The following is a 144179-nucleotide window of genomic DNA, read 5'->3' as shown; positions in this document are numbered from 1 at the left end:
TCTATTGAAGCTTTTCTTGTTGCCCTTAATGTCCTTGGCCAGACTGAGTTCTGTCAGGGCGTTAGCTTTGCTAACCTCGTCTTGGCTGCTCAAACAATTTCTCATTGCTACCCATCCTTGCTTCCACCATCTACAGGTCTCCTTTTTATGATGGAATTTGTCCAGGAGCTTCTTGTTCATCCATGCAGGCCTCCTGACATTCTTACCTGGCTTCCTCTCTGTCGGGATGCATGGCTTCTGAGCATGGAGGAGGTGATCCTGGAATATTAAGCAGCTTTCTTTGGTGCCTCTTCTTCCAGGGCTTTACCCCTTAGTAATGCAGAAGTTTTGGACTCAGGAGTCTTCACTTGTGCTTCTGCCTTCATTTGGTGTGAATGTATGTTGAAGAGAAAAAACTGGGATCTTCCTCTGGAGGTGAAACATAATCTGGCCTGTTGTGCTGTTCCAGACAAAACACAACCTGCTATGGATACTGAAGTTTAATTGCCACTCACTTGACTGTTGGCCAAAGTATCATCATGAATCTTTGCTTTATATTTTGTCAGAAAAAAAGTGTTTAGCTGGAGACATGTTGCCTATCTTTGCCTTTCCTTAGTGTCTGAGACAGAAGAGATCATAATTTTAAGAAAAAGAAAGAAACTATCTTTGCTTTCATTATCTCAAACTATCTTCCACCCTAAGGCAACAAGGGCCCCCATATGGTGACCTGATCAGACTCACAGGGAAGTCTGCTGCCTCCCTGGGGCAGGGGAAGTGAGCACTGGTGAGCCTGGACCTGGAATCCTATGTTCAGTGCTGGGCCCCTCACTACAAGGAGACATTGAGGTAGTGGGGTCGGTCCAGAGAAGGGCAGCAAAGCTGGTGAAGGATCTGGAGCACAAGTGTGATGAGGAACGGCTAAGGGACCTGGGGGTGTTTAGTCTGGAGAGGAGAAGGCTCAGGGGGGACCTTATTGCTCTCTACAACTACCTGAAAGGAGGTTGTAGTGAGGTGGGGGTTGGTCTCTTCTCCCAAGTAACAAGCAACAGGACAAGAGGAAATGGCCTTGAGCTGCGCCAGAGGAGGTTTAGTCTGGAAAAACTTCACAGAGAGGGTGCTCAGGCATTGCAACAGGCTGCCCAGGGCAGTGGTGGGATCACCATGCCTGGAAGTGTTCAAAAACCGTGTAGATGAGGCTCCTAGTGACATGGTTTAGTGGTGGTCTTAGCAGTCCTGGGGTAATGGTTGGATCCAATGATCTTAAAGGTCTTTTCCAACCTAGTTGATTCTGTGATTCTAAGATCTGAGAAAAGCTTGAAAATTTTCTACAAGCTCTTTTCTAGGATCAAAGGGCAAGGATTAAGGGCAAAGAAGGGAGAACTGATTTAAATGTCCTACTTGTGGTTTGGGTAACCCTTGCAGTAAATTTTCTTCACTAGCAACGTCTGCCATTGTTGAGCTTCATATATATAACTTAATGTACTGGTTTCAAGACATTAATCAAAATTCATTATTAGGATCAATCAGATTAATTATTTTTTGCATGTATTGCCTTGAAATTTATAACATAGTGTAAATGGCATTTTTAACTCCAAATTTAATTTTAACTCACTTCCTCACTATTCATGTGCTTGACACTCTTTTAGGATGTAAGCAGCTCCTGAGAATAATTTTAACAAATGAAGCTGTCCTTTTTATTTAAAAGGTCTATATGCAGGTTCCCCTCTCCCTTCAGCCTTTTTTTGGGCTTATGCACCTCTGAGACATGGGGTTTATCTCAGCCTAAGGAAAAAATGTTTTTCTTTAAGTGTTTCCTGAAAATTTTGACAGCAAATCACTGACACTCCTAGAGAAGAAGGAGCACCTGAAGGGTAAGAATTCTCAGAATTCCATAGGAAAACTTCTCCCTCCATCCACCACAACACTTGCAGGGTTCCCAAGGTCTGCAGGGATTAAACAGCCAGAAGTTATACAGTATCTCTTCCAGCGGCATGAAGCCACTGGACAAGCTCCATCCTGTTCTAAGCGTAAAGGGAGTGATAATCACCAAAGTCAGTCACCGCTTTAAGAGTATCTTTAGAGATTCACAGCTGTAGCATTTCTTATGAAAACCCTGGAATGCAGATGTAATAGCTAGTGGATTAGTGAACTGCTGAGCATCTGATAATCTAATGCTGGGGTTAGGCCTTTTGGATCTCTGGGAGCACAACTGTGCAGTAAGAGATAGCTCTGAATTTCCTCCCTCTAAAAATATGATGTATCAAAAACCTGTTGAAGATAAGAAGAGATGTTCAGAAAACGATGTTTTGGGTGGGTGCCAGTGCCACACCACGGTCTTTTCTGACACGAGACCTTTCCCTTTTCAGGTTATTTAACACAAGTTCTTTCTGTTGTGATTTTCTTTTATGGTCCATCCCTGTGGCAACTGATTTTTTTGACCTTTGTTTTGGCTACTTGTGTCATTAAGTTCTGAAAGTAGGAATATTTTAATAAATTACTATCTTTGTCCAGGTGGTGTTTACAGCACTATGTGTTGGGATCTCTACTTTTCTGTACTTGTCTTTATCACATGCTCTTCTCTACAGTGAGGGCTCTTGCATGATCTCACTGTAGGAGATCACAAACCCATAGATTACCTGAACCTCACAGAATAATGCCAATCTTTCATTTTACTGGGAGGCTAAGATTAGAAATGATTGCAAAACCCTGAAGAACATGAAAAGAAGACCACAAAGCAGCCTCAAGGCTTTAAAGACATACTTCTGCAGTTTTCTTAATGTCTTCTTTAATACATGGATTACCCCCTTGTGAAGAACAGGCATACTAATATTTTCTAAGCTCCATGTAGGTGTATATCCCAAGACATGAAGACACTAGTAATTCTCGTGGGTGGAACAATGGGAAAAGAAACTTGGGTGAAGCCCTGGCTGCTTTACACTAGACACAGAATAAATCATTCATATATTTCAAAACTGTTCATTTTCTTCCGTTCTCAATCCAGTGTGGCCTACTGTAAGAAACCCACTTTGTACTACAGCCAAAGTACAATGAAAGAACATAACTTAGGCATAATATGAATAACTGAAAGGTAAATATGGATATTCATGTGATTTTAGATACATATGAATATGTAAATGTAAATTCATACCCCATATAAGTAGGTTTGTAATTCACGGAAGCCTTACATTTTGAGAATTTTGGGGATTTACAAATTATTATTACAATAATTCACAGTGAGTGATTTCTCAATCAGAAGTGTTTTGGACCTGCTCTAAGGGAAGACCCAACTTCCCAGTTTCAAATTAAATTAGATATACTAATGTAGAACTCCATACAGTCACTTGTATAATACAGGCTTTCCATCAGTTCTATTATGATGTGTTACATATTTTTGTACTGTGATGAATGTGAGGTTGATATAATGAAAGGAGATAGCTAAACATCTGTTACACTTTTGCATTTCAGGTGTAAGAATGAAAATTCAGCTTAATTTTTCATATTTCACCCTGTGTACTGGGCAAGCTATTCTCGTTATATTATAGTCTTCTGTATCTTAAAACTGTAACTCCACTGTTTCTTCACATTCAAGGCCTGATTCTTATCTCATGCTGCTCTAAATTAGGCGTTACCCCACTAAAATGGAGGATCTCGATTCTAAGGTCATTGCGTGTAATCTGAAGGAAGTCTTTGCAGTTCAACAGAGGTACTTTAAATTTTCATAAGGTAACTGTAACCAGACCCAGATCCAACTGCGTGTGTATGTAAAAAGCTGATATAAATGAGATCAGAATCAAGTCTATGCTATTTGTTCTATGCTTTCTCTGGAAATATCTGATAAATTTGTGTTTGCTTCTAAATATGATCAGTAATATTCTAATCACGGTCAGTTATCTTGAGCAAATAGCTGAATGCTGAAAGAATAATCATTGAAGCACTTCCCAGCTGAATCCTACATTTAATTCCTTCTTCTTATTATTTCAGATTTCTCATACTTCCTGTTTCCATGGAGAAATTCCAGTGTGTGCTAGAGAAGGCATCAATAACAATATGTACAGAGGCCCCAAGGACAATCCTTCCATGTTGAGAATGGTAAGTTAGAACTCATGTGGCTATTATAAATTGAAAAATAAATGAGTAAAATCATAGAATCATAGCACAGCCCAGATGTAAGAGACCTTGAGAGATCATCTGGTCCATATTTTCCTGGGAAAGGGAGCCTAGGTGAGATTATCTAGCATTCTCTCCAATCACATCTTGAAACTTCCAGTGATGAGGACTCCATTGGTCCCTGGTGAGGTTGTTTCAGTGAATGATTGTTCTCACTGTAAAAAATTTCTTTCTTATGTCAAGGTAAAACCTCTCCTGGGCTAACTTTTACCCTTTGCCCCTTGTATTCACCATGTGACTCCTTGTGCAGAAAGAGACTTTGTATTCTTTGTAGCCACCTTTTAAGTGTTGGAATACTGTGATGAGGTCCCTGCTGAGCCTTTTCTTCTCCAGGAAGAAGAGATCTAGCTCCTTCACAGGGCAGGTTCTCCAGCCCTTTTTTCGTTTTCGTGGCCCTCTTTTGGACCCTCTACTGTTTGTTTGTTCCTTTTTTGAACTGTGGGGACCAGAAGAGGACACAGTACTCCAGATGCAGACTGAAGAGCACTGAACAGAGTGCGGTGATCATGTCTCTATCTCTGCTGGTAATGCCCGTGTGGATGCAGCCAAGGTTCCGATTTGCCTTTGTTTCTGCAGCGGTGCTCTGCAGACTCATGTTCAGCTTGTTGTCCACCAGGAACCCTGGGTCCCTTTCATCAAGGTGGCTCCTCAGACACACGGGTTCTAGCCTGTGCTGGGCTCTTTGGTTGTGTTATCCCAGGTGCAGGACTTTGCACGTGTCTTTGTTGAACTTCACACCATTCTTGCTAGCCCGATCTTCCAGCCTGTCCAGGTCTCTCTGTAAGATGCTGTCCCTTCTGACACGTTCACCTCACCACCCAGTCTGGTGTCATCAGCCAGTCTGGAGAGGGTGTTTTCAGCCCTGTCGTCCAGGACGTTTGTGAAGATGCTGAAGAGCATGGGTCCCAGCATCGATCCTTGGGGTGCTTGTGACAGCCTGAGTGTAAAACACTGATCACTGCCCTCTGAGCACAGCCTGTGTGTGAGGTTCTCACACATCTCACAGACCATCCATCCCATCTGTATGTCTCCAGTTTGTCCAGAAGAAGGATGTGGGAAAAATATCTATTCTTAATTCAGTTTCTATTCCACAAACAGTAAGAACAATGAGTGGCAGGTGGAATTTCTTACTATTGCATGAAATGTATTGACTCCCAATTGCCATGTCCAGTTCATCATCCTCATACTTGCATAATCATATTTCACTCTGCATGAGAAAGTACTTCTCTGCACTTGCAAGCCAGTATTTTTACCTTGATGTTTTGAGAATTATGCAAGATCAAAGGCAGCTTTATCGGAGAGACGTGTTTGCTATAAAGATCTTGACTGTAGCTGTTTTGATATGGCCTCTCTGAGAAGGATCTCTGGTTTTTCTGTGTGTGACTGCACCCATTCTGTCTGCGGTTGAGCTTGGCTGGCTGGAGATGGGGGCTGCTAGCAGGCAGCAGGCAGTGCATGCTGTTTAGCAGCCCTCCTTGGAAAGATTTGTTATTGCCAGAGAGCTCAGTTTCACTGAGAGCCTTGAACTGAACAGAATTCTTCATCCAATTGATAAAATATGTTACCTGCTCTCACCCATCTTGGATTTATGACTTAATTATGGTCATTTAATTAAGATATGCCTGCTCTAACATTGGGCTACAAACATAACTGGGAAACATATGTCAGGGAGAGCCACCTCACTAATCTTCATCCAGTGAAACTCACATACTATTAAAAGCCTCCTTAACTCAGCCTAGGTCCATACATACTCAAGGTTACACACATATGCTTTAGTGGTACATTTCATTGGTAATCTTAAGTACAATGACTTAAAGCCATATTTTCCATTTATTTTTGTTTTATCAAAATCTTTCAATAGAAATTTCCAGTTTTCCTGTCTCCATCATTTTTCAACAGGCAGTGGTACATTGATCACTGCTATTAGGTAGGAGTATGTTTCCTAAATTGTGATTTGTTTGTGCTCATTTGTATTTTCAGTTACTCAAAGGAACTACAAATGTTAAATTTTTCTGGTTATGGTAACTGCATAGTGAATTATAGGTGACTGTTCACTGGGCAGTGTAATATAAAGGATCCCATCAGTGTGTGAAGCAGGGGTAGTGACAGTCGGAATACCACAGTTTCCATAGATTCTATATGTGATCTGCTCTCCAAATCAGAACAGGTTGTTGAATTAAAACATTTCAATATAGAAAAAAAGCAAACACTACATCAAGTTATTAATTGCTAATATGTATTTAAAAGCTGTTTGAAAAGTCTGCAGTAGCGTTGCTAATTGTAGGGAAAGAAAACGCAACAGTCACAAGGTTACTAAAAAGCTTTTATTTCTAAGATGGATATCTCCATTGAAAACAACAAACCAAACCACCCAATCAACAAAATAAACCCTAAATGAATTTATGCAAATATGTATTTTTTGTTAATGACTATGTAGCATTTCTTAACTCAAATATATCTAGGTAAAAAGTGACTAGTTTCTTTATCCATTCATTACTAAAATAAACTGGAACTATTTTCAACTTTCACTGGGGAAATATCCCAGATAATTACAACAAATGCATTTCATTATCTTATCACTTTGCCACTGCTGATGGTCTTCAGGAAATGTTTCAAGCTGATGAATGGATAACATCTTCCTTGAATGGATAAGGCAATGTTATTCAATTCTCAGCCATCTTCCTGTCAAGTGCTGGAGTGCTATTTTTGTCTTCTAAACTTAACTATGTAAACCAACGTATATGACTTGCCTGAAAAATTTTCTTTTTCTTTTTTTTTTTTCCCCCTGAATCTCCAGCATAGGTATTTAAAATACATGCAGTTATGCCAAGTAATTGCAAGCTATGTGAAATAACTCCTGTGAAGGAGAATGGATTTTGTAAAAACCAAGTAGGCGGCAGGAACAAAATCTATGTTTATGCAATTTTACAGTTTACTAAATCTCTTGATTTTTTGCAAATGATTGACTATCTGTGTCATGACTAATGGGAATGACATTGGATAATGTGCTTTTACTGAGACATGTTCTCATACAGATACTGAAAGATTTCAAAGACAACAGAGAAGCAAAGCTAGCAGCATAAAATAACAGCTGTTGTCTGACGGAAACTATTTGTATTTCTTCAGGTTATAGGAACCTCTAAATGTTGACTACAGCAACAGCTGATAAGAAGGCAGAAACTGTATTTCAATCTGATTAACCTGTGCTAATAAATATTATTGTTCCGAAGCACAGAGCTGACTTGGAATATTGTATTACTTGGGATCAACCCCCAAAATATTACTTTAAAACTTTTTCTCAGATGTGTATTCGTAGTTTAAAAAGAAATGGTCATGACTTACTTTTCTGTCAGTAGAAGGATATATGCTTTTCAGGTGACAAAAATGCTTTTTCAGGTGACAGAAAAGAAATGAAAAAAATTAGTCTTTAAAAGATATTCAGACTAATTTACAAAGTCAACACTAAAGAAGCATAAGGCTTGTATACTAAATGTAAATAACCTATCTAACATGAAAATCTGTTTTTATAAGGCAAACGTGTACGGCAAACCTAAAAAATCTATGTCACAATGAAAATGGCATGCGTTTGAATTTTGTGGTTTTACAGTGTGTAGAATATCTTTCCTTCATTGAGATTTGCTGGGCTGCAATTCATGAAATTGACCAGCGAAATAAGCAAAGGACTTGATAGTATGAAGAGCTCGCTTTCAAAATGCAATACTTTGCTCAAATGCCAATGAGATTGATTGGCTAATAGCAGTGTAGTAAAGCAGACATAACAATTGCAAGAGTGCTATCGGGTCACATTTTCATTTTACGAGATGGTGAAGCATGTATATTTAGGGTCTAAAGTCCAAACGAACCCACAACCTCCTCTAGTAATGTCAGAAGTATTTTCAGTACCTGCTAATCAGTTCACTATTAAACAATGCAGTATATTTTTATTGTCTAAATGCTGGCTTTACTCTTTTTTTACTTTTGCCATCACTTATTTGCTGGATTTAAAACTGTGTAAAAGTGTATTTTTTTCATAAGCAAAAAATGTTTTTAATGCACAAAGGATTGACAGTCACAGAGAAGCTGTCTGATGCTCGAGGCAGTGGCAGAACAAGAACTTTCACACTTTATCTTCCTTGTGTTCCCAGCTAGGAAAGCTTTTTAAAAGATAAAATAAAAAATTAAAGATATATCCTAATACATAGAATCTATTTTTCTTTTCTCTAGCTTTCTTTGTATTCCAAAGCAGTTGAAATTTTTATCCAAACTTCATCTACAGAAAAAAAAAAAAAAAAAAATCCTGGAAAATTTCAGCCAGAAAACTGTATGCATGAGCAACAGAAAACATCCTGTATGTCTGGATTCCTGTGGGTTTGTGTCTTATGTCTGATAGACTTTTCTTAACTAGGAAGAGGCAGGCCATGACTGCTGTTTTTCTGAAGGTATAGAATGTGTAATGTGGCTTCTTACGTGTCTAGTAACATTTGAATTTATGTTAATCTCTTTTCCTCATTTAAGATGATAGTCACAAATTCTGCAAACTGAGTTAAAAAATCACTGAGTCTAACTACAGAGTCACTTTTTCTTCCTGGAACTTAAAAGCGCAGTGATCCCTCCATCAGTTTGGCTGAAACTACCTATTAGGTTCAAATGTGATGATTTATGGAAACGAGCTCAACAGACTGCTGACCACATTGATAGTCAGATCAGCAGGACATGGCTGTATAACCCTTGTCTTCACAGGAAACTAGGAAAAACAAGAAGGAAAACCAACATGCAGTGTAAAAAGTGGTGGGTGGTATTCCCTCTATAGTGACTAGATTCTTATGAACTTTTTTGTGCGGGGTCTAAGAGGAGCAGGTCCTTTAACTTTGACATTACCTAATGCTACAGTAAGTGAGAGCAATGTCTAGACCTTAAGGTCACAGTGCTTATTCTGTACTAGGAAAAGGACATAGTGAGTGTAAATGTGGAAAGGAATCCCTTTGGGCATTTTTATTAATTCTGTGTCAATTCAAAGTTAGCTAATTCAGCAAAGTTGCTCATGATGACTTTTTGAAAATACAGCATGAGCATATTGACTGAGTTTCAGTCATATAACAACAGAAAAAGATGCAATCTTTTAAACATCTCTGAAGTGCTGTGAAACACCAGAATGCAAAAATAGCCAAAATGTTTTAATCATTCCTTAGGGAAAAAAACCAACCTTATAATATTGGGACTTTCTGTGGAATATTACCAGTGAAAGTGATAAACCAAATTCTGCTCTCAGTTTTAGCCCTACAGCACAATTGGCTTACAGCTATTGTGAAAGTAATATTTTGCAGTTATAACTTCACAAGAAAGTTCTAGCAGAACCATTTACCAAGGAATCTGATGATCTGTAAAAATGATATTTTTTGCTGCTTTTGCTGACATTCCAGGTAGGATCTTCTGGAGGAACAGTGCAAACAACTTTGACATTTGTGGAGAAAAATGTTTGGGGTTTGGGGTTTTTATTTGTTTGGGTTAGGGTTTTTCTTTGCCTTTTCATGTAAGCAATGTGCACTTAAAGAGTTTCCCTGGCTGCTCAGTTGTGAGGTTGTTGGTTCCAGGTCTCACTGTGCTGGGTATTCTTTCTTAAACTTGCCTTTGATTGGGTACCTGTTTGAAATTTTGTCGTGGATTTTCCAGCGCACTAGCTGGATGATTTAGTCTACTTGTTTTGAATCCCAAAGGCAGAGGCTTCAACTCAGATTACTCAGATAGATCACTCAGATAACCCAGTGACAGAAACAGAGCAGATGACATCTGACCCATCCTCACCCTGGACATGTCTTTCCTGTACCTCCCATGTTGGGACTGTTCTTGATTAACAGTTCAGGTCTTCAGGGAAATACAAGGGCAAAGGCAAACAAATATGTAGGTTTACTCATTTTACAGTAGCTCACAAAATAGTAAGATTTAGAAAAGTGTAATGTAAAGTCTGTCATTATTGCTACTGTCTCCTTAACACCTGTGTAAAAGCCAGACTCTCCTCTCTTGAACATGATTTTTACTGAAAATCATAAAGTCTTTCTTTGTGTAGTTACTTTCCTTCTACCTTTTCCTATGAAAAGTGTGTTTCCTCCTCTTTTGCCCTGGCCTACATTGTGTTCTTTTAATTTCTTAAAACAGTGTGAGCCCTTGTGTATTTCAAAAAAAGCATGTGGCATCTTAGTTGTCATATTTCTGCCCCAATCTGTATACTCGTACTACTTTTGAGAAGTTGGAAAGATCTCATTTCATCTAAGAGATGCCTCAGTACTTCAGTAGAAACCACAGCAGCCTCTCTTCTTCCTGGGAGATATACAGCACAGCCTCAATCCTCATACCCTGATTAGTGGTGGAATTGATTTTAACTTTGCTCAGAATTCATGTGTTATATATAAATTAGCATTCTAAATCATCATTTTTCTAAACAGAGGTAAGTAGAGTGGTTTTGGGTTTTTTTGAAGTACAGTTTGTCAGTCCTGACATGGCATCAAAAGTGGAAAGGTGAGGCATGAGTTAGTCATTGTAAGCTCTATGTATAGAAGCTAGTTACAAAAAAATCATCATCTTCAGAATGTCATTAATCCAGTCCCTCAGCTGGCTTTTGAGATGGATTATATGAGTTTCCCCCAGGAGTACCTGTCTTCTGTTGTTGACTGTTAAGGGAGCCTGTTTGGTTACACTGCATTTGATGCCAAATGTAGATGCCTAAATTTAAGTCAAATGAACCCTACCTAGTGTGTTGAGACTTCAACAGAGTGAAATTATTCAAGATCTGCAATGCTTTATTTTACAAATACATTCCTTAATGTGGAGAATTTTTATGTTTCTTTCCTAGTTGAAGGGTCTGTGAAATCCCTCAGATCTTTATGAAGTAGAGTTGTCATGCTCTGCCTATCCTTTTTTCTTGTACATGGTAGGTTTCATGTGGATTGAGATATTACTGACAATCACAATCACTGTTTAACTTCTTCAGCTGCACAAAGATAAAATCAGAACGTCACCCACATTATTAGGATTACACATGGATTGCCACCTACAATCAGCAGTTCACATCCTGATGGGACTGAAATATATCTTGCATTGGCTGAAGTGCACTCAACTGAGACCATCTATTGAATACAAGTGAGTACTTTGCAAAAGAGGAAAATACCACTAGCTGCATTTGTAGATGGGAAAGGCAAGGTAAAAATAAATAGCCTTTTCAGGTTTCTTTTTAGGCTTCCTCTCTCTCTCATCTGTCTGTCCTTTAGAGCGGCTACCCTCCTTTTCAGCTGTCTCTTCACTATTGCTTTCAAGTGGATAATTCAACCTGCTTAGAAATGAAAAAGTACGTATGGTGAGGGAAGTTTTCAGGGAGAGAGGACTTGTTTTGGATAAAAAGTAAGCTCCTTTAATATCATAGAAACAGGAGGGCATAGGACATCACTGCTTCGAGCAGTCAATAGATGCTGTTAATTTTGGGGTTTTGCATGTAACAGCACATAGATGATTAAGTTTTCTGTTCTTTCAGAGCAATTTTAATTTTTCCAGACTGCTTTCCACCTTTTCAGATGATAAACTTCTTTAACCTTATTCAGTCCCTTGGTTTTGTGCTTATTGATGGTATGTCAAGATACCTCCGCTTTCTAGGTACCCCAGCTGTACTTCCAAAAGTCTAGCTGCCCTTTTCAAGGTCATTTCTGATTCAGAGGCCTAGTTCCCAGGCTCACAGATCCCAAGCTGGCAGGCATTTTCTGTCAGTATTTTTCAGCAGACATTTTCTTCTGTTCAGTAGTTCTAGCTGCCAGACTGATAACAGACTTTTAACTTTTTTCTCACAGTTCTAGTCATTTTGTCAGATGTTTCTTAGGTATCCTGTTCATCCAACTCGATGTAATCTTAAATTGATATTTTAATTTGGTCTGTATTCTGTGTCATGTGTGTTGTTTCAGCACTGTAACATTTCCAGAGAAAGAAAAAAAATTACAGCATTGCAGAAGTGTAAAGTGGGATTTACTTTAATTAAAAGTAAATCTTATTCAGAACCGTCTTTGGAAATAGTTGAAATAATTTGGAAGATTGTAACAAATTGTCTATTGTCTGTCATACATAATGCAAATTGCACAGTCTATGTGTGTCAAAGGCTTGAGATTTTCAAGATTCAGGGTAGTATATCTCTCTATTCTTATGTAAAGTCCAGTAGTATCCAAATAAAGGAGGCAGGAGATAACACTGTGAGAGGATAAGAACTGATCAGTCTCCAGAACTTGTCTCTGGGTTTCTTCTAGTCTGAGCATTTTGCTCAAAACAGGGTCAGCAAAAGCAGGGAGGTCAGGGCCATGTCTAGTCTTGTGTTGAATACCTTTAAAGACAGAGACCACAATCTTCATGGGAAATATGTTTCAGTGTTAGAGCACCTTCGCAGAAAAGAAGGTGGTTTTTTGTGCTTAAATAGAATTTCCTCTACTTCAGTTCCTCTTGTGCTATCACTATCACTGAGAAGAATCTGGCCCCATCTTTTTTGCTCACATCTATGAGGTATTTACACACATTGATAAGATTCCCCCAAGACATATCTTTACACTAAAGAGTCCCCACTCTCTCAGCCTCTCCTCTTGTGAAACATGCTGCAGCCTCTTACTCATCTTCATGGCTTTTTGGAAGACTTGCTCCAATACATTTATCTCCTGTAGGGAGCCCAGAACTGGACGCATTACTCCAAAGTTTCTTGCCAGTGATGAGTAGAGCGAAAGGATCACTTCCCTTGACCTGCTGGTAATGATTCTCCTAAAGCAGGAGGCTGTTTGTTTTCTCTTCACAAAGGCATATTGCTGCCTTATGTTCACCTTGTGGACCCTAAGGTCCTTCCTGAAAAGCCATTGCCCAAGCAGTCAGTCTTCAGTGTATGGTACATAGGGTAATATAGTTCCTCCATAACACATGGGGGTATGCTCTGTCCCATTATCCAGACCATTAATGAACATGTTAAACAGTATTAGCACCAGTACTGACTGCTGAGGTACATCACTAGGGACTGGCCACTGTCCACTTATCTAGCCTGTAAACCTGCGGCTGTTTGAGCAGAATCTAAGAATTAAAAACACCAATCAGCTTTTATTTTTCAAAAAAAAAAAAAAGCTTCATTTGGCAACCACATTTTAATGTTTTTCTAAGTTAAAAGACAAGCAGTGTGTTTTTCTTATGAAGTCGGATTTTGATAATACTTAACAAACAGATTGGTTACCGAGCAGAATATCCAGAAGTTGCCCTAATTTTAATACTTGGCATGCAAATTAGTTCTGTGATACATGAACAAGTATTTATATTAATACTTGTAAAGAGAATTAGGATACATTAGCATAACCACTATTATGTTTGGCCCATATGTTGCAGAAGCATGGTAAATTGGCAGCAGTACCAAGCAACAAGGAAGATGAAGAACAAGTTTTGAATTAACTTCTTTGTTTGTTTGCTTCATTTTTTCTTTTGCCTAATGACCTCTGTGATTTATGGAGTTGCAAAGCACTCTTTGTGACAGAAAATTCATGTCCAAGCTGGGAGATTATTTTCATCTGAAGTTTAAAGAAATGTCATTTATCAGCCCAGAACTACTTGCAGAGCTACATGTGTAACTCGTTACCTGTGTTGTCATGTCCAACTCAAGGCTGATTTTTAGTTCACTATTTCTCTATTGCGTAAATCATTTTATGACTTCTTTAGTATAGGTCTAAAGCACATTATGATGTTTGCGATGGACTTAAGAAAATTTCATGCATGTATCAAGCTTGAAAACTAAAACGCAAACGAATGGGTAACTAGGGGATTTATACCAAGCTACGGGACCTGTCTTGATTTTAATCTAGCCAGGTTGCTAGACAAAATATTTGTTATAAAATAGGACTCATGGAAAGACATGATCATCTTGGCTGGTTTCTCTGTGCCTCTAAAACAATCAAACTAGCACAGCTGCTGGCAGATTTAGCAGATTTAGTATGAAGAATTGTGTAGGCATTCGTTTATCTACTCTGTTCAATCACTTTAATCTAACAGTGGGGGCATTATTTGAAAGTTGTCATCTGGCCTTTTCAAATAGAGCACATAGGGATGTTTAATCCTTCTCTCTTTTAATTCCAAATGAAAAACACCAGCAGTATTTCAAAGAAAAACCTCTCTCAAATCTTGCAAGATCAAGTTCACCAAGGGCAATAAAGAAGTAAAATAGAAGTTAATGGAAGTTAAACTGTGCTTGTAGGAAGAGGAAAGAGACTAGAAGAACTCTCAAAATCTACTGTTAATTTATATGGCCATCAGACTGGCTGGCCTAGTAATTTGTGAGCTCTTCGCCTCACTGAATTCATGGCAAAACTCCTGTTCACATTGAAGAAATCTGGATTTAGCCCTGACAGACTAATCAATAGAACCTGTTTGTTTGTTCCCTTTTATATTCTTTAGTAGTTTAAAAAGAGATTCTTTGCACTTGTGTGAGTACCTCCAAATTGTCTAAGCTTGCATAGACAAGGGAAAAAAAAGCATATTTCTAGCATGATCTGATCTTTGTTGTGGTAGCAAAGGGCCCAGTCTAAATCAGGACCCAACTTTGCTGAGTTGTGGAGGCACAGCAATAAAATTGTCCCACCTCTGAAGAGCTATAACCCAAAGGAACTGAGGAAGATGTAACTTCCTCAGAAGAAGGATGGAGGATGAGATGGGGAATGGAGAGGGAAGGAGGGGCGAGGTCAATCTATTAGACAGGCAAAATTCTGCATTAGTTTAGACATTGGAAATGTCATTGACTTCCAGAAAAGATTTGTGCAAGTGAAGCTGGCTTCCAGGAGTGTCTTGCATGTCTTCAGGCTTCTGTCACTGATTCAATCACAGAATTTCTGGTTGCTTTTTCACTACAACAGATGTAGTTGTTCAGCCTGGAGAAGAGAAGGCTCCAGGGAGACCTTATTGCAGCCTTTCAGTACTTAAAAGGGGCAAAATCAAGAATACAGCAAATGAGAAGAAAATAGTTCTGCAAGGTACTTATGCATACATAAAATACCTATTAATTAATTTCCTATCAAAATAATTTTTGAATGTTTTATATTTAGTAATAATTAATAAAGGAATACTGAGTGAAGACCTCACTAACTTTTTTTTAGATTACTCTAAATGAAAGCTGTTATCTAGAAACTTCAAAGGCTGTCTTTTTCATTGAGTTAATGCTTTATAAAGCTTGTGTATAAGTGTGCTTTGCACTTAGAAAGACAGCTTTGGTCACAGTCATCTATTTACTCTGCTGAAGGAAACATGAACCTTTCTTGAGCTGTCATGCTTCTTATATAACTGTAATTGCATTGCTACCACATGCTTACAAACATTTTCCCCCTGCCATTTTCAGTATTTTATGCACAAACCCAAAAGCTGTTCTCTCCTTCAATTTTAGCAGTTAGGTTTAAGTATAGCTTTTTCAATTTTAAACTTTTTTAATTTTTTTTTTTTTTTGCAATCGCATTCTTGTGTTCTAAAAACTCTCCTGGAAATTCTTACAGATGTAAGCTGCAGATAAAGTCTCCAATCCTTATATAAATAGCAGCACGGAATGCAGTCCAGGAAAAAATCAGCCTCTTTTTTTTTGCATTTTACTAGAATAGATTTCTGTGTGAATGCCTCATTTCTCTCTTTTCCCTCCATAAATGTAGAATCTGACCCCTGAAAGGTGACTTACGTCTTCACTATATCTTGAAATTCTAACATTTAAATGGCAGCAGTGCTGGGATAATACCCAAGAGACAGTGACTTCCTCTCTTTAAGCCTAACAAACTCCACCTCAGCTATGAAAGGCTCTTGACGTAAGGTGTCTCAGTGTCTCATCAATGGGATGAAAGAAGTAGCGTGCAGGAGACCAGGAGTAAGGGGAGCGTATTTGTTTAGATAAGCCATTTGTTTAGAGGTCTGTGCCTATCCCATCACAACCCACAAGCACATCCGAGTGGGAGTAAAAGATGACCCAGAGAATGAGGGTCATTCAACACCACCTTATATTTTTCAGATTTCCTTGGCTATCAGGAACAGCAAAAACATGGATTTAAAAATACAAACATCAACTGTGCTTAACCCTATCTGAGTCAAAAAATTCTATTTCCATGATGTGGTACTTGTGTATTATACCATATGTCTGTTTTATTAAAAAGGCGAAAAATGGAACCTCTCATTTTTTCCAAAGTGTGATTGCATAATTATCTGAATCCCCAAATATTTCTGTGTCTCTGAACAGAAATTCTGTCTGTCCTCAGATCCAGAGATGATGTGAGTTCTTCTGTCTGACCCATTAAAGTGCCTGGGACTGACTCCCATGGCTGACACTGCCTATTGTCATCAATCTGTAAATCAAGCTGGGCTAAAACATACCCTGGAGGGATGGTGCATTGACAAGATCCCACTGTTCCCTTCCAAGGGAGGGAAAGCAAGGGATCTGAGAACACATGGAGTCTGAAGAAAGCCAAATGATCCCCAAGGAGACAAACTCTGCATTTGAAACCAATAGAAAGTTGAGGTTCCCTCTCCAGGAAGTTCACCGTACATTTCTGTAACCCCTTCATTGTTTCAAACTCCATTTCAGGGCTTTTGTCTCTGTCTTAGTTTCTAATTAAAATCCTGTAACTCGAGGATTGCAGGCCACAGCCTAAGCTAAGATAGTTTACGCAATTAGAATAGTAAGATGTGGTGTACATCTAAGCATTTAGCAATTCCTGAGATAGCAGGTACTTGGCAAAGTATCTGTCACTTTATCCATCAAAACTTGCTTGCAGGTCCTTGCCACCAACCATAGCTGGTGGTGAAATTAACAGCATTCAGTGGGGAATGGAGAAAGAGCTCACCCCAGATTACTGTATATGGTCTGATCTGCAACCATTTGCAAACTCCACATATAGATGTTCAGCATTTTATTCTTATGAACTGGATTTGCTAGGGCCCTGCTTCTGTTTTTTAACTTGTTACTCACTGATCTGAAGATCCTGGGATCACTTTCACTGTTGTTCTCTGAAAATATGCAAATGTGAAACAAGGTATAAATAATAGTCCTATTATTAAGTGTGGATAAGGTAGACACTGGAGTCCTTGTGACACTAACACAGTTGCTTAGCATCCAGACTTCCAAAGCTCCTGTATTTCAGATAACATGGCCCAGAGGCTCGCTCCAAGGTTTATGCATCGTTCTTTGTAGACAGCATCAAGAAGTGAAAGTCTCCAAATAGGCAGCTGGGGCTGTCTCTGAGAACCAAAGTCGCAGAACTTTATTCTGTCTTTAACCACATGGCTGGATCCTGGAGCTTGTCCTTCCTTCCAGCTCTGTGTTTTCAAGTGACTGTGTCCTGACCCGATACTGAAGTGAGGCCCACGCTGCAGCAGACACCAGAGCAGCGAGGGCTGGCTGTGCCGCACAATGAGGTGAGCCAGCAGTGGGGCATGACAGCACAGCTGGCAGAGGTGGCCACTCAGGCCCAGTCTTATGACTTATGCCTGCTTAACCCCAGGGCCAGTGCAAGGGGTTGTGACTATAAAATGAAGGGGAAGTTTTTTTAGAACAATCTCTGCTTCCCCGGCTCTGTATAGTGTTTAGCCTGTGCAAATTAGACAGGTTGTGCCGGAGCAGAAGATAAGGCTGCTATGGAAAGTACACTGGAGATAAAGAGCCTTTCTCTGATCTAGGAAAGGTGAAGAGGTCCTAAACATACTCGGGGCAGAAGAGGTTTCTTTCTGTATTTCAAGGAGGGTACTTGGCTCATGCCCGAGCTTTGTATCTTTCTTCAGTTCATGCTTCTGCCATCAACATGACATACAATGTGAGAGAAAAGGAGTAACCAATTTACGACTGGCTTCTAGTCTGAGTATTTTTACTGTAAAACATGATTTGCCCTGGGTCAGCTGGAGACTGTCCAATAGTTTTAGGACTATGTCCTTAGCTCCTATTGCTCTTTAAAGCTACTACAAGGGAGGCAGGATATAAATCTATGTTTATTAAGGCAGTATCTCTGTGTGTTACACTTCTATAGGCCTGAGGCAGTGTGTTACTACAAACATGATAAGTAATTTCACTGAAGTCCTGAAAAAAAATCTTGGTTGTAAGAATTATCTGAAGACCTGAAGAGCATTCAACCGAAGGCTCATTTAATGTATACTTGCACCTGTGACTTGAGAAGTAGGAATCTCTGTAACTTAAGAAGTAACTTAGATCTCTGTGACTGAGACAGATTCAGTCTCTTTTAGAAAGGGAAGTATTGATATTTTGTCTGTATTTCCTCTAATCGCCAAGGATAATTTTTATCTTCAGTGTGCCTAATAAGCTTTATAGGCATTTGAGTACAAATGTCCTGTGCTTATGCTTGATAAGCCTATATTACTGGCAACACCAGACAGAGCAAATAGGTCTGTAAAAATCCGAACAAAGCAGAGACATCTGTAGATGTAACGATAGCTATCATGAACTTACATGTATGCTAAATTAATAGCTTTTAAAATCTAGGTGTCAGTTTCAGCTATACAAAAAGAAGTGCTATCAATAATGCCAGATATTTTTTAGAGTGGGCATGCAGTTGCTAATGGTGCATCCGTATATGTGTTCCTGAAGTAACGTGAATGTGTGCTATTGGCAAGGCTGGGTGTCGCAAGATGGGTAGTACAGGAACTGGAAATATGGAAATAGCCACTGTCTTCTGTTCAAATCTGGTGTAGGATTTTCATGAAGTTTTAATGTCTTAGAGCACCTTTGCTATACATAAGTAAGCTGGTAAGAAAAGGCATACAGTAAGTGTTCCTAAGTATTACTATTGGGTCTAAAGCTGTCTTTAAAAAATTTTACTTATATCCTGACTCTGGAGTGCAGAGTTCTGTGGCTATGTTGAAGATGGGCTGCACCAAGATGGCCCCTGCATGTTGGTATTCAGATCTGGGACTAGGTGGGGTCAAGCCTCACTTCCAGAAACATTCTTACTGCTAAAACTATCAGGATTAACAGTCACATCTTCTCTTTCCTCTGCCACAACTCTGATTGATAGCAAAAACACTCTGCCCAGCTTAGATGCTATTGTTTGATTCTTCATGAATGGCTATTTCTGACTTGTGTCTCAATGTTCCTTAGAAGTAAATTATGACCCCAATAACCGATTTCAGGAGTTAAGTCAAAGACCAAAGGAACATCTGCTTCTAAAGATACTCAAGCCTTATTTTTCAGGGAAAAGTTAGAATCTTTCACCCAAAGCTCCACTCTTCAGTTTGACTGGAGAGCACAAATTCTCAGCCAGGTCTGCTATATGGAAAGCAAAGTAGACTGAGGTTGCCTTGATACTAAGCTTTCTTTAAAGCATCTAGTTTATTATTAATATACTTCTAATACCATTTCTCCGCTTGTTTTTCAGAATGACTAAAACATAAGTTAATGCTGAGACATTAAAAGCTTGCCTTTAAAATTTTCAACAAGAAAAAAATGTACAGAGAGCACGGACTTTGCTGAATTGTCTGGATCTGATGTGAAAACAGGCTAATACCATTTCACACTTTGGTACAAATATTTTATTGGAAGTCACAGATGCTTCTGATGTGTACTTCTGTGACTGCAGTTCCCTAAGCACTCTACCAGCTAAGTGACCTTTTAGAGGCTTCCAAAAAACTAAGACCAACTTTTCACCTAGGCAAAAGATATTGGGAAAATGAAAGGTGGAAATTAATTAATTTAAATTGTAGTTAATCCCCCCCCCCCCCAAAAAACCCAAAAAAACCCAAACAGACAACCCAAACCCACCAACCAACTAATCAAACAATCTTAACAAAAAAACCCCCCAAAAAAATCACAAACCCCACAACAAACTGGTGAAGGGAAATGGAAGCAGAAGACAGAAAAACAAAGTTGTCTCCACAGCTTGAAACACTGTTTTTCTTCCCTTGTGTCTTGCAGAAAGCTGTAATGAACCAGTGGACTAAAAACTGCCAAGAAATTCTGGTTGAATTATTAGTAGTTTGATATCTCTGTGCATTTTTGACAACTCATCACCTGGCTGTGACTTAAACGTAGGAATGGAAAGCAGGTTACCTGGTAGTGTGAGTTTGACTTTCAGCTCATCAGAAAATCTGCTCCTCTGTTTAAAGCATAACTGGTTATTTATTTTTTACTTTTTTTTCTTGTTTCAACTTTAGTTGTTAAATCCTACAAGCGCAAGGAATTTAGCGTGAGGAACAGTAACTTTGCCTCTCAAGTCAACCACAGAGTCAAAGCCTGCTTTGAAAATGTAAATCTTGTAAAACATCGTACATGCCAGGTATACACTGCAGTTTATGAAACTTTTCTTTTGCTGATTTTCTGTCAAGTAAGTAGTAATGATTTTATATAATTTTCTGGGTGTTTTTAACAAAATGCTGCAAAAACCCCTTCTCTTTTCCCTTTTTGAGCAACTGTAGAACTCTAGAGCTTTAAGAATATGAGATCATGTTGGTAATTTCTAATCGTGCCTTCCTTCCTTTCTGGATCATTCTTCTCATCCTGAACTGGTTCACACAACTACAGGAGCTATAGGGGACCTCAGAAAATACAGAGAGGTCTAACATCACAGGCTGGAAGGACTGCACTGCCTCTTAAGATTTGAAGGAAAATGTTCTCTGTCACTCCAGATCTCATAGCTGAATCTGGAGGATCACAGCTGCCCAGTTTTGGGACCTTCTGGGATGAGCCATGCCTCATGTTTCCTTGCAGACACCAGAACCACAAGGAAGAGGAGGACATGGCTGGCATTTTCCAGTGTCTGGAGTGCGCATGTCAGCAGAAGAGCTGGGAAGTGTGTCTCCAGCTCCTGACCAAGGGATGGCTTGGGGGTCTAGTATTCCCCTAAAGGGATGCACCAGAGGGCATGCGTGACTCCTAGATGTTCCTAATTAGCCAATATGTAATGCAGAAGTATTAGTTATCCTTTACTACCTCACTGAAGAAAAGCTACAAATTTATCCGTGACTTGCTCCTATGCACATATGACCTACTCTTATGATCACACATACAAGGCTGCACTATATCTTACATGTTAACAAAATTATTAACTAGGGAAAGATGGCGAGCAAAACCTAAATATTCTGTGCTTTGGCAATCAAACGTTTCTCCGCATGTTAGGTAGAACACAAGGTAAATCCAAGGAAATTAAACCACTCATTTAATGAGCTGCTTTAGTAAGTTTATCCCCTAACAACTAATAAAATAGGTTTATTCCCTTCAGAAATTAGAATTTCTATCCAGCTCAGAACATAGGATGATTTTTTGGGGGGGAAAAAAACCCCAAATCAACCAACAACAAACAAACAAAAAACAAAGTATGGCAGAGAAATAATACTCCTGACTGTTGCAGTGAAAGCACACTTATTAACAGAAGTGAGCTTGCTTTTCTCTTCTTTCCTCTTTCCAGTCTGGCTGTTAGATGCAGTATTCAGAGATCATGGATTGTTTTACACTGCTGATGAATCAAGCCAAAAGAGGAGAGCTTCTGAGCTGGGACCTGCACCAGCTTCCAAGTGTGAGTCACAGTCACTGGGGTGTTCATTCTCTGCATCTTCTGGGAATCAGAGAGCCAAGAAGGCTTGTCACAGACAACAGCCCTAACAGGAAGCCCTGATCTAAACCAAGAAATGACAGAGATCAGGGGATGATCAAGCGACAGGAGTGCAGACAGCTGCAAAAGTAACTGAGCTTGAGCTGTGAATACTGAGCTGAGAAGAGATAGCAAGTATTGTTCACCCATTTGCTATCACTGTTGAACAAAATGCCTAGAAATGCAGAATAAAGGAATCAATAGGAATATGTCAGCTGTGCTCAGCCTCATCCTGGGAAATAAAGGAATGAATGTATCATGTTACAGAAGACTGGAGATATGAGAGGAATGAGAATACTTTAGGGGACACACAGAAAGCCTTCCTATTTCTGGTGAAGCATTAGTGGCAGCTACTACCTCTTATCTTAGTCTGGTGCAATCTAATGCAGTTTACACCTTGACACCAAGTACCCACTAACATAGCCTCTTTGCTTTTCATCCTTGAAGACTGAATAACTGTGGGCTTTTTGTTTGTTTGTTTTTTTATACTACACCAGGAATCCCAATAGCATTCTTGCACTTTCCCTTAATGATGCGAGCTTGTGTCTGTGCCAAGCAATTTGTGATACCACCGTAGGAGTGGATGCTATCCAGAATGTGCCATGCTAATGCCTCATCTCAAGTATTACAGTGACTTTCTTTCAATTAATTATGATGTCAGCTTTGTGCAGGAGGCCAGCTCACAGCCTGTGAGCCAAACCTCTGGGTTTCTGATCCAATAAAGAGAATCACACCATGCACAGGCAAGCAGTATTTGATATAGTTGTACACATTTCCATGAGTTTGCTCTCTCAAGATAGAAACCTGATCAACGCTTATGGGAACTTTTATTTCTTACTGTTACAAGGAATGGTCTGCATAGGAAAATAGGAATGCCGTGCACACAAAGCACAGGAATGTGTCATTAGAAAACCCCTTCTGGTGAATGACATGAAATTGTCCCAATTTATGCCTAAGTATTGAAGGTGAACGGGGTACAGGGTTCAACAAAAAATTTAACAAAGTGTTTGGAGATAGTGCTCACTTCTCATAGTTTAGGTGCATCCTGTAAAAAAGAGCCCAAGACCCCACCTGAAATTTGCAGGAGACTCTCACTGCCTTCATGCTGGTCCTATGTGACTGAAGTTCAATTCTGACCCTGCAAAAGTTGGAGAAAACTTCCTCATTGGTTTCAAAATAGTCAGAATTTCTTCAAGCATAATTAGGGATATCGATTCTGTGGCTTCGTATGCTGAAAACCACACCTCTCTTTAGTGTGCTGGGAGGACTTGAATAAATGTTTTTATTTGGATATAGAGGTTTCATTCATGGGACAAAATGATGCTTTAAAAAAATACATTTATTTGCAAAAAGGAGTAAAAATTAATCAAACAATCAAACAAGTGACCAACAAACAAGCTCACACATCTGCGTACAGCGACCCAGCTGGGTCTGTGTTTGTTACCTGGCCCTGAACTCAGCTATTCTTTATTGCTAAGTTACTTTGGATGTCTTGATAACTACTTTGAATTTGGGAACTAAGTCCTCTGTGCCTCTGGGTTCAGCTAGGGAATGCTTATTCTGGCAATTCTTTCTGGCAGGATCCATCCCATAGGCCCCACTGGTTTTGCTCTGGACATCCACCATTCAGCATCACAGCTAAAGGTTATACAGGTGAATCCTCCAGACAGCCTGGAACGCAGTGCCTTAAGTAATTGCCTTTAATTACAGGGGATGATAATCTCCACAGTATTTCTTCAACCTTACAGAAAATATAATTAAATGGTTAATACTTTTGCTTATTTTTTCCAGTATCTGTGTCTGATTGTCATCTCAGAACTCCCCTCTGGTATAGTACATACCCAGGGTCTTTCAGATAAAAGAATGAATGATTCACAAAGTCTAGGATTGTTTGAAGGCATGTATTTTGTATTCACATTCATCCTTGCCTACAGGTCTTCAAATGACATTTAGACAAGCTCTTCTTTTGGCAATCCAGCAACAATACTTGTTGCTATTTTCAGGTACAACTTTTCTTCAGAAATTACCTCCATTTTATGACAGAAGTAAAAACTCTTCTGCCAACACGACTTGCTTTCATACAGAATCTCCCTCAAATTACACCCTATCTTCTTTTGCTTGTATGCTAAGGAAAATATTTTGAAGACTGTGTGTACTGGTGGTCCCTGATGACAACTGCCATTAAAGCATCATTAATATGGTCAGATATCATTCTGGTAGTTTGCTATAATGTTCATAATATAATGTAGTTTAGAAAATACATTCTATGGAATATTGGGTGGTGTTCTATTTCAGCAAAGTAAGATGTTTTTACTAAACAAAACTGGAGAACAGAAACCTTTGCCTTGAGCTGAGGTAGATTAGCACCTCTTCTTCCCCAGCTACATCTTATTGCCTCTGCTTGTTTTTAGAGGAGATACCACGACACAAAAGTAGGGTAATTCATTGTTGAGTCAGGCCCTTTGTCTTACTGTATCTATTGTGACAGCACAGTTTTTAGCACCATTATTGCCAGACCAAGAGATACTGACACTGTCGATAAAGATAGCTTTGCATGCTCAGCACAGACTGATTTTGGTGCCCCAGGCTTCTATTACAAACACTCTAGTGTTACTCTTCTGTTTACAGCTGGCATACTACTCTCATAATTTGCTTTGTTTCCTTTAAGCACTGGCCAAAACGCTGCTGTATTTCCTTGTTACTTTGCATTTCTCAGTGTTGCCACACTCTGCAGTCAAAAAGCACGCAAAACCTCAAGAGAATCCACCTCCTTCCAAAAACTTCTCATTTAGCGAAAGGGCAAGCAATCCTGGAACCAACTCTATATTTATGTAAACATGGAAATGTCTTGAAAAAGAAGTGTTAGGTCACAGGTTTGAAAGTTAGGACTTCAGATATTATGATTTTGGGCACCAGTAGGGTAGTAGATTAGAATATTAGCATGTCAGTGAAAGTCTGCTCCTTATAGAAGAGTTTCTAGTGCTTTATTTAATGTGATTTTAAATGTGCCAAGTATTGTGCTTCCAGCAATTTTCCCTTGGGAGACCATCCTACGGCCTAATAATTATCACTCTGAGGCAAATGACCTCTTTGCTCTTCCCTGCTCTTGTGAACTGAATGCTATCTAGTAATGCTCTTCAGCCAGCCCTGTGTTCTGTGTCCAGGTCTCTTTGTAAGTCCTCAAAGATGCTCTTGATTTTTTTGTAGTCCCCTTGTGTTTAGGCTCAAGTAGGAGGCATTTCCAATATTTTTTCTTTCCCCAGCATATGCTTTGCTCAACATTTTCCAAGTCTTCCCGAGTCGCAATTGTACAGCCTGCTCACTTTAACTGAGTTACCAGCATAGATAATGCTCAGAATGTGTAGATGATTGTCTTAATGCACATGGTGACGCTACAAAAGCATTGTACCTTAGGAAGAAGAAAAAATCCTACCCATTTTAATAAGAGACAGCCTGCTTTTTTCACTTTTGTACATGTTTTTAATCAAGACATTGGTCTTCATACTCCTCTGTGAAGTCTCAGGAATCATCCTGGATATTCAAGAACAGGAACTTAATTCAAAAGCAAGAACAGTCAAAACACATTTTCATGGATGCTGCTTTGCTTGCAGAAGTGTGTGATTTCTGTTTTGTCAGCTGTAAAGTGTTTCCATTCTTGTGCTTATGGTCTGCATTTCTAGGTCGACAGAAATAACACAGTTTGTGAGTTGATCTTAGATAATTTTTACAAAATACTAGCAGGACCAGTGTCTTCTGGGATAGCGCTGCCACACTAATTCTCTCTGTCATAAATCTATTACATAGGCTTCTTTTAGACTATAAAGGTTTATATGCTTGGGAAGAATAATCTAATGGTGTATCTCATTGTAAACAAATTTTTTTTATATCTTTATCATAACAATAATCTATCAATAATTGAATCACAAACTCATTTTGTTATACCATCATTTATATATCATCTGTGCTACCACTGTTTACATTTATTTCTTACATTTCTTGCCTTTAAAAATTAAATACAATTTTTATACAACTGAGGAAGCAAGGCAAACAACATCAGGTCAAAAAGAGAACAGCAAACATCAGCCAATCCTACAAGATTTTAAACCTGCATGTGATATGCATATCATCTTCATGTTGTTGTAAGCGTTGCCTATCATTTTACTGATTATACTCTTAGTATTTCCTTTCTTGCTTTTCAGAATGGTGACATATTTTTGCACAAGTGGCTAAGTTATGTGGGCCTGCAAAGTCAAATGAGCTCCTGAAGTAAAACCTGAAGATCAGAGTTTTAATGACAAGGACCTGAAAAGATTTTTTGGCATTCAGCTATACCATACATCTTGTGCAAACTCAATACCAGATTTTTGTTAGTTCTCTCACCAGACTGAAGGTTACACTGAAGCTGCAATTAACTTTCATGTGCCCTGATTTATCAAACCACAATTGTTACCACCCATGTACTTCAGTCCTTTGACCTGCACTCTGTGGTCAATTAATAAATTGACAATCTGTTAGGCTGTTTCACACCGGGATTGAGTAAGGATGACAAGGAGAGGGCCTTACATCAGTGGTTTCCTTGCGACGTACACTTTAATACCATCAAATCCACAATCAATGGCAATGCACACACATGTTTAACAAAGCTTTTAACCTTTTAACCATCAGGCCATCTGTGTTTCAAGAAATATTGCTCTTGGTTCCAACAGCAAAGCAAGGCATTCTGTATGTCCTACAGACTCTTATGACTGGAATATGTGTGTGAGTGAAGTCCTGGGAATCTCTTCAACTACCTATTCTCTCTCAGGTAAAAAACCCCACAACTGTATGTATTACTCTGCAGAAGCCATTCCATGAAACAAATCCAGTCAAGACACAATAAATAGTAATGGGAAGGAAGACCAAACTGAATCTCAGTGGCTCCTCCTGAGCCTCCCCAGAAGAGCTAATGTGGGTATATGCAACAGAAAATAGGACATGAGACCCTTTTCCTTAAAGATACAATGGAAAAAATTCACTGCTGATTATGTGTTGAACATAAACACATTAGCCTCCAAACCTTGTTACATGAGCAGCAGTGGCAAATCCAGAGATCTCTATCCTGGGCTTGGTGGAAGCTCTGTAGCTGCAGCAGGATCTAGACTGGCTCAGCAACTGGGGATGCCAAAAGTGAAAGACAGAGTACATCCAGCTGTGAGTAACCTGTATCTGCATTAAAGAGCAAAACCAGGACATCAACTGGTTTTGGCCATATGCGAACCATGACTATAGAAAGCTATTCTTAGCTTCAAAACAGTTGGGGAATCCCTGGCTGACGTGACTGCACAAAACTCTAATGAGCCACAGTCCTAGGGAGAATGGTGCACAGGAGGTGTCTCATCCTGACTACAGGTGCAATAAGAAAATGCTGTACCACAAGAATTCTGGGATTTTGAACACTGGTCAGGATTGTGCATGAGAAGAAAGGATTACTACAGTAGGTAAATTAATTAAACAGGAGTGGGCTAGCTTTACGGCTAGATGCTGGACATGGATTTCAGAACTGGCTTTGCTTCTTGAGGGTATACAATGTCGTCAGCCATTGATTAGGAGAGGGTGAAGGATTTGAGTAACTGAGATTCAGCAGGAAAAATCCAATCAATTACTCCAAAATCATCAGAGCCCCCAGGGGCAGACACCAACGGCAAAAACTGGTCTGAATTAGGGGTGTGTGTATGTGCCTTATGAAACAGACACTTACTATTGTTGAACAGCTATGCAGGGGGCAAAATAGTTTCACTACATGTAGACATTCTGAAGAAACAATCATCTGCTTGAATCAAAATGAAAACTAAGTATTACGGTCATTAGTCAACGAAATTAACCATGTAGATGTAGAAGCTGTATTGGAATATGATACTTTTGAAACTGAGGGGGATTTTGTTCACTGTTTTTGTGGAGAATGCTATTCCAAGCCTTTTATACTTCACTGACAGAAACAAAAGATGGTCAAGGCTTGTAATCAAGAAATATCTTTATGCAGGACAGTATGACCGAGTCAAGGTAATTTTGTCTGTAGTACTTGTACTCTTCAAATATGTACAGGAGCATCAGCAAACTTCCTCAATGGATCTTTCAAAGGCACAAATCCCTCCAGGCTCAGTATCCACTTAAATATACATATCTGGAATAAAAACTTCTACATCACCCTGAAGCCAGCAGAGAAACAGGCACTTTCAGAACACGATCCAGCTGAACTATTCTGATATTACTGCAGGATAATATACATCAGGCATTGCCCATTTCTCCCTGTTAAATGCAAAAAGAATATAAGAGTTATACTGCGAATGTCTGTATGTAATCAGATTAATCCTGCCACTAAATCCTTCCTCTGTTGCTAAGGCAAACGTATCTCCTTCAGAAGATGATCCTTCTTCAAGAGAGGTCTTCAAAACCAGACTAAAAGAAGCACAGTCTGTGATTGATATCAACAGGTTTATAACTTCTGTTTTGGCTATCTTTTGTCTTCTTTTCTAAGTGCAGGACCAAATTTCTAACAAAATCAGAGAATTCTTGCTGCATAGGCAAAGCAACAGGAGTACCCAGTGACACTTGTGGGTAATAAGTCAAACCTGTGTAATTCAGACTTAATCTCTTATGTGTGGGGAGCATGCATGCACAGTAGGTGTTCCCCTTTGCCTATCACAGGGTGAGTTCATCTCCTGTTATTTCATCCGATTGTTTCTTCAGCAGGGATAGAATGAAACCCCTGAAATAGCTGGACAGATAAAATACTTGGCAAACACCTGAGCGATGCTGATGATGTGCCACTGGTGTTGGCATTTACCTAACAAGTTTAGGAGAAGTACCATGAGGTGTGTGAGGTATGGTATCTGACAACAGAGGCCCAGGAAGAAAGAGGTTTCCTTCAGAGGTTTTTCTGACAGGAACAGATCCCAAAAAGCATTGCCTATGTAAATGACAAGCAAAAAGCACCAGAGTTAGAAAAGTTAGTCTTCAGGTAGCATGAGTGATGAAACTGCAAATGATGGAGCAAAATCAAATTTAAATGCTTTGTATTGGCACCCTCAATAGAAGGTCCTGAATTTCCTCCACAACTGGCCACCTGTAGAAAGATTACTAAAATCTGCCAACTCCATTTGGAATGAGTGAAACATCCTAAGATGCAGGGATCCAGTCAAAGATCTGGAGCAGCTGAGTCACTAAGTGGAAAGCGGTGCTTGGAAGGGCGATTGGGGCTGGCTCATGGCAGGGTCTCAGAAATCTGCTGAGTTAAATCTGCTAGTGAGCAGAGAAAGACAGCTATTACTTTTGGCTTCTGTGAAATTACAGTCTAAGCCAAAGACCAATGGACTCCAGGATGCATTGATGACGTACAGATGGACATCATGCCCTCAGAAAAAAATAATGCATTTAACTGGAATGCAGATTTTGGTTTTAGGTTTTGAAAGTGTTAGCAAAAATTACAGCAAAAACCACCAAATCTTAATCTTTGATTTGCATTGACAGAGGTGAGTAAGGAAGAACCATTCCTGTCCTTCCCTCTCTCCTTTTTTGTGCTGTAATTCTTGGAAGAAATGTTCAAGTGAAAAATATATTTAGTGAAAGCTCAGGCATCAATATGCAATGTGAAAAAAAAAAAAGCAACATGGGAAGAGAACATAATGAAGTATTTTGGGCATGAATAGAGTACATTAATGAGAATTTTCATACATCTAAAAAAGATAATCCCTACAAAAACCTCAAGGAAATTCCACTGAAAGTAGGTATAACCTTTTGCTGCACTATCAGTTCAGGCTAACAGATGGAACATAAGGTCAAGGCAAAGAAGTACAACTCAAAGAGCATTTAACTGCTGAGGACTATGCTGTGCAGGACAGATATGCCTCAGCAGGACAGATATGCCTCAGTTAAGGCTATAGGAATCTTTCTTTCACTGGCTTTAGCTTCAGAACCTAAGCTGTAAGGTGAATTCAACTTAAATGAATGTAAATACTGTTAACAGTCAACAGACACTGCTTCCTGTGCTGAATTGCACGTAATGTGCTTCACATAATAAACCCGTCCACATGGGTGAGGCAGCTGGACACTGCCTTACAGATTTGGAGAAGGTACCAAAAATACTGAGATTAGTTTATACTAACAGGTTCCAAACCCAAGTGGTTCTCAGACTGTGAACTTCTATGACATTCTTAGATCTAGATGTTGTCAAGCCACAAAGCAAAGTTGCTTGTTTGAACTTCAGAAAACTGACACCAAATGACACCTCTGTCTTGGCTGGACAGGACAACACGAAGAACCAATGTTACCTGAATCTTGTGACAGGAATTAATAACTGATGATGATGGTAGGGCTTAAAATGTCTCCTGTTCCATGTGGTTGCTGTGGGAAACTGAGTGGAAGTACCATAGAAACCTACAGAATATTATATAAGAGAATCCCTCATGCCCTGTGACCAAATCTGGGTGTTGTCAGGAGGAAAAAGCTCCAGAGGATACCAGAAAAAGATCACAGCATCTTGGTGGCCAGCGAAGGCTGTGGGAGTCACAGAAAATAACCATCAAGGGAGTGGTTTTATCCATAGTTGGACTGTGCGTGGTGTGTGTGTGTGAGGGAGAGAGAGAGCAGGGTGGAAAAAGCATTAATCAAAGGGATCTGCATAGCTTCCACACGAGACTAAATCCCAAAATTAAACTTGAACAGGAAAGCCTCTGGATGACAGCAGAGTGGCTTAGCAGCAAACTTGTCAATATGTTTTCTCAAGTTAGGCCAGAGGGTGGCAAGGAATTTTGTCAGCATCAAGAGATGATGCATAAACAGGGGACAAGACAGACATTTTCTGAGACTGTTTTGTAAAGAAGTTAGCAGGTCTTTTGTAACAATTCTCCTGTTTTCCTCTTGCTCAGTATAAAAAATAGTATCATGTAATGTCATCTGTTGTATAGCTGTCCAAGTGCCTGTAGATTATCAGTAGACACAGGCAGACAAAAAGGAAATAGAAATTGCTAACAAGTACGACATTTACATAGTACCATCTCTAGGAAAAGAATTTAAAAAAAAAAAGCTTCTATATACATGACTTTCAAATAGCAGAAGATTAGACTTACCAATTACACTTATTCACTGTATATAATCCATAAGTGGAAGAATTGCCTCCACTTACAGCCACAGCGCTGACCACCAGGATCTCTGTCATAAATCAATCAGTCAGAAACAATTGAGTTATGACTTTCTAGGTCTCTACCAGTTTGAGTGCTTATCTCTGCTCATGGCTGTTATGGTGGTAAATGGTAGTTGCAGAATCAACAAGCTGCCCTGTTTGGGTGACTTCAGGGAGACTTAGAAGAGCTGTAGGCAAAATAGACTGAAGTAGGGGTAGGAGGTTGCAGTGACACAGAGAGAAGGTGGAGGAAGTCATCCTCTTCAAGTCTTTGTTCTAGTTTTACTACCTTCAGGATGATGTTTCTCTCATAGCATTACCAGAAAGCTACTTACAGAGCCCTGACAGCTGGAAAAAAAAAAGAGTGCTGCCTTGGATATCAGCAGAAAAGGGAGATCTGTGCTCCTTACAATTATTACTTGTACCACCCCCTAAAAAAATGCTACCTCTTTTTATAAATGAGAAGCATCCTTCCTTCCACACTATGATGTGATTGCTTATTGATGAAAAGAAGTAGCACTGCTCTTCGCAGCAAACAAATGTGACCACGGGCTAACAGGAGCTTTGTGATCAATATCTCCAGCCATGAGACGGACACAGGCTATGGGACCTAGGCTGGGTGGGTGTGTTGCCATCATTGGGTCATGGGGGAGGCCACAGTTTTGAAACCCTGTGGGGATATAAAAAGTGGCACTTTGTGGTGTGAACAGTGCACCTAGAAAAGAGATTGACCTGAAAGCGTCCCAGGTAGACATCTCAGGCAATATCGAATGGGACCCAACCATTAGACCCTCTGGCCCCCATTTAATTCCTTGTTTATTAGAAACACGGTAGTTACAGTTAACTTTTCCTTCCCTTTTCCTTCTCCTTCCCTCCTTCCCAAAATAAAGAGGTGTGCTAATTTTCTTGAGCACAAGGTGGCAGGATTCAACTTCATTTTAAAGGCAGTAAACGCCGAACAGTCCTTGAAAAAGGTAGGCAAAAATGCTCCTATTATTCAAGCAGTGCAAACCCGTCCTATGATCAAGTAGCGAGATAAATCTGCAAATAGGTGGAACACTGGAAATAACAAAACCCAGGCTAGGACATTCGGAGAGTGCTTCGTGTTCAGAGGAAGCTAGGACGTTCGGAGAGTGCTTTGTGTCTAGAGGAGGCTAGGACATTTGGAGAGTGCCTCGTGTTCAGAGGAAGCTAGGACATTAGGAGAGAGCATCATGTTTGGAGGAAGCTAGGACATTCAGAGAAGGGCCTCGTGTTTGGAGGAAGTTCAGAAAAGAGCTGTGTGTAAGCTGCTTTTTGTCATTGAGGGAAAAGGTGTGGATGCTCAGTGAAGAGAGGCAAGTACATGTCAGAATAGTTACTAGCCCAGCAGATGCTGGAGATTAGAGTTCATATGCTTGCTCTAGGTCATGGTGCAGCTGTGTGGTCTCTGACCACAGCTCTAGCTTGAATGTCAGAAAATCTTAATGTGGAAAGTTTCATGGCAATAGGGATATTTCTCTGGAAAACAAAATGTTTCTGGTAAAATCGGGAGTTCCCATGAGCTGTCCAAGCTCTCCCTCACGTAACAGCTAAAAATCCCCAAACTGTAAGTAGAATGTAAGCAGTTTATTTCCATGCAGTTTTGGTAAGACTGATTAGTCTGTATGCACTTCTTTGGACAAGGATAACCTAATATACACACAAATCATGTGGCCCTTACCTTTTCCCAGACTCTGCAGTATAATGTCTTCTTCCCCCACCTAAATAACAGTACTCTCACAGGGATTCTTTGAGGCTTCCATCCCTTTTCCAGAAATCCATGTTCACACCTTTTCAGATATTTGCTATAATCTCTATGCTACGATATAAAGATACTTTGTGTGAAGTGTGTGAGTTTAAGTTTCAGCAAGATCAAACTCAATTTCAGGACAGTAATTTCAAGAAAACGCTTCGAGTATTTCAGCATCTTCAGGTTTTTCTTCTAAGATATTCAGATGAATGTGCTTTCACAACTTCATGTCAGTGAAAAAAATGGGCAAATAAATGTGTATTGCAAGAGGACAGAATCCCTGGGAGGTCATTAATTTGTTTCCACCCGCCTAAGGCAAATCTGACTCTACGTCACCTGCTCTGGAGAGGCTCACCTCACCTGCTCTAAGGCGGCTCTATTGCTCAAGATTCCAGTAGTCTCCAAGGTGATACATTTGTCATGCTTAAGTGTCCTCTCTGTACAAAGGTTTTCATGATGTCAAACATGAATCTTCCTTGCTGTAAATCAAGAGCATTACTTACTGTCCTATCCCACAGACAAGGAAAAAAATTATTATCTGTCCCTTTTCATACCCTTTTACATATTTCAGGAGTGTTATTGCACTTCCCTGAAGCCCTTCATGCACTGAAGAAAGACAGGTCTTTCAATCTTAAGAATTCATATTTTCTGGCCCTCTCATCACACTCTATAGCTTAGTCATAGTTTCATCATTGTCCTAGTTCTACCACCTTCAGCATGATGATTGCTCTTACAGCATTATCAGAAAGCTACTTATCTCTAGTGGTTTAGTTGTGGCTCTCTTTTAAGTAATGGTTCACAGGAAGTATTTGAGTATTTGAAGTTGTTTTCTACTTTCGTTAATCTGTGTGAAGAATCATAGAAGAATGGTGTTACCTTTATAAATAAAACTTATCTACGTAGAAATGAAGTCACAACTTACTACAGCAATTCTTTGAACAGCTATCCTTCTGTAAATCTAGAATTAAAACACTCAAAGCATCTAGCTGTGCCTACTGAAAGAGCTGCTGTTTCCCTCAGTAGGTCAGCAATGATATTTCTTGGTAGACCATTCCCTAGCTTTCATTTTGGCAACTTTGGTGGCCTTAGCATACTACACTTCCAGTTTATCAGCCTCCTACATTCTCTACCTAATCCATATTGATAAAATGCTAATTTTATGACATTTAACAGGATTTGGTATTAACAGAATTTGGTATTTCACCAACATGTTTTCACACCTGGTCATTTTTGCACTGTCACAGAAAACCCATGTGAGTAAGCCCCAGCCCTTCTAAGACATGATTACTGTACAACTCAGCAACACTCTTGTGAGAAATATATTTGAGTTGCAGAAAACACAAACAGACTTTTGCCACAACAGGTGATGATACCCCTTTCCGAGTGTGTGCTCTAGCATTATTTAACACTTAACCTGCAGTCCTTACAACTTCAAGGTCATACCTACAGAACTTTACTCTTCTAACACTACTGAAATATCTAATTAACAATGTTGGTCCAAGTGCATGGTTTTGTCTGAAACTTCTTTAACAACTTCTCAGTTACCCAGAATCAGAAAATAGAGACATGAGATGTATCTGCCTATATACGATTAGACATCTGTGAGCTCATTGTCATGAAATCACTGGGAGAATTATGATGAGTATTCGTTGCCTTAGAGAGCTTTGTCTTTGTGTTCATCAGGGGGAGAGAGAGAAAATTCAGCATATTTTTCAAAGTTGTAAGCGGATGTGGCTGGAGGACTGTATTACAGGATTTGCAGCAACTTAACAGGGTTTTGCTCTTCTGTCCTGCATCAAGGACCTTTCTCAAGGTTTTCTGAAAGTGGAATCATATTGCAGTTTATGCTATTAATTTTTCTGTCTTTTTCTCTTAAACGCTTTCCTCTAGAAAGTCATTTCATGAACTTTTTTATCTTGTTATCCTTCCATAAATATTTCTATTTTGAGAAATATTTTATTCTAAAGCCGTTAATGCCCCTTTTTACCAATTTTGTATTACTTGTAGACAAAATGACTTTCACTTGAACAGTATTTTTTATGGTACTTCCATTTTTTTATGCTGCTCTGTTATTTCTTAGGAGTCCCTTAATCTTCCTTGTGTTTTGTTTAGAAAGGACAAAGCACTGAACTTTGTAAAGAGGATATATATTCTGTGTTGAAGAAATGTATCTATGTAACAATTTTACTTACGTTTCCATTAAATTTTGTCTATGTCTGATAGCATGAACAACAATATTTTCAATTATGTCTTTTTATCTAGTCTTCGCCCATTGCCTTATAGTGTTTCAGCTAGGTACAGCTATGAGTTTCTTTTTTAATTCACTGTGTTTTACTCATTTCAAAGTACTCAGTTTGGGTAGTTAGATGAGTAAGGACCATCGCTGTCTTTGGGTATAGTGGTATAGACGCAAGTGAACACCCTGCCAATACAAAGCCAGAACTACCTGCCATTTACCAGGACAGAAGCGGCAAAGGATGAACACTGTCATTAGGTCCAGTTCCCCAGATCAGCTGCTCTTTGCACCTGCGAATATGATACACATCTGTCAGCCACGCTAGCCTCAGCCTCGGTGCACGGAAGTGGTAACTTCTTGCTCCCTCGCCCAGGCTCGTGGCAGCGCACTGGTCCATAGGGTCATAGGGACCGCGGTGCACGGCGGCGGCGGGACGCGCGGTGGCGCCTGCGGAGCGCCCATAGCCCGACTCTGCGGCAGGCTCCGCGCATCGGCATCACTGCGGAAAACCCGCACCCGGGGGGTGGCGGAGGGGAAGACAACACGTCTCCGGCAGCGGAGCCGTGCCGGGAAGGGCAAGGCGTTTCGAGGGGAGCGGTTCAGGGTCCGTCGCCTCTCGGGGCTCTCGCAACAGCCGCGTTTATCCCGCGATGGGGAGGTCTCGCCTTTGCGGGGACGCCCAGCGTCCCTCGGCGAGGTTGCCCGGCGGAGCGCACAGCCCGCATCGGCGGCGGGGCGCGCGCGCGCGCGAGCGTGTGTGTGAGCGCGTCTGAAGGCTCAGGCGCAGAGTGCCTATTGGTATCTGCTCTCCGTCACCCTCCCTTCGCTCCCCCTCCCTCCGCCCTTGTTGCTTTTGTCTTTCTTTTTTTTTTCTCTCCCCCCACCCCCCCCCCCCTTTTTTTTTTTTTCTGATTTCAGGCTCGTTTTGTGGAGTTTCTGCCCCTCTCTGCGTCAGCCCCACGTCACTTTGCCGGCAGCTCCCTGGCTTGGGCTGGAGCAGGAGCCGGGGCTGCTTTATTATCAGCTGGAAGGAGGAGGCGACGGTGCGTAAAGAGGCGAGCACGGCTCTCCGAGCCCCGCCGACGCTGCCGAGGGCTGTGCCTCCCTCTTTCCCTCCTTCCCTACCTCCGGTGGGCAGCGGCCGCCCGAGCCCTCGCAGGTAGCAGCGCAGCCTCCGCCACCTGCCCCCGCCGCTTCGCGGGTTTTGCAGCATCATCGGGAGCCGCCAAGGGGACAAGGCGGTGCCGCTGTCCGCCCGCCCGCGGGGCCGGAGGCAGGTGCCGCGCCGCGCCGGCGGCTCCTTCGCCCCTCTCCGCCCCAGCCCCGCCGCAGCGTCCGGCCCCAGCTCCCGCCGCCTCCCGGAGTCCTCGGGTCGGGCAGCGGCGCGGGGCGGCTGTGGCTGCGGCAGCGGCTGCGGCGCGCCCATGTGAGCCCCAGCCGCGGGGAGCCCGCCCGAGGCGCGGAAGGCTGCGCACCCTCCGGGCGTGCGCCTCGGCAGCGGCGGCGGCAGCGGCGGGAGCAGGAGAAGGCCGTCGGGGCAGCGCTGGAGTGAGCGGGGTCGGCATGGTGTCCTGGCGGCGGAGGCCGGGGCCCGGCCTTGCGCGGCTGTGGGGCTTGTGCTGCCTCGTGCTGGGCTGCTGGCGGGGCGCGCTGGGCTGCCCCGCGTCCTGCCGCTGCAGCTCCTGGCGGATCTGGTGCGCGGAGCCGGCGCCGGGCATCGCCTCCTTCCCCGTGCCGCAGGAGAGCGCCGACGGCGACAATGTCACCGAGATGTGAGTACGGTCTGGCCCGAGAACGGGGGCTGGCGGGACGGGGCGTCCGGGGGACGCTGCGGGAGGGAGCGGCAGGGAACTCAGCCGTGCCGAAAGGCAACTTGCTCCGCGGGCAGATGAGGTGGCAGGGAGCCTGAGAGCCTGGTGTGATTTAATTGGAGCGAGACTTCACAGAGATTCCGCTGCCAGCCCACTGAAGATGATGAATCCTAATTGCCCGCGATGCGGTTCCCGGCGAGCGGGACGGGCGGCGCGGCGGAAGGTCGGCGCGGAGGTCCCGCGGGGCAGCCGGGGAACCGGACGGCTAGCTGGGGTCCGGCACCGGCCGGGGGGTGCGCACCGCCCAGACCTCACTTTGCGGCCGCGGCTGATCTAGAAGGGGGCTTTATTTTATTCATTCTTTTACTTCAGCTCCTTCGGTTTATTCCTGCGAACCGAGAGTTTTGGAGGGTGGCTCCCTCCCGCCGTCCCTCGCGATCTCTCCTGTACGCTTTTTCTGTTAAAAAAATCCCCACAGTCAACCAACCAAAAAGAAAGGAACAGAAAGGAGACGATGCGGCAGATTTTGGTGGAAGGGACAGCAAACTATCTTCCCCACAGGCACGCAAGCCTTCTTTGCCCTTCTCAGTAAGGTGGCTGGAAGGAGAAATACTAAGTCTGCGGAGGAATGAGCATTATGCTGTCTCCAGCAAGTGCGGGAGGATTAGGAAACCCTTACTAATAGTGAAGAAGCTGCAGAAAGTTGTCGTTTGGTTTTTTTTTCTTTCTCCCTTACCCATGTGTTGCTTCCATCCTCATTTGCTTGCAGATGATATTCGGTGAGAGAGTTCTGTAGCTTTGCTTCTGAAATCCTGCATCGTTTCACAGCTCTCTGCTCCGTGGCATCCACAGATGCTGCCAGAGAAAAGCTGCAAAGGCTCTTGATGAGCAAAAAATTTTGGGTACTGGACTTGCATATGATAGATATGGGGAAAAAAACCTTCTCAAGGTGTTACGTCCATCTCTGTATTTTCCAGTCCCTGTTGTTTCTGGGTTGTTTTCCATGACACTTAATGAGTATTCTTATCAGAATACTTCCCCCCAAATCTATACAGATTTACATATACTATTTGCATTCTCCATCCTTCTCCTTTTCAGTTTCCTTTAGAAATAATATACTGTGAAATAATGTGTGATTTTAGATTAAACTGTGGCCTTTGGGCTACCTTTCAGCAGTTTGCTGAAGTCAGTTTGCTGCATTCCCCCATGTGTGTTTGGGGAAAAAGCTGGAGACAGTAATTTCTACTACTTATACATGGCTTACCTTTGATAGACTTTCAGGACCTGTGGTAAAGAAACAGACTTGCTGTTACAGCAGTTACTGTTTCAGATGTGTGTTTAATATTTGGTGTATTGCTGCACTAGGAAAAGAAAAAATTGCTTTGAGCTATGCATCTCTGCTCATCTTCATAGGCTTTGCTGGCGCTATTTTCCTGTATGTTCAATTTGGAGGTAAAAAAGCAATCCCGCTCTAGAATTTAACTCTGTTTAAAAGGCCAGAGGAAGAAACACACATGGAAATATGTATTCCAGCCATGATCAACCTAAAGCGTGTCTAGTCATTTTGCACTGATGCTTTTGGTTTTCATCTTCCTGTGTTTTTTGAGCATCACTGTCTTTACATTTCTTTTCAGTTTTTACTGTATCATTCTGTGACATTGCACGTTGTTGTGTTTGGTGATCTAAAAATAATTTTGAGTCATGGATTTCTCAGGAGATGCTGTTGCACATATTTAGGATGGTCTTTCATGCGTACTTTTAACATAAAACACAGAGGCTCTTTAATTAGTTTATAGGCATAAATTAAAAATTGGACTGCAGTAGCTGTCACATTACTTCATTGTGGGAGCTCAGTAAACATTAAGTATGTAGGGAAGCACTTATAATACGGTAGATACAGATTGTGGAAACATTCTAGCTAAGAAACAAGTTTAAGAGACCAGGGCATTGCATTTTACTTAGCAAGCTTCAGGCCCGATTTTTTGTTATGTGCTTTGTAGATAGAGGAGCACAGTTCCATTGGTCTCCGGTAAAATCACTCTTGGTATAAGTAAGAGAAGAGGAAAAGACACTTAATTTCTAGTAATTTATTCTCATGTATTTCCTGAGTTCTGTTGAAAGCAATCCTTCATTTGTTGCTCACGACCTGCTCCTCATGGGAGTGAATCCCACAGTCCAAGGCAAAACATTGACAGGCACCCAGGGCATGTGGGCTTAGTCCAGATCCTCACTGGGGCCACATGCACTGGAGTGTTAGGATAACTGCATGGTTAGGGAAGGCATGTGAAACCCACGATGGTGCAGAGGCTTGACTCTGGGCCAGGTGGATAGCACCCAGCAGGCGGGATGTAAATGGGCAGTGAGGGTTTCTCCCTTCCTTCGAGAGGTGGGAGAGAAAGCTGGTGTGGTGCTGGTAGGAGTAACGGAGCTGTGGTCCCACACATTGAGTAGCTTCCACCACTTGGCACCCTGGTGCTTCAGCTCTGTTTTGACCTGTAGGTAAATTGCAGCTTAAAGCTGAATAAACACTTGCCTCCCAGTCCAGCTATTTCTTGATTCCTGGATGGATCCTGCACCCAAATCTACCAAGAGCAGTGGAAAGACACTCAGAGCACTTCTGCATCAGCCCTGTGACGGCCAGCTGATGAAACTTGGTGTGGGAGGGCATAAGAGTATTTATGCCTGGTGCTTTTCTTAGTCATCTTCCTTACCTTTTCCTTCACTAGTTGTTCTTGCGTAGTTTTCTATTCAGATGAATAAAAGATAGATTTTGAAAATTCTGTCTTTAACAAGATTTTAGGTTCGTACAATTGGCTTTCCTTATCTGGAAAGCACGTGCCAGTGCTAAAATCGCTTATCATAACAGAGCTTAATGGTAATAATTGTTTGGTAGTTTTGATATTATTAGAGAGAAATTGAACTCCAGAGTGAGATCCTGCATTAAAATTGTGGTATCAGTCATTCAAGCTCACGTTGATCTTGCATTAAGAGCCAAGGACCAAGAGTGGTGAGAGCAAAATGAGTATGTAAGTATCGTTAAATTCATGCCGTGTAGGCACAATAGCAAATAAGTAGTCCTTGGTGAAAAAAATACTAATCGGATAGTAAATGAATAATGTTTAAAGTCATCAGGACTTCTTGTAAAAGGATGATTTAATATTTTCTCATTAAGTAAAATGTATTGTTAGTATATCACAGTGTATATCACTCTTCAAAGACTTTGATTTCAGCGTGTCTTCCTGCAGTGCAAGTATATTCCTGGCCTAGTTTCACAGTTCTGATATCAAGTCATTAATATGTTGACTTAGGATTATTCAGGTGAATGGGATTTGAAATTAATTGGTGTATTTCAGGAAGAACTGATTGCCAACAAAATAGTAGGTGACTTTTAAGCTCTTGCCTATTAAAGGAGAGGTGATTGTGTATTGCGTACATTTCAAAACCACAAAATAAATTTCTATTGCAGCTATATAAAGCACTCTAGAATTGTTAATAAGTAAGACAGGATAAGTAATTTATGGAGTAAATTATTTAACAAGTCATGTGAGCTTGTGCTAAAAAAAAAAAAAGCATGTTTAAATTCATATGGAGCTCAGAGCTGTTGTTATTTTGGGTCTTTTTCATTTTAGATTTCTAGGCTCTTGTAGATTTAATATAATATAAAACTGTCTACAAGGCTCCTCTAGCCCTCAGCCCCTTCTTCCTCAAAACAGCTTTTGGCTGTGCAGGATTGCATGGTTTGGCTGGATTGAAAAGTTATTTCTGGTGATTTAGAATTGTGTAATAAAACACGAGGCATCAGGCTACAAATTATAAAAGGGGTTTTGGACAGTGGTGATATAATAGCTGCTTTTGGGAATTCGTCTTTTTTATCTTCCTTTAAAGATCTGGGTAATTGGTTAAGGTGAGCTGAAAGTATACTTTACAAAAGTCAGTTTTGTAATTTCTAGGGTCTAAAAATACTCCAAATATCACAAAGCATTGGGTTTTGTGTATACTGGCATTATTTTTTCTGGTTTTTTGCTCCCAGAAACCTGTCTTGTTTCAGTCGTTGACCTTCCAGTTGATGAGGACTGATGGGACTCCTTGGGGTCTCCACTGGGACTGACTCCAGCAGGCTGAGGCAAAACAGCTCATGCTGGAGAAGGGCAGCATCCTTCAGGAGGTGCTCATGGCTGGGCTGCCAAAACACTGCCTCTCCCTCTATGCGTTTGGTCACTCAAGAGTTTTGAGAGAGGTTTGGGATTTATATGCTAAAATGAAAACGATTTCTATGAATTAAAGGATTTGGTCTTGAATACGTTGTTTTCAAGAAACTTCCACTTCTTTCCATACTAATGAGAAAACGGAGGGCCCAGCAGGCTAGCCTGAGATATCTTTAGGCTGGCATTTTCCAGATTTCTCAGGTTCTATTTTTTCTTCATTATTTTTATGCTGACAGTGTAAGGGAGAAGTAGCTTAGCAAGATTTTAGATGCCCTGTAACTGTAAAGCAAAAACCTGTACATAACTAAACAAGGCTCTTATTTTGAATTTCATTTTAAAGTAAGAGGGACCTCCCTCACTGGATTGCAGTTCCCTTTCTTTGATGTTTGTCATCTGTCACTGCGTGAATGTCTAACAATATGTTAATGAAGGTGGCCATCCAAATACCCTTGCCCAAGCTTGATGATTGTAGCAGGTAATGAAGAATAATAAAAGCTGAAAAATGGATCAGAGAACTCTAAAACTGTCTCAATGTTTTATTTATGTTAAATGTATATTAAGCTTACATCTGCAAAAACCTCTCTTTGAAAACTGTCCTTTAAAAAATGAAGCACTGGTTGTATAAATCCATTGATTTACATATATTTCAAATGGAGAAATAAATTCATAGAGGTTTGAAAGCCTGCACTGCCTGGAATGGGAATATGCTTTTTTACTGGACACTTTGTGTTTGCCAAGATCTCTTCATCCAGATGTATGTAAGCACATAGCTGCTGTTAAAATCAAATATAAAAGGGGTGCACCTTAACTCCTGTTTGATTGTCACCCTATATTTTCAGAAAATGCAAAAAGCAAACCGAACTACCCCCTGAGTTAAAACATGCATAGGGAGATCCTGCTTTTTACGTAGGTACTATTAACCATAACATTGCACAGTCATAATGGACTTGTGGGAAAGGAGCCATGCCAAGGAAATTCTGTTGTGAATATGCATATTTTTTTTTTTTATTTTCTTGGAAGAAAATTACCTATGGTGAGTTTGATCATCAACAGACATTACAGCTGAAACAAAAATATATTAGTACCAATTCAGCTATTCCTGTTCCTGGCTTGTGTCGTCATTGGTAGGATATACTCTTGAAGATCAGATTTCAGGTCAATATTCTTTGGTTCCTAGACAAGGCCTGAAGAAATGAGATTTTTTTTTTTTTTTTTGCAGAAGTAACAGAAAGTGGAACAAAGCAAGCTAAAGGCTCAGGGCACTTTCAGAAGCACTTAAAGAGATTGTAATCTCTGAATGGTGTGACTTGAACCAGCCTTTTGCTAAAGCAGCTGGTCCTGATCCAACAAGGTACTTAGGTTCCTTTTATTTCAGGGGGAAGCTGAGGCTGAGATTCTGGCCTTGTTAAAGGCAGTGACAAAACTGGCTGGAATTAGCGTTTCAGCAGGGTAGAGTAGTTTAGAGGACGTCTGTGAAGGATGAAAAGAACTTTGATTCAAGCATTGTCTTGTTTTAAATTTGGAAGAGAAGAGGCCTGTTGCTCTGTTATTTGATGTGTTTTTGACTTGCGTCTTGCATTTGCTCTCAAGTGTTTTTCTACTGTGTGAAGACTGAATATGTTGAGGCAAGAGGAAGTTGAGATCAAGTATTTTCGAGGGGTCTTTTACAAGGCTTTAGATAATTCTGTATTGAAATGAACCTACACCTCTGTGTACAAAACAGTAGAAGCTGCAGCCATTACAGAAGTTTGTGCTGGGTCCATAGAGGATATATGTCTCACTGTATATAGTTGTCTGATGTATAAATAAAAGAAGGGCAAAGCTTTAATTAAAGTTAGTCCATTGCTGAAACAGAAAAGCGATGAAACGGCAATGTTTCTGAGGTCCTTATGGAAGAGTCTGACAATGAGCTGTACTTTGAGCTGGGCAAGTCACCTATTTTTCCTCTTGGTTTGACAGTTGGGCCAAAAGACTTCCAGTTTTGGATTTAAATGAAATTATTTTTACCTTTTTTTTTATCCTAACCATATGTGTAAAAATAATTAAGGCTGTATTCAGCAGATATCTTGTGAAGCACGCGTGTCCCACATTGCACAGTCACGTGCAGTATTCCATATGAAGGGTGTATAGGACGTGACTTTTCCCGTTCTTCTGCAACAACTGTCTGATCTTCTGAATGCCAGACAGAACAGCGAGCATATGTGTATAAATCTTGTGCACATACTGGCCATGTCAGGCTTATTGGGCATAGATTGGGGGACTTTTCACAGCATGTGCTGTGGGTGTCATGTGCTGGACTTGCTAATCATGTCTGGGACTGTCCCAGGCCTCAGCATTTAAAATCTGGCAACTCCTCACAAACTGTGCAATGAAGGTGCTTAACTCAGCTGGCTGCTCTCTTGCCAGCAATGGAGAGCTCAGTTCTTCCAGGAAGTGATTCAGGAGGCTAAATTAGGTTCCTACTTCAAATTATCCGATGGAGACATCCCCTTCTCTCTCCACTGAGTGTAAGGAAACCCTGGGGACTTTGTCCACTGGGAGTGGAAAAAGCAAGACCTTCCTTTTAGTGAGCAGGGTCGAACTGTGGAGTAAGATGTTTTTGTGGTCTCAGATGCACAATTTCAGCAGCGCATGTGGTGAGCTGCTCTGCTTCAAGTAGAGCATGGGACTGAACAAAGGTCTTGCATGTCAAATCTCAACTACTGTCCTTTATGGTGTACGTGTGTGGGCTTTGCCTTGATTCTTCCCATCTGAGTCGCCTTACTTGTCATGGAGTATTTAAATGTGCTTTTGGGTCAGAGAGCAGGACAGTCTGTTTAGCTAAGCAACTGTGGCGCTTATTTGTGTAGCACGACAGCTGGTTCCTGCTTCTGCTCCACTGAGTGTTCAATTACAGCAAAAATTAGAACAGCATGAACAGGTAAAATCAAGACTGCCCTCTCTCAGGTTGCTTTATAGTATGGTATCTTCTGAGAGATGAGGTCACATTCCCTTAGGGAGAGGAAGGAATTGAACCTGGTACCCCTGGACGATGCTGGAGCATTTTTTCAGCCTTTTTTTTTTTTTTTTGTAAATCTGTGGTCTTCTACCTCACAGAGACACTTTTTTTTTTTTTTTTTTTTTTTTTTTTTAAGCAAGTGAATCTGTTTGGTGAATATGGGTCAAGTTCAGGAAGGTGAAACTCCCCCCCGCAGTGTGTGAATAGTCTTTTACATATTCATCTCCCACTTACTCCCCCCCTCCAGTCTTGCTTTTTCCTAATATTTAGAAACAGGTTTTGGACACATTATGCATACCATGATCCTTATCTGAGAAACACATACACTGTACTCTTCTGCTGAGGGCAGTTATATTAACTTCATGGTATTAAGCATATGCTGAAGTATTTACAGTTTAGAGTGGTAGCAATAGAAGTATCTTTTGAAGACTGAGTATTGCACACATACATAAAAGCCTAAACTTTTCAGGTTAGATTCAAATAAATTTACAAACATTTTGAATTGGCACAAATCCACATGACATCAAGGTAGCTAAATAGAAAAATACTGATGCTGGATACTCGTTCTGCACTAGACATCGCTGCAGATCCTGGACTATGTTTCTGTGCACCGACTGTGTTGTTGCCTGGAGCCTGTGCCGTCTGGGGTACATAGACCTAAGTGGCACAGCTGCAGAAAGAGATGCCGCTTGTCCTGGAGGGGGATGTGCATGGAGGAAAGACTCTGTCCTCTCTGCCCTGAACATTTCTCCCAGCCCTCCAGTGGCATTTGGGTCTGCATGGAGACAGGGCAGTTTTTCCTCTGTTTGCTTGGTGTGGTTGTATGCACAGTTGTCGTCAGCTGTAGAGCACTTCTGCATATTCTCACGACTTTTAATGGACAGTTTACTTTGAAGCAGTTTTGCTTTTCACAGGGGGTATTTGAAATGTAAGGTTTAGTCCTGACAGTTGGAGGTATCATTGAAATATTTGCTTGATGTTGTGTAATTGCAAGTGAATTCTTCATTCACTGTGCACATCCTGGAGTGGGGGGAATACTGCAAAGGTGTGTAGTTGGAGAAGTGCTGGAAGAAGGTGTGTGCAGTGGTCATGAAAACCACAGGGAGAAACAGGCTGGTGGATGAGAAAAATACTACTCTACTCATAAGCAGTGACAGGAACAATAGCTGTAAAGGTAAACGAAGAACTCTGTGGAAGTAGTGGTGGGTAAGGAGAAGGCAGCTTTGCAGAAATACTGAAAAAGTTTGAAGACTACTGTAGCAAAAGATGTCACCTTGTGAATAGGAACATGCAGGGTGAGAGTTTAGTTTGAAGGGGAAATGGTAGAGAAGATGATCTAAGGCTTGAAATGATGTTAAATTGGAAAACTAATGCGTACAAAAGAGTGTATTTTCCTTAAGTATAATAACAAAGACATCCACAAGTGGGTTTTTAAGTAAAGTTGATCTCACTCTAGAAGAGGCAATACATCTATGTCAGGCAGCAGAACAAACAGCAATAGAGAAACCTGAAAGACAGATACAGAATGCTAGTCTGGTGTGTACCACTGCAAGAGCGAGTTTCCCTAAAATCAAACTGGCTAAGAACAGGAACATGGAAAGTTATGGAAACAGTGGCAGCAATGTGGCAGTCAGCACAAGTATTAGAGATACTCTGGATACTAACAAATGTGCAGGAAGTTTAATAAACACATCATTATGCTAATATATGCAGTGCAAGTGAGAAACTACTTATATTAAGTGAAGAACAGGATTCCTCAAGTGAAGAGAAAGTGCTTTTTTTGGGAATGCTAATAGAAGAAGCTATAAATTCAAAAGATCAGCCAATTAAAATGAGAAATGGACTATATAGGATGGAAAACAGAATGGAAATAAATGTGATAAAAGAAAGTCAAATAGGGAACTATGAGGAGCACATAAACATGAAAGAGTGAAATGCCTTTGAAAGGCTTCAACAAAAAAGCATTTTAGTGCTGTTGAAATGCTCTCTGAAAAATGCATGGGTTAAATATAAACAGTAAGATTGGTCATGACATATAGAAGGTGTCGACCTGTTGTGGGCTTAGAAAATTGAGGTAAATGTCAAGAGTGGCAGTATCATGGAAAGTCAAAAATACAACCCATAACCCTTTTGGAATGCTTCAGTAACAATGCGAAGTTGTATTCATGTATGTCTTCCATTAAAAGCAAGATGCGTCTTGGAGAAGACACAGTGGTCAAGGCTACACGAGATGCTTCACAGGTCTTGGCAAAGAGAATAGGAAATCAATTGTGAACCATGGCAGAAGATGGTGTCATTTGAAGAATGGAAAAACATCTACCAATTGAGTTCTCTGTGTAATAATTGCAGAGAAAAAGGGTAGATATTATGACCATATGGAGACTCTCAAGACTTAAATAAAAACACAAGAAGGAAAATTTTTGCTGGTTTATGGAAAAAGAATTATTCTTTGAGATGTCAGGAGTTAAATTATGCAGATAGTTTAATGCATTGACAGGGTATAGATGGATATTCTTGAATAGATGTCTTCAAGTTTTGCAGTTTCGCTCCGTCATATGGAAGTATTACCTTTTGATCTGTATTTGGCATGGGGCATGCACTGTGTTTGGCATGTACTGCATGCAGTGAACAGGACAGTGGACAGTATAGCAGGTATGGACATACGTCTTGATCCAGTGAGTATCAGAGCAGATTGAACAGAGTATTTGATGTTCCAAGAGCCAGTAATTTTAAACTGAATAAAGCCAGGAATTAATGTCAAGCAGTGGCAAGAATGTATGTCAGGGGAAGGCCAACCTGAGAGAATTTCAGAGGGAATTTCTTACACTGAATCAAAGAATCATGTAATACTGAACATGTCAAAACCTGGAGCTAGGAAAAAGACTTAAAATGTCACAAAGCATACGGATACATGTCTACAAGTGCTCATCTAACTCTGAAGGATGTGTAACTCACTTAAGATATCCCTTCCACACAGTCACTGCCTGAGCATGGGTACCTGTGAAGAAGAGAATTCAAAGATTTTGACATCAACCAAGGTGCTTTAATGTTTTGATTCACTGAGGGACCCAAAAAGATTCACATAAAGGATGGTTAGGAGCAGTCTTACTGATGTTTTGCCATTCTCATTTGCATCAATGCCAACGACAGCTACAGAGGTGGTGGATGCAATTGGTGAAAAAGAGAGTGGTTGTGTTACTGGTCTTTGAAGAATCACCACACTAAGTGGTTCTGTAGGAGAAAGAGATGTCACATATATTGGTTTGTATTTATTAATTCCTTTGAGGTGCTCTTTCTTTCTTACAAGCCAAATAATAGTAAAGAAGATTAGTCTTATCTCTGCTTTCTGTCAAGAACTGATAAAAAGCCACATTCACTGTTCTCCTTTTATGTTATTTTATGCGGTTTTTAGTCTATATATTATGAAAGGACTGTACAGGAGTTTAAGCCTCTTCGTAACAGTCTGCAAGGATGATTTCTTACATAATGAATAAAATGTGTGTTGTAGATAAGTATAAGGTTGGTAATTAAAACTTATCTTTTTGAATAAATAGGTTATTGTCTGGCCAGTTGATACTTCTTTCTGACTATATTCAAGGAGTATCAACATTTCCAAAATACCACTGCTAAGGAAACACTAGACTGTAGCTGTCAGTTGTCCTCTGGAGAAATGTCAAAAATTGATGTCTTGGTGGAATATCAAATGTATGAACTTCATGGAGCTCAAGGGGGAGGACAGGTTTCCAAAAGGAGAAAATACTCAAATAAGCTTTGCATGCATTTTTGAAAAGTAATTCTGAAGGTGGAGCTCATCAAGGGCATGGATCTTAAATCTGGAAAGCTGCATGAAATGTCTTGAGAGTTTGCTTGATTTGGTAGTCTGCTATTTGAAGAGAACAGAGCAAACACCTTGAGGCCAAACCAGAAATGTAAGTAAGCCCAGGGGTGCATTATGTTTTGTTTTCCTTGCCTCTAAATGTAGTAACTGTTTCCTTAAACTCTGCATTGCACACATATTCATTTTTTTTTGCTTTTGCCTTCATGTTTGCATACTGTAAAGAGGGAACTAAGGTTGGCTGGCAAATCGTGGGCTTTCCATTTCCCAGGGAGTTGCAGTCATAAGCAAGAGTGTGGATCTGCTCCTGCAATACCATAACAGGACTGGGATCTCCGCTGAATGCGTGCTTTCTCCTGCTTCAAGCTGGTGGGTTGGCACTAATTGTTCAGGGTGATGGCTTTGGAGAAGCAATTTGCAATGGCAACTTTGTACTACTAATGGGATAATCATAGAATATTGGCACAGAGCAGAATGTCTGAGCCCCACAGTGTCTTGGCAGTTCATTCAGCCACACATCAAGAACAGGGAATTCTAGAAGGTAACTGTGATCTGTGACCTTGACCATGAGATGAGTTCCAGATCGCCCTGAACAGCACATTCGCTGAATGTGCAGTAAAAGATTTGCTCAAAAAATGGGTGTGCCTGTGGCTGTAAAGAAAGATCCCCGAGTTAATTATGTCAGCTGCAGAACTGCTATGCTGCACGTGGAGAGCTACCTCCTGTAGTCTTTTCTGACTCATGCTTAAATACTCTAAATGGGAGGAAAAAAATACCCTGAAGGATGACTTAAGGAGCCTGTGATAGTGGCAATCAGTTTTTCACTCTTTGTGAAATACAGAGTGATTCACGGTTTAAAAAAACAATACCACCACAGCACTTGCTCAGAATTTGTCAGGAGACACCAGACAGCCAAGGAGTCAAGTACCTGTTTGTAAAATTGCTGAATGATAGGTAAGTCCACAGTGGACTAACTCGACACACTGCCTCTTTCCTGAGTTATGACATGCTCTTTCACGAGTAGAAGCTTCGGTTTTTTGAGGTTGGCTGTATGAAATCTGGCACTGATGGTACCAGATGGAGACAGCAAAATAGAACAAAGTAATTTGAGTAAGCAAGCCGTGTATCTGTAGAGAACTTGTCATTTCTAGATGTCTGTATCATGCTCACTGCTTGCTGTTGAGAGTTTCCTTCCTGGGGGGAGCTTGATCTAACGTAGAAAGATTTCTTGATTGACTGGAGCTTATATCATTTGTCCCTACATCTGTCTGAAGCCTGGCATTCCTGATATGCAGCATTGTGTAGCTTTATGCTTCATTTTCAAACTATGTGAGTTCACACCCCTGGAGTTTTATTTTAAATTTAATTTCAGAGAGGCTGCAAGTGAAACTGATTTGAATCTGCCAAGTTTCATCAAGTATTTTGTGAAGCTTACGAATTTTGTATGATTTTGATGCACAACCATAAATCAGCCCAGGTGTGTTGAAAGTGCCCTTAAGTTTTAGCATACTTTTTTGATGAGCTTGGTCTAACATTGGAGTTTGTAAGAAAATACTGTACTAGAGAACTTTTCAGTGTTTAATTGTCAATGTTACCATACAGCTCTCACAGTAGTGTAGACTAGGGACATACGTGACTTGTCATTAAATGGTAATTCATCTACTGACAGTTCAATGTCTGGAGTGTGCTGCCTTTTTCCCCTAAAGATTTAGTGGAAAAATAACTTGGAGTATAATGTTTTCCCAAAGTTCAGAAATGTTTCACCAGGGAATGTTTATTAATTTTAAAAACTTTTTTTCCAGCTATGTGAACCAGAGCTGGACACATAATTGATTTATTTTTTTGGAGTGTTAAGAAAATATGTTTCCCATAAAGGGAGTTTTCTGGCAACAGAAATACTTCTGGAGCTGAATTACAGTGTTATTTGCTTGCATCTATGTTGTTAAGACTAATGTGTGCTAGTTTTCTAGCACATCCCAATAGCTCCAAATGGAGTAGCATACCTTAACATACATTAATTCAGAGGAGATAGGGTAAATCAAATTAGTAAGGAAGACATACTTCTGCTGAGCAGTTTTTTTCAGGTTAAGAAAAAGATTTGAAAGTTAGAATGAAATCCTTGTTGAAGCTACTGAGGCACAAAGTGATCTAAACCTCTTTAAAGAGCAGAACTTGCTTTCTCGTGTTCTTGTGGTTCAGGGGTTGCTTCACTGATGTTATACAGACTATATCTGTAGTCTTTCACATGTGTAATGATCAGGAGTGAAGACCATCCTCTTAAAGTAGAACTTATTTGGAGAAGTTAACTCTTTTACGATAGGATTTTAAAATATCCTTTTGAGAATGTTGCAGAAGTGGTGAAATATAAATATGTGACATTATTCAATAGCTGCTGAAGTGTGCTGAGATGAATGTGTTATAGTAGGTTGCAGTGTGCAGTCAGTAGGTCTGTGATTCTGAATGCCTTTATTAGAATTAATCAGTGGTTTTAAAAGGGGAGATGAAATTAAAGGTCTGAAAACAAATACTGTTTACTGATGACTCATGAAGGAGAGGCAGAATGGTAGTACTGCAGGCAGCTGAGGGCTTGGTTTAGAGGCAGAGGTATTTGTGAGTTGATACGTGTGATCCGACTGGGTACTATCCTGCCAGGTTTTGGTGATGCTGTGCTTTGCTGTAGTGTGCAGTGGGAGTTTCCAAGTTCCTCACGTGACTTCAGCCAGCAGTGAGTCAAGATGTTATTCTTCTGTGCTACAATAAAAATGTTCAGTTAAAGACTAGGGTGGATATTCTTAAGGGCAAGCAGGCAAATTACATTTCTGTGTCGTCCACTGCAAGTCAGAGCTTTTAGAGTATTAATGTTTGATGATAAGTAACATCAAGGTAGAGTAGTTGTGAAGAAGGTAAAAACAGACTTCAGTTATGGAGAAGTTTTATTTCAAACCTCCCTCTAAATTAAACAGAAGAGCAACTTTCCCTTACAGTGTACAGCTACATCATTGTATTCCTTTTTTTCTCACTGCTATGAAATAGCTGCAGAGGCTTAACTTAAAACAGACTTGTTGAGCAAGTGAGGAAGTGTAAGAGGACATGACCTGCTTATGGTAAATTGCATTTGCCTAATCTTTTTTCAGGGATTTCCAACTGCGTGAAATTTGCTTTTCTGTCATGTTCTCTCCTGAGAGTGCTTTTACAAATGCATTGCAGACCAGTTATTGTTTTGAGTTAGTCGCACTTAGCCAGAATTTCTTCTAGGTCTTCACTCTTAGTATGGTTATGGAAAATCGTTGATTTCTTTTGGATCTTTCAGTTAGGAACTGGAGTTATAAATCATTCACCATAAAGAAACTAGTACCAGCTCAAAGTATGCCTCCCCCCCCACCTTTTTTTTAAGGGATACAGTAAGAGAAGGAAAAGGGAAAAAAAAGATTGTAAATTCATGCCTCTTCTTCCCAAATATCATCCTTTTGGTTTGTTCTCTAATGGACCAACACTGATCTTTTTATATAGATGGTGTGCTGATACTCAGCTCTTCTGATGTAAATTATGGTAGCTTCATTGACTTCGGCAGAGCTGAGCTGTTTTACACTGGCTGAGGCTTACCACAGGATGTAATATGCTAATTTATTTCTGTGTAGCACTATAAGTTACATCAAGTTCTGGAGCTTCTCACAGTGGGAGGTTCTAGTTAAATGTTTTTATGATTAAAATTGCAATGTCAGATTTGGATGGGTGATAAGTGTGTTTAAGTGATCGATCTACGTTCCAGCAGTGTTTGTTAGTGAGGTTTTTTGATGGCTTAATCTTCAGCTGGCAAAACCAGCTGAAGTCACTTAGTTTCTTTTATTTTACTCTTTTGAGTCTCTTCTCCCGCTGTTTCTCTGCCCATTTTCTTTAATTCCTGCTCTTCTGTGTTTTCCCTATCTCTGTCTAGTCTTGACAGGATTCTTGTTGGTTGGACACTGGGAGCAGAATAAGGAAGGTATCTTTGATACTCTTGCATAGCTTTATTTTAGCATGATGAGGTCCAAGTGACAGAGAAGGTGATAATTAAATCATGAGTTCTTCATCAGGCCAGGTTCAGAGGAAGTATGATCATTCACTTGCAGGACTCTCAGATGGAAGAATTTATAGTTTTTTATAAACTACTTAATTTCTTTTACTCGGCAAAATATGTAAATTTACCAACCAACAAACAAAAAAACAGATTAATAACCCAAAGAGAGTAAATCAGATTGTCTTAAAAAATCCGAGGAAGGAAACAAAATAAGGAGGACTCTATTATCTTTTAATGGGTACACTGTGTTAATCTTATCCTAAAAAATTCTGCAGAGCAGTAAGTGTCATAATGATCCTGTAGTAATGTGTGTTGTCTAGTGAATGCATTGTCTTTTTACTGCCCTTCTTTTTCCCAAGGGACATTGAATCCATTAGGGGAAACTTTTTGCTTTTCCTGGTACTTGGCAAGAGTGTAGCCCAAGTCAGCTTTGCAGCGTTGGAGGAGAGCCCAACCCAACTTTTGGAATTTTCAAGCTTCTGCTGGGATGTGGGCACACAGTGGGTTTCTCTGACACAGCGGCTGAGATAGATGGGTTGCCTTTGGGAAAGCAATATACCTTCCTTCCAGTTCACCAGAATTCCCTTTAAATAGAAAATAATTCTTAAAATGAAGATAAGTTTTATTATAGCAAAGAAAGACTCCGTCTTTTTAGGAAAAACTGCAGCTTTGGTTAGTCCTGAATGCTCATGAAAATACAGGTCAATCTCTAAGTTTTTCTGGGACTGGGTGGTCTTTTGAAATGCATGGGCTCTTTAGCAAGGTACCTCTTACATCAGGCTTACTTTTCTGCCCATAGTGTCAGTTGAATTGCAGTTTCCACCAATTTCTTCTTCCTAGATTGAATGATTTGCACTGTGAGACTCTTTTTCAGATTGTATATCATCCCATGCATTATCTGTAAAACATTTTAATTTCCAGTCTGTGGGATGTCACTGGTTATTCATAGATCTCACATGATGATATTACAAAGGACCAGCTTGCATGCCCACATCCTTTTGGGGTTCAGGCAGATATTCATGGTACGTGAGTGTATTCAGTGCTTTGGTATACTATCACAGTTTCTCTTCTCTTAATTTCTGCTTGTGCATGTAGCATCATGATATACAGCATCCCTTTTCTCAGTTTTCCTACAGCCACACCTTGTAAATAAATAGAACTGAAGCTGACTTTGTGACAGGGAGTAAATCAGTTTAGCAAGCAATGAAGTTAACAGCATGAGAGAAAATACTAGGGCAGTCTGATCCCCCCTCAGTGTAAGTGAGGGTAACTCCACTGCCGCCATTAAAGTTGGCCTTTTTGCTGTGATGACATCTGTGACGTAGGGAAGTATGTCCTGGAATTTGGTGGCACTGTAATGCAGCTTTATTTACTGTTCCTTCAGGGTGATTTGCTTCCTTGATGAGCAAGGTTTCATTTCCCCTGTGTAAAACTCAACTGTTGCTCCTTCAGCGCTGCCCAGAAAGTGCCATTTAAATGATGAGGACGTTTTTTAGGAGCACTTTCACTCCGAAGGTGCTCTAACTCGATCTTAGTGTTAATTGCAGTAAGTCAGCAATCATTGCTGACTTTCAGACAGCACTGCTTGATCTCTGAACAGTAAAAGCCATGGAAAGATTCACTTTCCTAATTTTTCTGTCTTGTTTGTCAACAGCTTCATCGCAAACCAGCGAAAATTAGAAAGTATCAATGACAATGAAGTTGGATTTTATGTTGGACTTAAAAATCTGTGAGTATATGGGATACATATTTTATAAAGCTGTTTTTCCTTTCTTTCTCTTATAGAAGCATATAGTGACCTCATCAGAGAGTAGGCCTACCTTTTTGTGTTATAGAGGACAGTTGTAGATCTTGCAGTTCAGCCTTGTTGAGATTTGATCCACACTCTTATTTTAACCATTATTATCAGTATGCTTTCCATTACATTTAAAATGAAATACTCATTTCATTTAATACATAACATGCATAACAGTTTTATGTATTTTCACAGGACCGTGGTGGATTCAGGCTTAAGATTTGTGTCCCGTCAGGCATTTGTGAAAAACATCAACCTACAATACATGTAAGTAGGAATAGTGTCTGCCCTCTAAGTCAAAACTGCCCAACTCATGTTAATTTATTTAAATGTTAATTTATTTCTCTCTTTTAGCATTTCCTTCATAAAAAATGTTCGAACAGGGCAGACTTATAACGGTCTTCTGTCATTAATAGGCCCTAAGTAAGAGAGGTGTTGTAAGGAACTGGCAGAACATGGGAAATGTGTGGTAAGGAACTGGCAGATTCTAAGAACATAATGTGGGATGGTAAAAAGACTGTTCAGTTCATTGTCCTGTCTCTAACAATGGACTTTGGCTGCGTATTTCGTTGTAAGTAGTAGCACAGAGGGTGCTTCTCTCAGCTGAGTGAGTTGGTGCTGAGGGTATGCATCACACTGGGTGACATGAGTTGGACTAGGTATACCCTGGCTCAATGGTCTGAATGTGTTTTGGCAGCTACAGTGCAGTAGGTGCGTGCATGGAGCACATCTAATGTAGTTTGATCAGTGTGCATGCCCAGAGACTGTGATGTGACAGTCCTGAACTTAGGTCCTGGGATGATCAGAAAATTCACTTCGGAAGCTCACGCAAGACCTGAACTAGTACACCCAAAGCAGAATATATGAATGAGGTTACTTTCACACCCAAATGCAATGTGTGCTTCATGAACTTCAGGAAGCAGAGCTGGTGCCTGTGCAGCCTTTTGAGTGTGTTACTTTAGGTTTAGCAAAGGCTGAACTGATCAAAGCTCTTTATACGACAACAAAGTTCTTTTATAAAAGTACAGAGAAAAATGATCAGCTAATTGAAAGACTTTGTTTCTTTTTAGAGTAAGTACATGACCCTGGTGGAACAGACATGGAGTAGCTCGCTTTGCTACTTACATGGAAAACTGTCGATCTAGTCCTGCAAAGCATTGAGATCAGTTCCTCATAGGTACCCTCTTTTAGCCAAGTATTCAAGTGTGTGTTTCAGTCCATCCATCTTTGTTAGATATACTTAGCACTTAACCCCTTGCGTTTGTTAAAAGTCCTAATGAGATTGAGAAACATAAGGCCAAGCCTTGGGCTTGTAAGATAAGTTCCTTGTAATAGGGAAGAACTGTTGAAGAGAGCAGAGGGCTGATTGCTTTGCTAATGAAATGGAATCACTTTTCTGCACCTCTATTTTCCAAAGAAGGGCAATAATTCGTGTAAGGAGTAGATGTGAGTGAACATATCTGCCTAAACAGTAATTGCTGTCCTTAATGTGGAACTGTCACTGGAGGAGTGTAAACCACATCTTGTCAGCTTAAGATACTTACATATTACTTTATATAGTCATTAATAAAGTAAATATCTTTTACTGTAATGAGTTGATGATGTAAGGGCAGTATCTTCTAAAGTAAATTTGTGTTTACCTGCGTGACACTTGCTCAGTGAATGATGGTTGTAAAAGATGAAATGCCATAAAGCCAAGTGCATGTGCATTGGCTGTGGAAAATGTGCAATAAGAACCTACTGCCTGAGATGCACATATGCAGAGAAAGATTTAGTGGCTGTGCTGGGACAGAATCTCAGCGTATCATGGCAGAACACAGCAAATTCAGTCTGGGATCAAAAGGAATTTTGTGTTAGATTTTTACATCTTTTCCCCATTACCTTAGCTTCTGGGAAAGCATCTCTTGGAATATGGTATATAGACTAGAACACTGAATCTACACATCTTGAAAGACATTACAGAGAAGAGCAACAGAGCTATAAGGAGTTTGTAAAGCAAATAATTTAAGGAGGCTCAGAGTCTGAATACATTCCGTCCGATAAAGAGAAGACTGAAAAAGAACAAACATCATGTTCTCTTTAAAAGAAGAGTAATTATGATGAGGAGAGCAATCAGTTTTCTCCATGACCATGAGTACAGTGTGAAAAATAGTGAGTTTACTAACTCAAGGTAAATAGGTGTTTGGAAGATGTTCCCAATTGTACAGGGCAAGTAGACTGCAAAAGGTAACTTAGATAATTGTTGGGATCCTCTTGATAGGCTTTTTTTTTGCCTGTTTCCTCAGGGAATGGGTTTTATGCAGTCACAAAGTCTCTCTGTCCCCAGTGGTTGCTTCTAACCAAAACTTAAACAGTTAAGCAGGTTTTCTGAAAACTGATCATTGATCAGAACAGGGAGACTCTATTAGAGATCTGTTCTGGGTTCAGCTACAGCAGTCATTTTTCTCCTTCTTAGTAGCTGATGCAGTGCTGTTTTTGACTTTAGTCTGGGAACAACACTGATAACACCGATGTTTTTAGTTGTTGCTAAGTAATGTTTACTCTGACCAAGGACTTTCTCAGTCTCATGCTCTGCCAGGGAGGAGGGGAAGCCGGGAGGAAGCAGAGACAGGACACCTGACCCAAACTGGCCAAAGGGGTATTCCATACCACAGCGCATCATGCCCAGTATATAAACTGGGGGGAGTTACCTGAAAGGCCCAGATCGCTGCTGAGGTCGGGCTGGGTATCAGTCGACAGATGGTGAGCAAGTGTATCCTCTCCCCTTGTTATTTCCCTTATCATTATTGTTATTGGTGGTAGCAGTAGTGGTTTTGTATTATACCTTAGTTACTGGACTATTCTTATCTCAGCCCGTGGGATTTAAAATCTGGGAGCAGGGGAAGGAAAAAGGAGGGGAGTGAGCGAGCGGCTGCGTGGTTCTCAGTTACCGTCTGGGCTTAAACCACAACAAGGTACCACTTAAGGGAAAAGTATTATTGTGCCTATATGACCTCCTAGGCACTACAGAACCCATGTAAGCAAGATGTCTTTAAAATACTTCAGTCACAGGAAGAGCTTCCGCTGGAGCACAGAGTCAAATGTGGAATACGTATCAATTGGTAAGCAGGCTTTATGAAGTCTGTAGCTCACAAAGCTGCTTGTTAGAAACAAATGAGGCTGACTGACATCTGTTCGGTTGATGTACGTGGAATTCTTACATTATGAAGCAGGAGCTTATCCAGTCTCTTACTGTGTTTTCTCTTATTGGGATTTAGTAATGTTAGCAGGCACAAGATAAGCCCAGATAAGATGGAAAATCTTAAGTGGCACCACCTGCTCTATATGCACATGGCAAAGCAGTAAGTATGGAGGCATTTTTTGCAGAGGCTGATCTATTATTCCTGCAAAAAATGCATTTGTTTGTTTTCTCTGGCAAGTCTTGATGCACACTAAAACGTTTCTGAAAGGTCCAGTGAATCACTGCTTCTTGTCATCAACAATAAAACTCCTGTTGACTGCACTGGGAATGAAGTGTAGCCCCTGTTGTGGTTGGGACAGTGAAAACTATTAAAAGCTGAAATCATTTCACTTTGCCAGGATAACCTCTGAGTACAGGTCTTTGAGAAGTCTTGCATTTTATTCTGAAACAACAGTTTGTTTCTATCCATAAAGAAAAAAACCTCCGGACACTTTTTCTGAAGACTGATGTAACTGTATAAGTTTTAATTTTGATACTATTACAGTTTTCATCTCTGAAAAGTCTTTTGTTGTAGTTAGAGAGCTTTATTATATGAACATAGTGTCTACTTCATGAATCATGTAAGAATTATCAGCTAATAAGGAACTTATTAACACACTTTTCCTTCTGCCCTTACTTTCTTGGCTAAACTTCTGTAGCCCAGATATCTGTCTAGAGATATGTATGATGAGAAAATTTGAGTACTAACATAAACAGCAGGAAAATATATGCTCTAATAAATATTACCTAAGAGTCATTAATAGCCTTGCTCATCTAATTCTGCCATTCTCATTGACCTTAGACTCAAATTAGTCAACAGTTGCATTTAACAAGCTGTTAACCAGTCCTAATTTAGTACTGCTGTAATTTATAAGTTTATCTGCTGCTAACAGTATTTTTAATAGATATGTATAATACATGTGCTCGGCATACTGTCAATACGTTTAAACATAAAAATACTTTTCATAGCAAGTGCATATTTCCAAAAACATTTTAAAATAGCTATTGTTATATGCCAGGCTGTGTATGACTGCATCACTGAATTGTGGATTTGTGAGTGTAGTATATATACATAGCTGTAGGTATTACGATGTGTTTGTATCTCTACACTGTTCAGGTTTAGGTAAGGCAGCAAAATGAAACCACTCGAGACCTTGCTGCAGATTTCCCCTTGCTTGCACACAGGCTTGCTCCAGCCAGCCATAGGCAAAGCAAGCAGTTGCCTGTGGAGGGAGACTGAGCGTAGCGAAACTGGCCCTTCACCTTTTCTTCCCACTTCTCCTTAGATCTGTTTCCTCCCCTTCCTTTTTGTTCCCCCTTGCCAGGAGCACTACAGTCAGTAGAGTTGTGCCTGTCTTGCTAGCTGTGTGAATATTTATGCAGCTTCTCAGACTGCTTTTGCATTCCTCACATTGCCACAGGTTTGCTTTTTAGCTGAATTAAGACTAGCAAGTTAAAAGTGAGCTTGATATTCACATGTAAAATAGGGGCATGCTTTTGACTGAATTTGGGTCCTGTCCTTAGGTGTAGCTTTGAGCTTTGGAGCGAAGCTTTGTACTTCAGACTTTTACACTTTTTAGGAAAAAAAAAAAGGCTTTAGAACCTCGTATGAATCTCAGGGTTCCTTAATATGATCTTTTTATGTATAGTTGAATTGGGAAACTAATTTATATTCTCTCTCAATGGAAGTGGAAGTGTAGTCCTTAACTACTCTGTAGTAAGTCTGGTAGCTTTTTTCACTTAACTTGGATTAAAGAGACTATAGCAGGCATCTCTATAATCAATATAAAGTGCTCAGTTTATGAGAAATATATAGAATCATAGAATCATAGAATGGTTTGGCTTGGAAGGGACCTTAAACATCATCTAGTTCCAACCCCTTGCCATGGGCAGAGAGACCTCCCACTAGATCAGGTTGCTCAAAGCCCTATCCAACCTGGCCTTGAACACTGCCAGGGATGGGGTACCCACAAATTCTATGGGCAATATGTGCCATTGTCTTACTAACATCATAGCAAAGAACTTCTTTGTAACAGCTAATCTAAATCTCCCCTCTTTCAGATTAAAGCCATTCTTCCTGTCCTGTTCCTTCATGCCCTTGTCAAAAGTCCCTCTCCAGATTTCTTTAGGCCCCCTGTAGGTACCAGAAGGCTGCTCTAAGGTCTTCTGTTCTTCGGAGTCTTCTTTTCTCTAAGCTGGACAAACCCAACTCTCTCAGCCTGTCTTCATGAGCCATGTGCTCCAGCCCCCTGATCATCTTCATGGCCCTCCTCTGGACTCACTTGAGCAGGTCCACGTCCCTTGTGTGTTGAGGCCCTCAGAGTTGAATGCAGTACTCCAGGTGTGGCAGCAAGAAGCTGAGATGGGAGCTTGCTGTGCTCTAAGGAAGTCCAGAAAGCTCTAGGAATATAACATTAAATCTACCTTCAAAGTATGGTTTAAGGTGATAAATCTGTAAGAGTGGTCTGAAAAATTTGTATTGAATTACTTGTCAACTTGAAAAAACTTGAATTGCTAAACTACATGGGAGAAAAGGCTACAGTCTTGGAAGCACTAAATGGTTCAACCCATGATCAAGAATATGGGCACAGGAATTTTTAATTACTTTTCTTACTATTCTTACTTCCCTTTCCTGGTGCGTATCAAGCATAACCAGTAAAAATATGAAACGAGAAAGCTATCAAGGTGCTTTTGTTTTTTCAAAACCAGAGTTATTAAAAACAAAATAATAACTCTTTATTCTTTTGATAGTTCTACTTAAATTAGCAGTCCTGGTTTTTTTTTCAGTGGCTTATTTGGAGTCATTGATACCTGTACAAAGTGTTCAGAAAGTAGCATACCTGATAACATTCGGGCAGTAAGTCTGGTTTATGAGTCTAAATAAGTAAACGCTATTCTTCTGTCAAAAGGTTTGCAATAATCCTCCAAAGCAATGACTGTCCTGAGGCTAAATGACGACAAGATACAGCTATGGCAGTGCCTAATTCTCCCAGTCTGTTGTTTGATGGAGGTCATAGCTCTGAAGCAGATAGAGGTGAGATGAATTAGATGACTATGAGTAAGTTGAGCAAGGAAACGTGTAAGAAGCCAGGAGGAAATCTTTAGGAAACATGGGACTTCAGTCCTGCCCATTAAGTAAGTGGGCTGTTATGTCCATGCTAGGTTACTAACAGCAAACCCTCTCCCTCTCCTCTCTGTGTTTCTAAGATAGTCTTGAAAATTTTATTTTCAAGCTGTTATTTTCTTAAAAGAAAAAAGACAGAAATGCTATCACAGAGGATGGCTGAGTCTCTCATGTAAGATGTTTGTGGCCCGTTTTCAGATCTTTATTGTGAAACTTCAGTATTTAGAGGGTGTTGGTGGGAGAGGGTTTCAAATCCCCTTTGATTTGCTTTGGTCTGGAATCAGAGTTTGAGCCGGGCTCTCCCATTAGGGTGCCAGGGATCACACAAAATGAAATGGCTTCACATGGACAGAGAATTCCCTGAGGTACCCATCTTCTGATGGTTAGGGAGTCCTGATATGGAAGAGCAGGGTCCTCTGCTGTGTGGAAACCAGGCATCAAACCTGGTCGTCACATGACCTGGAATGTGTTGCCTCCCACCAGAGCAGTGAGTGGCATGGGCATCTGCGTGCAGGAAAAGCCTGTGGTATTATCTTTCGAGAAAGGTAGGGTTTAGTTGCTATCTGGGTGAGAGAAGCAGTTGTGTGCCTTGTTTGGTAATACCACAGGGACATCTGCATGTGTTGCTTGGCAGTATCAGAACTGGAGGGGTTTTCCTGCATGGCGAGTGAACAGTTGCCGGTGGAGGGATGGGGCTTGGTGTGCTTCACACTACCTTGATACTGGAGACAAAAGCGCAAGTCTATGTGAGGGTTCAACTTCCTTCTCCCAATACATGGCTTATACATACTGGGGAAAAAAATCATAGTGTTAGTTTTTACTGAAATACAGCTTCTGTCCTACATGCATATTGTACTTTAATTTTAATATATCAAATCAGGGTCCGTAAGACATTTCCACCAGCATCTGCTATAGGGCAGTCCAGTTCACCTGACTAATGAAATAGTAGCTCATCTGTTTAGTTCTCACACATTAGGTAGGATTGGTCAATTTATACGCTTCAGACTGTTTTTTGTCAGAAGGAGTCAATGAGGAAATACAGGAAATAAATCTCTTCAAGATTCTGTTCTAAACATTTGTAGAAGATTCAACTTGTAAATTGTCTGAAAATTGTCTTGTACTAAGAGATTAAAGACTGAAAGTTTGAGAAGTAAACACTGTATTCCTTAGTCAGGGAGAAAAAAAGAGTTTTAATCCCTGGTTTTAAATGCAATGCGACTTTAACTATGGAACCCCTATGGCACCTTTATAATACCACATAAAACTTGTGGTATTTTGGCTCATAACAGTGATTCGCACTGTACTGTTGATGGTTATACAGTTTACTGCTCTCACTCTTTAACTGGTGGATTGATAAGACTGTAGAAACCCAGCATTGTTTTGCTTTGGGGTGGAGAAAGAAATTTTGTAAGCCTGGGAGGGGAGGAGTATTTCTGATTCAGATGAACATTTCTTTGCTCTGCATAATGAGAGAGGACCTTTCACTTAATTACCACTGGAAACCGTAAATGCTTTATTGACATAAAAAAGCCCAATGTAGGCATTTTACAGTTTTCCTTTTGATCTTCCATGTGGGTGCATATCGTACATGCAATTTGAAAAGAATAACTAAAAGGCTGTGATATGGATGTGTGCTAGCATGTGAGGAAGGCTTATGTGAGTAGAGAGCTTGATGCAGCATCAAAGAAAGGGATACACCCATTTCACTTATGAATAAATTGAGCATGTAATTAACACCTGGACTTTACAAAATACTTTTGAAACACAATTAAATCTACTGCTTTTCTGCAATGAACAGAAGTGCTGAAAGTGAAAATATTGATCGTTGCTGAGTTTGATTTTGAATGCATTTGACTTTAAACCATAAAACGAGACTGAACACAATTTCTTTACAACTGAAGTAAAAGGAATAAAGGGTTTTTAGAACTGGTTTGAGTCCTTAATTTTTTTACGAAACACAAACTGTATTTTCAGTGTAAGAAGAAGCAATTCTAATTAATGCAATCTTTCTCTTTTACTATAGCAATTTATCCAGAAACAAGCTCTCAAGTTTGTCCAAGAAGTCTTTTCACCATCTGGGTTTGTCTGATCTGTAAGTTGTCACTTCTTAAAATAAAGTTTATTTTTGGCTGGAATGGAAGAACAAGACTTTGAAGTTTGTTCTGTTGAAGGTAGAGGTCCATCAATGATTAGGAATGAAATTCTGATCCAAAGAAAATGTCAATGCTAGACACTTAAATACAGAGAGGTTTTCATTTGACGGCTTCAAGAAGGTCAACTGAATCTTTTAAAACAACACAGAGTTCAAAATAGGTTCTTCTCTTCAGCTTTAAAATGTTTTATTGTGAGATAACTTCACACAAAAATACTGTTTGCATTAAATACTTGAGCTACTGAAAATACAGCCTTCTACAGATCTTCAGATGGAGCCTCTCTATGATATTCTTATATTGGCGCCACAGCTGCTACGCTTATGGTTGGCTGTTGAGTCATTTTCTTATTTTCTCTAATTCTTTGAGTTGCATTGTGCCTTATATAATGATTTGGTAGTGGAAGCTCTGAAAACATGTATTTGTTGATCATGTCAATATTGCATTTTTATCCTCTGTTCCATCAAGCAGATTTCTGTACTGGTATACATTCCAAAATTTTGTTAATCTTGTGCATTGTTTGCTAATATGTGGGACTGCAGAGAGCCTGCAGGAGCTTTGGGAGGGCTAGGGCTGCCAAGGAGTAGGAGATTGCTCTCCTGAAGTTCAGACCAGAGTCAGAAGACTGCCTAAGTGCCAGTCCAAGTTGAGGACTGCAGCACCAGCCTTGCAGTCATCAACTGCTTCTGGTGAACTTCACCATGTGAGAAATGAAATGAGTAAATGCCAGTGCCACAAAAAGAGGTTGTGCCCCTTAGGTGTGTTTTGTTAAGTTGGTATAATCCCTTCCTTTACAGCCCAGGGAACATTGCTCACTGGAATTTTCTTTCATAACTTGGCAGTTGCCAAGCACTCTGACGGAGAGATGAGCTACTTGCAGAGTACTCCCATTGCTATATGGCCTGCATAGGTCTGTTGGTTCTGAAGTCCCCATTTCTTCATATGCCATATCTAGTCCCTGCAGAAAAGCCATTGTTAGTGTGTACATGGCTGTAGCTTCTTTGTTTTATAGTTATTGTGACCTCGAAAAAATAGATAGAGGACTCAGACCAGTGTACAGTACGAAGCTTGGACTTCTTGTGATTTTTCTAAACAATTAGTGGAGAAATAGAGTCACCTTTGCCCATATTCCTGGGTTTCAGAAATATAAGAGTGGGTATGCTTTAGCTTAGGAAGCAGGCAAAAAAAATTACTGCAATTCTGAAGGCATACTCTGCTCCCAGTTTTTGGGGTTTGCTGACAGAAACATGTTTATTCCAAAGCACAAATCAAGCCACCCTTGACTCTCTCCATCTCAGGTGAAAAGCTTCTTTCAGGCTGTGGGTAGACTGAGTGCTTACAAAGATTTGAAGGGGAACAACGTCAATGTTGCTTGTCTTTCTGAAGAAGTTGGTTTGCATCTGGTCAGAAAGAAGTGAAATAGATTTGGGACAGATAGAGAAAATCAAATGCTACAAATATGTGATGGAATTATGGAAATAAAGTTTAATGAGTCAGGGAAATAACAGTTGGAGGCAAAACAACTGGCTGATGTGAATTAGGAGTGAATATATTTGTGTTGTTAATACCAAAGTTAAACCGTAGCCATTCAGTGTCATGGTAGTAGAGGCAGGGTACTAGTTACTGGGAGATACTGAGAGTGAGCCAGACATGGGAAAAATGGATGGTGTGAAGTTAAACTGAGTAGTATTTGAGGTATGGAGGCAATGTATGGCGAGGGACAAGTTGAAAGCGGGAGAGGCTACAAATCTGAGCGAGGGTGTGGTAGGCTTGGGAAAGAGTTGGACTATAGGGGTAGAAGAGCTAAAGTTTAGCAGAGATTGTGATGAAGTGAGATAAACAGGTATGGGGCAAATGAGAGAAAGAAAGTAGGGGGGAAAAGCAGACCTTGAAGGGAGGAAAAACAGTGATAAAATTAGTATCAGTTGAACAATTCTGTTGATAGGTGGCTAATACATAGGTGGAAAATCAGAAAGAGGAGAGAAAGAAGAGTATTGGAAGGGGAATATGGGAAGAGAATCATGTTGTAAATAGCTTCTGAGGAGATTCGTCTAATGACAAACAAGCGTCCTGTTAGCACTTTCATAAATCAAAACGTAAAGGGATGAAAAGTTCAGGATAGTAGGAGCAGTAGTGAAATGGGAGATATTCACCAGGTATTTATTCAGAGCAGCCCTGCAGAGAAGGACTTGGGGATATGTTGGTTGATGAGAAGCTTAACATGAGCTGGCAGTGTGCGCTCGCAGCCCAGAAAGCCAACCGTATCCTGGGCTGCATCAAAAGAAGCGTGACCAGCAGGTCAAAGGAGGTGGTCCTGCCCCTCTGCTCTGCTCTCTGAGACCTCACTTGGAGTACTGTGTACAGTTCTGGTGTCCTCAACATAAAAAGGACATGGAGCTGTTGGAGTGAGTCCAGAGGAGGGCCACGGGGATGATAAGAGGGCTGGAGCACCTCCCGTATGAAGACAGGCTGAGAGAGTTTGGGCTGTTCAGCCTGGAGAAGAGAAGGCTGCGTGGAGACCTCATAGCAGCCTTCCAGCACCTGAAGGGGGTCTATAAGGATGCTGGGGAGGGACTCTTCGTTAGGGACTGTAGTGGTAGGACAAGGGGTAATGGCTTCAAACTTAAATAGGGGAAGTTTAGATTAGATATAAGGAAGAAGTTCTTTACAGTGAGGGTGGTGAGGCACTGGAACAGGTTGCCCAAGGAAGTTGTAAATGCTCCATCCCTGGCAGTGTTCCAGGCCAGGTTGGGCAGAGCCTTGGTTTAGTGCAAGGTGTCCCTGCCATGGCAGGGGAGTTGGAACTAGGTGACCTTAAGGTCCTTTCCAACCCTTACTATTCTATGATTCTATGATTCTATTGTAGAGAAGATGCGACTTCGAAAGGCTGCTTCTTTTCAAACAAACTGTAGCTACAGCTGTAAAATTACAGCAAACAAGATAAAGACATGTTGATGATCTTCAGGTCCTTTCCAACCCTAACCGTTCTATAATTCCATGATTCTATGTAATTTGCTTTTGCTAGGTCACATTCTTTTTTTCACCCAAGTGTGTGGAGGTTCGCCGTGCCTCTATCCAGCCTATGATGTGCCTAACTCCCTTCATGGGTTTAACACAAAACAGAACAGTGGAAAAAGAGGACTGCTCAGCCACTGGTGAAGGGAAATTTGTCTGTAACAGGGAAGTTACATGATGAAGCAGAAGATGAGATGTAAAGCTTGCTGTTTTGAAAATGCATGTTATAGATTTTGGCTCAAGGGATCCTAATGTTCATACGCTGTCTTGCATAAGCAATTCTTGTCCATGCTTGTGGTGGTGTTGAAGTCCAGCAAATGACTTCTGTGAATACAAATTGCTCCTTTAGAGACTTGCAAGAATGATCTCTGCAGCTGTTAATCCTCAAACAGCTGCAGATGGCTTTTGGGGGAACAGGTTACAGCTCTGATAAGCTGAGTTTTTCGTTATTTGCACACTTCATGTCCTCAGGAGACATTTATGAGCATACATTCCGTGAGCAACTTGAGTTTTGTTTCTGTATGTCAAAAATACCTGTGAAATTTTGTTAAGAACAATTGTTCTCCTGTAATGAGATATCATAAACACTAACTTGAAAATGCTTTATTTGATCCCATGAAAAAAATAACACTGGGTCATTTCTTACGTAGTCATTAGGTTGTTTCAGTTCATATTTTACTTGGGTGTTATTGCATTACATTGCTGTGTAGTTTTATTAAATTTAAAACCTAGAATTTGGTACATTTGCTAACCTGTGGTTTCAATTCCATCCAGCATATCATATAGCTAGGTGATACATTTCTGTTCCAGAGACATTTTTTCAGTTACTATTCCTTTATGACATTACCTAAGGTTTTACTGTGAGATCTTCTGGGCTGTTGTAGTGGATGGATTTTGAAGGTTAGGTAAAATCCTTTTTTATGATTAAAGTTTCTTAGAGTTTGCCCATAATCCATGACTGTTTGGATCAGTAAAGAATTTACCACGTCATAGCAGTAAACCATTTCTGGCATGCGCTTTCTCAGGTAGCCGAGCAGAGAGTCAAGTGTAAAGGAGGAATTCTGATCTCTGCTTGACTTTTATGAAATAAAATGAAGCTTGATGGAATGCCCAGTTCTCTATGTGATTCTGATTTATACCAGTGAATTGGAGATGGTCGTCGAGACCCCTGTGTGATCTCTCTGATCTGTGACCGTCTGGATTCTTGGTACAAGAGGAGCTTCATTTCTGCATGGAAACAATTATCGACTTGCAACTTGTGTTGTATTGAGATTACTAAGGTTGCATTGCTTATCCTTGTTAACTGAAGGGTTCAACTTCTGCTTCTACCCAGCTGGGTGCTTGGAGTCTCCCTGTCCCCCATTTTTTTTCTGTGTGCATGACACATTCTGCATTCTAAATAAATTGGTGTTTTTTTGCACTAGGATATTGGTGGACAATCCGTTCAAGTGTTCCTGTGAAATTATGTGGATCAAGAAATTTCAAGAGACCAAGTTTTACACAGAAACTCAGGATTTATACTGCATAGATGACAATAACAAGAGGACATCCTTGATGGATATGAAGATCCCGAACTGCGGTAATACCCTTTTAACATAAATTAAATTAAATCATTAACTGCTAAATTATTGCAAGAGAGAAAAAACAAACATGCATTTTTACAAGATGCATCCTCAGGATAACAACAGCACTGCTAAAGGAAAAGGTTTCAGTGGAGATACTAACCACTCAGTGGTCTTTCATCCCACATGGAATAGTTCTTGGAGCTTCACATAAAACTCTTTTATTTTCTCTTGATCCTTTAGAATGTACCACTATTCAAGTGCAGGAAACCAGAACAATTATAGGTAACACACAATTATATAAAATGCATGTGCCTTTGTTAAACTAAATAGTAGTGCTTGCAAGCTCAATAGACACAAAAATTTACCTCCTTGATTTTTTTTCAGGTATTTATGGTTGATGAAGTGTTTATTTTCCTTCCTAAATACAAACTCTAGATCTAGGACTATAGGAAGAAAATTCAGAAGAACTGCATGCCAATAGAGATAAATCAGCAATAGTTATGTTCTTCCCACAAATAAAACTCTACTGAGTTCATTTCTAAAAGCTATGCAAAAGATAGAATCTTAGGTCTGTAGCATGTTGCAGCATACTGTTTTCTGTTAGGTTATATGGATCTGGAGATAGTGGAAAATTGGTATTACAATAAGGCCATACCCTTACTTATTTTATATACAACTTTGCTGCCTGTGTATGGTCCTGGGACAGCTGGTGAAAAGTTTCACATGCTAGTTGAAGAGATTTCTTCTCTTCTGTGTATGAGGGGCAGAGGGTGGGTGTTTCTGATATGACGTGAGACCTGCTGGAGTCTGGAGTTTCCTTTGCAGAGTGGGGAGCTAGGGTGCCCAGCAGCAGGCAAGAAGGAAAAGAGTAAGGGTAGTCTCATGGAGGGCTTATCTGAATTGGTAAAGCTGTAGTTGAAGGTGAATAGCAGGAGAAACCCCAAAATTATAACCCTTTCTCTTTGCACCTTTGACTATTGAGTGTCCTTTTCTCTGCTGCCTATATAGAGGGTGTGACACCCTCTGATAGCAGCTGTCAGCAAGAAACAGCCATGGAGAGAACCTGCTGCAGACCCAAGGTGTGACGTTTAATGGCAGTAATGCATTTTATGGCCATGTATCATGCTGTTGCTCGTGTCCAGCTTTCTGCTGGTGTGGTGGTATATTCATGACAAAAATGATGCTAGTGTCTGGTGCAGTCAATAAAACCCAAACCTGTCACAGGGGGTCTTGTGACCTGCAGGATCTACCTCAAGTGGGAGATACTGAGCTGAGCTAAATGGAGCCAACTGTCTGCTCCAGCTGGATGGACTAGAAGGTAGATAAGTCTGCTGTGTATAGAAGGATCTCCTGGTGGACTGAGATCAATTAGTGCTAACCAGGAACTCCAACACAGTCTTTTCTAGCATTCTTGGTTGGCACATATAGAAGGCACCAGGTAGCTAGGATTTTCCTTTAAAAACTTTTGATGTTAAATACCCAGAATTAAACCTATGAGACATTACTTCTTTCTCCTGAGTTCTTAACCATCTGCAGTCACAACAGACTTGTTTCTGATCCGATGCGTGTATGTGTACACACGCATGCATCCTGTGGGCATATCTTGAGCTAAAATACTTACTATGGCAAGGAAAGGTTGTTCTTCCAACTAAAGGAGGAAGAGGAGGAGAAAAGATGAGTATATACAACATTCAGATTGGAATTTGCAGTATGTGGAATTTGCATATGGGAAACATGGTGCTAAAGATCTGTGTGGATGTCAGCACATGCCTGCAAATTATTTATGTTAGTTTTCAGGATTTGGGTAGCACTAAACTTTACATGATTGGTGGGTTTTGTTTTGTTTTGTTATGTTTTTTTCTCTTTTTGTGGATCTTTCCCCTTAATTTAACTTTTTCAAAATGAACCAATGTAGCTTTTAATAAAGACAACACAGCTTTTTCCTAGGCACAGAATAGAGAAGCCCAGGTGAAGAGGAATGACCATCTTGGTGAAACATGGGCTGTGTTCTGGAAGGTATCTGAAAGACCCAATGCGTGGTTCTTGCCTTCTGCAGATATTCTTCTGTGTTTAAAAGGACAAGAAAATTAAAAAAAAAAACCCTCACCAATGAAGCTGATTTGTTTCATTTCCAGGTCTGAGAGGCTAATAGGTAGACCTGAAATAAACAAAGAATTCAGCTTTTGAGATACATGAGCTTTTAATGTCAAGAGAAATTCCTGCATGTGCAGGCCTTTGTATTGTGTTAATAAAACATTTTCTAATTTTTTCTGCTAATGAAATGGTTGTATCCCATCTGTCTGGTTTGTTAATTTTTTTTTTCCAATTCAGAAATTAAGCAAACGTGCTCTTTTTTGTGTGCAGGTGTTATTAATTACTTCATAATATCATAGTAAGTGGCCTGTGCAGTATGTGGTAAATGTCTGTCTTGGTAATGGGTAAGACATCTCGCTACTGTATACTGTTAATAAATCTCGTGCTGGGAAGTTGGAAGAGGCTACTGTGGTTTCGTGATCATAAGGCTTTGGTTTGTAGTTAATTGGTGTGAAAATTAGCAAATTCTGTGGTACTTATTGTTTATATGGTGTAAGTGTTCATTAATGTGCTGATTGAAGGCTGGTTGCAATTTAAATGCCATCAACTTTGTGATTTCTTTGCTTGAGGCTTAAAGTCAGGTATGCTCACTATCTGGAAGATCCTTTCCAGCTGCAACACTAAAAATGTTAGTCAATGTCCTGGGTTCAACTATAGCAGTCATTTTTCTCCTTCTTAGTAGCTGGTGCAGTGCTGTGTTTTTTAACTTTCAGCCTGGGAACAATGCTGATAACACCGATGTTTTTAGTTGTTGCTAAGTAATGTTTACTCCAGCCAAGGACTTTCTCAGTCTCATGCTTTGCCAGGGAGGAGGGGAAGCCGGGAGGAAACAGAGACAGGACACCTGACCCAAACTAGCCAAAGGGGTATTCCATACCACAGCGCATCATGCCCAGTATATAAACCGGGGGGAGTTACCCAGAAGGCCCAGATCACTGCTCGGGTCGGGCTGGGTATCGGTTGGCGGGTGGTGAGCAATTGTATCCTCTCCCCTTGTTATTTCTCTAATCATTATTATCATTGGTGGTAGCAGTAGTGGTTTTGTATTATACCTTAGTTGCGGGACTGCTCTTATCTCAACCTGTGGGAGTTACATTCTTTTGATTCTCCTCCCCATCCCTCCAGGAGTGGGGGAAGGAAGAAGGGGGGGAGTGAGCGAGTGGCTGCGTGGTTCCGAGTTACCGGCTGGGCTCAAACCACGACAGTCAATTATTACAGTTTGCAGAATTATTTTTTCAGCTGCATTTGAAATATGTTTATGTGTGATGATAATTGTCAGATTAAGTTTTAAATCCACACTGAATTACTATGTCAAAGGTTTTTAAGTTGCATCTACCACAGTAGTATTAGTACAGCCTTCTGTGTAGAGGAGGAATAGTATTGTTTAGTTTTCAGAGTATTTGCTGATGGTCTGTACAACATGGGCAACATCACCACCTATGTCATCCTTTTGGTTTTTTTTATTTCCACCTGGTAAATATCATTAGACAATCAAGAAAGACAACTAAATAAGAAAACACTTTTTTCTTATTTGTACCTCTGTAAGGTCTGGCAGCAATTGCCACTGGTGTATTAAGTCCTTGGAAGTGGCCATGTCCTGTGCCTGGGGTAGGGTCACTCAAAAGACCATCAGTCTGCAGACCACCTGGAGCTCACTGAACACCAAGGAGGCAGGACCATGTCTTTGGGACTGGTTATTAAGGTGTTGGTTGCTCCCTCTGGTAGCCATTCAGTTTCTCTGTTGCTATTGTTGAACTCACTGGTACCGAAAGACGTCTTTTTTTCTTGTGGTGTTTTTGGGAGAGACTTGGCTTCTACATCTGTCTCTGTAGTCCCTTGTGGATTATTTGTTGCTGTTTGTCTCAGACTGGTGGTAGCATTTTGACTTACCTGGCCAATTTAGTTACTCAGATTGTTTTGTATATTCTGGTGTATAAAAATTTTTTTTATGAGAGTTTTGACACTAATGGACTTTCACTGTTGCTCCAAAGTTGATCTGGCTTTCAGTTTTAGTTACTGTCCCAGCTTTGTATGTTTCTTTATCATACATTGTTTCTGCAGATGTTTTCTTTTTTGTCATTGGTCATGCTAGCGAAAGTCTACTGAACAAAGTGGCAAATTAGTTCCATGTGCTGATTTGTTGTAGATGTAACAAAGATATGTTCAGACTTGCTATTGTTTACATACACAATCAGTCCGCAGAAAGGTTGGCTGGTCTGAGAACTGCGGGGTTTTATGAGTCTATTTTTTGTCTGTCTGTTCTTTTGCACATGAAGTAACCGTGGTGTTGCTCATCTTGCTGCTTCTTGTATATGACTGACAAGATTTTAGAAATCATTGTAATGTAGAATTGCAATCTAAAGAGGCGGTTTGCCCATTTCTTGCTCGTGTTGGGTTGCCATGCATTTTTACAGGCAGTTATTCAGATGGCTACAGATAGACTGGACTGGGCCTGGCTTCATTTCAGCCTCTTTCCAGTGGTAGATTTTTGTCCTAGAGGTAAATAAGTAAGTGGTCAACCAGACTGGAGGCAGGTGGTTATAAATTGTAAGTGGGGAAAAAGGTAAACTGAAGGATCGACACATTTATTTCTTTGAATTTACTGAAAAGATTTCTAGTATTAGCAAGTCAATAAAATAAGCATTAGATCATAGGCAATCACAGTACATTGCAGTCTAAAACCACAAGCAAAGGCATAATCCAGTGGGTGTTGACGTTTTTTTCCATTATCAGCCAGACTTTACAGATAAGACTATCAGAAGGAGAACATTATAGGCAGAATGAAGTGAGTTTAAAAAAAGCCTTAAACATTCTCCATGTTTACCTTTCAGAATATTCATGGACTCTGTAGCTTGTGTTGTTTATTTTGGCTCAAGAACTAGATGTTATGCATGATTTATGGTGGCAAACTGTTCTTATTTTCTCTGTAAGAGTTTTATCTGTGCTCATGGGCTGTATAAAAATTTTTTTTATGAGAGTTTTGACACTAATGGACTTTCACTGTTGCTCCAAAGTTCAGTTAGAATTTTCCAAACTTAATTAAAACAATTTTCATTACTCCAGCTTTTAAGTGAATATAGCCAATAATTTATGGATGTTTGAAAAGGCAACAGGAATCTCATTTTCAAAGACACACGCATAACTCTTTGTGAGCATACACTTTTATCTGTTCATGAAGCAACTAGTAACTTTTATACAGATGTCTAGACATATAATATGTAAATCAGGGATTGTGAATGATGATAGTTGAGTACATGTGATGTACATGAAAAAAGCAGAATTTTGTTTTGTAATTCTGACTCAATTTCACAGAATCATAGAATCCTAGAATAGTTGGGGCTGGAAAGGACCTTAAATCATCTAGTTCCAACCCCCACTGCCATGGGCAGGGACACCTCTCACTAAACCATGTCGCCCAAGGCTCTGTCCAACCTGGCCTGGAACACTGCCAGGGATGGAGCATTTATGACTTCCTTGGGCAACCTGTTCCAGTGCCTCACCACCCTCACTGTAAAGAACTTCTTCCTTATATCCAATCTAAACTTTCCCTGTTTAAGTTTGAAGCCATTACTCCTTTTCCTACCACTACAATCCCTAATGAATTTCTGCTTTAACTGGAACAAAGCAGGTTTATAATACAAAGCAGGTTAGAAATAGAAGTAAGGTACTATCTAAGGGAAAGAAACACATCTTGATCACTCTGGTATCATTCTGAACTCAGTGTTTTGTGCACATTTGCAGAGGTGTTCTCTATGCCTGATTTGATGCAACTGCGTAAGTGTGGAGCTCTGATCTACTGAGGGAGAATGGCTGTTGGACTGTTGGCTGATGGTATTCTTGCTTTGCTTTTGCTAGATGGAGACTAACAACTAGATAGCTGTATTCTGAAGTCTAAAGAAAATATTTTTTTTTGTTTAAAAGTGGAGACATTTCATGAAGACATCCTTTCAGCCATATACTTGGTATACAGTATACTTGATATCAAGAGTGAAACCCACCATTTTACTCATTTATGTAGTTCTCTGAACATCTTCCTGTTTTGGGATCGTATGTTTATCATGTTGCCGTATTTGAGAGGTTGGCATTATTTTCAGTATTTCCTGGACACACATGAAGTTCCCCAGATAAAGATACAGGAATTGCAACTGCATTATGTGCACTTAGTGAATAATAAGCCATTTGTTAGAGGTTTGCATAAGCTAGTTTAGGCCTCATTAACTTACATTACAAAGGCTGTTTAGCTCTTGCTTCATCTGTTAAGCTTTGGCTGCTGTATTCAGCCCAACTGTCCTGAACATATTTAGGTTTTTTTTGAAAGTTGTGGGTGATCTGAAGCTTAAATGCCAATTAAGGACAATTTTTCCAGATGTAAGTTAATTTTCTTAAGCATTCAGGGAATTTGAGAGAAAACATGGCTGGGTACCTTCAGGAGACTGCTAGAAAGGTAAGTGTTGATAAGTTTGATAGCCTCTATAGTCTCAAAATTATTGTAAACTGTTGATACTAATACTGGGAATGAGGTCAATTAAATGATTTAGGTGCTGCAAGATCCTTTCTTTTTCAGCGTCTTCCTACTAGCACCCAGGTCAGGCCTAGGGACCATAAGAGAAATGTGCATGAGCAGAAGTTAAGGAGCTGATGTAAACGTTGGAAATGTAAGCCCTTCCTCTGGCTTGAAATAGCAGCAGCAGCCTTCAAAACTTCTATACAGGCTGACTGTGGAGGATGGCTTGCTGTGCAAGTGAATTTATTCTGGTGCATGGCTGTTGGTGGCATTTGCCTGGCATTCGTGACACATTTGAAGCCCTGGATGGGACAACAGTTCTGCAGAGGTAGCATTTGTTGCTGTAATCATGAAGATGAGTTAGCAAGTATTGTGGTCTTTGCTGCGGCACACACTGGCTTTACTTAAGGAAGTTTGCTTCTAGTGATAATTTCAGCTAAGCAGTGACTGATGGAATGTTTAAAGGCAAAGTAAGGGTGTATTGGCTCTGGGATAGCATAATTTAAAGACTTACCATCTTCCAGTAGAGGCTGTACTCGTTTAATTATTTTCTGTAAAAGTTCCCAACTGAATGTCACAATCAGGTGTGACATGATTGGAGGCAGATTTCTTTTAGTATTTCAGAATATCTGGGTGTCTCAGTGAGCTGCCATACTCCGCCTCCCAAACAAAAGAGATGTTCTTCCACATACTAATGAGTTGGGTGTTTTTTGGGGTTGGGTTTTGGGGTTTTTTTTTGATTGGGGTTTTTTTTTCTTTTTTTTTTTTTGATTTAAAAAAGAGTGGCTACAGGAGGAGATTTTGTCATCTCTCTCTAGTTTCAGGTTCAGTTCAGGAATCTAACCTACAACTTAGAGGTTAATGTCCTCACCACAACCTGTAGAGTGTTTGAGGCTATCCTAGCTTAACCCTGTCAGACTTGTGCAAAATACCATGGTCATTGTGGAAAACACTCATAAAGATTTTCTGTGCCACATGGCAAATGTATCTCTATTAAGTGGTTCTTCAGTGCTCTATTCCGTGACTCTATATTCTCCTAAAGAGTTGAAGAGGTTTTGATCTGGGCGAGTTTCTTTAATTTACAGTAACAGTGGGCAGGGTATGGAAATATGCTGGGGAAAAGGATTATAATCTAAGATTCTTTTTCCTCTTTCCCTCTTACACCATTCAGAATGGTGCCTTTACTCTCATTTTAATCCAGGAGAAAATTCAAGTTCTGTTATGCATGATGCCAAAGTTACAGTAGAGAAATGGAGAACAGTGCCTGGTGAAAAGTTCCAGGCTTCTCTTCCCTGTAGCTGGAAAGGAAAGTGATCTGTGATCTTTGGACTCCAGAAAAATGAAGATAAACATGAAATGATAATTTTTTTAAAATGTCCCTCATTCCTGCTAATTCTGTATTTTATTTGCCAAACTATTTTTTTGTTTGGTGTTTTTTTTGGTTTTTTTTTTTTTTTGGGTGGGGTTTTTTGGGGTTTTTTTTTTTTTTTTATTTTCATTAAATATGATTGTGGTTGTCATCTTATGATAACTATATATTGAGCATGTTGATTCTGTGATTGTCAAACAACAGGAAATAGAAACAGTGATTTCTGTTTCTTAAATTCACGTTTTGCAGGTAAACTTTCGGGATATCCTGTTTATAGTGCTTTAAAGGTGGAGCCAGGCTGATTTTTGGCCCTGTTGTTCTGCAGTCTTTAGTGGAAACATGCCCACTTACCCCATGGCTGAAATCTGGCTCAGAGCTTGTTGGCTGCAGACAGTTGCTAAGTGAAACACAGGAGGGGAATCACATATCCAGCAGCTCCTCCTCCTTTATAGGTAGAATTACTAGAAAGTTTTCTGCTTTGTTTTTTAAACCCAAAAAATCACATAAGAAAAGATCTTCGCAGTTTTTAAACATTCCTGTATTTTCAAACAAGGCAGAATTTTAGTAGAATAATTTAAGAAAGCTCTGTTTTTCTTACATCTTACATTGATACAACCTGTTCGAAGCCAGTAAGACATCTGAAATTTGCAGATCTATGTGCACAGTTCTTAACAAATTGCATTGTCAACCATCCTGTTTTCAGGCTCCAGACAGTACTAGTAGTGGGTGTTACCAAGCTGTACTGTAGTGCTGTAATTAGTTGTATGCTTTCTCCCTAGAGAGAAAAATAAAAACCAAGGGGAACTTAGAACCTTGGAAACCTTATGTGAGGCAAGCAGATTGGATTTGAGCCACTGTATCGTGCTATTACAGGGGTTATTTTATAAATCAGTGGTTCTGGTAATCTGCCTTTACATGTTTTAGTTTGAGAGATGATTGCTGTCTCAGTATTAATTTAATCATTCTGGGTCTGATATATTTATTAAGATCTGATAAAGGATTTCAGGTAAGGATTGAAATGACCTTATTAAAATTCAAATGCAGTTGGTAGTTTCCAGAAAAAAATTGTCAATTTTTTCTTGGTAACTGCTTGTTCTTGTCACAGAACAGGTTGACCTACAAAATTGTGCTAAGCAAAAAAGAGATATCATAGACACACTGAAACCCATTGAGTGACACTGCCTCATGTCTGGACCCCAGAGAGTTTGTTGATAGGCTGATGAAAATCAGGGGCTTAGTGTGCAAAGGATGGCATAAATGAATACAATATTGGATTTATGGTATTCTCTCAGGTGCTCATTTCTTCATCATCTCATTTCTTAGGTATTAGTGACGCTAATTGACCATATTGAGAGAATTTCTTGGTGAAGATTTTTGAGCAGCAGAACAAATCACAGAACTGAAAAGATAAAAGTAGACGCTGAAAAAGTCAATCTGGAAATAATTTTGTAAAAATTTTTGTAACTAACTGTGAAGATGATAGTTGCCAGTGAAACCACATCTTATGTGTAATGCTGGATTTGTTTTTTCTTGCTTAAGATTTCCTTCTTCTGAAAGTTACTGTAGTATATCGGCAGAGTGCTAGCTTGGTGCTGAGAGTTGAGTTACAGACCAGAGAGTTTGTGTTAATACTCACTTTTCCTTTGACATACCTTGACAGTCTGGCCCTGCAAAGGCCACTGTAAGTTTTCTGTAGAAAGCAGTATGTAGCAGCATGAAGATTTTGAAAGACCTCTAGGAATTTAGGCACATTCTTTTTATTAATTTCCGTTGACAGCTGGGTAGCCAAATGCTGTAGTAACCTTCACCCAAAGTGTTTAGTTTTGTGATTGCTGAAGTCCCAGCTGTGCACAGTAAAGATATGAGTCGTTCCCTAGTAATGCTTGACAGTTCCATTGTCTGATGGCCTCGGGCCATTGGTTTGCACTAATGGTGGTCTGTGAAGGTAAATAGCAACCTCCCTCCTTAAAGGAGGGTTTTTTCCTTCTAAAGCATGAGATGGTATTTGGAGACAATCAGCTGACATAAATTAGTTCCTCCTACTTGTCTTTGTTGTGTCCACTTATGCTGGGGCAAGGGAAGTGACTGATTTTTCTAATCCAGAGTTGTCTATTCCTAGGGATAAAATGTTATCAATTTGAATATGAGAACAGATATTCTGCATGAGGTGAAATAACGTAGTTGTTATATACCCATACATAATGAAACAAATGGATTTTAGCATACACTTTCATCTATGAACTGCATAACTCTTTACATTGTAGTTTAAAATTTTTAGTAGCAGGTTGCGTCCTGCCATTTTTGTAGAGATTGAAAAGCTTTGGATAGATTATTGAAAAGAAAGAGGACTTGAGAAAACAAAATAAACTAAAGTAGTCTTCAGATGATCATTCAGAAACTCTCTTTTATCTGTCCTATCTGAACAGGAGAGCACTTAATGAATTTAGATGCACAGATACACTTAAGAACAAGTAGGAGGGAATGGCTCTTGTATATGACCTGGACAGCATGCCTGTGAAGCTTATTGCTGCAGAAGGCTATTAAGGCCAAGAACGTAGCAAATGTAAAAAAGAAATTGGTTAGTAGCAGGGTTATTAGTGATAGCCAGAATTATAATTATTAGTGCTATCAAAGTTTGAAAGAAATACAGTGTTTCAAACTTTGGGTCACAGGGTAATCTCTGTCTGACAGATATCAAGATGAGACTTGTGGAAAGATGATGTCATGTCTACCTTGTATGGGCTTTTTTTGCTACAGTCTAAATTTACGATTCTGGCAATGTAAAAAAGGTATTTGAACCTGTTGTCTGATTGCTTGTATCAATTACTGTATACAAAGCCCTTTAAAATGTACATCTGTAGCAACAGAAGTGATAGTCATCTAAAACACTGTATTTAACCAAATTAAGTCAGGAGTAAATGCAGCATGGCTGATGTCTTTGTAATTGCATAGGTGTCAAAGTGCTACTGACTCGTATAAATGGTCACACTACATGAGCATATATTCTGAGCATACCTGTCTGTTAGGGCACATTGTGTATTTTTAAATACAGTTATTTTTCACTACAGGTTTTGCTGCTTAGTGGCATTGCTTTGCTGGTAAGTCCGGTGTATCACATTTTCTAGTCACAAGCTCTTACACAACTGTCTGCTTTTCCCAAACAGTCTCACTTCTCAATTAGTGTGTATTCTGCTGTGGAGCAGTCTGGGTGCCATTGGAAGTAAAAGCCAAAATAATCTTGCATTTAAAGTCCATTAACTAAAGATATCCAACCAGAAAAAAATAAATCCTAAGGCAGTTCTTGTATGTATTTCGCACTCACCTCTCTTAGGAGTGGGAAAGGGAGTGAAAAAGAACACACAGTAATGTGACCTGTTCTGTTCTGTTCTGTTCTGTTTTGTTCTGTTCTGCTCTTTCTTGCTGCAGTGTTTTCAACTGGGTCTTGCAACTGTTTTTTTAGTGCAACTTCAGTAATCTATAAAATAATAAGCACTATTATTTTATAACCTTCTGGCAGGATAAAAGCATGATGTAGCTGTTTGCCTCAGAGACATAACACCAATATGACATGTGCAGACTTTTGCAAAAAAACCAAAACTAGATCTGGTTCAGAACCAGTACCAGGTTTAATACCAGTTAGTACCAGAGGAATTAAACTTCAGTTGCCTATCTTGTAAATAAACAAGCTGCAGGAAGAAGTTGTCTCAGAACTTAACAGCTATTAATGGAGGGCTCTAAGGGACCAAACTTGTTTTTATTTTTGCTTACGTGAGAGGTTTCACGTGAAACAATGTGTTAGTAGGAACTGTGCACGCTTGCATAGTGGAACACTAATCTGTTGTGTAGACCTTGTCCTAAGTGCTAGGGCCAGGAAGAAGTGGCAAGCTTTAATCTCTTCACACGATCAGGTCTGGCAGGAGTAGTTGGAATGGTTTTCAGAGGTAGTGGAAGTGTAACTTTATAAAGCAAATGATCTTATTACTTCTCTCCTTGTTCCCTAACCAGCATAATTAATATCCAAATGTTCCCTAAGATTAGTTTTATTTCCTGCTCAGCTAGTTGACAGACACTGCTGAGATTTGAATTCACAGCAGGCGAGAGCAGATGGCTACCTTCGCTAACAGATTACTGCATCAAGGCGTACAAACTGTCCAGCTCTGTCTCAATAAACTTCAACATATGATTTATAAAGTGAACATAATAGAAGAAATCCATGATGCCTGTAATGGGAATCATATTACAGCACTACTTAAAGCACTGGGAGAATTGCCTAAGCAGCTATTGTATGCTTGTGCTGATCTTCAAATCTTATTAGTCAAGAAAGCATTGCCTGGAAAATTATTTGTCTTCTTTTCTGTAGTACTTCTTCTCATTTAATTTTTATTGAACTAATTAAACTTAAAGGGAGATTTCCAATACATATAGCTTATGTTGAAGTTCTAGCAGACATACTGTGTTCATACTGGTTGATGGTTGGTTGATTGTATGGCACTTTTTACATAAGCAAAAAAGTCTCTGCTAAACTTCTGTATCTGCAAGTCCATGGTGAAAGCTAAAACCAAAGCAAAACAAAAGAGAACCATTGTTTCAGAAAAAGTCATTGCAAGATCATACATACATATCCTGCACAGCAGATAAGCTTGATTATTTGAGATGATAAATTGCAGGTAAAACTTGCCTGGAACAGTTGAGGAGACATACCTCAAAGAGGAGGCCAAGGCTTTTTACAGAGTGTAGCAGCTCCAAATGATGGCACAATATCTTTTAAAAACGATACAATATTTCTAGCATGTTGCATAATTATTTGCTATGTAAATAAGCGAGGTCCTCTGTGCCCGAAGTCTGTTGATATAGCTGCCATTGTTTTTGAAGAGGGTCAGTCTATAATTCCTTGTGTTTTTGTAAGCATTCAGCATATACTTACTTTTTGGGAAGCTCCCATTGCTTTGACTGCTGAAGAATGAGATACAGAGGGATTTATAGCTCTGTGAGATGGAAGGGGAATCCTGATTTTTGCAGTATCTGGGCTTGTTTCCTGGTGAGTGGTACCATTTCACTCACTGCTTTTCTGCTTTCCTGGGGGCAATAGCGAAGTCTACTGAGGTGCCTTGGGTAGCAGCTCTGTGCAATTCTTCACTTTTTCTTCTGTCCTTTTTTCCCTCTGGTTTGATCTGTTCAGTGCTCTGTGTCCCTCAGTTTGTACATAAGATGTAGGTTTTGCCCTGCTGTCTGTGAGCTGTGTCTGTATGAGAGAGAGAGCTGCAGTCTCCTGTGTGATACTGGGTGCTAATGGGATTTTCCTGTCAGTGTTGTGGAGAACAGTGGGAATACCACAGTGTCAGTTTGTGGAAAATAGAGGTTGCTTTGTAGCTGTTACAAAGCAACAGATTAAATTTCCCATTTTAAAGTGTAACAGAAGGTTCGTTTCTTTTCACTGAAGTTAAAAAATGAAGTTAGGATAACTTATGTTTGCCCACCTGAAACATTTCTGTATATAATTAGCTTTATGTATTTCCAGATGCAGTAATGTTTTCTTAGGAAGTGAAGCGGAGGAGCCACAGAAGAATGTTAGGTACCAGCTGAAAAATTCATATGTTTCCAAAGATGCTGATTGTACTCTCTGACTGAACAGTAACTGACCACAACAAATACGTGGTTTAGCGGTGTTTTTGCTTACATATATATAGCCTGTTTAGAATGGAGTGGTGTCTATTTCTATCAAATACAAATGCATGTGGATTTTTTTTTTTTTGTTGTTGCTGTTTCTACTGTAGACTTGCCCTCAGCAAACCTAAGCAGTTACAACATCACCGTAGTGGAAGGAAGGAGCATCACATTGTACTGTGATACTACTGGCAGGCCACCTCCTAATGTGTCCTGGGTGCTCACTAATCTTGTTTCAAACCATGAGGTAAGTTTCATATTCAAATACATGACAATTCAGAGACAGGGGATACCTGCTGGAGGATGGAATGAAGGTTCATGTCCACCTTTAGTTAACTTTTTAATAAAAAGATGAAATAGAAAATTAATGTTTGGATTACATTTATTTTCCAGTTACTTTCAATCCAGCGTGACTGCCACAGGGCTTGTGGAGAATGGGAGACATTTGCTTCTTGAGACTGTGATTTGCACTTTAGTTTTTGGATGTCCACTTGTAAATGAGAATACTGTAAATTTTGGGGAGTCATGTGAGGAGCTGGGATGCTGAAACACAAAGGCTTTCTTATTATTACTGATACCTGCATGCAGAGAAAGTCTAATCTACCTAATCATGAAAAAAGCCTTGTGTCTCTAATTTTATTACAATTTCATGACAAAAGCTTGCTGTATTGGAATTTGGTTGTAAAAATTTTGTGGCTTAGTTTTCCTTCAACAAACAAAGCAATAACAGGAAGCCTCAGAAATTGAAGTGAAGATTTTACTAAAAAGAATGGATTTTTTTTTTTTAATGAAGCATGAAGATGTTTCCTCAATAAAATCATACAGGCAGGGGAATTTTATTTTCTGAGATCTTTGTATTCTGTGTCCCTACTTTAGATTGTGTGCACAGTGGAGATAGAATGATTGTTTTCTCTGATGGAAGTGTTGATAAGGAGAGGCATACAAGCAAATCTTCAACATGCAGCTGCTGACTTCTTAAATTGCCATTATTTACACAGTGGGCAAGACCCTCGGTTATTTACAATTTTATGTCATTGGCTTTCCTACATTCATGATGGTGCAGACTGCCTAAAGCTTCCTGGTCTGTACAAAATGCGGGATGTGTACTTCCAAAACTGTTCCTGCAGTATGGAAGAGGCAGGATCTCTGGGGTCTCATAGTCTTTGTACTTTCTTCCTTGAGGTCATTGTATCAGGGCTGTATAGAATGTGACTAGCCTGTCTTTCAGCTCTCATAAAGAAAGAGCTCTGCAGAGCTCTAGTTTCATTTTTAAAATTTTCTCTAATTGTAAAACTACCCAAAGGCATCAGTCATCATCAAGAACAAGAAATTAAAACAGTTAAAGGAACCCATGCCAAGTTGTTCTCTTTCTTTTCCTTTCTCCTTTTTTTTTTTTTTTTCCCCTGAGTTATAAGCCAAAACAAATGTGGGATGCTGTTCAGAAAGTGAGATCACCTCAGTTTTTAACCCTTCTATCTGTGAAATGGCATGGTCAGTTTGCTTCAAGATTTCCAGAAATATTTCATCCTGGCATAACTTAATCTTGAGATTTCAGAGGCACTCATAATATAGGCTAGCTAAAGACGTAGCCATGGGACACAGTAGTCTTTTCAGTAGCAGAAGAATGAATGCCTTTTAAACCTCATTAGCCATTCACAACTATCCTTCCCTTTTCTGTGAGTATTGTTTCTGGTTTCATTTCTCTCAATTCCATATCTCAATTTCTGCCTCCCTTTTCTTCACCTCCTATGCTGCTTCTGCCTGTTTTCTGTCTCTTTGCTGTTCTACAAAAGACAATAACAAAAGTTGAAACTAAACTCTAGTCCTGCGAAACTAACTGTATGCTCTCAGTTTCTGTGCTGATGCATAGTCTGGTTGATGTTGGTTAAATTTTTCTTGCTCTAGATTTCAGCTTTGAGCTGCAATTGAGCCCCTCTGCTTTCAGTCCAGTTTTGAGCACGGCTCACCTCTGAGAGTTGTGTTGTGCATAGGGAAATGTGTAATGGGGTGTTTGTTTTCCGCCTACCTCCCCTAGTATCACACTGAAATCAAAGGGAAGTTTAACTTAAGTAGAGTTAAGCTGTTACCTCGAGGTTCGAAATTCTGATCGCACAGCACTGTATGCAGGAGTGTTCCCACTGACTACTGCTGAAACCACTGTGGTTTTACAGATGCAGTCTGCTGTTTGTGTTCTGTGCAGCACTGAAGTGTATGTATACAGTAAGAAAACTGCTCAGAAGTAGTTTTGAAAAAATTATCCTAATTATTATTTATTTTTAATGCATTTTTGTTCTTTCCTATTTAAGAAAATAGTCTTGCATCTTATGAAAAATTGAAGTATAAAATAGCACTTAGTCAGCGTTCATATGAAGGGGCTGATTTAAAAAAAATCAGCTTTGCTATCTTTTTCTATCTTTTTTCTTTTTTTTCATTTTCTTTTTTTTTATTTTTCTTTAGTTCAGCTTTATTCACTGTTGAATAGCTGCATATTCGGTATGGCATTTAAGGCTGTAAATGGGACTGAGCTTTCTAAGACTCATAAGAATCAAGATTTCTAAGAATCATAATTCTTACCATAAGTAGCCTGTGCTTGAAAACATACAACAATACTTGGGCAGTAGCTTAGGTAGTGGAAGGTATGTAATTTATCATGGAAGGTTTCATAAGAAGAAGAAGCTTTCAAGAGAAATTTGGCTAAAGAAGGGAGAGAAGACACCTTGTTGTCAAGGTACAATAGAGGTCAGAAGACAGCAGTGGAAGAGACGTCAAGCATTAAAGGAAAGAGAATAAAGGTAAAGCAAGGATTGAACACAATGTAGGAGGGGAAAAAAATTCAAGGCAGAGCAGATAGACCACAGAAGTCAGTCATGAAGTGGAAAAGAGGGATAAGCAAGGGTATGGGTAGAGAAAAAAATACTTGTGCAGAGTCAGAGAAGTATTAAGAAGGGCAGAAACTGAAAGTGACAGGACAAAAAAATGGTTAAGTGCAGAGTTTGTAGCAGGACTTCTGGATCTTTGAGTCCACTGCCAATGATGGTTGCTTTTGGTTCTGTAGGTGTTTTGTGTTTGGATAAGACACTGAAGTAAGCCTTTGATTAACTGTGGACTGACACAGCTAAAAGGAATGGGAAATGAAAAATGCCGTTCAGGTGTGGCCAGTGATTTCCTCCCTCTCCCTTGTTCTTTATGCTGCAGTTGACACATGTTTTTCTGATCGCTTGTAGAGTGACACAAGCAAGAACCCTGCCTCGCTAACCATAAAGAATGTTTCATCCATGGACAGTGGACTGTGGATTTCCTGTGTAGCAGAGAACATTGTGGGAGAGGACCAAGCCTCTGCCGAGCTCACGGTATTCTGTACGTACACAGGCCTCCATACAGCTCCTGAGGCCAAACTGCATTGGCAGCAACTGTTTTGGGTATAAACATTTTTTGGGCAAGCAGGTTGTTGAAACAAAAACTCTTAAGGCATGTAAGCTATCTAATGCAGTTAATGCTGGGAGTAGCCCAACCAGCAGATGTTGTATTTATCTTTTTCAGCCCTGCGTTCCGCAAAAAACTCTATTTCTAAATGTTTTATCTTCCAGTTAGAATGATCTGCAAGTAAGGTCTGAAGTGCAAAATACTCAATGCCACTGTCAGTGTGAGAAGGCTTGTAATGGTGTGCATGTACATAAACACTCTCTCAGGAATTAAGAAGTGTGAATGCATGAAAAGGCTTATAGAATTATGACATTACAAATATTTAAGTTCTTACTATCTAAAGCAATGACTGCGTTGTTCGAAAAATAGCACACTCGCAACAACATTTGTACTGCCAGATGTAAATTTATTTGTCATAGCTTTGAATAATATACTTATTTGTCAGGGCCAAGGAAGGGGGAAGGGACATGTAGTGTAGAGGCTCTGGCTTCTTAGATCTAAGCTCCAGCTTGAATTCATTTTATGTGAACTAGACAGCATGTTTTCACAAGTTGCAACCCTCTGTTTAATTGAAGATGGGAGTGGAACGCTTTGTAGATGACAAACTTTGTTCAGCATGTGCTCATGACAGAGTAAACTAGAAAAATCACTGTGGATGTAGGTTTGTAGGTTGAAATTGGATATGTAATAGCTATGGGAAGAAACATAAGCTAGAAATGTTTGAACAGTGTAAATGAGATTCTGAGCTTGGCACTGTTATGAGTAATAAAAGGGAGTATAACTGGATGAAATTGGATGCAGTTAAGAATAAATATCAAGGAAAATTTCCCAATAGTGAAATAATGGGCAAGGTGTTGGAATAATCTTCTGAGGGAAACAGAACAAGTCTGTAAACTTGAGGTATTTAACAGGTTTGAACAAAGAATGAGAAAATGGATAGTAGAAAATCGTCTTTCCCTGACAGAAGAATCCAGAGAATTAAGTCCTCTGTTCTGGCTTTGATTCTGTGAGGAAAATAATCTGAAAGTTTTGATTCCTCGCTGAATGTATTTCCAGTACTACTTGCTTTTGGACAACTTTTCAGAATATTCTGATGTTCCTCACTCTTTTTTCCAATGCAGTTGCACCAAATATCACATTTATTGAATCTCCAACCCCGGACCACCACTGGTGTATTCCATTCACTGTGAAAGGGAACCCTAAGCCCACACTGCAGTGGTTCTATGAAGGGGCTATACTGAATGAGTCTGAATACATCTGTACTAAAATCCACGTTATCAATCAAAGTGAATACCATGGCTGCCTTCAGCTGGACAATCCTACCCACCTGAATAATGGTGCTTATACATTACTGGCAAAGAATGAGTATGGAGAGGATGAAAAACGGGTTGATGCTCATTTCATGTCAGTGCCTGGAGACGGTGAGTATAATTTTTTTTCCATGTTAGCAATTGCAGATCAATGAGACTGTGGACACAGTGCTTCTGGCCAGTTTAGCTATTTTGGAGGAAGCTTTTTATATGTTGGTTTTTTTTCTCCTCTCTGAATGAGTGTCTTAAAGATTAGCTGTAAAATAATGTTTTGCTTGAGCATTTTCTTCTTGTTTATTGCTTCTCAAGGGAGGCCATGCTAATGCTCTGTAAATCTTCCCTTTGAGCAGCCATCCTCAGTGCTAGCTATGGCTAGGAAAAGGTTTCTGTTTCTGAAGTGTTTTCTCAATCCTCAGTTCTGATCATGGAAGGCACTGGGTGCCAGTTCAGCCACTCCTAAGTTTTCTGCGCTGCCTACAAATGGAAGTAGGCAGTGTATCCAAGGACATGGGGGATGCCCATCTAGTGCCTTGTTGCAAAATCAATAGTGCAGTCCAGTGAGTTCACGATAGTACGTTGTTTAGGACACCAGAGGGAGCTGGGGAGAAAACAAGTGGCACAGAGGCAGGATGGACAAGGTCTCAGATCCTCACAGGCATTGCAATGTCCAATTCCCGTTCATTTCAGTGGAGGTTGAGCACCCACATGCCTAGGAATATTTAGGTTCAAGATGGTTCCTCTTAAATATATGCATCTTCAGTTGCTCAAAAGGCTCTTCCTCATGCCTCCTAAATTCTCTGTGAGAAAGCTCAAGGTGGATTAACTCATTGAACTGCAGGGACTGCTGTAAGTGATTGATGTTCACTGTAGTTTGATCTTTTCCCACGTCTTTAAAACCATATGTGAAGTGACTATAAGAATAAGAAGACATACGTGTAAGCATATTGCTGTATGTGGAAAAAACTCTGAGTGGACCTTGCACAGCTGGAGTGGAAATAAAGGCATGTTTCTGCACAAATAATTGCACAATCATATCTGAAAATATGAGCATCTGTGTACCTTTGGCTTTTTAGCCATGAGATATAAATAGCCGCCTTCTTTTTTGAAACAGTAGTGTGCAGTGCTAATGTTATCTAGAAGGAAAAAAGAAGTGAATATTTAAATTCTCTCTCACACATTGCAGGCTACAGACAGTCAATAAATGGTCTGAGTTTAACATTTTTCCCTATCAGCTCAGTCTGCTGTAGGGAGAGATTGCAGGTCTTTTGCTTTCTCACCCTTAGAAGGAGAAGGTGAAGAGCTCATATAACCAGGCATTATTTACTGCTGCCCATAGTGCTCCTTTCCTCTTTTTTCTCTGGAGTTCTTCCTTAAATAGACTCATTACAGAAACATGCCATGGTTTCATGTACTGGCATCCTCTAATACTGCATTATAATGGTTCTGTAAAACATTTCGCCTCATACATGTTCTGTGTACAGTGCAAGTTCTCTTACATCCTGATTATTTAATATGAACCTGGCTTCATTTTTTTAACAGAATAACAGTTCCTGTAATACATTCAGGTGAATTTATAATTTTTTGTCTTTGATCCAAATCTCTTCTCCCCTATACACTGAAAATTTGCCAGTTGTGACCTTTTAAATCAGTAAATAGAACTATAGGTATTCTCCAAATTAGAAAGACAGCATTATTTATTTATTTATTTATTTGTTCGTTCCATCCGCTTTACAGTCATAAGGAATGTAAATCTCCTAAGATAATATCTCACAAAAATACTATAGATGAAACCGGACTATGCATAGACAGGATGTAACTGCACTAGAAATCAGTTCATGCATAGTGGATGACACCAAACCAGTCGTAAAAATTAACAAGGGAAATTGGTTATCTACTTAGCCTCCTCAATATTGTTTTTATTTTTTTTCCTATGAGAATCATGGCACTGAAATTTAGAAAAGGTCACAACTTTGTTGTCCCCTCCACTGAAGCTGGCATAAAAGCAAATGTTAAAAGAAACCAGAATCCTCTGTACATTGTATTACAATTTTTCTTTTAAACTATTACTATTTTAAGCACTGTCAGGCTTTTTCAAACCCTTAAAAGGCTTTTTCAGTGCTGTCGTTACTGTGTAGTTTCTTCTTTTGGCCCGCATATTGTACAATGAAGCATAAAGATTAAGGCCCACACCCTGGTATTATGCTCATTTCCATGCCTTCCTGACTGAATTAAATACCAGCCCTGATGTTTCATGGGGTGGGGTATACTCACTGAGCTTTAAACTGATTCTCTGGTTATTGCATCACTTACGGGCAAATGCTTGAAGGTAAAAACAAAAGGAATAGAAAAAAAAAACCCACCTCACCTATAATCCATATGTCTATCTAAATTAAATACAAGTAAATCTGAAGCATGTTCTGTCATCAACAGTGTAATACTCCACTTTCAAAGTTGCATGAAACATGATGACATGGTTTGTGCTAAGATGCTCTCAACTTCCAGCATGCTACGTGCAGAACATTTTTCACTGGCCCAAAGGATGCAGGCATAAATGAGAGGAAACCGGGTACCACACTGAAATTTGGATTGAGTTAATGACAACACAATTAATGTTGTAAATTAAGACTTTGATTTAAATATGAAGGCCTGGAAAAATAAATTTCATATTCTATTAGCTAGATTTTTAACTAGCTTTAGTCTGCTAAACTTCTTGGATTCCTGTAAAGTTCTTCTTGCTGAGGATGACTTGATTATTTTCTATTACACTGCAACAAACATTAAGCAAGAAATGTTCATGTTTTATTCTGGAGGCTGTTCTCATAGTTGATCCAAAACAGCTAATAAATGTGGGAGAGGTTCTTACCAATACTAAGTATTTTTAATTAAGCTTATTAATCTTCCAGCTCTGTACTCTAAAATTCAGCTGAAGGAATCCAAGTCAGATATATCTTGTCAAAGTAAAAGAATATGTCAGATATGCCTTAAAAGTAACATCTTGCTTGTGCGGCATAACAACACGGGGCTGTTCTGCAGAAATATGTTTTTGGATTGAGTCTTCTGCTGCTGCTTTATTTTGAAAATGTAAACTTTATAAAGAAAGAAGAAAGCAAACCAAGTGTAGTTGATATAGCTTATAAAGATGAGCGAATAGGATAAGTCTCTTTATAGTTTATTTATGCAACAACCTGTTCTACCAGAGACCAAAACAACAATGCTGTTCTGTGTTTGCCTTGAAAATAATTGTGTGTAAATGTGCAAAATGACTGTGGTGAAGTTTAATGTTAGAGCTTCAACAGATGTTCTGTTAATTTGAGTAGATACATTTCTATGAATGGAATACTGAATAGAAATCTGGTGGTTTTCCAGCATCTTGTTTTTTGCAAATCTATTTGAAGTGGAGTATTTAGTTATGTAAAAGATATTTGAATGGAGTTTATAACTTTCTAGTTTATATCCTTGGCAGGAGTTTGCGGGTTATACTAGTCTGATTACTTTATTGCTATTCCAGTAGACAGTAACAAAAAAGTTGCCATTTAACTCAGGAGTAGATGCCTGGGAATATTTTTGTTGTTCTTTTTTCCCTTCAGATTACAGAAGGTAAATTAGAAATATTGTCTTTGAGCAGATGGATGTTTTATACTGGAAAAACTGAATCCATGAACTTTTATGGACAGAAAACCCTGGTCAGATGTTGGTAGTACAAGCTTTCTTCACTTGTTACTTATTTCTGCAGATTTACATGACAGTTCTCATGGGGTCTATTAACCTGTGTCTCTGGATACTAGAATATCTTCAAATGCATTTTAAAATAAACCTAATTATCTGCTGCCATTCTGCAAATAGGTTGCAACTCTGTTTGGTATTTTAAGTACAGATTCTCACACTGTTGACACAAGCAAAAATAATGGTGTTCTGGTCATACTTCATAGTGGCTTCGTGCCTGTGTAATGCCTGGATTTACTACTATGGATTTACTGTATAGTACTATAAACAGAATTATGCATTCTGAAGTTTGATTAATCTTTAGAGATTTTAGCTATCTGTTAATTTTATTTCCAAACCAACAAAAATGAAAGAGTAACAATATGAAAGAGTTGATTAGGAGCCTACCACATAAAGCTGTGCTGTAAAACATTATAGACCAGAATGAACGGGTATGTTGAAATACAACGCAAGTATCTTTCGAAGTTCAACTAGTGTAATAATGCACTAATTTCAGTGGACGTTCTGTGCATTATACTCACGTATGTGCTCAGCCTTACATATGTGCAGTAATTAGAAAAAGATGCAAACTGGAACTAGTAAAATTTAGAAAAGTGTTGACTAGATGGGTATCCATTTGCTCATGTAAAGGCTGGCTTCCGAGACATCTGACTCTTCTGGTAAGAGTTCTGTCTGTGCATCAGCTGTGCAGCTGGCGTTTAGAAACATCCTTTTACAAAGCAAATTAAATTGTGCTGCTTAGGTCATTGCTACCTCTAGCTCTTGACTTGCCAGCTCAGAGCTAAACCGGTTTGCTCTCACACTGACTTAATAGCAAAATTTTTGTACCAGGTAAAAGTCAGTGATTGTTAATGCTCACTGAAATCTGCTTCCACCTACGGTCAGGAAGAATTTTACCACCAATTTTTCAACAGTTATTCAGTAGTAATTGTTGCGCTTACTCCATATATACGTTAATAGTGGAAAGCAAAATTTTGCCCAGTTGGGAAATATGCCTGCCTTTGCCAGAGCTAGTGCCCTGTGCAGTAACTGTTTTACATGGAGCAAAATAATAACCTTTGGGATAGCTCTAACATTGCTGTAAATGTAATTTGGTAAACAGGTAATGCGATATATTGATGTTGCTTTGCATTTGTGTAGGTATCATTGCTACTGCAAATAACATGTCAACTCTTAAAACAGTTCCCGAAGAAATTCTTACTGTCTCAGCATTTGCAATCTATTTACAAAGCTTTTTCCTTCTTTCCCTTTTTTTTTTTTTTTTTTTTTCTCCATGTACAGGTAGTGGCCCAATTGTGGATCCAGACGTTTATGGTATATATTTGCTTTCCTTTTTCTTTTCTTTAATGATAGAAGTGAAGGAACTGAAACCATTAAAAGATTGAATGTCAGGCTCAGTTAAATTGAAATAGCACATATTATAACACAGTTCTGAAAGGTACTTTGTATTTTTGGTTCTTCTCCTGCCTTGTGTTATTTAAGATACATGAGTGCAATATTACATTTCACTTACTCTGCTGCTTTTGATTCACATTAAGAGAAGCATAAATCCACTGCTACTAATGGTTGCAGTTGGTCCTGTAGGATGACAGCTGTCTGATGTAGCTCACAGGCATGAGATTTCGTGAACCCTTTGGAGGCATTTCTTGGAGGAAAGAGAGTTGGTGATTTCTCCTTATATAATTAATTTTTTCAGGGATGATTCCATACTTGTTTTGCCTCCAAAAACGTGCCCCTAAATCCCACTTAAAAATGAGGTTGGCACACGTAAGTTTTCATGTAGGCAATTTATTTTGCTCCGTCAACTCATTTATACCTTCCCTTAATCTCTCTTGCATAAGCAGACCATCAACTCAGTGATACCTGAGTGTGTGCCAGAAGATTTGATGACACACTGTTCACATTAGTTTTTTAGTTAGGTGAAATGTTTTGGTCTGTACCTAGTGAAAGCTAGTGTACACTAGAATAGAGGCTGCAGATTGAAAAGCGTAATACTTCTGGTATATTTCTGGTGAGTAGGAAAGTCCGTCCTAACCAACATACCCAAAAACACCCTTTAACTTCCAGTAGAAGCTGGATTCTGTTTGGCGTACTTTTTATGTGGATGAAATGGCCCATGACTCAAGTTTCCTTAAGCTCATCTAAATGTTATCGCTTTGATTCCATTCCATGTCATTAAACTTTAGCAAATGCGCAATTGAAGCATCAGTTTGGCTTTAAGTGCTTAGAAATACTAAAGGATAGCTTCCTCTCCCTCTTTTTCCAAATTCTTTTTTTTTTGGGGGGGGAGTGGAGATAGGAAGGTGGTAATGGTTTACACAATTTCTTACATGTGTTTATTATATAAGCTTTATGCAGAAAGATTTTGATTGAGCTGTTTATCAAGGTCCTGATGCCTGGGTATGGCTTTAACCATGTGAGTGCTGTGCTTCAATTGACTTGGGTAGGTTTCTGCTAAGATGTGCACTTCGAGTTGTGCTAGCAGATCACAGCCTGCAAGACCTAGTCCTGATGAAAGCAGCCTTCCTTTTTATTCTTGGCTTTTCTTTTTGCTGTTTGAAACTGCCGTCTTTGATCTTTGTTTCAGTGACTCAGTGCTTGCTTTGAGAAACACTTCATAGTCCAGAGTGTTTCCCTGATTACTCCAAATTCAAAAGTCCAGTTAGTGAGGTGAATGAATGAGGCTGGCTGGAAAGTGTAGGAACTGCTGCACTTCCTTTGAAGAACCACTGCCTGCATGGCTGTCAGTGGGACCTGTGGGATGTGCTCCCCTTCCAGAGACTGAGCGGTTTTCAGACCACTCTGTGCTAACCTGTTTACCCACAACTTGGATTATGCGGGAAGGAGGATTTAAAGTGCACACATGCACCACCCCTCCTGCAGTCTTCCTTTTAAAATGCATTTTCAGAGCCCCGTGCTAATCATGTTGTGAATGTGCCTAGGGTAAAGGCAGCAGCAGAGGGTTTGATCCTACAGGGCGCTGGGACTGGCTGTGTGTCTGTCAATCTGTTGGCTACCATTAAAGTTAATGAGAGCTGCAAGGTTCTTCCCTGCAAGTGCTGGGATGCTGCAGGGCTAGGTCTCCCCACAGGGGTCCATCATGGCAGGGCCTGGCAGCCAGGGCTGTCCCACCACCCCAGCCAGGAGCAAGCCAGGGCAGCAAGGGAACACCAGCGCAGCCCCAGCCCCAGCACTGGGCACTGCCCTGATGTGAAGGCCAGGCCATGGGCCCGCAGTGGAGCGTTTCACTGGGCACAGCTGGGCAGGGCCAGGCTGCGAGGAGGTGGAGACAAAGGCAATGGAGGGCAGGGGGTCCCGGGTGCGAGTGCTCCTTTGTGTGGAGCAGAGTCCTTCTTAGCTGGATTAAGTCTGTCCCTTGGGAATTGACCATCGAAATCCTGCGCCCTGCGTGAGGTGGGAGTCCCGGCTGCACGAGGCATTGCCTGCTGCAGGTGCAGAGCACTTGCTAGTGCCTCCAGCTCACCTCTGTGGCACCTCTTAGAACAGGCAGAGAGAGAAGGCTGTCTTGGCCCCATCTGGGATGTAACGGAGAAATAAGGTGACTCACCTGGGACTGAACAGGAAATCAGGTGCAAAGCCAGCTTCTTTATCTCTGAGTTCACATCTTTGTGCCATGCTGCTTCTTCTAATGTGATAGTGAACATGAGAGAGACCACATGCCCCGTATGAGCCAGCCCCACAGAGGACTGTGCAGAGTGACCCTCCAGTGCTGCTGTGACTCTGCTCTTCTCTGTATCCCAGCCACCATGTGCCTTGTTTGTGAAATGGCTGCCAAATACTGCCCAGCCTCAGCTGCGATTCTCCGTGGTCAGTGTAGCCACAGGTGGCTGTATGAGGTATGCAGCACCAGAGAACCTGCCCTGAAGCGATGGTAATCCCACATAGCATGAGTCAAGAGGCGTGACTGTATCAGAGTGCTTGGTGTCTATGTCAGGATTTCATAGTGAAATGAACAGGCATTTGTTTAACCCAGAATCACTGGTTTTGGTTGGATAGCTATTGCATATGTTTTCCTTGTCTGGCTCACCCATTTCAAGAGGCTTTGAAGATCTGGCACTAGTTCAAATGCGACCACTTCACAGTTATACAAAGGGGAATGGCAGTGCACCAGTGTACCAGCATGGCCTACTTTAGCTCTTGCCCATTTTGATATAAAAGTGCATTCAGAGGGTTCACAGACCAGACGTGAACCAGTCTGCTTAGTTCTCGTTAGTCCATCAGGTGTGATTTCCAGTGCCTTAGTATAGTACCTATGTATAGCATAAACAGAACTGCAAATAGCATCAGCTTTTGCCCACCGCTGTATTTACACGTAAAATTAAGAGCAAAAAATTTCTCTCTTCAGAGTTTGTATTACAGACCCAGAACAGCAAAGGCTCTAAGTACTTGTTTTCTGTATTGATCTTTTAAAGCTATGATTAATATAGGGTTGATCAAAACTGTATTTTTGAGGATTGTCCCAGCTAATTGTAAAGGAAGCCAAATCTTGTAGGCTGAGGTACTTGTTACAAAGCAGGCTCTCCCTGAGAATGAATGAAGCGAAGTTTTCTCCTTTGCTGTGGCACAGCCTGCAGTCACGGTGGTGAATGGTCTGCACAGCACCTTGTCCAAATGTCCAGGCTGCTTATGCAAGTGAGCCATCCTGGCCAGGTTTGTGCTGCCCAGACTAAGGAGTGCTGTACATTTGCCTCTTGCTACTGTTATAACTTCTCTGCATAGGATGATATAGGCATTGAGATGCAGTGCTGAGTCAAAGAATTGAAATGTTAAAAGACCAGGAAATTGAATTTGGTTTCTCATGAAACCTTTGTGTACTTAATATGTATTTTGGCTTGAAAGAGTCCCATCCTTCAGCATGCATGGTGTAGAGCCAAAATAGACTACCTGACTGTATTGACTGTAGCACTGGTGCCAAAGGTAGCTGTGTAGCTTCTTCATATACCAAAAAATCTGCAGTCTGCCAAGTGCTTTGCAGAAAGCAGATGTGTTCATGCATGCATGAAGATCAAAAGCCCAGTGCAACTTACTGCTAGCATTGCCAGCTGAGCTCTCCAAACTGGCCTTGGGAGCTAAAGAAGAAAACCCTCTGAGGCGCGGGCCCTCTCTGCCCTTGCTCAGGAACAGTTCTGTGGTTGGAATAGTTCCTGCCTCTGTAGGTAGTGAGAGCTATGCCTCTGCACTCTGCCTTTTTAGATTCATAGTTAAAATTTAAACTGTAGGCTTATGGCACTGATTTTAATTGAAACATGTAAAGACATATGCAGTTAATTGCAAATTTAAATTACAGTGCTGGAGGTGCATTTTGCCATAGATGCAGTTATTGCCCCTGTTTGTTACTTTCACCTGCACACATTACAGTTGTAAAACTGGAACATTATGTGTATTTCCAGATGTAATCATAAAATATATGAATTTTTAATTTTATTTTAATGCACTTTTCTCTAAGTTCATAGTACACTATTTTTTTTTTTCCTCGTATAAATAATTTTGACAGTAAATCATGGTCTGTAGATATGTGTGTTTCATTTTTAAATAATGATAAATAATTAAGCCATGTTCGTTCTTTTTATAGAATAGTTCTGGATTCACCCCTGCAGATCTATCAGTGGAATTATTTTGATAAATCAAATTAATCAAATTTCTTCATACTATTTCACTTAATTTTTTAAATGTTTACTTGTATGGCAGTTTATGATGCTCAACTGTAACCTCTGTGCACACAACACTATTTTTTATTATTTTTTAAGTGAAGAAAACCAGCTATTTCACATTTGATAGTAATAAAAGTAGCTACAAACCCATCTGCCAAGTTCTTCTCAGCTAAACAAAAGGGCCCAAACTAATTGCTAAGACTGTCCTATATTTGGCTAAATACAAGGCTGGAGAAGTTCAGTGTAGAGGGCAGTCTTTCATTTTTAATGCGAAGTCAGAAGCGCATAAAAATAGCATCCAAAAAAATGGATGGAGTTCTTATTTAACTCTAGTTTTTCTAGTAGAGATACAAATTATGGCATAGATGGCTTCTGTTTTCAAGTCTGTCAGTCACAACACATTTGTTTGATTATCTGCCGCAAGGATCCTCCCCAAATGTTCCAGCTACATTAGCAATTATGTATTTTTTCCAAAGAGCTTAGAGCCCTGAGAGTTGTTAGTGGCTTCACCGTCTTAGAGAGCAGAAGTAATAAAGACAACTCTTTCCCCTCTAAGGTTACAAAATTATAAAAGCAACCTTTTTTCCTTTCCTAAGAGTATGAAACCACGCCTAATGATCTTGGAGACACCACAAATAACAGTAATCAAATCACTTCTACGGATGTTTCCAACAAAGACAATGAAGATAGCATCACTGTAAGTATATACATTGTTTCCTGATCTGTAATCTTGGCGGACTTTCTGGCTATACAATTCACAAAACTGCGGAGATTGCAATAGGACTCTGAGCTACCAGAACACTGGAGCTATTACTGTGCTGTGATCAAAACTCAGGAAAAAAAGGGAAAAAAGAAAATCAATGCTCCAGCTCTTGTCCTCCCCCCTGTTTTTTGGAAGAGTGAATCACTTTTCAGTACAAGTAAAATTGCTAGTTATTTTGTGTCCTGCTTTTCAAAACAACTAACTGTAATTTTTTAGCCTAAGACTTTTCTCCTTATTTTAGCCAAGAAGAACAACTTTTTATTTACAAAACGAAGACATCCAAGGTAAATTTTAAGATCGCTGTTTGAATTCCAGTCCTGAAGTCAGCTCCTCCTTATAGAGAGGATGTGCTGCAATGAACTTTCAAATTCTAACTGTATGTTTTAAAAACATGATTTCATGTAGGTTTTTCATCTAATAATTTGCAGTAGATTTTAATGTAGGTAGATGAATTGGTGGGCCTCTTCTTTGCATCCTTGCTGTCATGCATCTCGTGCTCTCCAATACTGAATTGTTGGAAACCAGTAATGGCTGGCCAGCCTGGTTGCTACTGCAGCCTTCCTGTATCAGTGACTCTGTAAAGCACCAGGCAGTGGAGCACGTGTGCATTTGTGAACCAGAGAGCAGACTGTGAGTTGGGACACTCTGCTAAAACTTCAGAGGATCCCAGGCAGTCTTGTCTCGTTGGATAATAGAATCATTGCATATCTGAGGTTGGAAGTGACCTCTGGAAACCCTCTGGTCCAGTCCCCCCTGCTTAAAACAGGGCCAGCATGGTTGCTCAGGTCTGTGTCCACTCTGGCTTTGATATCTCCAGGGATGGAGACTCCACAGCCAGTGTGGGCTGTGCTGTTGTTCAGCCACCCTCACAGTAAACGTATTTTTTTCCCCAAGTGCTTTTGTTACATGCCAGTCTGCTGAAAGGGAAAGGGGTGATGTGCACTTCCTCCCACCTGCCTTGAATGTGTAGGATATTGAAAAAGTTGCTTTCAGAGGTGTCTGAATCTGTGTTCTCCACAGGATAGAAGAAACCTCAACAAGTGACTGTTTTCTGTACTTTTTGATCCGAGTGCAAATGTTTTCCAGTTGAAACAAATCTTTCTGCCTAACTGGGTTAATCTGAACGTATGCTAAATGTCTTTGAAGTTCAATCATGAAAACAAAACAAGCCAAATTTATTTGTGCCCTGTTTTTTTAGGTATATGTCGTGGTAGGAATTGCAGCACTGGTGTGCACGGGCTTGGTAATAATGCTTATTATTCTGAAGTTTGGAAGACACTCTAAGTTTGGGATGAAAGGTAAGCAGGGTTCTTTTTATACCTTCCAGAATTGTTATGGGTTGTATGGGCTGATACTATAGGTTTCTGCACTGAGAGCAGTCAAAATAACTAGATAAGTGCCATTATATTTAGTGTTCATCAGGTAAGTAAAGGCAGAGGCAGATGTAGGCAGAGTGTAGAATTTTGGATCAAACTCTTCTGCTTTGCTTTTTTTTATTGTGACAAATCCCATTTCTCCCCCTTCTGCTGCAAAGTCCCCTGGGACACTTCCTGCAGCAAAATATTACTTGAGTCAGTGTAGGTAGGTAGGAAGATAAGAAATGAAATCTATACTAATGAGTTTGATTACAATAGTTTGATGAGAATCTGTGCTGTACGTAAGAGGTACTTCAGACCATACTACAACGTCACATTAAGATGATACATTCAAGAGGAAACAATGGCAAGAGCAGAAGGTGCATTTGCAGTGGATCCTGTCATACTGGTGCTTTCTGACAGATACGTTTTCTTGAGCTTCTGTTTGTATCTGTGGAAGTAGCAGCTGGAGAGAGTAGCAAGTGCTCATGTTCCTGTGGAAGGAGAAAAATCTAAGCCCTTCCATTTATTCATTTATTTATTTTACAGCCAGATGGAGGTATGTGTAACACGGAGGTACCTGCAACAACTCCATTACTATATTATTTTAATGGTATCATCAGTCCGTGTCTGGCAATGTGGGTGAAATTGTGTTAAAAAAAAAAAAACAACACCCTCCCCCCACACTTGCTGCTTTGTTGGGAGGACTAGAAGGTTCTTTGCTGTGTGCTCAAGCTTTTGCTCTTAAGATGTGTCTGTGGGGAGAGTGGTAAGTAAGCTTTCGGTACGCTCCTGTTAATGGCATGTCCTTCCTCTCAGCTGTCCTGATGACATAGTACCACATGGATCAATATTTTGGTAACCCTTACATGCTCTTGACAAGTGCTCTTTTCAGAGATGTCTAATCTATATTTTGTGTTCCTATATTCTGTTTAGAGAATAGACCCTGGAACAAATGAGATTTGAGCAAAGCAGAAATGTAGTTGGTGCAGATTAGCTTGCTGGCATGGTAAACTTTCCTCCCACCTCCTTCTGGTAATACGTAGTCTCTGCTCTTTGAGGTGGCATTGGAAGAGGACGTTCATAGTGAAATAGCCTGAATAGCAATATAGAGCCAGCAGAATAGAACTGCAGAATTTTGGCCAAAGAGTAGAAAAAACTTTCTGCCACTGAACAACAGTTCAGTGTAAATTTTGTGTCTGAAGTTTCCTGAATTGCGTGTAGAGAGCTGAAGTAGGTGGAAGCTGAACGAGATCAATGTTGAGAAATGTCTGATGTTAGCTCTTTAAAGCTGAATGCTTGTTAGGTTTTTAAAAATTTTCATTAAATATTTCAACACAACGTTATTGAAGGAACTAGGAAGTATACTCTACCCTGAGGGAGAATGCACAAAGTTGCATTTTGTGTGTTAACATGTGAAGTTACCTTCCAGGAAGCTCCTTACAAAGTGGTTGTATTTTAGTATCTTCAGGTATAACTTTTTTCACAAAAGTAATGCCCTTGGCTGATCAGTAAATTTGACCTTGGTAGTTTTTTATTGCAGAATTATCCATGCAGCAAGGATTATGTGAAATTATGAAAAGGCAGCAACCTCATATATGGTATTTATTTAATTCTTTAATTTATTCTGTAATTCTTCTGCATTTGACCTGTGATGGTTAGGAAGATCAGTAAAATGAGTTCACACTTCAGGTACATTCCTTCAAAAACTAACTGCAGGCATGGTATGTGTGATATGATGAAATGTCACTATGAGCTACAAATAACTCTTGAAAGGAGTTACCTTCAGTTTTCCCTGAAGTGACCCTCAAACTTCTGCAAAGTTTGCATTCTCACCTGAGCTTCACAGTCTGGATCTATCCATAGTCCAAAGTCCCATATACACCCTCTCCATTTATCATCATCAATATTACTGAATTTATATTAAAGCAGTATTTAAAGACCAGTGATTAGAGGACCAGATTGATATGTAATAGCCAGACTAATAATAAAATATTACCTGCTCTGAAAATCCTGCAGCATAAGTACATGTTGAGAATTTGTAAATGAAGATAAAAAACCTAGGGTATTTGAGCATGAGGAAGATACAGCGAAGGTGAAGAGAAGTTTTTTTACAGTCAGCATTGATCAGTACAGTACATTTAAAATGTGTATCTTGGAAATTCTGAATAAAAGGATCAAGCCAGCTACCTGTGAACTCCATGAGTCGTTTGCCATTGAATTCACTGACAGCAAAATTAGTCCTAAGTTAGCATACAGGTATTGTGTCATAGTTGGTTTAATAAACAGTCTTAGTAGGGACGTGGGAAGGAGTAAAATATCCAGATTGCCGTTGAAAATATTTATAAAACAAGATGAAAACAATATTCTTTTCAAATCTTCTCCAAAATACTGATGAATATTTTGCATTCATAAGAAGCTTCCTGAGTTACATCAGGCAGAAATGCACAAAAGGCTGTGCTTCACTTTTCTGTTACCTTGTGAAAACACAGCACAATCACCTGAGATGCCCTGTCATTAAACGTCTCCCCCCGCCTCTTCAGCAAGCAGTTTGGAGAAAAAAAAAAAATAGTGACTTGGTAACTGGAGCAGTCAAACTGGTGCTCAATGGTATTTTTCCTGTAAATCTGTATGTGGAAAAAATGTTCCACTGAAAATCAGAAAAAGAAATGTTTAAATAGGCAATCAGCACTATGTGTCCCATAGGAAATGTCTTTATATAAGGTATGAAATTTTTGCCCCATTTAGGTTTACAGTAGGCATCTACAGCTTCTTGAAGACATTGTTTTATGCCTCATAGTTTTAAATGTTGTTTTATCCCATCTTTTGTATGGGCATTATCTGCCCCTTCTTAGACTGTGTCCTTGCTGAGTCATTCTGTGCTTGAAGAGCTTGAGCATGGTTGAAGTGTGGGACTGATTGTGATAGTCCCCAAAAAGAGATGTGGAATTGGCAGTTGTGTCTGAGCTATGCTGCATCACAGCTACCCGTACCTGGAAGCACTGCACATGTTGAAGAGCCGCAGAGAGTATTACAGAGCTCGCATGCCCCCGTTGTCTTCTTTCCATTACTGTACTGGACAGAAAAGAGTCCAGTTTATGGGACAGGGAGCACCAGGTCCTCTGGAAGCTTCAAGTACTTTGGCAATACCAATCAGTGTCTTACCAAGATCTGTTGAAGAACTGTATAAAAATAACTTACCCTATCTTTTGGCTTCTCACTTTATTTTGTATATCTAAGATGAGGGAACAACTTGGGAGATGTTAATTTCACTCAATTACCTTTCCAGATTGTAGTAATAGAGTGTTTTTGCAGGTAAGGAGGACAAGCAAAACACTCCTTCACCACCAGTAACAAAAAGAAAACATTTTGTAGTGTTCTGGATTCTGGTTAAAGTTGGGTTGCACTGTACACGGCAATTGTTTTAATTTTTGCCCCGCTTCTTTTCACTGTCTTCTAGAGCTAGGGGAAATAGGTTCTGATGATTAACTTCAGGAACACTATTAGTACAAAACCGGTCTGTGATCTATGCTAGGAGAGACTTAAAATAGGTTTAGCAAAAAACCCTAATACTGTTCTTTCTACTCTGTGCATAAACTCTCATGTTGTGCTAGACTTCCAGACTGCCATTGCAAAAATCGTCAGAGTAACTGACGAATAGTTCTATTTCTCTGCTTGTGTACGTGTTAAACACCTTCTCATACAGGGTCTGTTGATAACAGCTTTGTGTGAAAAGCTGCTTTTGGTTGCTTGAATCTGAAGGTGAGGTTTTTAGACCCTTGCAAGATGCTGCAGCATAAATGGTGAAAGCTTTTTTTAAGTTAATCTCTTAAATGTGTTCATTAAGATTTGTGGGTTGCGCTTACGAAACACCTCGGCTTGCTTGCTTCCTGGGGGTTGTGAAAGTGCTTATGGTGGGAATTCACTGAAGGCTGCCAAGACAGCTCTTACCATTTTGTGTGTATTTCTGACTCCATCCAACCAGATTATGAAACTAAAAAATAACAAGGGAACTGGAGTAGAGGGAAAGGCTTGTGAGGATTTGTGGAAGAATAATTCTAGTCCTGTTTTATTCTGCCTCCCATGTTGAAAAATAAATGTAAACAAACAAGTAGTTGCAGCATAACCAACCCAATATGCAGTTTGCAAATATTACTATAGCAGCATGCCACAAAGCATGAATGTAAGCATGGAGGAAACTGATGGAACATAAATTAGTGGATAAAGTTTGAAATAGTGTAATTCAGTTAAAAGGATGAAAACATTTTTGCTGACTTGAACGGTAGTGAATTTTAGCACAGGGTGTCCCCATTCCAGCAACAAGGCAATAGTGCTCTTTGCTTGCTAGGAAAGCTCGAAATGGATGATTATGGACAAGAGTTTTATCACAGCTGCTTTATGGTAGAGATAAATGGAGTTTCTGTAGGTTTTACCAAAGCCATAAAGGACAGAGAACCCACTTCTCCCCAAAGCAGCCTGTCCTGTCTTTTAAGAAGTTAACAAATAGAATCTGACGGAAGTAGGGGGAAACATATGTGTACTCATCCCTTTGGGGTGAGAAGGGTTTTTTGAATGCTTATATGAAATCTCAGTCAGTGCTTTGAGCTTGCAGTGCTTAACGGTAGTGCAAAGGTAAGGGAAGAAATAGTCTGAAATTCCTATTGTACTTAAGCAGTGTCAGCTATCTTCTCGTGCCTCTGGACTTTGGTGTCATGCTTTGAAAGATGCTTCTCCTTCCTTGACTGCTCTCAGAACTACGTACTAGATCTGAACATAAGTCCTGACTATGAATGCTTCACCCCTTTCTTTGTCTTTCAAGTCTATGCAGTTTAGGGTACAGAAATTTGTCTTTCTCTGATCAGGTAATGAGGTTATATGGGTTGATTTAAGAATGAAAACAGTGTTCTTTTTAGGACAGACACCCAAGATACTGCCTTTCTTTCAAGACTTGCTAGCTGCTTGTCATCATTATTGAGTGTAAGCTTAAAATTTGGACTACCAGTCAGGTGCTGTGTTCTTTCACCAAGCAGATTAAAAATGTTATGAACACATCCCTGGATTTTGCCTGCCAAAGTCAAACCAGGGTATTTCCTCCTACTTCTCGATAGCTTTTTCTCTCAAGTGATTTCTGTAACTTTCGTGCTGGGCCATGAACTTCTTTGAGATCTTTGTAATTAACAGCACTGATTATCCCAAGAGGAGCACACTGATAGTTGAGGAGTACTTTTTGTTCTCTGTGTGTCATTCACCATATTGTTTTTGCTTGTAAACTCTTGTAACATTTTGAGCTTTGGTCCAAAAGACAGTACAGGAAAGGGCAGCTTGGAACTTGTCTTCAGTTGCAGCATATTTCTCAGTTGTCTTACTGTGTTTTAGTTTGGGCATGAAATACTGTACAACTGCATGATAAAAGCCGCCTTATGAAACAATATTGTCATTCTGATACAACGCATCTGTGATGACTTTAACTCTCATTTACCCAAGCAATCATATTTGCATGACTTTGAATACAGTGCTGTCCAGCTAAGAGTGGAGTGCTTTACCATTCTGCCTGAATGTGACCATTTATTGAGGCTTTTGCACACTCTTTTGGATGTAACTTTAGGGCCACCAGGAAAAATCTTTTCTGTCTTACTTGTCTGTAAGCATATAGAAAATGGTCATTGTATTCTCTGCTTTAATACATTTTGCTTGACTCCATGTTGTTGTGGGAGAGAGGGTGATTGCAAGGGACTTCAAAACAAACCCTACTTCATTCGCATTGGTGATTGAAGAGTCCAGATTTTGGAGAGTTTAGATGACTCTAAGGAAATGGTTTGAGAGCTGTTCTGTTTATTAATAACTCTTGTTATGACATGTCTTGCTTTAGCAATTGGATTGGTTATAGACTAGGAGAAGAATGAAATGCAGTTAGAATAGAAGAGCTTAGAATAGAAAAGCTTTTACTCCTTTTAATTCTAAGCAAAGTACAAAATAAAAACTTTGCATCTTCAGCAAAGACCTGCGGTTTGACAGGTATGATCTAATTTTCAAATTGGTCTGCAATGAACTTGCAGCAAGGGCCTCCTGGACAATTTTACCTTGTTTGCCAGGTAATTAAGAAGATCACTTTGTAGCTTGGGAACATGGTTACTACTTGGCCTTCATCAAGTCACGGAAATCATGAACTTTTTGAGTTTCCATTTGTACCTATAGAAGTGATTTTGTGCTGTGTTGTACCTACCCAAATGCCTATTCTGTAGGCGTCGATCCTTTAATGTCTTCAGAACATTTCATTATTTAGTCAATGAGCAAAATATAAAAGAGGGATTAATTCATGTGAGTCAGTGCTGTAAGATAAGATGTAGAAAAAAAATGAACATGCTCAAATCCACAGTATTTTTAGTGAATAGACATGTAAAGGCAATGATGATATTGCTCATCTGAACCACACTCAAGAACCTATTTTTATTGTTTTGACAATGACATTCCGGTCCCTGCAGTCATGGGCAGATCATACAAATTGTCTGTCTCAAGTGCATCACTTGTATAATAGGGGCAGTAATATTTACTTACCACATGAACATTTGGAAAATAGAGTTGTTAATGCTTCTAAGTACCTTACTATGAAGTGAATTACTGTAAGTTCTTCAAGAATGAGAGTTCTTTTGAACTGATCCGTGAAAGTCATTTTGTGTAAAGGATTTTACAAAGATCTTAAAATATTTATGCCACCATTCTCTTGTATTCTAATAAAGAAAAGAAATGCATATTAAAGCATTGTTCTGGGGCCATGTCACCCTATCAGAACATACATCTAGGCATTTCTAGCTTTTCTCTTCTCCACTTGCCCCAAAAAGTAGAAGTATACAAGATTGGATGAAGGAGCGCACATGTATGTGACATGTGCGAAGTGAGAGGAACTGGAGAACTAGGAAGATGCTAGGTAGAGGACAGCTTAGAGACAAAATGGAAAAATACTGAAATGAGACTAATAATGGATACAGTGGAATTGAGGAGAGTGGAAAAGCATAGTTGCTACAGCTCTACCTTGATATGGGCCAAGGCTCACAGGAATAGCACAGCTCTTAGATCAAGGTAGTGTCAGAACAGAAGAGCCAGTCTAAAAGGTCTAAACTGCAGACGCTAACCCTGTGTTGCGTCTACATCCACATTTGCTTCATGAGTCCTTCTTGTACAGAGCCCAGTTTTTAAGTTTCTTATGTGCAAAGAGTGATTTAGCCCATAGAATTTGAGAGACTAATGAGACTAGGCATTGGAGGAAATATGAGCACAAGAGAACGGGAGGTGGGAGAGAAGGTAGAGGTAATAATTAAATGTTTACCTGTATTCAGAGTGAGATCCGGCACAAAGATGGGTTGGAAGAAGTATTCTGATGTGTGGAGTGAATGGGAAGAAAGAAAAGGAACAAAGAATATTCAAAACCAGCCTATCTATCTGTCTGTCTATCTATCTATCTATCTATCTATCTATTTTATCTTTTTAATTTTTTTTTTTTTTTTGTGTGGCCACAATTGCCAATGCTTTAAGCAGCATTTACTGCAAGGGGCTTGGCTTCCATTTGAGGAAATGCTAAAGCTAGACACTGCTAGAAAACCAGATGCTACAAACCAAGCAGTTCTTCAACACCGTAGGTGGAACATGAATAGTAGATAAACAGATGGTATCCCTGATAGAGGTGAGGTCCATTGTATGGGTTTTTTCCAACCTAGTTGATTCTACGATTCTATGACCTCCAGCGAGGAAAAAGGCCAAAATGGAAGCAGCTGCCAGCAGAGGCGCTGTTAGAGGCTGCTCTTGGAGGCTGGTCCAGCTTTTACTGGCTTGGCATAGAACAGCAGAGGCTGGCAGACGCTGTGAGTGTCTAGTCTGATCCCCTGCCTAAAGCAGGGCAAGCTACTGCAGGTAGTTCAGGGCTGTGGCCTGCTAGGATTTAGTATCTCCAAGAATGGAGACTCCACAACCTCTCTGGGCAATGTGTGCCAGTGTTCAATCACCTTTACAGTACAATTGTTTTTTTTCCTTACACTTAATTTAAGTTTCTTCATTTTCAGTTTGTGCCCTTGCTTCTTGTCCTGTCTCTGGGCATGTTGACTCACACTGCAGAGGAGCAATAAAGGGGTACATAAAGGTGTCATGTGGATGAAGACACTTTCTGAGCTGTGTGGCCTTTGAATACTAGCTTAATTGTGAGGACAGGGAAATGCTGAAAGGTTACAGTAGACTGCATGCTATTTACAGTACAGGTACATCTTTTTCAGAGAAATTATTTGGGTCAGGTATGTGAATCTCAGTTGACCACTGGGGATTACAAGGATCTGCTGCTTAGGACTTTGCTCCACTGCTTTTACAATGCCTGTTGGATTTTATGTGTTTCCTTCCATTTGATTTTTGTTAATGGCTCTGAAGTTTGCACCTCTTTTTTTAACACACCAACCCCTCCCTCCCCCCCCCCCCCCCGCGTATTTGGGACAAACCCTGTGCTTGCCCTGAATGGTAGATAATACAATCACCGTGCTTCATAAATTCCTGTTTTTAAATTTCTGGCCATGTTAGCTGCTTACCAATTCCATTAGCAGATGCTGAGATCTTAGTACAGTTGGAGTGCCCTTTTTTGTTTCATTGCTCTAAAAGCATTCAGTATGGGAAGATTCACCATGGGCTCAGAGCGTGGCTGACACAGAGCACTGTGCTGTAGCTCTCCTCATAGCTGTTGTTCTGCTTCCTGCAGCAGAGGTGTGTCTTTTAAAGTAGTATAGATGGAATCACAAAAAATGAAGACTTGTTTAAGTATGTTCCAGACAAACGTGTGCATCTAAAGAAGTTCCACAAACAAAAAGTGCTTGGAGATTGAATATGATTTTTAAAATTTTCTGATGCTTACTTTAATTTTCCTCAGATCAGGCAAACTGCTTGTTCTTTCTTGCCCAATTTTGCAAAACCACACAGGAGTAACTTTTTTTCACAGCTTCCTTTAATGCATCCTAAGATGCCATTGTTTTGTTTGTCCCGTCTCATGGCATTACACTCTGTGGATCTGAATATTTGGAAAAAGCCTCTAGATTTTTTTGCCAGGTTCATGGTGTTTCTTCTTTCAGGATAAGAAGTGCTGTAAAGCCATTGTTGTAGCAATGCTGTTGCTGCTTAGGAAGAAGTGAGGAAGTACAAAAGTTCACAGGAATTAAGAAAAATCGAGACAAAAGGTAGCCAAGCTGCTTGAAAAAAAGGAACACTTTTTTTAAGTGTTTTATGTAAGGGTTTTGTTTAAGTTCTGGGTGAAAGTTCAAATAAGATTGCTTTATTGGAATGAATGGGTCCTTTTTGTATCTCTTTTTCACACCTCCCCCTCCCCATGTATATAATCTGCCAGGATGTCTGTAACCCGGAGGAGCTTTGTATATTAGCTGTTGATGAAGCACCACCACTGCAGCCTGTGAGTTCCCCACGTTTTTCTTTGTGGGTAACTGAACAAACCTTTTCCAAGTGACTCATCGTTGTTCTCAGTTGTTGTCTTCCTGGAGATGCCTCCCAGTGCTTCCTTCCAGGTGGTGATACGTGTGCCTCTCTGCCTCACTCTGGCCACTGTTTTAGCCTTTCACGCTTATTTACTTAAAACATTAGGGATATAGTCAGTCCTTAGGCTGGATGATAATCCAGTGTAAGGATAAGGATAATGTATTATAAGTAGTACCTTTTTTTCTCCATTAATGAGTGATGAGGTGAAATGGGAATGGTCTTCTCTGTTTCAGAGTAGCATTTTGTGCTGCCCTCAAAGCTTATTTTCTCTTAAAACCTCTCTGTGTCTGATATAAAAATCAGAATTGCCTTTTTAAACAAGTCTCTCATTCTGTCTTTTTTGTCCTCTGTCCTGTTTTGTCCCATTTAATACTGTTCTCTTTGCTAGTGCCAGAAATCAGGAAGAACTGATGGCACTTCCATTATGGAAATTGGAAATCAGATCTAGCAAAATGAGATCAGTCTTATTTCTTGGAGTTTGTTTTGTTGGTGTTTTGTCTTGTTTTGTTTTGTTTTATTTTTTAATTAAGGCGGGATTGAGGATCTCTCTCTTCTGTTTGATTCTTTTGAAACTTCATAAAAAAGTTGGCAGGGTGAGAGCAATGTAACAGGGTGCTTTATAAGGAAGTAAAAAGGACAAACTATTTAATAACTAATATTTATTCTAGGTCAGTTTTTTCCTTAGTGTTAAAGGTTAATGCCACTGTTTCTTCATCTGCCCAGTGTAGCCGAATGCCCTGGAGCACAAAGTGAATAATGCAAACATTCAAGAAATACTTCTAAAAAGTGTTTCATGTGTTCCTGATAGATGACAAAAGTATTTGTTACGAAGGTTCAGTTCTTCCTGGCAGGGAAAGCCAGCTTCCTGGCTTCTAGGCCAGCCAGTCTGACTGTGGTATTCCTCTGTCTACCAGCCCCTTTCCTTTTTGCCTGCTCTGAGCACTGATGGTATGATAATACAGAGCTGGCATGTCCGAGACCTCAGACCTTCTCCCTCAGATCCATTTTGGATTTTAAATGTATCAATCTCATGGAGTAACAGGAAGCAAGAAGATAGCCTATGGTTGTGGCACAATCTCTGCACTGCCACAAGTGCCTTGCAGAGACTACATGGAGGAGTTCATTTGTAACCCTTCTGAGGAGTGTCTGTGTTCATGGATTTGCCTCCACATTTGACAGGGCCACCCCCAACAAGGAGACATGCCCTGTATGGCCCTGTAAAGTAGGAGAAATTTTAACTTTGGTTCTGGTCAGAAGATGGTCTCTCAAACTTGGAGAGAAACTCTCCTTAAAAAGCAGTGAATTGAGTAAAAATAACCCTTTGCTTCAGCTGTCCTCAGTCACAGCAGCTGGTGGCCACAGCTGAAACATTTGTTACTGAAGGGCTTCCAAGAAAGGTTTGTGGCTCAATTTCTCTATGTTTGTGCCCTTTCAAAAAGTTGCATTTCTGTGATTTGTAGGAATATGCAGCAGCAGAAATGTACCTCAGAGAAATGCTCCTTTTCCCACAATAGTTTCTGATTTCTTGATGTCCTGTAATTTTTTTGGAGACTGCCATTGTAATGTTCCGTCCCAGGACGTCTAGGGCTGCACTATTATCTGTCTTTTTCCTATGGCACGTGGGGGATATATACTAAGAACAGCCATGTTCTAGGTCTTCAGCTGGCTCTGTTGCAGTTGCTCATTTGTTAAATGTCTCTCACACTCTAGTTGCTCAAGGATGAAATTAAAATCAGCAGTCAAATTCTGTCTGTGGCTGCCACCCAGTTAAATATTTCTGCCCATTGCCATCCTCTTGGAGGTTTCCTGTGGGCTCTCACAGCCCGCAGTTGCTTTGAAGAGCAGTAGATAATCTCTGCTGCTAAATTTCTCTTCTGTGCTTCTGAGTGCCAGCTTGCCGGCTAAGCAGGTATTGTAACTGGTTCTCATGATGCCTGAAGCTTCTGCATTACAGCTGCTGTTGCAATGGCCTCTCCCTGCATGCTCCAGTAATGCAGTTTTTTCTGCTGCCACCAGAAGAAGTCATGCAACTTGCTGGTGGCACAGTAAACCTCATGTGCCCTGAGTGCAGGTTATGAGCCAGGTGAATGGTACAAGGCCTGTTCCCTGCTCAGACGCTGTGAGTTTGAGCGATACCGCTATTACACAGCATGAAGGCATTACCTCTCATACATGAAATCTGGGCAGCAAAGGTATTCTGGGTAAGTGTGACTATGTGCTTGCTTTGTGCTTGCGTGATCCCTCAGGCAGATAGTTTTGGCAGATACTTTTGGCCTCTGTCAGAAGCAGGGCGATAGATCTTAATTTGGTTGGACCAGCGTGGCTGTTGTTGCATTCTATGCCTGCTGCACATAGGAAGACTTGCAAGGGAAAGTTTCCTTCTGTCTGTCTCTTAAGCACCCTGTTGCTTTGGTAAAAAAAAAGTTTTAAGTAAGTACACATAGCTTTACTTTAAAAAAGTAATAGTTTGGAACTTCTTTTAGTTGGTATAGGGTACAATCCACCAATTCACGGGGTGATCTAGCATGAGTGCAGAGGAACCAGAGGAAACATTCTTCCTTTCACTCCTTGGCAAAGCAGCCTATACCTGGGTCTTGCACATGGAATATGCTACAAGCCATGTGGCACGCACAAAAGGAGCATGATAGCAAACCAACAGGGAAAGTGAGGAGCACTTATGCTTCCAGGCTGTTGGACCATGCTGTCCTGAGGCCACAAAGAAACTTGGAATCCCTGCTTTTCCCTTTGGTGTGTTTGGACAGTTCCTGAGCTCAGGTCACTGTGTGTTCCTGCAGGGACTGGAAGTGTCTGTCCAGTTGCATGGTTCAGGCCCAAATGTGCCAAATTTGAACTGTGAGGAGATGATATTCCTGAGAGAAGGATGAGACTGCCTTATTCTGCCTTCCCATACCTTTCTTCTACAGCAGCAGTCCAGTGCTGGTTTTGCTTTTGGCAGCTATATGGGCTGACAGTTGAACCCGTGTGGTGCCAAAGAGTGCTAAGAGAATTCGTACTGTGCGTTTGCAGTCTTTATACAGTTGGCTGTGACTCGTGTGCTTCGAGAAGTGTTCATGCCACAATAGACATTCACTATTAGTCACAATGACGTTGCCTAGCAATTAAGTCTTTAGGTGCTGCGGTGATGGTAACTTTTGTAAATTTTGACTTGCTCCCAGCAGCCAGGATGACATTTTTGCTAAGTAAAAGCTATGATTTTACAAACAGGTGCTTTGATTGCATAAAGTGTAAAGCTGAGCACTGTTCTCACTGACCACGACCTGTACAAAAAGAATGTTTGTGTGAACTGCTGTATACACCGTGGCCTTGGAACAATGATCTCTTTGCACTGAACTCCCATACTTTGTGCACACTGAATTAATTCCTGTCATTTATGACTTGCTTTTTATGTACAAGGCATAGAGCTTCTGAGAGTTTCCCAAGTGCCTATTCCAGCTGTCCTAACTCCCAAGTTTACTTAAATTTAAGTTAGATACTTCAGAGTTAGCTAGTTAGATATCCCATCTTTTTCCAATTCATTGCATTGCAGCTGACTACTGATAGCCTTTGTCCTCTGTTACAATCCTGAAAATGCATTCAGGACAGTGAGCAATGCTGTGGAAATGCTTTAACCGAAATGCTTTCTTTCAGTTCAACAACTTGGTCACCAGTTTGTTTTGCTTCAGTGTGAGGAAAAAAAGAAGAAGAACCTCAGCTACAGTGTTGGCTTCAGAATTCAGTATTTATTACTGTTACGTTGTCAAAGAGCTGTATTAGTGTTTAAAATTGAGGTAGTGTCCTTGCTAAGTAGGGGAGTTTTGGAAAGGGGAGGAGGAAGTAGGCATCATAAAATGGATCTAACGATGTTGGTATGCTGATAGCATCCTTCGTTTAAAAAAAAAGGTCAGTGAGCCTGACTTTTTTTACACAATGGCCCCTTTATACTACCCTGCCAGTAAATGAGTGTAGATAGGAATTGGAGTCATTCAGATCGATGGTGGTTAGCATTTCTTTGGGAAGTGCAGAAGCCAGAGGTCCTGCAGTTGGCTGTGTCAGCTTCCATGTACATCTAGAAAAGTGTCTTTATAGTAACATGGGAAACTAAATCCTCGCAGAGAATAGGTGGAACTTAATCTTGGCCTTTCGCTCCTCTATTAGCCTTCACACTGTAACACACTGGACTCTGGATGAGGGAGACTCTTAGAGTGGTTCTTAAATAGCTTCTTAAATAGGGGATGAAATAAAAGTGTTTGCTGGAATACTGTTTCCAGCCATCATGGCAGGACTTCAAAAAAGGTCACAGGAAAGAGCCCCAGCTAATAAGGTCTCTCCTGAACTTGCTCTTGACAAGATATGGACCAGAAGCAATTCTCTTAGGTGAGTCTTAGATACAAAAAGGTTATGGAAAGAGGGAATTTAAGGAACTGAAATTTCAGAGGGTTCCCTTGGCTGCATTTCAGATGCACCTGACTGCATTGGCTGGTGTGTGCAGAAAGCACAAAAGGTACAGCAAGAAGTATTTTGCTCATGCCAGTAAGAAAACTGAACTTACCTAGTGGTAGATACAAGCACTGGTTGTAGCCTGAACTGATGAATCCTTTATACGCAGACTGAGGGGTTCCTGTAACATTCATATTTGTGCTCCTGTATGCTTACACATTCCTGGTTTGGTATATAGCCCATCAGCTGCAGGCAGATAAATATCTTCCTAAATGTGACTCAAAACAGTTTTCTGCTTTGTTTAACAGAACTTTATGGTGGTTGAATATTTTTATTTGTCCAGTATAGTCATAGTTTAGTCACTTGAAAAAAACAGTATGTCAATTTTTAAAATACTTCATGGCTTTGCTGCTATGATTCACCTTTTGAAATGTGATTGTAGCTCTGACACATTTCTGCTGTTCAATTTCACTAAAAGACATTGCTAGTCATGCAAAATAGGCCTATAATTTTAAAGTTGGAAAAATAAGAGAAGTGAATTTTGCATGATCTTGCACGATTCCTGCAGCTAGACTGAACAGATTCAGTTTTCTTTTCCTTCAAAATCATGTTTTGTAGTTCTTTGTGTAGGTTTTTTGTCTTTCTTCAGCAGTAGTACAGTTGGCTGGAGATTTTTTGTAGTAGCACCACCTTGACTGCTACTTTGTGAAGAAAAGTGCAATTCATTTTCTTCTTTCTGAAACTGTAAAGAATTCAAGGATCATTTTGTAAAGAAGTGTAAAGTGTGGCAGTTTGGACAGAAGCAATATCTCTGAATCATGAGTCATATAAAACTAAGCACAGAAGGCTAATGATATGTTATGTAGGATGTAAGGGTAATAGTAAATATAGTCATGGGTCAGGACAACATTGAGTAAGGTAAGGTCTTGGATGCAGACCAGAGAAGTCATAGCCAGAGGGCTGATAGTACAAGAAAAAGACCTGGTAAACTTCTTGCAATTCATTCAGTGAGCTCAATAAGAAATACAGGTAATAGTTTGAGAGACAGATGTTGTCACTTTTTTTTTTTTTAAGGCAAGATCAAAGCCTGCCTTCATTGTGGGAGAAGTTGGGCTAAGTGAGAAGTGATAGAGAAGAGCAAGGGAGGGGTGAAAAAAGAAGGGAAACAAGGAGGGCAGGTCTTTGGGTCTATGTGAAAGGAAAAGAAGAGGTGAGAAGGTAGGGAATTTCTCAAACTGTGGTGGGGTGTCATGGTTTAAGCCCAGCTGGTAACTGAGAACTATGCAGCTGTTCGCTCACTCCCCTCCCTTCAGCCCTGCTGCTCCAGGAGGGTTGGGGATGAAAATTGAAAGAATGTAACTCCGACGGGTTGAGATAAGAGCAGTCCAGTAACTAAGGTATAATACAAAACCACTACTGCTACCACCAATGATAATAATAATGAGGGAAATAACAAGGGGAGAGAATATAAAACTAAAAGGGGAAAGGAGAAAAAAAACAATAAACACAAGTGATGCACAATACAATTGCTCACCACCTGCCAGCTGATACCCAGCCCGACCCAAGCAGCGACCTGGCCTTCTGGGTGACTCCCCCCAGTTTATATACTGGGCATGACATGCTGTGGTATGGAATACCCGTTTGGCCAGTTTGGGCCAGGTCCTATCCCTGCTTCCTCCCAGCTTCCCATGCCTCTCCTCACTGGCAGAGCATGAGAGACTGAAAAGTCCTTGATCGGGGTAAGCATTACTTAGCAACAACTAAAACCGTTAGTGTGTTATCAGTATTGTTCTCAGACCAAAGTTGAAAACATGGCACTGCACCAGATACTGAGAAGAAGAAAAATAAATGTTACAGCTGAACCCAGGACATGGGGAAAAAGGAAAAGGTTGTAATAAAGGAAAACATTGCTGTATAACTAAGGAAAAGCAAGCTGAAAAGGCAAAAAACACACCCCTTTCCAATTGTGTACTGAGTAGAAAGAGAAAAGCAGGAAGGAATTAAGATAGGAGGCCAAAGTTTTGGAGAAGTTGCTGGGATTGAAGATGCAATAGTTAGTTATGATGAGGAAGGTAGGTCTAACTTCTGTAAGTTGGAAGAATGACAGAAATAGGGGTAATGTGATTTCTCATCCATCTGGCGGAGGTTCAAAGCTAAGTTTGAAAGGGTGTCGTGATGTCATGGAGAGGAGCAAAAAATCAATGGGAAAGTAAATGAAGAATGGAATGAGTTGGTAATCCTACCCAGTGAAAGTAAGAGAAGAGGTAGTGGGAGGGGAGGATTGAGAACTGTGGAGGTTATCAGCTCTGACAAACTCTGATAAAGTGAGATTATGTGTCCCAGAACAACAGTTTGTTCTAGGTCAGGCCATTATTGGGAATGCATCCTGGGCAGGTACCTTGCAAAGGTTGCCAGACCTAGTCCAGTCACCATGGATAGGGCCAGGAGCTGCTCTGAGCTCTGTAACAGCAGCATGAAAGCTTGGGAAACTGACTTTTCTCTCTTTCTAACTGTTGCCAACCAGAAATCAAGCTTTTGAAGTCAGTGGAATGGTATGGTTGTGAGGCTGGTTTGTTTGTGTGGATTTTCAGACCAGGAGGTATGTATGTTTCAAAATAATATCATGGGACCAGAGGAAGAAATCCATGCTTCTGTTATGAGAGATGTCCTCCTCCTTAGCTAATACGAGTGTCCTGCAGTCAGGTGTCTTTTGCGCTGCCCCTTGCTGAGCATTCAGACTGCCCATTCACACTGGCCCCTAGTTAACATCTTGTTTTTACAAGAAAGATTTAATCCATAGGTCTTACACCCCTGTGATTATGGCATTTAGATGTTGTCCAATTCATGGCACTGAAACACCTCATTGTTCATTGCCTGTATCTTATGGAACACACAATGGTAGCGTAAAAATGTAAAACCGAACTATAACATTATGAATGATTCTTCTCTTCCTGTATGGCAAGGTTTGCACATTGTCCTTCATATGGCACTGTAATGCACAGCTCATCTCTTTCTCTCTTACTTAAATGAATGTCCTTATCATTGCCAGCCTGCTTGTTCCTTGCCTATGATCTTTTAATCTTGTTTTGATGGTTTTTTGCTAGCATACAAAAACGCAAATTTCTGTGGTGAGCAGAACTGTTATATTTCCATTTGAGTGTGATTTTGCAGTATGGAATTTTTAATCACCTGTGTAGTTTGTGTAAGATAATGAGTAGCATTTTATTTTATGACATTAATTCAGTAATCATTAAGAATAGAAACAGCACTGTTACTCAAGTGTTTTTTTATATCGTATTTTATATCCTACAGAAGGTGCCTGAATTTGATTACAGAAGTGGTAATTCTTGTCTTTGTCAATGTGACCATATTGTCCTTGTATTTCTAAAGAAGATTCCTATTCTTTAGAGAATGCAAATGTAGGTAATTAAATAGGAAATTTAATCACATGGATGTTTTGAAAATAGCCAGCTTCCTACACATGTGAACTCACTGTCTTCAACAGCACTGAGTACTCCTTCGTGCAGATATAGGCTATAGATTTCTGCCAGTGCACTGCTGTGTGCCAGGGGGGACTGAAGTTGTTGCATTATTCTTTCCTGTATTGGATGATAAACAGATATTTTTTTTTTTTTTTTTTTGTATTTGCACCTTGTTGGTGTACTTCTCTTTGCTGAGCAGCATCTCTCTGAGAGGAAATGTCTACAGTCAATGCACATTTGACTTTTGGGTGGTTTTCTTCAAGATCTTTTGGTTTGATCACATTTAAAAAAACCCTCAGCTTAATAATTCTCCAATCTTTTAACATGGTTGCTTTGTTTAATAAAGGCATTTTGAAATCAGAAAATTAGTTCTATAAACTAAATTATGACTTCCCTGAAGAAATACATTAATAGAGAATAATTTGCTGGATGAGCCAAGACCAATGAAAGAGGCTTTCTTTTTGTTGCAGTAATTAACAGTTGCAATAAACTGCAGTTGTGACTACTAGTAGGTCCAGCTACTGGCAGCTATTGGAGACAATTTGTAGGAAAGGAGACTTTAGAATTAAAACTGAAGAATGTATTGAGGAGGGAAAACTCACTAAACAGGAGGATGTAGTGAAATGTAAGATGAATAAGGAGAAAATTATCATAACGCCTTCCTATGTCTCATCTAATGGTTGGCTTCCTTATCTCCACTTACTAGCACTAAGTGCTAATCATCAATACAAAACAGCAGTTATTTGGATTTTTCCTGCCACAAAATTAAAATTCCTAATAATTTTATTTCATTCCGTTCTATGAAGAGCTTTCCTTTGCTTAAAAAACCCAAACAAACAAACATAAAAAGGAAAACCCAAAACAACCCCACCAAAAACAAAAAAACCACCAGAATTCTCCTTTTTTTGGGGCCAAATGGATATTCCTAATAGAAAGTATGCTCAAAGGCCTTTCAGTTCTATGAAAGAGGCACTGACTGAAAAATCATAGTCTTCATCAGTGGGTACTAATGAAAGCCTAGATGGTGGCATGGGCAATCAATAGCATCTTCTAGTTGGTCACAGTAATGAATGTAATATGTATAAACACACACATACATATATATGTTTAAAAATATATATAACGTATCTTGTTATGTATTACGTAGTCTAAAGTACACAAGAAGTGACACCTTTGAGTTGTTGCCTAGAGGCACTTCATGTTGTCTTGAATGAATTTGCACTTCCTTTTCATAGTAGCATGTGAATGTGCTGGTATTGTGGAAGCCTGAAGTTTACTTGGATATGTAAAAACCGGGAGTTAGGAGCGTGCTGTGGGAGCTCATTAATGATTCAGGATAGTTGGTTTCAGTTTCTGCTCCTTCCTTTCACAAGGCAAAATCCGATCAATACTTTTCTTTCAAGGTCATAACTGCTGCTTGGTGTCTGTCCTTCTCACAACCCTTAACCAACCATAGGAGTGTTTTGGAGGATTTAATTACTTGTTTAATCGAGGTTGTCATCAGTAACTCTTAGCATAGTCAGGCTTGGACAGAAAGCCATATTATTACAGGAGAGGGCTCTGCCCTGATCCAAGAACAGGGGTGCTGTGCTCATGAATGGTTTTGTGTCAGTTATGAAAGGGGCTTTTCCCCTGCTTTCCTATCCCCAGTAATCCTGTGATTGTATTATGGACAGGAAAGCTGTGAAACAGTGGTATAGCATATCTCAGATACTTGATTTTGCAAGATTTGTAAAACAGAGTTGAGTTTGAGAAAATCAAGTTTCTGACTTCATGAGGGAAAGGATCTTTCCACTGCATGAACAGTGATACTTCTTAATATGTTTTGGCAATTTGTTTTCCAGTACTGTAAATGAAAGGTATATTTAAAGAAATAATTTATCGGGGGGTTGTGTACTTTTTTTAGTACATTTTTGGTACGCTTTTTTCCTTTATTTAGAAATCAGTTCAGTGTAGGCTGAGTAAACTTGTTATGTACTCAATAACTAATCTCACTTCCTGAGGTTATATTGTAAACTCTAAAGGGAGTACCAGATTCAGTATTTTAATTGCAGGAAAGGAAGCAGTGTTCCTTTAATGTCCCTGTAAAATAGCTTTCCTGTTTTGAGAAATATCATAAGCAGTCACTCAAAAATGCAGAAGAATATCTTAGTGTCTTAATATCTTTTGTTTGAATCCTGTAAGAGTATTCTCTCAGTGAAGCATTTTCTTTCTTTCTTTCTTCCTGAAGAGCCTGCTAAAATACAGGTTTGATGCTTTATCAAGGCGCAAGCAAGGCTGCCTATCCTTACTTACATGCACCTAGACATCATATTGCTGAACAGGGTCTGCCTTTTGAAATTTAAGTTCTATAGTTTAAAAGTGATATTTAAGATCTGTTAACTTGGGTAGAATAAGCTGGATGTATTTGTAGGAGCTAAAAAAGTTGGGCGAGTATAATTTTTATGTTGGCTTAAAAATAACAAATAAAATTTAGGGCATCATCTCTTTCTTATTCTGCATTTTAGGAAAATCTGGGAAGGGTAAAGTCATGACGGAATTTGGAGTTATCAAAATAATTTCAGGAGCAAACTCCTGGAGGTTAGCTTTATTGTAGAATATTATGAACACAGATCATCATGCTTGTTGAGCACAATGGATCCAAATTTCCTGTGAGTAGTAATCACTAATCAGTCAAGGAATATCCCCACTTCAATTTGCTCATGCTACTGACATATTTAATATGGCTGAAACCAGTTTTATATATATTCTATTGTTTTTTTTCTGTTCATAAAATGCTTGTAATGGAAAATCTATTTCTGTTGCTTTTTTGTGTGGGACCAGTACCTTAATGTTAATATGATTTCCAAGGAAAAAGCTGTTCAGTGACTCATGTGAAATATGTTGGTGGGGATTTGTATATACATATATATAAATATGCAGCTACACAAATTTTCAAGCAGTATAATGTAAGTAGCTGATCTAAGTGCTATTTGGCTGGCACTTGCTTTTATATGTTTAGTTTTAGACATTGAATTTGTAATGTATGTCCAGGTCTGCTGACCACAGATCCATTGCCTTTGCATGTGAGTTAATTTTTTTATGTTGCAAAGAATACTTAGCACTGATACGTGAAAACTCAGGACAGAGAGGCTTGAATTTGCAGATCTTTTGTTTATGTTCATTGTGAAGCCTTATGCTGAACTGCCTTGGGCTAGAACAGGGATCGTGGAACCTGTTGTTTTGCTACATTGTTAAACTCCTGTCTTACAGGAAGCAGCGAGGGAACACCAGGGTCTCTGGCACAACAGACAGCAACTTGCAGAAGCTTTATGCAGTGCAAGTTGGTTAGAGATTAATTTCAGTACTGGGAGTAAGGAAGAAGGCCAGGTGCTGAACAAGCTATTTTGATGTTAGATCTTCCGGGGATTCTTTAATACAGTGAAGTGATGAGCTGACTGTTAATGAATTGGGTTTTGTCTGTATATGATCCCCAGCAAGAGCGAAAGTCCCAGACAAAAAAAACATAAACCCTGAGCAAAAAAGTGCTTTATGCAGTATGACTAAGTCTTGACCCTTGACTTCAGTGGGGGTTATCTGTACATTAAGTTGATTTTTGCAGACCAAGGATATACATGAAGAAAAATTTGGCCAGTGACTGAAGAATATTTTCTCACTGCTTATCGTAAAGCATGATATTACGATTTTTTCATCAACATTTTTAAGCTGTGCATATTTCTGTAGCTCTAAACCACATGTATAAGCTGTGTGTGGTAGAGTCTAGTCAAAAAAATACCGATTAGTAGTGACAGCCCTCCTCATGGTATAGACTGTTAAACTGTGAAAAGTGTGAACTGGGAATAGTCTAGGAGTATCACAATGGATGCTTTCTCTCCTGCAGAAGAGGTTGGAAAATAAAACAATTGGTAAAGAAATACAGATAAACAAAAAAGAGTACAATTGGCAGTTGCAAACCAAACCTTTGACAATTGCATTAATGGTAATGCATTCCATTCCAGTTCATGGTGAAGTAAAAGGAGTTGGTCTGGTAGATCAAATATGGCTTTCATTGCAAGACTGCGACAGTGAAGGTGAGATGATAAAGCTATTCAGACTCCTAACGTATAAAGAGCAAATACTGTGTGGTTTTTAAATATGCCTGGTGAATTTACAGAATTATTTATTCTTAGAGCAGATGTCATTGTGAAATACTGAATTTGGTTTTGGTTATATTTTGGGGATGTAGCTATCCTATTACGTACATGTATACATAAATTTTTGGTCAAAAAAAATATATGCAGTCCAAATTGTGAATAATTAATGATGCATGTTAGGTTCCCTTATGAATGTGGGATATTCTTTTTGTGTAGATGTCAGGGCTTTGAACAGGACTTGAAAGGGATTTTATTCTATTGAAATATATGATAAATTGGGATGGACTAAATAGCAGTGTGAGAATATAACTTGCTGTCTTGTTTTGCTCATTACAAATACATTGTGAAGCAGTTGGTAAGAATTCATTCGATATAAGCAAACCCAGCTGTATATCTAGGGAAAAGTCCCAAATATCATGTTTAGACTGGTGTCTTCAGATGAATGGGGCTTCCTTATTTGTTTGTTGTGGGGGGAGTTTGTTGTGGGGTTTTTTGGGGGGTGTTGTTTTGTGTTTTGTGTTTTGGTTTTTGGTTTTTGTTTTTTTTAATTTGCTAACATCTTTGTAATCATTGTCTTATTTTCTGGTCCAGACAAGAGTAAAATTACAAGAACTCTCAAGAACCTGTTAATACTTTTTCAGACAGAATGTCAAAAATTGCTTTCGTTCCATCAAGATTTATTCATGGCACCAAGCCAAAATAATTAGAAGCAGCCAAATACCAGGGTTCTGTGTCCTACATTAACAAAATTCATACAATTATTTGGAAAGGGATTTAACCAGTTGCAGTACTAGCATGCGTTTCGCATAAGAGTCACCTCTTTCATTCTACTATCAGAAATAACTCAATTCTGTATTATCTGTTAAGTGGTCTCCCTGGAGAGTGGCACAGTGTGTGGTTTGCATGTACTATATAATTTCATTCAGTTCTGGGGCAAAGCACAGCAGTGTTCGAGGCTGCCAGTATGCCGTCAAAGAAAATGAGGCTAGGATGTGTTCTCTGACCCTTAGGGATAGGCATCGATCATGTCCGTATGTTTAAAACTCTTCTCCTTCATCCCTCAAATAAGGTAGCCTCATATATACTGTGTACTGCAAACAATTCCTGAGTCATGCTCTCCTTTGAACCATACTAGGACATTGTCTGGGAAAGAGCTATTTATCTTAGGCCAAAATGATACCTTAATTTAATATAGATTAAATTGTGGATAAAAAAGAAGATACACCCTTGCTCAAGCCTGGGCTGTGGCCTTTTTTTTGCTGACACAAGTGTGCCCCAAGCCTATTTGTCTTTGAAGTCTTTAGCTTAGTAGGTGGGCCTGGAAGCAACTAGTCTTGCACATCCCATTTACACTAAAGCGTTTTTGGCTTGTTAACTACTGTTTGTATCTTGTGTGTCTGTTCCCCATCTAAGTACACAAGTTTACTCTGGTGGAGTGGAGTCATTCAGGCTCTACTTTGCAGCAGCCTTGCTCTAAGTAAGTCTAAGTTGATTTTCTGGGAGGCAATTGGGGAGGTGGGGATGAGATGGGAACCCCTTCTCATGAAAGGAAAGCAGGTCTAAGCCCTATTGCTGATTCTTTCTGCAGTGGCAGTAGCACAAGTAGAGAGCACCACCTTGGCCAATGCTGGTAGCATTGTGGCCAAAGCATTGCCCTGGTTCCAGAGACTCCTGACCTGTGACTGTTGCAGGCTGGGACCTGTTTGGTTTCTGGAGCCCGAAGGTAGGCAGTCATTCTGTTTGCCAGACCAAAGGAGAGCCAGGCATATTGGTTTGGCCATTTATTGACTGAAAAGGCAAGGAGATCCAAGGGCCTTGGATTCCTTAAACAGTGTCGTTAGGGGGAATTGTCATCAAGCAAACATCAATCTCTCATATTTCAAAGAAACATCTCTTATTTCAAGTGCATTTACTGCATTTTGTTAATTCTCTCTGTAGAAAGAGGGAAATTCAGAAGGCACACTTTGGCAATGCTACAGAAATAACTGAGCAATAGCACCATTCCTTTTCTGGTTCTGTCCCTAACAGAGTTACATGGTAGTAACATGTTTGGGAGTGGTTTTCTTTGGTTGGGTAAGAGGATGGGACTTTGTTCCACATGCACAGAGAGGGAAAGGATATTTCCATTGCTATTCATACAGCGTGGTAAGTTCTCTTCCTAGTGCCTCAGTGGTAGCAGACAAACAGGATTCAAATAGGATATATAGTATACTGTGTGCCAGCAGCTCCAGTTGCAGGAACACAGTTTCAAGTAAGAGAACAGTCTTATTCACTTACTTGCTAATAACCTACCCTGGCAGCTATGGCAATAAGTAACTAAACATCCTCTCCATTATAGGCTCGTCTAATTTATTTCATGGTAATTAAGTTTATAATTACATGGTATCATTTAGTAAAATTGTTTACTTTTACCCATAAAGTCACTGAGTCTTCAGGTGGGGCTTTTTGGCTGTAATTTAGGTGCAATTAACCTTTTAATTTAGTATTTCTTGTGTTGAAAGGTGCTGTAAGAGGTAGCATTCATAACCACAAAGAGTGGGAGCTTTCCTTTTTCCTATGACCATTTTCCTTCTCCATTCCTTGGTGTGTCCTGAGAAGAGTGCTCCTTTGAATGGAGATGCATTTTGTGCCCATGTAAAACTGAGAGTGAAGCAAACCAAGGCCAGACTGGAGTAAGTGCACATTGTTTTCACTTTGGCTCTAATCAGCTGTGATACAGGAGGCTCAAACTGCTTCATTTAGTACTCTGTTGTGCAGTACTTTTCCTCTAAAATAGTCTCCATCTCCTGTGTTTGGGAGGAATCAGAGGGACTTTCACAGCCAAGCAGTGTCTTTGGTGTGGTTCCATCTTACTGCAGTATCTAGGAGAAACGAAAGTCCCTGGAGTCTTGGAAGAGGTGTAGGACCTGAAGGTATATACTGCAAGGTGTCTGAAAAATGTATGCCAGACCTTTAGATGGCTTTTTAGGAGTGTAAATACAGACTGCGAGGTTCATGAGGAAACATCCCATACCTCATCCTTCTCATCCCTCAAAGTGCACGTATTGCTGTGGAGGAGGACTGATGCAGATAAGGTTCAGTGGAAGGCAACTGTAAGATGTCTCTTTTCTGTGCTGTGACATTAGGATTTGTGGTAAGAGATAACTAGCAGGGCTTTTGAAGACCTATGTCTGAATTTTTCTTTCAGAAGAGAATTTTATGGAGCAAAAAAGTAACTGGGCTAGCTGGGATTTGGCTCTTGGTTGCTTGCTGTCAGTCCATTGTCCTGGTGATTGACCACAAAAAGATCCTTTTTTTTGAGGAACATCATTAATTGCCACATGGAAGTGCATGAAGTGACTTTAAAGGAAGGCAGTTGAGATTAATGAATAAAAAAAAAAAAAGGTGTTTTACTACAGGCACTCAGTGATTAGGATTTGCATTTTCTAAGAAGTATTCAGGCTTCACAGACTGAAGGTAAACTGTCATAGAAATGAAGCTGGAGAATTGCTCAGTAACAACTATGAGCCTGTAATGATCAAAGGAGTTAGTATTGTTGTAAGGCAACAGTAAGTAAAATAATCCCATTATAAGCGAATATATAGGATATAGTACCATAACTTTTATTGTACAGGAATAAACAACAGTATTTCCCTTATTTGTATATGAAAACTGGCTTGCTAGTTCTTGTCAAAAGGCCATATATTGAAAATGTGGAATATCTGTCGATCCTTGGAATTATACAAGCTAACATGATGGTAGAGTTGGCTTCAATATTCAGATGGAGACAGAATGGTTTCAAAGTTGACAGTGATTCTGTTTTTCAAAGGGGTAAGACTAAATTATGCTGTGTCCTTCATGTGCTCTGATCTTTTTTGTGGCTATAAACTGACGCTTGTCATAAGTATCTGTGTAGTAGCATTTCTGTATTTTACATGCATACCAATGAGTGTACTAAACACAAATGCTAGAGCTACCATAAGGTAAACAGCCTTTTTTCTTAACAGCTTTGACTTTTCAAGTACTGGCAGAAAGCTTTGAGAAAGTGTTTCTTGATAAGTTGATTGATCTCTAAGGCATACAGTGTTTCATGCAAATGAAGTGTAAAATAACCTGCAGACATCCATGTTTTAAAATGGGTATGCAGATAGTAATTGCTATGTCCTTTTCTATGAACTGGATTTCTCTTAATGTCTGTTTACTGGGGTTTGTGGGGAACTGCTGTTACTGCAGAGTTCTGTTTCATAGTCTGAACAGTTGCTTAGTCACACTCTCTCTTTTTCACTTTAACCTGTCCCTGAATTAGAAGTTGTGCAAGATACATGCACTGACTAGGTCTGAGCACTGGTGGTTTGAGCTTCAGCTTTTAATGTCCTTGACTCTCACTAATCAATAGCAAGCAAAACAACTACAGCATCAGCAGTAGCACTGTAAAATGAAACGTCTGTTGGATATCATGGTGGAAGACATGAGGGTAATGACTGTCCTTGAGAAAGTTGCAATATTTTCTCCTTAAGAGTGCTGAGCACAAACATTTAATTTTCTGCTGCCTGCTTGGAAAACGAGAACATCTTTCAATGTATCGTACTGGGAAGTAAAATAAAAACTCCAAATCAAACTAAGGAAAACCAGATTAATGTATTAAGTGATCCTGTAAGCAGTGTACAGAACTGTTAGCCAAAAATATTTTTTGCATCTAAAATGCTAAATAGACAGATCAGGTTTTACTTTCTTGGTTCTAACTTATTTCACACTGAAAACAGCTTTATAGGGTTCTATACTGAAGTACATAAAATTCTGCTTGACCCCTTTTCTCATTTTATGAACTTGTAGATCAATGAAACAAACCATTAAATAGATTGAATGCTGCAACACTAATGTTAATGGCTCCAATTTTATTAAGCTCATTTGGAAATCTCATACAGGTGGCAGCATCCATAAAATGACAAACTATGTTTCCTCATCTGTGGAGCATAAATGTAAATGTTAGAGGAAAAGCTAGTGATAGCGGAGAAGAAATCTTTCTGAGATACTGCAGAATTTTGAAGAACTGTAAAGGAGAACAAAAACTCTGAAGTTTTGAGTTACTATAAATATTCCTGAGGTTAATATGATATTGTACGGTGTACTGCCTTCCTGTTCCGGTAGGAAACTGGAGCACGTAAGAGGGTCAAGACTCTTCATCTTGATGTACAACTTCATGGGATAGACTATTTAATCTCTTCTGGTCCTAGTTTTTGCAATTACTAAGTAAATTCAGTTATTGGAAAATCTGATCTGAAAAGAAAGATTAATTTGAAATTCAGATTCAGAATTTTTTGAGAATCCTTGGCTTCTAATAAGTTAAAAGAGTGTGTCCAGGTCTTTGTGGTTTTAGATCTTTGATTTTCATTTGTTTGTCTTTTATCCATGCTTTTATCTTTAAGTAGCAAAAGTAATATTTACATATGCCATTAGAGCTCTTGATGACATGAATGAAAAATGGTGTCTTAGTGCCACATGGGCTAAGGGCGGTGTTTAGAAATAAAAAGTTGTATTAAATGTTTGTTACTGTCCTCTGAAACACAAGCAATAGTGAGCCTGCTGCATGCAAAATCTGCAAAATCCTAAAAAAAAGTATGGATTTCTTCAGACAAGTCTATCTTCTGCTGCTGTGAGGCAAGACATTCTTCTTTGTGCCACAATCATTCTCCAGGAACCAGGACCCTCTCCTTGCTTTCCAATAGAAATAAGGTGATATATTGTCCTCATTTGGCCACAGCATTAGCCAGCACTGCTCTTTGGTACAGTGGCTCAGATCCAAGAAGCAAATAAAACTAGGAATGAATTGTTTCATTTAATTTTCTACTTGAAACCAGAAACTGACAAATTTGATAAGAATACCTTTTTAGGTAATGCAACAACATCTTCTCTTTGCTTTTCTCCCTTGCACTCAGCAGTTTAAGCTTTCTCCGTATAAATCACTGTTAATTTAAGAAGACCAGAGATAAATGTTGTATTATGTTTGATTTCCTCCAAGCTGGAGAAAGTAAAAATGTTAATTAATCTTCATTTCAAAATACTCTGTTTAGATCAAGGCCCCAGGTAACATTCTGCTTAGGAGAAACCATATGTACTTAGTGAAGAGAGAAGGTGTAATGAGACTTAACATCATAGAAACTTTTGGTTGCTCTTCTTTTGCTTGTGTTTTCCCTTGAATGCTCGGGTTTACGTACGTGAACTCTGAATTTATGCAACTCATATGTAGAGAGTGGGATGTGAGTATATGAAACTTAGTTTTAAATTCAGTTAAGTCATCATTAAAGGAAACTTTTATTTACTCTGGCAGAGTTTAGGTCAGGTTTGTGATGACCAAGGAGGTTTGACTGCAGACCTCTAACTCATCAGAATATAGTATTTCAAATTCTGTTTGGTTAAAAAGGATTTCAGAGAGCTAAAATTTATCACCTTGCTTTGTGAAAAAAGTTCAGAAGATGACTATGTCATAACATTGTCCTTCCTGAATGATTTAGGTGAAGGCTTGTAGGGAGCATAGCCAGTGAGAAGGCACATGACTGAGATTGTTTGGGACAGGTAGAAATTGAGCCCATGGATGTGTGACTATCTCCATAACAGTGATGTTCCCAAACATGGCAGTGCATTAGATGTTACGATGCGTTAGATGTTATGATGCCATTAACTGCTCAGTTCTGTATTGCATGCTGGGTAAAGGAGAGAAAAAAGTTGGCTTCATTACATACAAAAAGGATTGTGTTTACATAAGGTTCTTTTTTCAGAATGCATTCAGTATGTTAAAACATGGGGTTTTGCTATTACACTTTCCTTTTTATACTTTCTTCTCTAATGAATAGAAAAGCTAAAAACTATTAAAAGTCTTAAAGGCATTTTATCCAGTTCCCAATGAGAGTAAACACGTTGGAAGTTACAGGTCATCCAGTGTCTGAGGCACAGATCCGAAAACCTCATAAGATACTTCCAGAAAGCCAATTGTAGGACTAAAAACAGTTCTCACTGTTAGCTCAACTGGATCTACATTAATAACATAATTCAAACTGCACTTTCTGTAGCACATTCTCTTTGGGGGAGAGCACTTGGACTTAAATTTGATGTCCCCAAAATAGTGTATTGCAAAATCTTTATAATGTTTGTTTTAAGACTAATAATGAATACAGTTTTCACTTCAGAACTCTCTGAACGAAGCGCTAATATTGGAAATAAAGTATCAGCAGGTTACATTTTAAAATACTTACAATCTTCTTTATTGTCTTGGACACATTTGCATCTGAGAGAGACAGATACATAATGTTCCCTTAAAAGATGAAAGAAGTACTGTCATTCCTTTTACAGGAAAGATGGATAGTTTTTTTCTCTCTTGCACTTTTATTTTGAGTTTTTTATTTTTATTTAGTGTACTTTCCTCTGTAAGTCGTCTGAGTGGCAGCTTACATAACAGCAGTGTTTTTTTTTAAACTATATATTAAACTCAGAATCCAGTGCCCTGGCAGTCATTCAAGCCAAAATCAGACTTTGCCTTAACCTGCCTAACTGACTCCTTTTGAACTCTGAGAAGCAGATGAGAAGTTGGCAGTTAGGACATGAGAAGTCATCTTCTAAATATCCAGTGCCCATAATGTTTTGCCTCTATTACCCCAGAGACTCCAAGTAGTCAGAGATCTAGTGTACAAATTAGTCCAGATTGCTTGCTGCTTAATGAGTTTGCAGCTTTTTCTGCTTTCCCTGGAACCATTTTTTCAAAGCACTTCGGTTCAGTTTCTGCATCTTTATATTTCAATCCTTTTTCCTTCCTTCATTTCACCTGCGTCCTGTCAGAACCTTCATATCCCGCCCCCATTGTTCTATATTTCTATGTCCTTTCCTTCTCCACATACTTTACCTGGTTGGTTTCCATGTTTCAGCAAATGAGGTCAATAGACTTTTATTTATTGTCTTTAAAACTTATTGTGATTAATTCTTGGGCCTTCCAGTCCTGGACTTGCAGGACGCCCTCGAGGGCTTCTTCACACCTTTAGACTATTTAGGTCCTTGGTCTGAGGCTTCTTCCATGCTGGTTGCTTTAGACATCACTGTTGACTACTAGAGTTACCAATTTGCATGCAGATGCAGGTAAGAATATAAACAGATCTATTGCCTACCTTCCATACTTGCATACTACTGTACACTAAAAAGTAGTTCGTCATTTAACAACTTAAATGAAAATTCAGAGGTGACTTTAAACACAGGAATGTGATTTCACTGTGATTACAGGAGATTGGGTAAGGAACAAACTAAAAGGCCAGAAAGCTTTCATTTGCAGTAATTTGCTTTAGTGCTAAAGTGTGTAGATCTGAGTTTTTATGTCAATACATCTACCCGTCCTTTGAGTTAGTCTCCAAGCAAGTACACAATCTCACAGACTTAAGAGAACAAAGTTCCACAAAGGAGGTCTGAACAGCCTAGGAAATTCAGAAGGAAGGTAGCAACCATGCAGTAGCTTTCAATTCTAGGCTACCAAAACCCTGATGATACTTCTTGTTTTCCATCTAACCTGTAACGTCCAAACATCCTTCAGAAAATAACTTAAGAAAGAATGATTAACCACAATGACTCAGTAAAAATACTGCAGAAAGGCCTGGAAAAGCCTGCAGAAATGGATTGTCAGTCTTCCTCGGGCTCTGTTGTGTGGAGTTTGCACATGCATATAGAGTCAGGAAGGTCAACATATTTTACAGCTGTGCATTTTTCTTGACATTACAGTAGGCTTTTAGGGCTGTGTTGTTAATACTGCTTGATGAACTGAATTTTCAAGGATACAGTTTTGATTTTTAATTCTGTCATTGAATATGTCATGGTATGGCAAAACAATATGAATTCACTTCAAGATGTTTTGTCTATGTGGGAGGAGGCAGTAGAAGGACCCAAATGATGTCAGCTTCAGTAAGAGCACAGATTCCAACAACAGTGTTGTGTTCCTTACAAGTTCTTAAGATACTTATCACTACATGTGGGTATGTCCATAAGAAACTCATTTTCTCAATGTGAGTCTAGTCTGCAACCTTCCTCTGTAGGCAAAACAGCCCTCTTGAAGCCTGGCTGTTCTGAAATGATGTTCACTTCAACTGATACTCTATTTTTTCTGTGAATTATCCAGTTCCCTTTGTTTTTTTCTTGACACCTTACACTAAACCTTATCAGTTACTTCAGAGAAAAGGAATTTCGCCACACCCTTTTGGAAATGTGTGGTGGCTTAAAGCTAGCATGTTCAGCTTCTGAGTGTGCCATTATCTACTTCCAGGGTAGAAGTACTAAGAGTGCCTCAAGGTTAGACCAGGCAAGAAAATGCAATGTAAATGAATTAGTCATAGTTACTTAATTACTAACAGTCAAATTCAACTTCTCTTGAAAATGATAATTTAAGTCCCATTCATTGAAACAAATCAAGATTTGGCTCTGAATTGTTGTTTAAAGTGCTCTGGAATACGGGTAAGCTTTCACTTTTTTATAGACATTGAGAACTTACTAAAGCAAGGTAAAAAAATAACCAAAACCAAACAAATAAAAATACTACTGATTACATTTGGTACAATTCTCACGTGTTTTTTTTCAAATGTTGTTAGAACAAGTAATGGTGACTGTCAACAGTGATGTACATAATAACTCAACTGCATCAGATAACAACAGACTGGGTAAGATAATGCTGTTCTAGGAAGTATTTATGCTATAGTCAGTTGGATTTCACACAAGGACAAATAGCCGCCTTCGCAGTTCTCAGCCTTAGACAGTTATGTAACATTTGGGGGATAAGTTTCCCCTTCATCTCAAACAGAATATGACCCAGGGATTTTTACTTGTGTTTCCAAGTGCCATCATCATATTTAGTTGTTGATTTTTAAGTTCCTGTTGATATTTAGAAACAGTAAATTTTAAGGTAGTTAACTGTTATTTCCCCCAGCTCCACTTTTTTCTGCCATTGCAAAGTAATTTAACGATGTTAAGGGCAAGAGCCTATTTGGAGCAGGCAGAAAGAACGACGTGCACAGAGCTAAGCATGAAACGAAGGTTGCAGAGGAACCTGGTGTTGTACTTAAAGTAACTGTGGTGTAGCAGGGTTCCTTTCACTTAGTTGGTGGACCAGACATAAGACAGAGAACTTGATTGTGCACCCAGGCTTGTTCACCATAAGCCTTTGCACAAGGCAGGACACCTGACTGGGGTTTTTCAGGCCCATGCATAGTACAGTCCCTTGTTGGAGAATTCTAGATATATTGCATTACGTCTAGATAGGAATATTTTTATATGTTAAAGACAAATGAATAACATGCCTTATGCAGTTTTAGTTAATGAATAAAATTGTTGGCCACAAGATAGAGCTAATGTTGTCATTTTCATAAATTCATGTACAGTTTTTATTTAACATTATGTATGCTTTAAATGCATTTTATGTTTATGTGTTTGATTGTCAAGTATTCATTTGTGTTTGACATTCTTATTAATTTGTGTTTGACTTTTTTTAAAAAAAGCATGATTTCTCACATTTTATTTTGTTTCTTTTAGGTTTTGTTTTATTTCATAAGATCCCACTGGATGGGTAAATGAAATAAGGAAAAGATGAGAGAGGGGCTGTTGAGCTTGTGGAAGCTGTATGCTGCACAGTAGGGAGTGGACAGTGTTCTTGTCCAGTGAAGTGCCACCTCCCTTGGACTTCTATTTTAGACATTGTTTGTGTTTGGAGAACTGTAGAAGTACATTCAAATCAGTAGCTGGTTTTGCAAGATCAGGGTGGAGCCAAGGCTTGAGGCAGCTATAAAACTCAAGAAAGTCCAGATATAAGCTATCGTACTCTTTCCTATTGCCTTGTCGCCACTATGTCTTCCAAAATGACATTGAGATCAAATTACTTTATACTGTTTGTCAATTTTTTTCTGATGAACTTAACTGGAAAGATGTTGTTTATAAATAATATTTATCAAAGGTGAACTGCAAAGTTGCTTTTATTTTTTATTGCATTAGTGGCTCTGCAAAACTTCAAATGCCTAATTTGAGTGTGTGTGTAAACTCACCGATTTCAGTGGGACTGCTCACATCCTTGAAGTTAAGTTCTTTTCAGGGTATGGCCTTCAATCCTGAAGCAGTAAATTGCAGAGCTGGTCCTGCAAATCTTATTTATGTATGTGGTTCCACTGACTTTACCAGGAAGATGGACAGTATGAGCTGTATACAGAAAGGTGGCAATACTGTTTGTTTGTGTGTTTGGGTGTTGAACCAGTGCCATCACTTACAGATTCAGTTAGGTCGTGCTTATTCAATATAGCCCATAAGGTTGTGTGAGTGTACAAATCTTTAGCAGGCTGGAATGTGGATTCCGAGCCAAGAGCAAGAATAACAATGCTATACTCTTAGTCCTTCAGACTGTATACTTACAGGCCTATTTAACTGTTCATGTTTAACTGTGAAGTATGCTTTGGAATATGTTTCAGTATACTTCAGAGGAGAGGCTTTTCTCTTCTTAGGAGAGTTACTATAACACGTAAAGCTAAGCAAAGACAAGCATTTTGCAGGAGAAGGGACTGCATTTAGGTATAGTGCTAGACATTCATTTTCATGCTATTTAATTATCAAACCTTGAGTTTGTACTTTGATCTTTTCAGTTTAGGGAATCATTGTAAGAAAGGTGAAGTTTCTAGTGTTTTAATGGAGAGTTAGCTACAAAGGTGAGCAGAAAAAAACTGAGATAGATGCTTATATTTCTATGCATTTTGATAATATTTCTGATCTATGTTTTGATTTTAATTCCATACAATTACATTTAGTGAAAAAGAAAAGAAATTTTGTCTCTTCTGTATGTGCTTTTCATTGGTTTTGCTATTTAATTTCATCCATTTTCACTCTTCCATTGAAACACTGTTGTCTTTCACTGTAGTCTTTTACAGCGTACACCATCCCTCTGTCAAGACAATACTGTCTTGACTCTTTTGCTCTATCTGTGTACTTACTTACTTTATGCCTCTTAAGAATCTCAGTGTTTCAGCTTTCTCCTTGTGTTTTTTTCAGTCTCTCGCATCCAAGTTCCTTATTCCTGCTGTGCTCAAGTTTTGGAAATATGCTTATTAGTCAAGAAATATATCTATATTTGCATTCTTCTAGGCCTATGTACTGAGCTATTTTCTTTCTCTTGCCACTGGCCAGGGAAGAGGAGTTGCAATTGCTAAAGTGCTTTCTTCCCTTCTGCAAAATCTGTCCCAAAGATGTGTTCTTGTCCCCACGTTAAAGAAGAGGATGGAACACGGAACTGAAAGTCTGCTGATGACCTAGGAATCGTGGTGTTGCCCTGCACATACTGTGGTGATCTGGGGAGGGATGGCAGCAATTAAGGCTATCCATCATAGTTACTGTTTGATGTTAGACGTCAACAAGTGTTCTGCTGTTCCTCAGAAACAATATTAGGAATGTCTGCCTTTTTTCCTTCTTAAGTCTATGTGGATATGGTCTTATTTTAAAGAGATACTAACTTTCTCATTACTGTTTCTCTTTTAACTTTCTTTTAATTATTTTCTTCTCATAGTTCTTGCTTACACATGCATCTTTCCTTCTGTTGAAATAAGATCTCATGCCATTGAGCTGATTGTAAATCAATGGATAATCGTTTAGGTCAGCAATATTTGAACTGAAGTCAGTGGAGTTACGTCAAATGTCAGTTGAATCAGGAGCAGAGCTTGACCCAGTAGCCCAGATTCTAGTCTTCACTTTTGCTGGGACAACGTCAACATATTTCAGTTATGTATTCGCAATTTGTTGCCGAATAAATGAGGTGAGAATTTGAACCGTTTTTATTTTTTGGCAGGTAAAAGGCAAACTTGCAGAGCTGGAATTTGGCAGTTAATTTTTGAAATATTTAATTTTAAAAGGTAGTTCTTTCTGATTCATAATATTTATATGCATAAATGTGCACAGTTATTGATTGGGGATTTTACATAATTTTTTTGTAATTTATTGCGTAGCACTTTGCAGTTCATCTTTATGATACAGAGTAGGTTTGACCTTCAAATATTTCAGCATGTACTGACACAGTATTTTGGATTTTATGTAATCATGGAGATAACTTTAATAAACCACAACTGATTTATGCACCAGTGAAATATATATATTTATATATATATAGTAGAATATCCTTCTTACATATTTTGTACTGTATCTTATATATTAGCCACTCAGTGCACTATTACTTGATGCAGATATTCACAGAACTGTATGGATTACAGCATGTGATTTGTTACTAATAATGTCTTAATGCAGATGTTTAATGATTGATGGAAAAAGACTATGTATTTCTAAACTGGTTTATTTTCAGTATGTGGACAGAGTCTTTTGAAGCTAAAGGAGCTAAACTTTTAACATGGAAATTATAGTACCCAATAGCTCCTGTCTTTCAGCTTGACTGTAAGTGACACTGCTTGTAACTGTAGAGATTCTGATCTGCCCAAATGGTATTGGTTTATGAAGGGCTGCATTAATTACGAATTCTTGACCTCCTTAAAATAAAGTGAGACCGAAACTAAGAATCATGCAGGAACCATTAACATGGTAAAAGTTGCTGAACATCCAGGATTTGACATTAAAAAGCTTTTATATTGTTTCACTGAGCAATAAAAAAGGCTATAAAATGTCTAAAGCCAGAGTTTCTATGTTTTTCACTGTGCCAGACATGAAACTAAAATAAAAGCATATTTCTAATGTTCTGCTAGAAGGAGTTTATTTATACTAGAATTTACTTTTAAATTGACATTTAATATACTCAGATAAGCACTGAGATAAGCTGTTGAGCAGTTTGATGGGCAAATTAGTTGGGGGACTGAAGAGAAAGCAGTGTTTGTGGTGTTATGGTGTGAGGCAAGGTGTACCATCCAGTCTGTTAAATAAACCTGTTTGTGTTGAATTTGGTGGAAGTTTGACCAGCGGCCAGGGTTATGTTGCAAACAAGCGCATTGTTCCCAGACAGAACCCGGGGTCTGTGTTGTGCTTGCTGCAGCTGCCTGCCATGCCAGGCTAGCTGGGGGTCCTTGTGAAGGCTATTCCTGCAAAAAGATGTCTGGGACAATGTCTTTTTTTGATTGGAGTTGTGAGAGCTCATTGCCAGGGCAGACGGAGACTGCTGTGACACATTTTCATGGCAATATGTGTGTGTCTGAGTACCCTAACCTCTGCAAGGCAGTCCCCAAGCTTTCCATTGCCTTTGACTACCAGTTGGATCTCTCCCATGCAGCAGTGAAGAAAACCATTCATTTCAGTGGGAGCAAAATCCTTGGGGGCAGCAGAGAGTGCCAGGAAAACCTGTGGACAGCTAGTTGGAAACAATTTTGCTTCAAATAGTTCTCTCAGGAGTTGCTCTTTATTTTTTGACTGCCAGCAAAAGCACTAGAAATCTAATTCTTTCCTAGGGTGCAGCCAATTCATAAGCACAGTTTTTCAAAGATTAAAAAACTTATGGAAGTTTGCCATGTAGGAGTGACCGTTAAACTTCTTACTGACTCTTCATGCAACAAAATTCATGCAAATGTCCAGTTTCTCAGTTGCGTCATCCAGCCATCCATGATAATCCAGAATTGAATCATCGGCATGAAGACCAGCACTTTGTTTGCAGCTGTTTGAATGCTTAAAAACTTGCAAATGGTTTGTAAAGTTGGAAGCCGTTACCAGACGGGTAAAAAAATTGCATCCTCTCAGATATCTTTTTAATTCAGCCCTCTTTTTTTGGTTGCATATTTAACATTTGAAATAATTGGAAAGTATTTTTAGTATTTTTTTCTTCTTCATCTTCTTCCTCATCATTCTCTCTGGCTTCTTCTTTTCCTTCTGATTTTCAGTGGTTCTGTCTTTCCTTCTCTTCTGTTCCAGAGAGAGCTTCATATCCTCCTTTGTGAGCTGTGGTAAGCTTTCTTCTCCATAGGGTACAAATATGCAGGATCTTTGAATATCCTTTCCATCATTATGTGATGGTGCAAAATATTCCAGATTTTAATGTAGGCCCATGTTATGCCAGATTTTGTCATCTGACCTTCACAGCAAGAGCTTGTGGATGTATTTGGAAGTATATAAAGTTATAAATACAGCATTATAGGGAGCACAGTACATTGGTACTGTGTATTTTACATGTTTCACAGCCCATTTCATTGTACCACTTCCATGGGAAAGTGTATCCCAAAACTTTTGAAGCTGGCTTCCATTTGTTCTGTTTTTCTTTTGTACATACAATTAAATCTTCTGTGAAAAGAGAAAATTATGCATTAATTGGAGATAAATAGAGCTGTTTAGTTCCACAAGCATGTATACTGTTTCAGTGAACTTGTGGAAGATGTTACTGTCTTTTAATGAAACCTAAAGGTTAAGTGGTTAACTTATATTCACCAAAAAATAAGGTAGATCAAAAAAGATACAGACATGATACAGACATGCCATATCCTTGTAATTTTAATAGCATCCTTCCATTATTAGCTATACTTTTGCAGCTGCATGAAGTGTGGTGAATAACCATGTGTGTCCTGGCCTGGAGCAGAGTTGCAGGCAGTGTAGATCCAAACTGCTTTGATTTTGAATGAGGCAATTCCCCTATAGTCCCTGGAGTCAGCAATTCACAGCAGTGTTACTTAGCAGATTATGACTTAATATAGGAGGAAAATCTCCTCATTGCATACACATTTTCACTGTAACTTTGATCTTTGGCTGGAATGACAAGAACAACTATGTAGGATTTCAGGGAACTATCTGATATTCAAGCAAGTAGGGGGTGAAGTCATGGCTTTCTTGTGATGACTTTGATTTTTTGTTGATGGTAAGCAGCGTAGGGCTCATGCCTCAGGTACGTCCACAACATCGGAAAAAAAATCCTGATTTTTTCCTGATTTTTTTTGTTTTGGTTTGGTTTGGTGTCTTTTGTTTTGGTTTTTAACACAGCTATTTTAACTGATATTACTGGCTTTACTAGTGTGAGAGCATAATTGGGCTGCCATGCCACTGCACAAATCTGAGACCAGAGTCTTTGGCAAATACATTTGAAATGTATTCCCTGTCTTGGGAATTCTTAGACCCTGTCTTGGTCTTTCTTAGATTTCAGGTTCAACTTAAAAACAGGAAGAGAGTCATTCTGTTGGTATCAAAGTATAGAACGTATTTTACTAAAATTCATTTTTCACATGTTCAGAAAACTAATATCTAAATATTACTTTTTTATATATCTAATATAATTATAAATGATAAACAATGCCTCCTACCATAGCATAACCTCATTAAAAAATAGTTTGCTGTAATCCATCAGCAAGCTATGAATCTTTTATCTCTCTCTTCTAATTCTTCATGTTGAATCAGTTTTATATTTCCTGTAAATAATAGACAATCATTGTTTTTATTCCAAAGTAATAGCTTAGACAATCTATATTTACAAAAAATGTACTTGATAAACTTACTTTTAACAGGCAAATAAAGTTTTATAATTCATAATCATTGCATTGTGTCTTTCACTCTCTGTAAATTGATTACATCTAGTATTTCATTAGTTATTGTGCAGTGTATTGGAAAATACATGAATCTTGGAGCTCCTCACCTGTTATTTGTTGATATAAATGTACTTATTGTTGCTTTCGTTTTCTGATAAACAGTGAGATTCAACTCCTTAATTATTTTTTTATAACATCTTGAATGGTTATGCTATTTAAAAAATAGCCTCCCCCCAACTGCTTACAATGGTTTTATTTCTATTTAATTTGATTTAAATGTATATGTGTTTAGCATGTACATTCAATTTAGAATTTAGATCAGATGTATTTAGATCAAATGACTATGTATTTGGCTGTTTGCCGTAAGCAAAATGAGCAAGTTTTATATGCCAGGGCATGCTTCATCTACTCAGAACTTAAAATAGAAGTTAGTTGGTTGAATACTCAAGTAAGCTGTGCTGATTTTCCAAACTATTTTGAGGAAACATCAGTGCTGTGATTTGAAGGATGTGTTTGCTTTCAGACTTCTGTTTGTTTGCCTGGACCATCTGGGTTTCTTGACAGACCTAATGAAACAGTGCACAAAAATGTTGAAATGGTTATGTCACAGTTTAAGTGCAAGTTTTTCCTTTTTTTGCTTTTTAGTAGGGAATGTCATATTTTCCCATAAATTTGATTGCTGTATTTGGACTATGGCAGATGTGGATATTGCATTACATGTTTATTCTCTTGCTTCTGAAATGTTTGGTCACATTTTCCTCTTCTGGGAACTCAGCACATTGTCAAGCATTGTACCAAGTCTGCTTTGTATGCCCATAGGGAATTTTGAATTTTTCACCTATTAGCAGAATTGCGATGTTACATAGTGTATTTTACATGTATGCTTTTTTATCATCATCCATATAAAATATGCCTTTGGAACCAATTTGGTGTATCCTCACTATTTAGAAGAAAGATTCTCTTTTTCTGAGAGGAGCTTTCAATAAGACTTGCTATTATAGGTAATTTGTGATATTGAGCAAGCTGATAGATACAATTACTGTAAAGAAAACATTCAAACAATATAAAATATTAGATTCATGAACGTTCTTTGCCAAGTAGGACATTTTGAAATTGTGATGTATTGGATATTTTTTTGAGTGGTAGCAAGCTTGCCGTTGAAATACTCTAATAAGGATTTGCAGCCTCAGCAGAGCAAGAAATTATCTAGGAAGAACAATCAAAAACCCAAAGCTAAGTAAAGGCAAAAATTAAAATAGCCATGTACACTGCACAGAAAATTATGAAGTCAACAGGATAAGATGTAACATAAAGTCTTCATGTTCTTGATAATTCAAATTAGCGTAAAAATGCAAACTGGTTCATTTTTTAATGAACATGAATTTTAACTTAGCAGTATTCTTGTAGATATCTTTATTTTGTTCTTTTAAATGAGATTAAAAAATACTAAGAGCATGTATTGGATATTTGTAACTTGAGAAATTGTTATTTCCATCGAATTTCTCCATTAACATACTGCAGGAATAAAAAGTTATTTTCATAGGTTAGTTTATAATTCTGTTACCATTTTAAAAGTAAAATTAATTTAAAGATTACCTTTCAGGTTTAGTAATTGATGTTTCTTCCTGTATTATGTTAATAATGAGGCTGTAAACCAGAAATGCAGAGTACATAATAAGCAGATCTTTGTACATTGCAGTTTCGTGAGAACGGTTGCAAAAAGCCACAAAACTCTGTTTTCTGATATTTAGATAATTTTATTGAAAGACCTTTTGGGCAGTATGTTTTGTGTATAAAAATCAAATACAGTGTGCATGTTTCTAAAGTAAGTGTTCTCTAGCTAGTTTGTTCAAGGTGACAGATACTTTAGATTTAAGTGAGCCTGTTTTGTTTGGCTTCTGCGTTACTATCCAGAGCTCTAGGACTTTCATCATCAGAGCAGAGTTAACAATAAAGGAGCCAGATGTCATTAAGGTCTATAAACAGAGAATGGGGTTTCAACTAAAATAATCCCCTCAAAAACACAGAACTGCAGTTCATAGTGTGTGAGGAAAAAAAAAAAAAAGATGGGTAAAGAGAACAGAAAGGTGCATTTGAAAGAGAGCTGAAAATTGATTTTGATTAGAGTTCTAGTTTGGTGCACAAGTTGAAACTGTGTTTAACATGAATGGTTTGCTTTTATAGTTGAAAACCAATAATTTAAAAACTTCATGTTTTATTTATGCAACTTGCTTTTCTATTGTGGTTTCCAAATTCAGTTTATTCCCATTGTGCCATTCTTATGATGCCATTACTGTGTCTTCATTTTTCATTGTAGCAAACTTCAGACATATGCTGACTGTAATCAGTAAAATCCCAAATAGTGTTTCAGAATAAATTAGAATATCAACGTGACACTGTGTTTCATAACCCTGTTTACTATTGCCACATAGAAGTGCTGTGCCGTTTACACATCCAGAAGAAGCAGCGTATTCAACTGCTGTGCTAGCCATGACACCTTCCCAAGAGAGCTGATATGCAGAATGAAAATATGCAAGTTTGTGTTGGGAACCGCATATGGATGACACCAGAGATCATATTTCCTCAATAACTCTTAATAGCTAATATTAGGTGTGAGAAGTTACAAGAACAAAAACTGATTAAATTCTCTGTGTTCTGATGGGCAATTGGTTGTGCAGTTTCTTGATGACTAGTGTGATCCCAGAGAAGAGTCACCATGCTTTTCCCTGGGAAGATTTTAGCAAAATTTTAGTGTCTACAGCATTGAAATGGATGATCCATCAGGAATAGATGTGTCATCTGCGCCCCAGAGAACGTGATCCAAGTAAACAGCTAATTCTATGTAAACCTTTGAGAAAGGGGTGGGTTGTGTTTCTTGTTACTCCAGAAGACATCCCGGCATAGATCTTGCTGCCTAAACCAGAATTCCCCTTTCTTTTTCTAAAGATGAATGCTATAAAACCAGTTTTAATTCTTCCTCATGAGACCTAGCATGCTGAAGTCAGAGCTTGTAAGTTAGGGCACACTTTTCTGCCCCAGGTTGTCCAGAGGGAAGGAAGGTCAATAGGTCAATAGGGCTAGCAATGTCAGAGATTCCTGGTGCACTTGTACCTAATTAATGCATAGTCATAAGTTGGCTCACTTCTGTTGAATACCTTAAAATTCCTAGGAAAAATCCAAGGGCTGTATATACCTGTACTATTAGAATTAGAACAAAATGTAAAATCTCAATATGTCTAAGCTTTGTAGAAGAAAACATTTTTGTAAGACTCTCATTTTCATTCAGATTCAAAACAATGTATATTGCCTTAAACATGAGACACAAAAGTATGAAGGAATATCAGTGTTGGCTTTTTCATGGTAAACCCATCTCGTTGACTTTTCTGTTGATGTTAGGTGATTAGATGAAAGACCTAGGTAGTTAGTTTCTCTCTTTGTTTTATTTTTTATAACCAAGAGTAATTTTTTGACAGTCTGAGGTACTACCTCTGCATTATAATATAGCTGTCTCCCTGTCTTGGTGAAGCTTGTCTTCTGGGTACCAAGTAGCCCAGTGATAGCTCAGTCCCTGGTGGGTCTTGTGAAGGCTTCTGCCAACCAAACAGTAACTCTTTGTTATTACTAATTGTTCAGCTGTCTCATTTTTCAATACATGTAATGTTTTCTAAATATGACTTAAATTAGCAACTTTGTTTGCTATGAGAGTATGAATCAAAATTGGGTAAGTTCACTGTGAGTTGCCTGAGCATTTCCTGTCTCCAGTAACCACCAGGCATTTGAGGTACTGTTTTTGAAGCAGAATGTGCAGACACCAGCTTTATACTTGCTGTGTGATATAACAGGTTACCTTTTCTTATATATCAGCATTGGTTTTCTTTTGGAATTTGACATAATCTCTTTCCAGGTAAAGAGTCACACTTTATCACTCTTCATCATTGTGCTAAAAAAAGTGTGAAGGGCCACGTACCTCTTCAAGAGTAAGGCAAAGATTTATTGTAAGTGCTTTTCCTTTCTAAAGAGGATGCCAAGTTTCCATTCCCTGCTGCAACTTCACATTTTGTTGGAATCCAAATGCATATGTAACCCTGTTGCTGTTGAACTCCACTACCCTGGGATGCAGGTGAAGTTATCAACCTGTGGTTAGGAGATGATGGTGTTGCCTCTGGGGGCAGTTGTTCCTAACTGCGGGGCTCTAACATTTTTTGCTCCTGGGTTCTGGACTGAACTGTTCCCATGGTGAGTGGCTATCATCATTGGTGATTTATAGATGGCCTACATGATAGGAGTTTGATCAGTGGTTGCCAAGGGAAAGATACTTGTGCCAGGAAGGGGCAACCTTTGGCAGACGAAACAGAGAGGCTGAGGATTGATGATGGGTAGACTGAGTTATCCTGTCATCAGTCTAATTACAAAGGGTTTGATCGTCTTTAGGAGGGGAGCGGAAATTCCAAAAAACTTCTGGTATTTTTTTTTCTTCATTTGGAGAGATGCATGTCTTGCTTTGGGTGCCATAAATCAGGCTACTGTGAGATTTATTTATTTAATACAGAATATAAATGTGATTTTAACTTGCTGTGCTCATAAGGAATTCCATCTGCATGTTGCAAGATGCAAAGAGTCTGTGCAGATGCTTGCCCGGTTACACCAGAGTCCTGGCTCTGACCTGTGATTGAACACAGCACTGTATTCCCCTACAGAATAAATCAGGGGCATTTATTCATCTGAGATTTTTGTCACCACTGCAGTTATGGACATAAGAAAATGTGCATGTGTATGCAGTCCTGCTTTGAGTCACATCCTTCTCTTACCAAATAATTTTGTCTGCTTCAGCATTTTAGGGAGGACTGTTAGTGTAAGACATTAAATTGTCCGAGTGAATGTGTGACTGCTTTCTTTAGTATTCTGGAACTTTTTGTCATTGTCACCTACACATCGCAATTGCAAGTGCACAGCTTGTGCAGCCTGATTCTCCCATGTCTTTGCTTGCATTGAGTTTATGTTTATGCTGTGTGACTGTAAAATGCTAACAGATCAATCTGTCCAGCAGTGAATAATTCTGCATGGGATGCAAACCCACAAGGTTCTCAAAATCAGTAGAGACTGAGAAGGGTATGGGTCAGATCCTCTAACCAATTCACATCAACTAGGAGACCAAATATTTGCCATTTGTAAGTACTACTACTACGTAAGAATGGTAAATTTTAAAGCTTTAAATTCATTGCCTGTGAACATTTGTAGGAGTAAAGGTCTTGCCAGGCATTTAACATAAAAAGGAAATGCCAACAAAGTGAAGCAATGCAGTTTTAATTCCAAAACAGTAAGGTTTTTGTGGTGCTTAATCCATAATAACCAGATACCATGCAAGATCTGTATTTATCTGCAGTTTCATTTTTTCTATAAAATGATCTTTTAGGAGATCATGTAAGTGTAAAATAGTGCTATATATTACAGTTTTAGTCATGTGTTACTATCAGGGTGAACAGTATTGAACTAGTAGTATTGAGTGACTTTATGTATGCTATATACTTTGAAACTTGCTTCAGAACCCAGATCAGTAAGTTTAATTCAACAGGGCTAGGTTATTTTAAATTCAGGACCCAAGTGTCTTTATGCTGGTGTTTGAATCATTAGTACTGTATTGGTCTTTATGTTGCAGGTCATGGTGGTCCCTAAACATACATTTTCTCATTAAGCATTATAAGAAATATCCCTGAGTGTGAATATTAGTTATTTTTTTAGAAATAATTTCTTGGCAGTTTGAAATTATATTGGTGCCAGATGGTATTGCTAGTGATAGAAAATGTCGTAAATCTGTTGTAATCATATTCTTGAAAATGAAATTTCATTTAAAAAATTACAGCTGTAGTGAGATTCTATGTTATTCTTGCTTTCTCATAAAAATTTAAATGGGTGAGTAACTCAGGACTTAATTTTTGCTTTCTTTTGCAGGCTGGTTAGATAACTTAGCTGTTTCCAGTTGTAGTATCTTCGTTCCCTGGGTTTTACTTCCACATCATGAAAATATGGAGAAATTGGCTGGAAAAGTAAGAAAAGTTGTTACTGTCTTAACAAACCAAATTCTAATGCCTCCGGAAACTGTACTGGAGAACAGCATCCCAACCACTCAGTGAATCGTGCACAGCCAGGTACCCCCCTTGGGATAATGGGCTCCTCTGGTTACCGATGTGGTCCAGCTGCCCCTGGCAGAAGCCCTGTGAAGCTGTTACGTGTTGGCTGCTTCCTGCCATCTTTTTTGTGAGGTGTCTTATATCTGTGGCACAGAGCCCAGCTTAAAGCCTCCCGAAAGGGGTGTGTGCTCAGGCGTGCTCCCATTACTGGAATAGCACAGATACTGTAGATGGCTTCAGTAGGTTTTTGTGATGATGAGTTTGCTGCATTGCCTCCAACTAGTGCTTTTTGCTAAGGATACAGGTTTGCTTCTTTGCTTCTTTTCTTCTTCTTCTTGGGCCTTAAAGAGGAGGAGGGAAGGGAGATACTGCAGGAGGGATTCACTTCTGTTGGCTGCCAGCCCAGCGTTAAGCGCTTTCCAGCAAGCTGGCTTGTCCGCCTCGCATCCATCTCTCCTCTGCCAGTCCACGTGACTGTGTGACAGAAAGATAAAAGACAAAATTCTTGCTAATTTTAATAATCCCAGCAGCACCATAATGAAAACCTAGCTCTGGAGCTTTTACGTTTCTGGTAGCATGCAGCAAATTGTACCGTCTTTAATCCTCTCCCTGGCAAAACTCCCACTGACTGCAGTGGGAGTTTTGTCTGAGCATGACCAGAGCTGGAATTTCAGGTTTTGGTCCTATATGAATTTCTCAGCAAGAAAGAGAAATGGATTTTATAGATTATCAGTTAAACATTAGGAAGACATGAAACTGTCATTCTCTATAACGTAGTGGTACAAATATGGGCAATTACCTTTTGGCATTGCCTCTTGAGAATAATACAGATCTATTACTTTAACCCATTCCTAACATAATTCATGTGCAGTGATACATTACAGATGCTGCCTTTCAGTGATACGACTAAGTGCCACAGCAGCATGAGACTTCATTTGCCAAAAAGGTTGTCATTATTCTTAATACAAAGACAGCACTCCTAATTCCACTGGCATTAAAAGGGATTTTGCACCATTGTCATTTTAATAAATTACTTTCAGTTGATATTAAGATGAAGGGCATTAGACTCTGTATTCCTATTTCACTTTTTCTGCTTATAGGGTTTTATGCTTCGTGTTTGGTTTCACTTTTTCACCCTGTCTCCAAATTTGTTTTTCTCTACATTTTTTGCCAATTAGCCAGTTGGAGCTTAGCACGTTATTTTAGGTAAAAAAAAAAATAAAAAAAAATCTGAAGACTGTGAAAATAAAAAACTGAAAACTGAAATTATGGTATAAATGTTTGGACTCCAAAGAATGAAATACTAAATGATTGTGCTCCTGCACTGAAGTCCAATTCTTGGTTCTTTAGTATTGGTGTGCTTGAAGTGAGGGTGTGCATTTTTCATGCACATGAGAAGTGCACGTCTGCCGTTTGAAGTCCGGTCCTTTAAGACCTATTTGTATGTGGCCATTGCAGACTCCAGTTTTGAATCTAGTCCAGTGCAAGAGGTTGTGGCTGTGCACAGTTTGGGGCTTTTTGCAGTCTCTGAAGACAAGAAGATTATTTTTGCAGATCAATTCAAAGATACACTAATTAAGGCAGTTCATATGGTCTTCTACTTCAGTTGGTGCTAATGTTATGCATGTGTTCATTACACTTATACAGAGTTATAAACCCATGCTATTCTGTTTTGTAGTATTTGCTTCTAATGGTGGTCAGGAATAAGGCTATTTTATTAGTTTCCTTTAGCAGTTCATTTTTGAGAGTATTTAATTTCTATGCAAATCTGTTCTGATAAATCTGTTGCTAAGAAACAGCTGTGGCTGAATTTTTGGTAAAAGAGGAAGTTACACTGAGAATAAATGAGTGCCACCCTATAATACTTAAGTTTAGTAAGTACTAATGGTATTTAATGCTAACATAGAAATTACATCACAGGAGGCCTTGTGGACAAACGAGAACTGAATATTACAAGGCAATAGAAAGATAGTTAACAAATCCAGGGAGATGTTAGAAAAAGAGAGGATAGATGAGCCAGATGATCAAGAGAGAATCAGTTAAGAAGAGAGAGGCAAAACTCTTCATAAAGGAAGAAGTGGGTAAATAAGCAGAGGAAGCACATCAGGAAAAAGCCAGGGGAGGATACTTGGTAAAGTATTCAGAAGTCAAGGAAGAAGCAGAACTAATGTATGGAAGTATTACATGCAGCATCCTGAAAAAAAAGATTAACTTTTTTTTTATGTAGAGCCCTGCAGAATGGAAACAGTGATGCTTCAAATATTTTAGCAAAACCTCACTGTGGGTTTGTGACCATTGTGGGTTCATGACCAGTTTCACAATTAATACACCCATTTTCAAATCTGCTGCAGCAAAACTGCGAGAGCTTGGTTTGTAGTGTGGCCACCTCTGGGATGGCTGAGCTAGCTGGTACAGTGCAAATAGCTTTGAGTGGGGGCATTTTCCTGCTTGCCATGGAGGCAGTTTCAAGGAAAGCTGGCAGGAAAAGGGTGACTGGGACGAGTCTCCAGCAGTTGAGGCATCATGTGGCAGGGAGGAGGAGCTATCTGGAAATGGCAGTAGAGGATCAACATATAGAGGCAAGTCAGTCAATTCGTGCAGCTAATGCCATAGCTTGTGAGTGATGCTGCAGGGACAGAATTTTGTCATGTTGCCTTTCTATCCATGAGTGTAATTTGCTTCACTGAGGTAATTTTTAGATCTGCATTCTGAGTGTGTAAGGCTTCACTGCCTTAGGAATCGTGCTTGGAGAAAGAAGGGTGTTATCTGGGGACAATGCGGAATCTTTGCTCTGAAGGTGTATTGGCAGGGATATTCCTCCAAACCGTCTGTTCAGCTCCCTCCCATCTCTGAAGGTGAACTGGTTTTTAAATAATGTCCAAAAGATCTAATTGAGCATAATTCAGAAGTCTATACCTGTGGAAATGCAAAGTGATTAATGGAAAGCAATTGCTTTTGTTTTCTTTATGTTTTCTCACACAAAATCACCAGCTGCTAGAGTGAGTCTGTTTCTAAGGCTATTCCACTTTGAAGAATATGGCAGATGCTTCACCTGGGTATCACAAGAATTTTTAGTGACACGTGTTTGCTGAGCACCAAAAATCTTCCCAGAAGAAAGTTCTGGCCAGTTTCTTGCCAGCCAGCAAAGGTTGTGGTCTTGATCTGAAGGCTAGGGAATTGTATAGTTGCTGAGTGCTCTAGGGATAGGGGCTATAGAGAAAGCCACTGAAATGGTTGCTGTGACGGAGACACAAAAGGAATCTGTTTGACTGTTGCTAAGTAATCTAATATAAATTGGAATAAACTGTCAGGTAGAAAAATAAGCTATCTGTTGCTCTGTGTTTACTGAGGGCCAGTTTTGGATAGCGTCATCTGTGCTGAAGCCTCCTGCCCTTCCAGCAGCCCTCTTCCAAGACCAGATACTGCCTTCAGACCATGTGGAAAGTTTGGGCCAT

General features: G+C 39.5%; 1 protein-coding gene across 4 annotated transcripts; it reads left to right on the top strand.

Moving 5' to 3' along the window:
• The first annotated feature begins 35871 nt into the window (after positions 1-35871).
• LOC115619908 (BDNF/NT-3 growth factors receptor) lies at positions 35872-132042 on the top strand. Of its 4 annotated transcripts, XM_030512907.1 has the most exons (14): positions 35872-36685; positions 53474-53548; positions 53810-53881; positions 61982-62050; positions 66548-66702; positions 80430-80566; positions 83544-83676; positions 84864-85163; positions 90057-90089; positions 95044-95144; positions 96409-96508; positions 117999-118070; positions 127727-127795; positions 128664-132042. In XM_030512907.1, the coding sequence occupies exons 1-14, from the start codon at positions 36477-36479 to the stop codon at positions 128699-128701; spliced, it is 1563 nt and encodes a 520-aa protein (XP_030368767.1). In that variant the 5' UTR covers positions 35872-36476; the 3' UTR covers positions 128702-132042. The 4 variants fall into 4 exon arrangements, with proteins under 4 accessions (XP_030368767.1, XP_030368769.1, XP_030368768.1 ...); XM_030512908.1 differs by lacking the exon at positions 117999-118070 and having other exon boundaries at positions 35873-36685; XM_030512909.1 differs by lacking the exons at positions 117999-118070; positions 127727-127795; positions 128664-132042 and adding an exon at positions 116508-116881.
• Positions 132043-144179: the final 12137 nt, after the last annotated feature.

The sequence above is a fragment of the Strigops habroptila genome, chromosome Z (assembly GCF_004027225.2).
Source record: "Strigops habroptila isolate Jane chromosome Z, bStrHab1.2.pri, whole genome shotgun sequence".
Taxonomy (NCBI): Eukaryota; Metazoa; Chordata; class Aves; order Psittaciformes; family Psittacidae; genus Strigops; species Strigops habroptila.
The sequence above is the reverse complement of the archived record's forward strand: the minus strand, read 5'-3'. Positions and strand labels throughout refer to the sequence as shown.

Coding starts and splice junctions, on each gene's coding strand:
- LOC115619908 (XM_030512907.1), top strand. CDS start 36,477: ATGGTGTCCTGGCGGCGGAGGCCGGGGCCCGGCCTTGCGCGGCTGTGG. Junction 53,549..53,809: donor TATGTTGGACTTAAAAATCT/GTGAGTATATGG, acceptor GTATTTTCACAG/GACCGTGGTGGATTCAGGCT. Junction 53,882..61,981: donor AACATCAACCTACAATACAT/GTAAGTAGGAAT, acceptor CTTTTACTATAG/CAATTTATCCAGAAACAAGC.